Source organism: Acomys minous (genome assembly GCF_964271855.1).
Source record: "Acomys minous genome assembly, chromosome: 11".
Lineage (NCBI taxonomy): Eukaryota > Metazoa > Chordata > Mammalia > Rodentia > Muridae > Acomys > Acomys minous.
The window spans coordinates 92,008,302-92,152,480 of NC_140492.1; the positions used below are offsets into that span (position 1 = coordinate 92,008,302).

The 144,179-nt window shown below is 42.9% G+C and overlaps 1 protein-coding gene and 1 pseudogene across 3 annotated transcripts; both read left to right on the top strand.

The window, feature by feature from the left end:
* Positions 1-9,272: 9,272 nt before the first annotated feature.
* On the top strand, positions 9,273-110,706 carry RGS7BP (regulator of G protein signaling 7 binding protein; the record flags this gene model as incomplete). Of its 2 annotated transcripts, XM_084802029.1 has the most annotated exons (6): positions 9,297-10,135; positions 10,973-11,139; positions 69,741-69,871; positions 86,876-87,023; positions 90,933-91,003; positions 105,276-110,706. In XM_084802029.1, the coding sequence occupies exons 1-6, from the start codon at positions 9,971-9,973 to the stop codon at positions 105,365-105,367; spliced, it is 774 nt and encodes a 257-aa protein (XP_084658155.1). In that variant the 5' UTR covers positions 9,297-9,970. The 2 variants fall into 2 exon arrangements, with proteins under 2 accessions (XP_084658156.1, XP_084658155.1); XM_084802030.1 differs by lacking the exon at positions 105,276-110,706 and having other exon boundaries at positions 9,273-10,135; positions 90,935-91,007.
* Positions 110,707-126,233: 15,527 nt separating this feature from the next.
* Positions 126,234-127,685, top strand: LOC311608078 (eukaryotic initiation factor 4A-I-like; annotated as a pseudogene). Its single transcript has 2 exons — positions 126,234-126,554; positions 126,944-127,685. The product of its transcript is annotated as a eukaryotic initiation factor 4A-I-like (transcript).
* The last annotated feature ends 16,494 nt before the right edge of the window (positions 127,686-144,179 follow it).

Below are 144,179 nucleotides of genomic sequence, written 5' to 3' on the forward strand. Positions count from 1 at the left end.
AAGAGAAACTGGAAGACTGAGAGGGAAGAATACAGAAGTGAAATGGGAACATCATGTCAAAACACATCTGCTGAAGGACGGTCTTCGGCACTGTGTTTTCAGATTTTAGTGCCCTGAGATCTGGTGACCATCCTGCCACAGGCATTTTATGTATGTTGAACCATCTCCTGTATCCATGTGTTGTACGGAATGCTCCCTGATTATGCCATATTGGTTAATAAAGTTGCTGACAGCCTGGGCTGAGCAGAAGGAAGGTAGGCAGAGCTAAGGTTCCCTGGTTTGGGGTCTCAGGAGGACCATGAAGAGAGGAAAAGGGGAGGATGGAGATAGAGAGGAGACAAGAAGTCACCATTGGGTAACCAGGAGCACATGGCCAAAATCAGCTTGCTCTGAGGACTGGCCTGATGGAGCAGAAGCAGCCCAAATGGAACATATGCAAATATTCAGGATTTTGGATGGGAAGCAGACAAGATAGCTTAGAAGGTTGATATCTGCCCAGCTTTAGTGCTTTGAAGCTTATTATAAGTCTAATAAGGTTTACTGTCTTTTATTTGGAAAATAGCTGGTTTATGAATAACTGCTGCTGTAATCATTTCCTGTATTAATTAACATATACAGAATAATTAATTCATTTTACACACATCTAAAAGCATAACAGTGTCAAACTGACCAGGATATGGGCAAAAACAGCACTTTTATAAATAGTCAGCTTACATGTAATTTGATACAGCCACCCTGGAAAGAAATTCTGAAGCATCTTCAACATGTAAATCCAGGCTGGGAGTGAAGCTCTGTGATGAGGAGCAGTGTTTGTATCGGTAAGACCCTAGGTTCTATCTTCAGCATTTCAAAAAATAAAAATAAATAGTGTAAATCCACCTACGTTATGACTCAGCAACTTCATTTCTTCCTATATACTTCTGAAGTATTATATAGCTTCTCAGATGAAGAAGATCACCATAAAAATTTCATTGGAGTAGTATTAATATAGTAAAAATAATCTAAATATCCCCACTGGGGGAATGGTTTGGGTAATTGTATCTATTATTCTAGAGTAATATGCATAATTACAATATGGAGAAAGACGGACACTAATGCTAATGCCTCTTTGAACTCAGGGTTGAAAAAGCAAAAAGACAATTTGCAGAATGATGGGCACCAATCATTTCCATAAAACCTTACATACACATAAACACCAAAGCACTGTATGGTTTTTTGGGAAGGCCCATATATACAGTTGCCTACTAGAAGATGTACAACATACAAGACTTAGTAGTAAACTTATAAGAAGAGAAGATTGAGGGTAGGATGGAAAGAGAGAGAGAGAGAAAAAGAGAGAGATGGAGAGAGAGAGAGAGAGAGAGAGAGAGAGAGAGAGAGAGAGAGAGAGAGTGCATAGGCATTGGTCAAAAGACAACTCAGGCTCTGTAGCCAGCCCATCCCCTACAGGATTGCTCCATTATACTTCCATAGTTGGCAGGCCCAGAGGTGTCCTTAAAGGAACCCAGCTTTGCTGGAGAAGTGGCTGTTCCAGACAAGGTTAGTGAGGCCAAGAGAAGAAAAGAGGCTCAGCAAAGTCGTGGCTGGCAAGTAAGTGGCTAGCATGGTGTGATAGCCACAAGGTTTAAAGCAGAGCTGCACTTGGCTAGAAAATGTCCGGTCGGAGGGACTGGAGCTTTCAGTAGAACCCACAGACAAGTATCCCTACAAAGCTGACTAGTGGGATCATGGTCAGGGTACACATCAAACTGCAAAGATGCTATAGATTTAGAGACAGACGCAAATCTCAGGGAGAGTTGGCAGTGGCCTTGGTTTCCATGAGAGAAATTCCTCTTACTTTATGTAGTTCAGATTTTTTTTCTAGTCAGTCCTGCTTGCAAAATAATTCTCTGACCTTAAAACTCTAAAATTTCTTAGTAGTTCTTATCAACGCAGCTTGGTACTACCTCCCCCTTGGGTTCTGTATAGTTTAGTAACTGGCTTCACTATTGCTGGGTTTGGGGAGGGGGATTGTTTGGTTGGGGTTTTTTTTGTTGTTGTTGTTTCTGTTTTTTGCTTTTTTCTGATGTATGGTGTCCCTCACTGCCAAATTAATTTTCCTTAATAACACTGGCCTCTTATTAATTCACTTAGCTGAAAATGGCAATGGTCCTCGTTTGCCCACGGACACTCCCAACCCAGTGTCAGGATCAAACTGTTCTGATCTGAAAGTTCCTAGAGGCTGTCAACTCCCACCCTACCATCTGTGGATAAGCCCTGGCACTGATTGCTCGGCGCTCTAAAGCTCAGCCTTCAAGTTCCCTTCTGCAGACTCACACAAGGTCAATGGTGGAAGAAAGACTGGTCCTTCGGGTACATCAGTTTCCCAAGGGTGGCCTCAAATCACGTGCATTCTTGTCATCCAAGGTAGATCATGAAAGTTTTTAGGTTGCTCAAGTCCAAGGTGCCAGACCATCCATCCTGCTCAGGGGACCTCACTCACAATACTTTCACATGAGTCCCTTTTTTTTATCTTTCTTCAGACTGCTCCTCTTATTCTAAGCCACTCTCTGCTAGTAGATGCCTCTCCCCAAGAGCTCTCCTACTCTCCCCATCTGCCCGGATTCTGCCATCCTTTGATAACTATCTTGGGTAGCCTTCTCAGTTGATGTCATCCAGGGATATATCCCATCTCCAAATGTCTGCCATATATATATATATATATATATATATATATATATATATGTGTGTGTGTGTGTGTGTGTGTGTGTGTGTGTGTGTGTGTGTGTGTGTGTGTGTGTGTATAACAGAAAGCAATGTCGTTATACATTTTCTTGTCCTTGATAGCTTTATATATTTGTGTCTGTTTCATAGAGGGAAGACTCTTATCTTGTTCTTGTTTGACCTCCTTTTCTATGTCTACCATCCCTTGATCATAACAAATATTCAGTAAGTATTACATGGTAAATTAATTACAGGCACCCTATTCCTGTAATGGCTCTTTAAGTATTTTATAAACCCAGACTCTTGACTGTCCGTGATAGTATCTCCAATCCAACTGGCATTGTTTAAAATGTCTTTTGGCGCCATTGTTGCTGTTGTTTAGCTAGCTGAAGCTGTAAGTAGTGCTGTATCTACACACTTAGATCATATTTTAGCAATGCATCTTTGTCCATCTCTCCCTCGGTTACATATGAGGCAGTATGGTACCATGAGTGACAAAGGCGGCACCAGCAGCTCTGGGTTTTCATCTCAGCAGTCTACCAACCCAATGAGAAATTAAAACATAAAACTGTCATATATGTGTAGCTGTTAGTTTAATGGCATGGCCTAATAAATCTTTATTAGGCAATCAATCAATAAAGGACACAGACACTTGATTACTTTAGAAAGCCTTGCTTTACCTGGGGCAGGGAAGATAATAATCCCCTAAACTACCTCCCATATCTAGAAGCCCCCATCCCATGCCATTCGCTTCTAATAATTTCTATTCGGGCTACCTCCCCTCCATACTCCATAAATACCTGCCAATGTCTTCCATCTCCTCCATCCATGGTGATCCAGCCATGTGCTCTCTCACCTAATCCATCGCAGCAGACCCATTTCCTCCTCCCGTGCCTGGCCTTCCTTCCTCCCCAAATCCTCTCAAACAGAGAGGCAAGGTTAAATGGCAACACTTGTGTGTGAGCGTCCGCAGAAAGCAGTTAATAAATACAAAGCATCCGAGCATACTCCCACATGCATGTGAGGCAAATAAGGGAGTCTCAGTTTTTTTATTCTTAATTATGCAGGCATGTATGTGTCTGTGTGTGAATGTGTGCACATGAGCACAGATATCCACAGAGTCTAGAAGAAGGTTTCAGATCCCTTGGGGCCAGGTATACATATAGACAACTATGAGCCTCCCAGTGTGCGTGCTGGGAACCAGACTTGGGTCCTCTGCTAAAGTAATGCTTTCTCTTAAACATGGGACCATCCTCCAACCCCTGAAATGGTTTTAAAATAGCACCTTTATATATATCAACTAAAATTTACAGAATAGTCCTCAAGGCCCAAGTTTATTGGCTCGACTGAAATCTTACTCCTGTTGCCAAACCAATCACTGTGGCCACTAGGTATAACACTCTCCTTTGGTCGAGCCAAAAATGTGGGTCCCCGTACAAAGCCATGTGGGAAAGCTATCAGAAGACAGATTTCAAGATGGTAATTTAAGGAGCTACCATAAGAAAATGGAAAGCAACCGCAGCACCAGTGACCCCTGTGGGCCAAATACTAGATGCACCTAGATACACCAAACCCTTTATGCACATGAGATTCATCAAAGATGGGCATCCGAAAACAACTTCAGAGAACCTCATTTGCAAAGCTCCTTGTAGGATCAGGTATGTGATTTTGTATTTAAATTTGAGGTTTTTTCCCTTTTAAACATTTTTTAAAGAAATGGGGGGTGTAGGAGGCACCCAAATTCGGTAATCTTCAAGACAAAGAAAATCTATATTTACCCTATCAAAAACAAACTTTTTTGAAACCAGCAGATACATTTCCAACTATTTTGTATTTGTTCTAGTTTTAGTAGAACTAAACCACTTATTATGTAACTTTTTCATTATAGTATTCATAATGACAAGATCAATGGATGAGCACTACCAAAAACAAAAACAAACAAAAAACAAAACAAAACAAAAAACACCAAAAATGGGTTCTTACACATCTCCCCAGCTTCTAGAACCCGACACCTCAGTGCTTACCTCTGTCACAGACCCTCTCAGATGAAGAACCTTCTCATTTCATGTCACTGACTTGTACATCTTTTGAAAAGCCCTGGCCAGTTCACAGTTACCTCCTCCCATGGTTCCCTAACGCACCAATCGGAAGAACTGTACCAGTTGTCCACAGTCACTCTACGCTGATGCTATCTGATATTGCTTTACTCTGGATTCCAAATCGAAAGGAACCATCTTGAGCTGTGATAGAGAGGATGTGAAATGTAAAGTGTGTCTTGTGTTGAGGTGAGTGTATGATGTGACCTCTGTCAAAGCCCTTATAACCTGTAGGGGACTCATCACCAGAGAGAATGTCCAGCCTGGCTTTAGGTATATTGAAAATACGTCCTTCTTACTGAGAGTTTTCAACTGCACTTTACCCTTCTTCTTGGAAGTCAGGCAGCCCCAGGAATATAAATTCATGCTGGTTTGAGCGTGGGGGAAGGTGAGGGAACTAAGCCTGCCTGCTGCTATTCTGATTACAGCATTCGTAGCTGAGAGAGACAGCCTTGGAATTCATGCTACTTTTCCCCCTTTCAGGAAAATGGCTTGTATCAGGGAAAGGCAAAGGGCACAGACAAGTGACAATTTCTGCTTAATCCCCAGCAGGTGTGCAGGTCTGTAGTCCTTAAGATATGGCCTTGCATTTGACTCCTTTAGGCCTCATTTCCCCCACCCCCACCCCTGCTCCCACCCTCTTTCCCACCTCTTGCATGGAAATTGGGTAATGCAATTATGTTGCTTTTTTTTTTCTTTCAATTTGCTGAATTTGTCTCTCTCCACAGAATAGGGAGGGTAGGAACCAGACTACTGTAGCTGGGGTAGAAAGACACTACTGAGGACCTGTAAGTACTCAGCCCTGGTGAAGGCCAAGAAAGGGGGTGACATTCCAGAAGAGTACCAAAGATCCCCAGCATACCCATGCTATGCCAGGACCCTGTTCTCTATCCTCCCTCTCTGTATACTGGAAAAGGCCGTTCCTGTTCCCTTTGCTCTCCTGGATCCTATCAACCACAGGCTACAGCAGAGCATCTTCGGTGTGGGAGGGGGAGGGATTGGTATGGCGAGAATCTAATGACAGCAAGTGGGGGTTTACTTAAGGAATTTACCCAAGTCTTTTTACCATCCCTTGCTTGCTCCGTTGCCCTATTCCTCACCATCTACAACTCCATCAGCCCCCTAAGTCCCAACTATGTGATGTATCGATTCTTCGGCCCTCCCTCCCTCCCTCCACATGGGAAGCAGAGAGCACACTGGGACTTCAAATAGAGGCAAAGTCCTGGGGCCAGCTGAAGGTTAACCTCTTCTCTTCTTGAGTTTGGTGAGAGATGGGCAGCAAATGAGCCCCGTTAAATTGGTCTGCCTATAGACCTCGGTGCCCGAGAAAGGGAAGAGGCATTGGGACCTCCTTTCTCAAGTATCTCTGGCAAAGCCTGGTTGTCTTCTGTGGACCGCCAGGAAAATGAACCTGGATATTCATGCAGACAGGCAACTGTTAGGTATCGGTTTTACTCCACAGGCAAATAAACAACGTCTTTTCCAATACCGCTCTGCCTCACTTGAAGCCTACAATTCAAATCATTTGACATCAAGCACTTGGAGAGAAGAACTGACACCTGCAAGTGTTGTCCTCTGACCTCTGACCTCTGACCTCTGTATGTACCTGCACCTTAACGCCCCTCATAATTAAATTTTAAAAAAATATAAAATTTAAACTTTCAACAATCTTTAGTGTTATTCTAGATAACTTGAGACCTCTGAAAACTCCGTATGGAAACCTGTTGATGTGTAAAATTTCCGAAAACATACACATAAACAAAAGTCAGAAGAGTTTAAGTGAAGTTAGCCAACCATGGAGGGACGTGCCTCTCTTAGACAGCACAGCTTATGAAAGAACGTGCCCATTGTCCAGAACAGGTTACCTCTTTTGGAGTTGCTAGTCAGTGGGATCCCATAGAACCCCAAACATGGCAGGCTTTTATCACTGACTTTGGTTACCTTCCAGACCTTGATGCTAAGAGGCAACTGCAGATGATGCCGTGTACTTGCTTGAGTCATAAGACATGTTGAAATCAAACTGGTACCCCACCTGGAAGCTTTATCCCTACTGGCTAGCTTCATAAAGCTGGAAGACGCTATCCAAAATACCAAACGAGAAAGACATTAATTATTCTTACACATCTGTGAACACTGCGGGCTACAATAAAGACTTTCCCAGTAATATGTGCAACACTGGCACATATGTAATGGGAATAATCAACCATTTTCTCATTGGATTTAAGATCCGCTTCATGAGATGGAACTCATGTCTGATACTAAAAAGGTCAAGATGTCGTGGCTAATTAGTTCATAGACTCTAGGAAAGAGATTACTACAGTTATTTTTGCTTATATCCATAGATTTTTTATTATATCCATAGATAAGTGAATCTTTCAATCCCCATTTGAGAAGCCTCTGTTAGTCCCACAGATTCTATGGGAAAGACCACCAACCAAATCATGGCCAAATTAATTGAAGCAAGCAGTTAGATAAAGCCAGCTTTAAAAAAAAATTCATGTACAATGTACAAAGCCTGTCTTTCCCTAAAGAGGGGTTCAAGAGATCAGCATTGGGCATGGGTAAGATAAGGGCTTTCATAGTCCAGGAGCAGGCATCTTCCAAATGAGGGATTTGGCAGGCAAATAGGTGAGGCACAGAAGCATAACAGGTTGGTGATAAAAACCTCCTGAGACAAAGGCATGGTTGCAAGGTGGTCAAAACAGGGTGGTCATAACAAGGTGGTCGTAATAACCTTTTGAATCAAAGGCATGGTTGCTGTTTCCTGGAACAGCAGTACAGAACCTTTAGTAGTTAAGGTTATCGGTGGAGCACAGCCCAACCCTTAATAAACAGATCTAATCATAAACAGAAAGGAAACTAGTTTATCTTTACTCTAAGATGGGCTTTCAAGACTAAGATGGAGGCAGGCTGGGTCATCATTTCTTTTTGCAGTACCTATCAATTAACACAGAGGATCTACCACTGGTCACTAAGCAAAGACTACAAGAGACTACAGAGTGTTTAGTCCTAAGTGGGACATCTGCATCATATCCCCCGCGTCTCCAAGGCTAAAGGATCATCATGGAAGGCAGGATAGAAATATTGTAAGAGCCAGAGGCAGCGGATGACTTCAGAAAAACAGCGTTTCCCAGAAACAACAGGACAGTTCTGCATATGATCGTACAGCAGTTATAATAGCATGAATAAGGCCTTAGCAAGATCAACCCAGAGGACAGCTCTCTGTGGCCGGGAGGGAAGGGAGTCATGACGCCTTATCTCTAGATAAAGAGCTATTGACCCTTGACGGCTTCTGGGAAAGGGGATGCTAGTTCAAGGATGCAGCCCCCAGGAAGATACCCATGATCCAGAAGATGGTCCTATACCCATACACATCCTGACAGCACTAAATGGGCTTAGTGGGTTTAGAAAGAAGAGAGAGAGAGAGAGAGAGAGAGAGAGAGAGAGAGAAAGAAAGAAAGAAAGAAAGAAAGAAAGAAAGAAACAACATCTAGGTGGAAGTTGGAGATGACATATGGGTGAGGGGTTTATCACAGGTTTCTTTACATGACTAATTAAAGAAATGATCTTTGATAGTGAACTCTTTTACTCTTTGGAGAGAGTAAAGGAAAGGGCGAAAATGATGTAGGTCTATTTTATTTTATTTTATTTTATTTTATTTTATTAATCTAGAGGTACTTCTAAGATCCAATTTACGTGTTGGCTCCCTGGCTATTGCTGGCTACCCTTTCGGTGTACTCTCCACAGTCACTTGAGACAGATGTTGACCAGGATTTGTTCTTCAGGTTACGCTCAGCATATTAACTACTTCCCCAGGGGAACTAGTTTACTTAGCCCTCCACTCCCAGAATAAGTGTTCAGGGCCTCAGAGTTGAATGGCCTTACCACTCTCTTCTTCCTTCCTGGAGGATTTTACAATCTCTGTCATACCTTCTCCTTTTTCTATTAGCTCTTGTCTCTGATCTCTCAGAGGGAGAAAGGGTCCTTTTGTGCACTGGGGAGAGCTGTTGGCTCTTACTTACTTCCTCTAGTGTGGGCTGCCGAACTCTTGCAGGGTTGTGCGGCTGGCTCTGCAATGCAACCTCTTGAAGTGGGATGACTAAGTACCAACCTGAGGACTGTCACTGTCCCTTCACCTCATTGCCCCTCCCAGGGACAAAGACCAAACAAAAGCAACTCGGGGGGAAACAGAGCTGTCCTTGGAACCTATCTAGACCACTTCCTTTAGAAAGAAAATACCTCACTCCCTTCTATCCCCCAAAGTCTCCTCTCAAATGACAAGGACGGCCTTAAGCCCCAATCGGTTTATTTGAAATCCATGTTTAGGTCCCAGCGTGTGGCGATGTGCTTCACTCTGATGACACTTTTCATTGCTAATAATAGAGCAGATGAAGTAATATTGCAATTGATGTTCCCGGGAATTTGATTGGATAAGTGCATAAACTATGGAGGGGAAGGAGACTGTATGGACGGATCACATTAGTATTCCTGTCCTATCAATGTGCGGGGCCACGACCAACGTCAGCGGGACCGACTCCGTGCGTCTGCCAGTCCCGCCACGGATTCATCTAGTATCCTTACACAGACCAGCCCGCAGAGACGACGCGTCAAGGCGGCCGCTCAGCGCCAATTGCCTGCTGCGGTACAGCTCGCCCCTTCCAAGGCCTGGCGACCGTGGAGGGAGGGGAGAGGCGAAGCGCGCGCCGCTGCGGGAAGACACCGAAGCTAGAGCGACACCCCCTCCCGCCCCCCCACCTTGCAGCGCAGGCTTTGAACGCAGCTTCCCCCATCTGAATGGAAACTCGGAACCGCCCGGCGGCGCGTTCCTCCTCGCTCAGCCTGTCAATCCACGCCGAGGGGAAGGCGGTGCAAGCCCGCACCAGAAGCGTCCAGCTCCCGGGACAGGGCCCGCGATGCTGCTGAGCAGAACTTGATCGCGCCTCTTCGTCGCTGCTAGTGGAAGCGATGCTGCACCGCACAGGCAGCGCTTCCCCGGCTCTCCTTCAAGCTGAAGGTTACCCACCCGCGCAGCCAGCCGCAACCTTGTGAGCCGCGCGCGCCTCAGGTCCGGGCTCCGGCTGCTCCGCGGCGGCGTGCAGGGGCAACCACCGGCGGGCCGCCCGCGCCGGGGCGCACTGCACCAGCGGCTTCGGCTTAGTGGATGTGTATGCATGAGTTCTGCACCGAATGGGCGCAAAAAGCGCCCCAGCCGGTCCACCCGCTCTTCGATCTTCCAGATCAGCAAGCCTCCGCTGCAGAGCGGTGATTGGGAGCGCAGGGGCAGCGGCTCCGAAAGCGCCCACAAAACCCAACGAGCCCTGGACGACTGCAAGATGGTGGGTGAAAACTGCGCTTTTTTTTTTTTTTGGAGGGGGTGGTGGGGGAGTCTTGTATCTTAATTGTTTGCTTGAGTGCCAGCCACTCCCCACCCTCAGCCTCTCCATGCCGATCACGTGCACGATGTACTATTTTTAAATCCGCACTCTCCCAGATGTGGGGTGACACCCAGGTCGAAATGGCCCTGCCGAGACAAGAGTCATGGTCTGGATCATGGGAGTCAGAGGCTATTAGGTGATGTCTCTACCCTTTGGAAGAATGGTAGACAGACGCGAGAGCGTGAACTGACTGGCTCACCAGGGAAAGAGGGTGGGGGTGAGGCTTTGTGGGGGACACAGTAACAAACAAACCCAAACAGAGCGCAGGAGCGCTGCAGAGGCGATGAAAGGTCCCAGAGCAGAGGACATGGCCGGTCTTTCTGTCAGGGTCCAAGCCAGAAGCGTTCAGTGGCCGGCCAAGAGGTTTGCCTGTTGTGTCCCACTTGTGATATTAGCAGGAGAAGAGAGATCAGCCATCTCGAGCCCCCGGGGCCTCATTCTCTAGTGGCCTGGGAGTGGCTTGGTAGCCCTCCGAAGATGTTCTTGGTTTTCAGAAACCGAGTCTAAACGTAGGAGCTATTGGGACAGCAAATGGCGCTTCCATGGCTAGCTTGGCCATAAGGGGGGGGGGGGGGGAACAAAACAAAACAAAACAAAAAACCATTTGCTTTGGGTAAAGACACTTTGGAAATCTGGGGTGCCAAACTACGGGTCAGTGAAGTCTCTGTGTATGTACACCAAAATAGTTAAGTTTCTTATCGTAAGTGTTTGGTGAAAGAAAACTGGCTTGTTTTCCAGCTTGTCCAAGAGTTCAACACGCAAGTGGCCCTGTACCGAGAGTTGGTCATTTCTATTGGGGACGTCTCAGTCAGCTGCCCCTCTCTGCGGGCAGAAATGCACAAGACAAGAACCAAAGGCTGTGAAATGGCTCGTCAGGCACACCAAAAGCTGGCTGCCATCTCAGGGTAGGAGACTCTTGACTTTCTGGGTAATTCGTGTACATGGTGCATGGCTGCTGACAGAATTCTGTGATGACCGAGGCCTCAGACCGATCTATACAAATCTGAGAATTTAAGCGATTATTCTGAGATGAATGAGGAGGCTATATACGCTGTGTTACGTGAGCCGTCTTATTGGGATGATGGATAGAAAGACAGAGGAGACGAACAGACAGAAGCAAATACACGCACATGTGTAATTTTGGTCATTAACTGACTTTTTAAAAGTTAACTTTCAGTTAATTAGCTGGGAACTTAAAATTTTGGTGAGGGGAGTGCCTGTGCATTCAAGTTACGTTGGCCTGTCTGAAGATGATTTTGTAATCGACTGCTGGACAAAAGGCCAGAGAAAGAAAAATCTTTACTGAATCTCAGTTTTAGTAAACTCTTTGTGCCCTCTGATACATTCCTATGGTGCTGCTTAGAGTTGGTAACATAAAACCTTGGGTTAAAAATTACATTCTTACTAGATGTGAAAACGAAGTTTTGATGCAAATACTGGTGTTTTTGTTGTTGTTGTTGTTTACACCCATTGGGGATATGGACACATTTTAGTTAAATCAGCTACATTTATCCCCCACCCCTCATTTTTATTTATTTATTTATTTTATCACATTTACGGCTTCTCAAACCCTCGGAAGGTGCTAACAGAGTAAATGAAAACTACTTTCCTGGGATGCTATCTACTTCACCTGGCCCTCGGTACTGAGAAAGCCAGCGACCTGCCAACCGTCGCTGTTGTTGCACAGCATCCTTGCAGGGACACTGTCAATGCTCGCTTCAGTCCTGATCTACCCTCTATCCACTGTCTCTCTGTGAGTGTGGCTTTAGCATAACGCAAGTGCAGATGACTCTACTCACCTCATGATGTTGCTGATAGATCACTTAGAAGATAGAACTAATTTCCCTCTTTCCTATCATCAATGGCAACAGCACACAAGATAATATACAATGGCATCACTGGGACGTAACATTGAGCAAATCATGTTACTTCTTTTAATAATTCATTTATGTTTGACGGTAGAAATTTTATTTCATGAAAAAGGTTTCCCTTATTTACTTGACGTGTGGGAAACACAAAATACCGTGTAAGCCTGTTTTCCTTAGGAGTAAAATTGAGAAGCTTTATCATTTTCTGTTATGTTGTATTTCACAGAAAGTAAACTGGGAAGTGACAGGAGGAAGGTGGTTCAGGATATAGCAAGAACGAGCAGTGTGGGGCACGAAGCAGAGTCGTGATGAATTGGAAAGTGGAGACATACTGACTGGGAAGGAGACTCAGAGCCGAAAGTGAACATCTCCATCATTTCAAGATGCCATCACATCCAGACCCCCTTTTAGCCAAAACTCTAGATGGGAACACTGTATGCAGAGAAAGGGGCTGGAGCGATGAGCAGGAGCTCAAGTCAGCTGACTTTGCTGCCCTCACGAGCTGATTTCTCCGGGGTCCCTTATAAGTGTAGTTGGATTTCCTCTGACCCTGGCAACCCTTTGCCGCCTGCTTACTTATCTGTTCATCTGGGTTTGATGCCAACGGAGGCAGTTTTATAAGAACTGGTAGGGAATGAGAGTGCTCTTTGATCTCCGTAAACAGAAAATTCCACAATAGTCTAGCATAGAACTTGAAACATTCCCACCCCCCCCCCACCACCACCCCTTAAATAAATAATTAAATGCAGTTTGATGTTCTTTATAAGAAGTGACAGTGATGTAATTGAAGGAAATCCCTTTAGTGCCTTACCATCTGGGCTCCACTAATGAAGGACGTGATTCCCTTTCGGCGGAATTCTGTTTCTGACATTGCTTTATTATGTGGCTCTCATTTCAAGCATGGAGCGCAGGCTGGTAGGGAGGCTGTAAGATCACTGTGTGGTTTGGAGCGGGGGGGGGGGGGGGGTGAGAAATACACAGGTTGCTGGGCAAAGTAGAAAGGCTGGGTGTGTTGAGTGTCTAGCATCCACTGCCTAACTGGCTTCATTCACTGGATGGCTGTCTGAGAGGGTTGTTGTCGCGGGTCTGCAGCTATATCTCGGTGACTTGGGGGAGTTCTGCAAAGACTCAGCTAAAAAAGTGCCACAGACTTGATTGAACCCCCTATCTCCTTTCCTCTGAAATCCATACTCTTTTCTCTATGTGATGCCATGCAAAGGGGGTTGTTATATAAGAATATTTTTATTATTGCTAAAATGTGGATGAACTTCCAAAAATAAGCTAACTAAAAGAAGTCATAAAATATCACACATCATATGATCTTACTTATATTAAATTCACTTTCTTCAGAAAAGGAAAATTTCTTTCTGGCTCTATGGAAAGTGTAGATCTTACATACTTAAAAAATTAAATTAGAAAGTAAGCTAATGACCATTAGGAATAGATAGTACCTCTTTTCAGTACAATAGAAATGTTCCAGAATTGAACAATGGTGAGACTTCTAGAGCTTTGTGTATTTACTAACGCTCATTGAACTTCTCACTAAAAATAAGTTAACTTGAGGTACATAAAAGACACTGTAAGTTTTCTTTCAAGGTGTTGCCACCATCAGTATGATTAACACTTGATTATTTTTTAACCCCATTATTTCTTTACCCATGTAGCTTATGATGAAGCAGTATACGTTGTAGGAAACAAAGAAAACTTGCTTTTTGCACTTGTCAATATGTCTGTCCAATGACTATCATCCCAAGGCTAACGCTTTGCTATTTGTAGGGATACAAAGACAGTTAAGGCAGGACTTCTTTTATTTCTTACGGCACAGACCATCTCTTCCTAGTTCAGCGGAATTTGGGGCTAGAGGAAAGGGGCATGACTAAAAGCATAGAGGGAAATGCAAAATGAAGCAAGATTGGAAGGCAAGAAGACAAAAGTAATTTAGAATGATGCCACAAATCCTTTAGGACACTCATCTCTGACTAATTGAAGCCATCTGGGAATGGCAGTGTTCTCGCTGACTAGCTCTGGAGAGGAACGTCATCTTTACCAACATGATCACACGTTGTCTCGTGTTGCATTTGGGTCAGCAGTTGGCTCAGCAGTTGGCTCAGCATGCCTTTTGCTTTCAAAGTCTAAGGTTCTTCAGAACTGACCTATATAGGGGACTGCAAAGCCTCCTCTGACAGGTGTGTCAAGCTATTATGTCTTTACAACCCAGATCCTTTCCGAGATGGTGTGCCTGGGGCCGGGGTGCTTAAAGATCAGTTGTGAAAGAGGCCCACAAACTTATTTAAATACAAAATATGGAAAACTGACTTATTAGGCATGTCAGAACAGGATTGCTATGCACTGTTTGTGGTGCGTGCGTGTGTGTGCGTGCGTGCGTGCGTGCGTGCATGCATGCATGCATGCATGCATGCGTGCGCGCGCGCATGCGCACATACACATATCAGAGGAAGACAATGATCTAGACCCTCTCTCATTGAAATTCCTTTCTAGAATGACTTCTGAGCCATCTCCAAAGAATTCTTGGGGCCCTTTGGCACTTTATATTTGAGGATTCTGATATTTGATAGATGAATGGGACTTTGGATGCAATTTAAATGTAAATGGAGATTTGGGAGTCAGACAGACATCGGCTCTTTACTATCTTTTAAGACTCCGTGGAATGTGTGCCCTGAACCTCACGCAATTCCTATCTTTTAAGTTGCTGTCATCCTTGGTCCTGGGCAGTTGAGAGAACTGTGTGGGCTCAGGATAGAGAGCAGGAACCATGTGTCCAGCCTGTCTGGCGGCATGTTCCCATCAGAGGCCCCTCTGAGACTTATATCTCAGCCTATTTCAGCCTATTTCTCCCGTTCTTGTCCTGATGCCATCAACCACACTCCCTGTCTCTATGGAATCTGTGGGTACTGAGTCTCCCTCACACCTATACCTTATTGGAATGGCTCCTGGAGAGTTAAAGTGACAGAGTAGGACAGATCTTATAAACAGCTGTTGGGATAATATAAGAATAAGGCGGGAAAGAGCATGGACTTTAAAGCAGATTCAGTCTGGATAAACTCCTGCCTTCCCTTCGCTGCTTACTAAGGACACACACGTGTAAGTCAATAAGCAAATTGCTTCGCTGTGTGGCAAGTGGCCATCTGGTTCAGTGCCTAAGAACACCGACACTGGGGGCCAGCCAGGCTGTTAGCACTGCTGTCTGCAAACGGCTTGACATTGGGTAGAAGGATTGTCCATCTCTGCCTCAGTTTCTTAAGACAAATAAAGTCAATAAGTAATAAACAGGGTCAAATCTCACGGCATGGTGAAGAGGTGGGCTAGCATATAGGAAGCGCTGTTATTAAGGGCAGGTCAATGTTTTCATAGCTACCGAAGCACTGAAAACTCAGATTGTCAAAAAAACACTTATTTAAATTCTTATATTAATCCATCAAATGCTTTTCAAATAGACGCTTTAGCTGGGATAAATGTTGTTTGCTTTTCGTTCTCACACTATCTTCTGAGGTCTTTTCTATACTGAGAAAGGCCCCCAGAGAGCCGTCTAATGGCCTGTGCTTGAATAGTCTACAAATGATATAGAGATAGGAAGGCTTGGAAGTCAGTTCAGGACCCTTTTCCTTCTGTAAGTCAGCCCAGATCATTCATGAGCCACAGACTACTCACACCGTCCTTAGCCTGTTTTTTACACACTGTATGACATCAGACGGTTCTGCTAAAGTCGCTGTACGCTTAAATGAGAGTGTTGAGTTGAATGGCTTCTCCACCTCCTGGCCTTCATCAATGCCAGCATGTTTGTATGTTTATTGAGTTGAGCTATAAAAATTGTGACCAAACACAGAGCATGAAACCTGCAGTGCTGAAAACCTACAGGGTAATTGTGAACATATACTCCAGTCACAAAAAGCACCTTAATTTCCTCATGACCTTCTGCTGCATCAGGCTGAATATCAGAGAGAGAGAGAGAAAGAGAGAGAGAGAGAGAGAGAGAGAGAGAGAGAGAGAGAGAGAGAACTGCAAGTGCTGGGAGTTTTCCAGGCTAGCCAAGCCAGTGCTTTTCTTTCTCTTCCCGCCTCAGTGTGTTTCACTTTTGTTGTCTATTTAGTTGTTGTTGTTGTTGTTGTTGTTATTATTATTATTATTATTATTATTATTATTATTATATTTTCCAGTCCTGTTTCTAGCTGATTCTGTTCTATTCCTTTGCTCTGTGTGTTCAGGAGTAGTTGGGATGTGTGAGGGACGGGAGTGTGAGTGATGAAAACAGCAATTCATTCAACAGTGTGCCTTTTGACACCCTGGCTTAAGTGCAGCAGTTTTACCAGGCAGAAGACTAAGGAAGAGCTGGTGACCATGCATGTATTCACTATCCCACAGCTTTCTTTGGGTCTCACGACGGAGGACATAACTAAATGGGCAGTGGCAACCCCAGCTGTCAGCAAAAGACACCTGTTGTGGGCAGGTATGCCAAGACATCACACACCCTAACCTTTATTTTCCCTCCCTTTATATGTGTTTCCCTTGAAGAGAGTTGAACTCTCATCGACTCAACGGTGAAACGTGAGACCTTAATATAGTGTTCACCATGATAACACTGAAATCACAGTTCTGAATTGGATGGCTAGAGCTGTCATTTAAAAGTATCATAGACTCGGGCCGGTAGTGACTCACACCTTTAATCCCAGCACTCGGGAGGCAGAGGCAGGCAGATTGCTGTTGAGTTTGAGACCAGTCTGGTCTACAAAGCGAGTCCAGGACAGCCAAGGCTGAATCAGAGAACCTCTGTCTCGAAAAACCAACAAATAAATAAATAAATAAATAAATAAATAGATGTGTCATAGATTAGGTAACTCTAACAGCAGAAATGTTGTGTCAGAGCTATGGAGGCAGGAAGGCTGAGCAAAGTTAGCCATGAGGGAGGCTCTACCCTACGCCTCCCTCCAGTTCTGGTGGTTTGCTGGCCACCCCCAGTGTTCTCCAATTTGTGGAAGCAGCTCAGCCTTTGCCTTCACCTGGTGCTTCCCTGTAAATATGTCTGTATCTAAATTTCCCCTCTTTGCAAGGACACCCATGCCATATCGGTTAAGAGTCCAGTGGGATCTTACTCTGACCTAACTCCCTGTGGCTGCAGGACACCGTTTCCTCAAACAGGTCACATTCTGAAGGATTCGGAGGTACGGCTTCACTTTATAAATTGTGGGTGGGGGTGGGGTGGGTGAGCACACTTCAGCAAGCACCCTTGAGCAATTGCTTTGCCTAAGCAGGAGGTGAGCAGTGGAGGTAGAGTTTTGTCCAGAACTTTCTACACAGCCTTCACTTTCACAAAAGGACAACCCAAGACCAAATGTTTGATATTTGTGAAAGATGGCGAGCATTTTGTTTTATATGATTTTAACTGCTGGTCTATGAAGGTAAGCCAAAACGCAACCACAAGTTCTGGAGAGTGAACTTGGATCCTCCTTTTTACTGGCTGGCCCATCTCCTCAGCCTCCAGAAAGTGGTGTGTGTGTGTGTGTGTGTGTGTGTGTGTGTGTGTCTGTGTGTCTGTGTGTCTGTGTGTCTGTGTGTCTGTGTGTGTGTATTAAAAAAACCAAAACACTAGAAACCTCTTGAAAAATTCAGTTGTTTATACACAGTTATATACAGATGCAAACACACACACACACACACACACACACACACACACACACACACACACACACACATCCACATCGCAGACTTACTTATGAGATCAGATCTTGCTGGGTGAATTATCTAAGCCTTTAAATTGAATTGTTTTTCAAACAAACATTTCTGATGGGTGGGAGACCCTAGACATACCCAGGTCAACAAAAGGCCAACATCTGTAGTCACAGCCACATACTAAGCTGCGAGTGATCACTAAAGTCCCAGGTTAGAAGGAACCACAATCCAGTGTATTCTTCTGCCACAGGGCTGTCTAGAAGTCACCTTCCCAGCAGCCTCCTGTACTGCTCTATCATGTTCAGTGTGTAATGAGGCTCCTCTTGTCAACACATCTATAACCATTGTCTGCTGAGCTCAGAAACAAATTCACCCAGGACATCCCCTGCTCTCTGCCTCCTGGCTGGGCTCCCTGTCCCTCACCTGTTACCTTCCATTGAACCACCAGCTCCAGACCGATCCCCCAGTAAATGCTCTCATGATCTTTGTCACTTCCTTGCTGTTAAGACTTGCAAAAGATTCCCCCGCTGCCTACAGCAGTGTTTTTTTCAGATGTTATCCTCACACCATCCATATGGAAATCACCTGCCTTCGGATCTAAAAAAAAAAAATCTAAAATTTCCGGGCACGAAGCCTGAAAGTCCAGACGGTTAGCAAGCATCGCCACATTGCCCTGGAGACTCTGGAACACACTACATAGAGACCTGCTGGCCTAACACGGTGATTCTCAGCCTGGGCTACCCTGGGGATTCACAGATGCAGCTTCAGACATTTGTAGCTCCTGGTTTTCCTGCCTAGAGTGTCTGATTGAGTAGGTGTGGCATGAAGCCTAGGCATTGGATTTGTTTCTTTCTTTATTGTTGTTGTTGTTATTTTGCTATTAGATCTTCTACAAGAGCATCAGAAGGGATTTTGTTTGCCTGTGCAAACAGAAAAAAAAAATCAAAACAAAGCAAAAAAAAAAAAAAGCCTTCAAAGATTCAAAGAGGCATTTACTTAAAGACACCTGAAAAGCCTTAAAATATGCAATTCAGAATCAGATGCAGGGGCGCCTGAAACCACAACTCCATCCTTGATCCTAGTTCACGATGTTCATCCTCAACTTTGTCTTATGGCTCAAGACTGTGACAGGAGTCCCTGCCCTGGACCCCAGGGAAAAAGGAAGAAGGTCCAGGTCTTGTTAAAAAAAAAAAGAGAGAGAGAGAGAGAGAGAGAGAGAAAAGGCTATATTGCTCAGCCAAAACAAACAAACAAACAAAAAGCAGTCCCCTTTTCCAAGTATCAAAATTGTAATTCTAGCCTCATTTGGCCTGCCAAACCCCTCATATTGAAAAAAAAAAACAGACCAGAGGAATAAGCTCACCCTCTATGGCCCCACCTTAAAATAAGATTTTAATGCCATTTAACACCATAAGAGACACAAAATTCAGAAACCACTTAGGATGGCAGGAAAGCAGGCAAGGTGCCTTTGAGATGATCTGAGGATATTTTGCACCAGACAGGATGTGAAATAAGACCAGGAAGGAATATTGACGGTGGCACTCGGGAAATTAGTTCTTTAAAACTTTACCTGACCCTGAGTGGGACTCAGAAGCAAAAACAAACAAATCGTTCAAATCCTTTAGTAAATGGAAGGGCCAGGTTCATTAAACAGTTCAACTGTGATGAACCGGACGGGATGAGAAGTCCCAGGAGCCACACCACACAGGAAGCAGAAGAGCGAAGGCCAAGATTATAATGAGGTCATTAAAGGACGCTGAACTTAAAGTGCAATGTTTTCTGTGTACAACACTGTAAAGCTAAGTCATAACCACCTTTACCCGAAAATCCCCGAAATTATAATCCAACATGTATGATAACATCCTCTGTGGCAAATCATTCCTGCCCAACCCAGAAGGCAGTACCCCCGAGGACCACATATGGAAAACAGATGAGACCCTCCCATTCACACCGTGTGACAAGGGCGACCAAGAACTGCAAAGTAGAAACAGCATTTCACATAGTGATAAGTGCAGTGACAAGATCAAATTGAGATCCTAACCTTAAAGGACTGTAGATGAAGGGCACAGACAGTCTGGTCAGAGAGGCACTTCCGAGGTCAGGTCCTGCTGTGATATCTGACCTTCAGAAGGAAACAGTCTGGTAGTATTCTGAGCAAAAGGATTTCAAGGCGGAAGGAACAGCAAACACAGTTGTATTAAAAATGAGCTAGCTTTCGCATGAGAGAGAGAGAGAGAGAGAGAGAGAGAGAGAGAGAGAATATTTTAAATTCAGAATTATCTTCAGCTGTTAAGTAATATATGTTATAAATATTAGCAACTTAGTCCTTCAGGCCTTTTCCTCCCAATGTTGTTGTAGCTCCAAAAATCGTATCTGCATACGGGAAAGTTAGGCAGGAAATGAAAATGTTAGTGCATTACATGTGTCCCTGTGTAAAAAAAACTTTCATAGAAGACTCATACAGCAACATACATGAATACCTCATTGACCAGAATTATGACATGGGGCTCCCCCAAGTTTCATGCATGCATCTCTCTTTATGGCAGCCAAAGGGATTCTCCCCTGAAGTCATGGACAGGGTCGTTTTGTTTTGGTTTTGGGTTTTTTTTTATTATTTATTTCTCTGTGTGTATAAATGTGTACATATGTATGAATGTCTGTGATACATGTGTGTTCATGTGTGTGTGCACATGTTCACATGCCTTGCTGCATGCATGAAGGTGAAAGAATAACCTCAGTTATGGTCCTCCGCCTTCCATGTTGTGTGGTCCATGAGTTTCTGGGCATCCTCCTGCCTCTGCTTCCCACCTTCCCATCGCAGCATTGGGGTTACAGTCGTGAACTATCACGACTGACTTCACACACGATCTGGAACCCTATTCCGGGTCTTCACGCTTGTGTGAAAAGCGCTGTATGCACTGAGTCACTGAGCCATCCCCCCTAGCCCTAAGCGAGGAAATTTTGCAAAACTGGTAGAGAGGAAAAGGGAGGGGCTTATTCGTGAAATGTGAACAAAAGAAAGTCCTTGGCATTCCTGCCTTCCTCCTGCACATTTCTTCCATGATGGGCTGGATGGTGTAACCAGGCTCCAGGAGTAGAAAGATGAATGAAACATCGGCTGGTCTCTGAGGGTGAATGCCTCGCATTTTACAGAAATTGACTTACGGGCAAGTCATCACAGAACAATGGGATTGGTGCTGCAGTAGGAATGTCCAGAGGTCACTGTCAAGTCTTAAGGGAAGGCAGGGGCTTGGATCAGTGAGGATTAGCCAAGGAAAGAAAAGGATGCTCTGAAAGGCAAATAGAAATGTCCTTTCTCTTTCCTTTTGTGGCCTTGGGAATTATGCTGTAGAGAACTTTGGATGGTACTTGCTATCCAGTCTGGAACTTAAAGGAAACAGAATAAGGGTTTATTTTTATTTTATTTTATTTTATTTGGTTTTTTTGAGACAGGGTCTCTCTGTGTAGCTTTGGCTGTCCTGGACTCTCTTTGTGGACCAGGCTGGCCTTGAACTCACAAAGATCCACCTGCCTCTGCCTCCCGAGTGCTAGGATTAAAGGCATGTGCCACCACACCTGGACTGGAGTTAATTTTTTATTTACTTAATTGTTTGAAATGGGATCTCAGTATCTTGCCTACTGAGCCTAGTACTGGGCTCAAATGATTCCTCAGCCTACCAAAGTAGCAGAGGGCATGTGCATAAACCATCACGCCTGGTCAGTAACGGGAATTTAAATGTGCTAAAAGATGTAAAGCTGTTGCTTCTCTCTCAGATAGTCTACTACAGGCCCTATACCCTTTGCACATATTGTTTTCTGATTTAATGGGCTCAGATGAAATAATGCTTTCTTGCAATCCAACAGATGAATATTTTTCAAGCCTGGCATGCTGAGTGGGAAAGTGGTTTTCCCTATATATATATAGCAGACCAGCCAACCTCTTCCCAGTGGCCGACTCAAGAGAAGCAGTTTAGGAATGTGTGGGCATTAACTGCCCCCAGTTTGAGAATGCCAAGGCTGAGATCCTTCAGGGTTAATGCAGAACTTGCCCTGTTGTTCTGAGATGGCAACCGTGTCCAGTGCAAGCAAGATTTTTGAGCTATCTCTAATTCTAGGTGAGGCACACAGACAAGCTCTTCTGAGCACCCCAAGCTGTTAGAGGCCTTTAAATCTCCCTTTTGTAGCAAGCTGGAATGTTGAGAAGGGTGGCCTGTTGGGATTTAAATGCTGGTCTCTCTGCTGCCAGCTTCTCTACTTTTGTGCCCATAAAGGCTTTCTCTCCTGTTCCAGGGTTGCATTCCTTCCCTTCTTCTGCCACAATTATTTTAGACCCTCTCTCTCCTTCCCTGGACACACTTCCGATTGAGAATCCTCTCCGTCAGGCACATTGCTGATGTCGGCTTTTTAAAGTTTCCTCAGAAGAGGAAAAACAGGAGGAAAGAAAACTAACAAAAACGATGGCCTGATTGAAGCCGTCAGGAACATGAAAATGGATCTTGGCTCTGCATTCCCAAAGCCTCAGCACTTTTCCCTGGACCCCAAATTTTCCAGAATTTTCCCCCCTCATAATCATGTTTATTCAAATTGTTCCATCTGGCATATTCTTTTTTGGCTGATCAACTATGCAAGTCCTAAAAATGACCCTGTAGGATGAGACTTTGATCCAACTCTGAATTCTAGGGCATTTGAGAAAAAAGCCTTCTTCACTCCAGTGCAAAGCATTTTAGCTGAAGCTAGACACCCCATCGCTGGGACAACGGTGTCATCCCAGCTCCCTTCTGGGACATCAGTGGCCACATGAATAAAAAGGAAATGGTGCCAAGGGTGGAAGGGGCTAAAAACACACACACAGAAAAACAAACAAGCGAACAAAAATGCCAGCTTCCTTCAGGTGACAGGAATGCTCCCAAGAGAGAGACTTTCCATTCCTGCCATCCAGTCACTAGGGAAGTGTGTGACCGAACCCTCAATCTTTTCAGTCATATAGTCTCCATTAATAAACACATGATTTCTCACTTGCATCTTGAATACCAACTCCTAATTTTTTTGCTGCCACAAACATTCACATTGGTCATACAGGGAGCAAATTACCCCTCTTGTCCTTACCAAAAAGATTCCTTATTTAGGAAGAATTCAAGAAGAGATGCAGATCCAATCCTAAAATTGTCCCTAATGCACATCTCAAAGATCTGGGGAGCGGGGGCTGTGTCATTATTTTAGTTTACTAAAATGCCTTCTACTCTAGTTCATCTTTTCTCACCATAACAAGAAGCACTTAGGACGTGTGCAGATTAAGAGGCCAATCAATGGAAAGTGAGGCAAGGACCCTTCCGCCATCTTAATCTCAACCTCCCGTCTTACTGGTCCCTTGTTAGCTTTTGCAGAACTCCACTCCTTTTGCTGGTATGACCCTCACCTGATCTTGCTCATAAATAGCAGACAGTGTCGGCAGACATCCCTCTGAGAATGAACGCCAAGTTGTCCCCCTGTAGATGAGCTAGATGCGGAAGCAAGTGGCCAGAATCCCTCTGGGGCTGTGATTTGGGACTAGGTGTTCGGGTGAGTACAGCTGTTGCCTCTGCAAAAGAGCAGAGTGCCCGTGGTACCAGAGGGTGAGTGGAAAAGACTGCTTCAATTGTGTGAGTTCTTCTCATCAGGACCACTGACCCAGAGAACAACACTGGGCAGCTCGCCTGGAGGGTTTGAAAAGCCCCCACTGTGTTCATAGCCAGGTGGGGGCGTGACTGAGGTCTCTGTCGGTTGACACTGTGTAGGATTTGACAGGCGTCTCTCTCTCTCTTCTAAATTGGGTGACTCCTATAATTCCTACCTTAGGCTTGAGCTCCGGTGGCAGCATCCGTTGGAGTCTTGTACCATCACTGAATAATGAAGGAATTGCTTAAATTATTACAGGCCACCGCACCCACCACGGTGCAGCGACGCTCTACAAATGTTCCTTCCATAAAATAAGCAGTATCAACTGTTTTCACATTCATAGATTCAATCTTTTCGTTTCTGCGGCCGAAGTACGTCTTAAGCTATCGAATCTGCTCAGACTCCGAGTGGCTTTAAAATGATTCCCTGTTTTCCTGGCAGCCATCGTGTGGGCACCACTGCGCCTCACACGTGAGAGTGTGAGGCGAGTTCGAGCATCTATTTAGTGCCAGCTCGGTTCATTCCGGGAGACTGGCTCATCGCTTCAGCTTTGTAGAGGCATGCTCCTGCTTCTGAGGAGGAAACCCTGTGGGATGTGAGGGGGAACAAGGCAAAGAAGGAGAATGATTCAGATGAAAAGAAGAAAGAAACAGGAAGGCAGGCCAGATTTGCTCTCTGGGAATTGTGCTGACTAAAAAGGCTGCATTGCCAAGAGAGGGAGGATGGGCTTGAAGGAGAATAAAAGGAACTGAATATCCGGGTACAGGAAAAGGAGAGGCAAGCAGGGTCTCCAAGTCGGGTCTGATAGGAATCTACAGAGATGTGAGGTAGAGGTGAGACGTCATCACACGCCATTGTAGCTAAAGTGGGTGGCAGCCACCAGACCTCATCGATTGCTGGTTCCTATTTGAAATAAGAACCAAATGTGACATTTTTGTGCTCTCTCCTCTCTCTTCTTTTTGTATCATGGTGTATTAACCCTTGGGCCTCACATGTGCTAAGCAAAGGCCCTACCACTAATCTTTATCCTCAACACTCAGAATGTATTGTAAGACGGAATCTCTGTCTCAGCCTGTGTTTTCCTGAACTTGCTTAGTGGTCCAGGAAGACCTGGAATTTTTATCTTTGTGCCTCAGTTTCCCAAGTATCAGGGATTAACAAGACTATATTGCCGAGGCTGGATAGTTAGTTTTTCCTAAGAGACGCAAGGCTAGAGGTGTTTCTCGGTGGTTAAGAGCACTTCTGAATTTAGTTCCCAGCACCCAGGTTGGGTGGCTGGCAAACACCTGTGACTGCAGCTTCACAGGATCCAGCACCCTCTTCTAGCCTTCATGGATACTTGCGCACACGTGCACACTAACATAGACAGACAAAGACACGTGTACCTATTTAAAAAATAAAGCAACTGCTTTTAAAAAGACTCCAAACTTCAGATCTCTGTGAAAGATATCATGATTTTCATGTGTTGGCTAACAAACATGTCCCCGGACCAGAAGGCCCTCATACACCTGTTAGTTGTCACCTGTTTGTTTGCTTGGGACATGTGCAGGGTTGTTGGGTATGAACAACTGAGAGATGCCTGTTTCATATGTGCACTCATCACTGTGACCTTTATCACGTCAAGTGCTTTATTTGCCTCCACAGTGTCACATCACGAGAGACAAAACTTGAAAATATCTGTCACTTCATCAAAAGCCCCTGCCAAATACATCTTAAAAGGGGGTGGGGAGGGGTGTGTTTTTGGCTTTGAGTAGCTAGCTAAGGAAGGTCAATTTAATTAGCTTTGGAAATTTGTTAAACACTCCTGGAATGCACCCTAAGAGAATAAATGGGACATATTTATATATCTGTCTTAAAGTCAAAAGAAAAAATTATTTATCATAGAATTTAGACAGTCTCTTGCATTAAACAAAAGCCCAAAAAAATCACATTATGATCAAGATCAAGACAAATAAAATAACCTGTCAAATGTAAGAGCCTGAGATCTGTATGCAGGCCAAAGGTTAGACATATATATTTCACTTCATCTAAATGAGGACCTAAGGGGAAATTTCTTTCAACATGATTTCTTGGTATTTATAGGATTTAACTGAAAGAGAAAACTGTGAGTGAAATAGTGACACATTTCGGTCTATATAAAAGAGGCATGGCTATTTCCCCAGTGCAGTTTCAGCAGTGTTCAATTCACTCCGTGAAGAGTTTCTTCTGATACTAGGTGTGAGTTCTGTGTCATACGTTGCCTTCCCAATATTTAATTTGCCCTGAATTCTATGACTCAACATTGAATGTAGCTTAGGGGCTCATCTATTCTTCTCTTGCCCTTCCCTCAGCTTTCTCTCTCCCTCTTCCAACACAAGGTGTGCAGCTGCACTAAGGCTATAGAGCAGGGGCGCTCAGCCTTCATAATGCTGCAACCAACCCTTTAATACAGTTCCTCAGGCTGCGGTGACCCCCGACCATTAAATTATATTGTTCCTACATCGTAACTGCCATTTTGCTACTGTTACGAATCATAATGTAAATTATCTGTTTGCCGATTATCTTAGGCGACCCCTGTGAAAGAGTTACTTGACCCACAGGTTGAGAACCCACTGTGAGACCACAGGTAGAGAACAGAACTGGGGCTAGAGGGGCACGTGGGGCTTGCAGAAGAGGAAGTGATTAAAGAAGAAGTTCATGCAGGTAGAGGAAATCTGAGTCAAATGAACAACCTGCAAGTTCATGAAACTAATAGTAAATTACATAACAGTTTACTTGGTCTTGGTAGTTCCTTTTAGTTACAGACACGGAGTCTGTGTCTGTAGTCAGCATAAGTATTTCAAGTGTCAATATTCTATTGTTAACGTAATTATAGTGACCATTTTAATGTCAGTGAGGTCCCCAACTCCTAAGATTTCAAGGTTCTGCAACTGTTCTTATTAATGCTTGCTGTTATATCAGACGCCAAGGAAACAGTGCACATGAGGGCGCTTATCAGTCTGCAGCCACAGGCACCAGGCAGCATCTTCAAGCCATTCTCTCATGGTCCTGCTTCAGCTTGGCTTTCCTGTGTTAACTTCCCACAAGGCCTCTCGGCTCAGCTTCCATAGTCTATTTCCCAGACAAAACTTCCTCCTCTGGAGATAAATGGGATGTTCTCAAGCCTATCCATAGATGCATAGTGTTGACGGAGGTGGAGACAGGGATAAGAAAAAAAGCTGCATATAAAGAAGTGTGTCCTTGGCTGGGACCATGTCCACCTCACGGCAGGCAGCTAAGTGGATAAGAAATAGCTATTGGCCTCCCCGTCTCTTCCTAGGCATCTCATGAATTCCTTTCACCCACTCTATCATTATGTGGGCTGTTTGAACTTACAAATATAGAGACAGGGTACTGGGTGGTATCCTTGGTTTCTTGGAGACCTACTGGCCCCTGAGAGGTGACTTATCCTTTATTGAGTAAATAGACACCATGATAGTTATAGCTAGCCTCCTGCTTTCCCGGAACAAAGTGCTTTCATAAAAATACTGTCTGATTCCTCTCTGCACCTCTATGGGCTGGAAACCATCTTCATTTTACTTATGAGGAAACCAAAGCTCAGAGAGGCGAGCAAAGACACTTAGCTTCAGCTTAGGCATTTGGAATGGGGAAGTTGGCTCTTAATGTCCTGCTCATGGCTTTACCCACCACGTCACAGGGACCCTTTATGACTTTGTCTTCAAGGAACTTATGAGGTGAGATTAAGCAGATCCTCTTTTCACGTGGAATAGATATCCGGGCTGTTTTTTCACCTTTCTTTGGAAAGGGCCTTGAGTGGTTCCCAGAAGCAAATCCACAAAGGAGAAAGAATCTAGCCTTCACTGAGATTTCTAAAGAGGAAGTTCTGAGCATAACACGGTACCTGGACTCCCCCCATCTGGAGCCCTGGAAGGGAACATGTCAATATGAATTGAGCACTGCATCATCAGTAAACCCAGAATTTTATAGTCCAGGGTACTTTGCTCTTCTACAGATAAGTGAAAGTCAAGTCATCCTGTTCCAGCTGGCAATATCTAGCTTAGGAAAATGGTGGGCAATGCTTCCTTTCCGATGGCCTCAGTGCACGGTGCGTTTTCCATCCCACTGCAACCAGGAAGGGGTGATAGTCTCAATGGATAAGTTCTATTTCTATTGACAGTTCTATGGACAGTTAGAATTTTAAGGGATAAATGTTCCAGCCAGTTGAGTGAGCGTCTAATAGGGTCAAGTTAAACCCTAGCAGTGTTGAAAAGAAACACAAATGTGGGTTTCTGGAAATGTCTTAAGGGGCCACTCGAGGCCAAACATGAAGGAGGGGCTGGGACTCGTGAGATCTGAGAGCTAACGCTGAGGGTTTGTACCTTTGTGTGTAATCGGAAAACCTGAGACATCCCAGTTTCCCATGAATTGCAGCTGCTTATTTCATCTCCAATCTTACCTCTGTTCTAGCTCTAAAGCAAGCCTTCAAAGCTCTCTAAAAGCTGAGCAGTTACAGAAATACACACTTCGCATCCAGCTTTCAAGACCAAATACACCATAAAAAAATTGACTAAGAAGTTACCTGAGCAATGTGCTCGGGTGCCGTTAGCTTAAGACAGAGGAACTGCAAGATATTTGAGAGCATCTGTTATCTGGTTCCCTATTTAGTGTGCAGAAGCTAATGTTGAGAGGGCCCTGGCATGTTTGTCTGAGATGCCTTGATTCCAACAGCAGCTTGGGATAGAGGACCAGCTCCTAACCTTGCTGTGCACTGCGGCCCCTGGGGGAGCTTTTAAAAATAATGATTCCTGCGCTCCACCCAGGTCGATCAAAGCAGAGCATCTTGGGGTGAGGTGAGGACGCAGCACGGAGTGGAAAAAAAGGTCTCTGCGGGTGAGTTGGGAACCTCAGGAGGAATTAAGAACCTCTGGTGGAGAGCAAACACCTCATTTATAGTCTCTGCAAAATGTTTTAGTCAGCATACTGCTCTTGCTAAGCGGTGGACTTTACATCGCCTCTAAGTTTGCTGGGGGCTGCAGAGATTTGCATGGATGCCACAGTGTTGCTTATAAAGTGAAGTTAGCAAATGGTCTGAATATGTAATAGGGAATTCATTCCAGGTTCTATCACTAAGTAAGAAAACAAATGTCATTAAATAAATCAGAATATAAAGCAGCTTTGCTCTCTGGTTCCAATTTTGAAACAAAATATGAGTGTCTGTAGCTACATAGAAAGGAAGAAAGAAAGAAAGAAAGAAAGAAAGAAAGAAAGAAAGAAAGAAAGAAAGACAAATAGATAGATAGATAGATAGATAGATTGATAGAAAGATAGATAAAGTGTGTGTGTGTGTGTGTGTGTGTGTGCGTGTGCGTGTGCGTGTGCGTGTGCGCGCACACGCGCGCACAAGGATATTCACAAAAATCTTTACAGGTTTTCTTTCCTGGAACCTGACTTCATTCTCTTCAGTTTGAGTGTCCATGTTTCTAGTTCTGAATAAATATTAAGGGGGAAACTCTACTCAGAGATGACAAGGTGCGAACATTCATGTTGACCCAAGTTGCAGACATTTTCAAAACTAACTAAGCTTGTACATGCAGAGCTTTATCCGTGGGTTCGTATTGTGTTCTTTCCAGGGCTGGGGATCAAGGCCAGTCTCTCTTGTGCTCCACAAACACTCCATGGCTCAGCTACACCCCCAGACTCCAAATGTTAGCTCTCATGTGTGTGATGCACTAGCTACAAAACAAAACAAAAACAAAAACAAAAAAAAACATGCCTCTCTGCTTGTCCTCTGCATTCTCGTAGAGATGCGCTAGCCTTAGATAACTTCCTCCTTCTGGAGACTGGAGATCAAGGGAGACATGGGAGCATGAAGGCCTTTATCCTGCACTGGGGGTCCTGGCAGAGGGGTCCTCATTTCACTGGGGACCAAGGGTGAGAAAGTCGCAAGGCCGGAGAGCTACGAGAAAAGGCACTCGACCCATTTTTCTTCCCAAGAGCATTGTGTGTCATACTTCTGCCTGGTGTATCAGTGGCTGTGGAGATACAACAAATGCATCAATGAAAAAGGTTAGAATACAGTTTGACACACAATTGCTAGATGAATTTCCATTCGTCCTTGCTGCATGCCCAGCCCAGGAAATAAATGAACATGCCAGTCACATAACAAACACATGACCTCAGAGAACTGTCTCCTACAAGGCTCAGTTTCCTCTGAACAAATAAGGATAGCAGCAGCAACAGTTGCCGTGAGAACTGAGCAGTGTGGTGTAGTTGTGGCACTAAACAAGACCTCAAGCATATAATGCATGCTCGGTAGGTGCCATGTACCATTACTATTCCAGTGTTCTGTAGCTAAGACACCCAGGGGGCTGAGAACACTTTCGTTGTACGCCAGAAAAAGAGACACGGACACAAGTGATAGAAGATGGTGTGGGAAATAACATTTTAACTAGAAGAGTCTAACTTTTTTTAAAATTAGTTTATTCTTATTTTACAAATGTTTTTGTCTTGCCTGCATGTGTATTTGTATGAGCATGTCACATGCTCTGGAGCTGGAGTTACAGACAGTTGTGAGCTGCCATAAGGGACTGAACCTACGTCCTCTGGAAAAGCAGCCAGTGCTTTTAACCACTGAACCATCTCCCTAGCCCCAAGAATCTAATTTTCTTGTCATTTCAGTACTGTAAAGAAGAAAAAAGAAAGGATTGTCTTAAGTGTTTTTTTTTTAAATACTATCCCTTTGAGATCTGGCAGCAAGAATAGAATATTTCATTTTAGAAAGAATGCCTTAGAGAAATGATGAACTACTGACAATGGCTTCAGCCCTGGAAAATGACTTCAGGTTAAAGGCAAGTTTTTCTCTGTCATAAAAGTGACTGGCGTGATTGGGCAAGGCTGGAGATATAACTGTCAGTAATATACTCACTATGCAGGCATAGGGACCTGAGTTCCACACTCAAAATCCACATAAAAATCCAGACATGATCACACACACACACACACACATACACAGGTGTGTACACATATGTGCACACATACACACACATGCATGCATGCACACACGTGTAGCTTTAAAGCAATTGGGAGAGGAAACAGGAGGATTGCCAGGCCTTATTGGTCATAAGCTTGGCTCCAGGTCTAATGAGAGACCTGTCTCAAGGGATTAAGGTGGAAATAAGAGAGAGCACTCAAAGTTCTCCTCTGGCCTTTACATACAAACAGGAGCTTGTAACTGCATATGCAGTGGGCATGTTCTACACACATACTCTTATACACACCGAAAAAAGAAACAGTTTTAATTTTTGTTAAGTTATTAGGTGTCTAGAAATCCTGTCGCAGTAACAAAGGAGATGCACATATTATAATGTCTCTATCTTGATTTTAACTTTACTATTGTACAAGAGGGTTCAAAAGCACCAGGACTCAGTGAAGAAGGAAAAAAAAAGCTATTGATGGTTCCGTTGCACTGACTTCGCTACAATAAATGAGCTATGAGAGCAAGCGTAGACCAAGCATAGTTCCAAACGTGGTGATGCCCATTAGACCAGACTCACCTTGTCAGTGAGTGAGGTCCAGCTTCAGAGACTAGATCTTATAACTATCCCTCAGGTGTATCCAGTGTGTGGACAAGTTTGAGCACGAGTGGCAGAGACAGGATCCATGTGAACAAGCATAGCCCATTAGTGAGAGACTCGCCCTCTTTCCTCGAGAGGTTCCCAGAGAGGAACAGCGGGAAGAATCCCTTTTCTCTCTCCCTCTGCTCCCCTAATCTCTGTAGGAAAAGTACCCCAACCTCCAGGAAACACTTAGCCGACACCATCCAAAACAATGGCTGTGAGCCTTGCTTTGCCCTCCTCATGCCACTTCCTGTTTTCCACATCCCTATCTCAGTATTCCCAACCTCCCTTTAACACTCAGCATGTGACACCAGGAAAAGACTAAAGAGCCACTTTAAACCCTCTACGAGCAAGTTTTTAATTTTTTCACAAGACATCACCAGACCAAGACATCTTTAGATGACGGAAATTGTAGAGAGAAGCCAACGTGTTTGGAAGGCAATGTGGATCACCAAACAAATGAGTTGGGATTTCTTTTTATTGTTGTTCTGTTTGCTGCTGAGGCTCAGGCCCAGTGCTCTACCACAGAGCTGCATGCCCGGCCCCAGAGGATAAGCTTTAAGTGCAGCTCCCTTTGCCTGTATGTCCATGTCTGCCAGTAGGTGAGTAAACCAAGTCGGGTCAAATACGAATTTAGTTTTTTGAACTGAGAAATGGGAAAGTCATCTGCTTCCATCTTTCCAACATAGACGCAGTTCTATTGCTTACAGTGGAAGCAATGCTCTAAGGTTCGGTTTGAAGCTAGTTTGAAGCCAAAGGCATTTTACCTCCTAGGTTCTATCTGAAAAGGGAGGCAAGAATGTATAATGGATGTGGATGATGTACGAAGGGAGATGATTTAGAGGAAGATTTGCTGACCTGAAATGATAAAAAAAAATGTAGCTTCAAGGCTTAAAAACACTTTTATGATAAAAATAATCTTACATTGCCCTTCGGACATACCTGCGTGATATTTTTATTCCTGTCTATAAGTGAGGAAGGGAATCCAACAGAGATGAAGTGTCTTGCCCAAGGTCACATAGTCTATAAATGGTAGGGTCAGCACTTAGACGCGTATCCTTCTGATTCAAAGACCACCAGACTCCCAATTGTGCCACCGCTGGGGGAATAGAAATAGTATCTGAATGCGGTTCTAATTTATTAGACAATGTGTAGATTTTTTTTTCTTTTAATTTTAGATACAACTGCCAGGTACAGGTCTAATTCCCTTTAGTGCTCAATAAATGAAGAGATGTGACAGGTTTGGTTTGGGTTTTTTTCAAGCAAAAGTAGCTGACTGTATTATCTTAAGCAAATGAGAGAACTGATTGGAAGGTAATAGAAGGATCATAGGATTAAATGGAAAGACAGGTGGTGGGGGGGCAAGCTTTGGGAAAAAAAAGCATGAGCCAAGAAACTGCACAGGCTACAAAGCAGAAGTGAGACCGCTGGGGTATGCTCCACCCAGTGTGACTAGTCAGCACCTTCTGCTTCTTTTGGGCCGCTCATCTCATCCTCAAAAGCTCAGTCAACTGAGTGCAGTGTCCTAGCTTCTGGAAGAGGAGAAAGGAGAGAGAGAGAGAGAGAGAGAGAGAGAGAGAGAGAGAGAGAGAGAGAGAGAGAGAGAGAGACAGAGAGAATATGAATAAATATTAATCTTACCCAGTTTCTATAGTGACATCATGAGCCCTCAAAGTTGGTAGCAGTAAGAAGAGGAATCAGAGTGCTCAATGTTGAGCAGTCAACAGAACATCTCTTGAGGAACAGCACTGCTTTAAGAAGATGTATACTCTTCATAGTCTTTCTGTAGCATTACATTTTCTTACCAGAAAGGAGTCCAAGAAAATCTATAAGGTGTTTTAGGAAGAATATTTTATTTGTTTTTTTTTTTATTAAAAAATCAGTGGCTAATAACTAAGTCATTGGAGACATCAGTCAATGCGCCTTTGGAGCAGAGCACAAAGTTCGGCCCCTGGAAACTCCATGTGTCATCTTCCGCTTGGGGAGGCCACTGGGGTTGTGGTGCCATTAGTTTTCTCATCCAGATCAATGACATAAGTCCCCACCCCCAATAGAGTCATAGCTGCTCCGAGATAGAGCCTGGAAACACACATTTATTCAGTCAGTCTGTGTTTACACACATCTGTTACACACACTTTTCTCTGGGCTAGCCAGGGTGTTTTCAGCACCTGTTTCTTGAACTATGAAGGCAGCCCCGTGTAGACCCAGAACCCCTCAAAAAGAAGTCTTCATCAAGTGTCTGGGGCGGGCTCATCCACATATGTATGAAAATTTGTATGTTGCTTTGCAAGAATTATAATCAAGTTTTCAAAGCACATGGAAAATTGAGGTAATTTAGAAAACGCCTTTGTTGGAGTGTCAGATACATACTACTATGTGGCAACAGTGTTCAGTATGTCATTGATATGGAAAGTCACTTCCTCTACTCTGTCATCATTACCCCTTTCCTCTCTGCTGTACACACGACACACACACACACACAGAGAGAGAGAGAGAGAGAGAGAGAGAGAGAGAGAGAGAGAGAGAGAGAGAGAGAGACAGAGACAGAGACAGAGACAGAGACAGAGACAGAGACAGACAGAAAGAGAGACAGAGACAGAGAGACAGAGACAGAGACAAGAAGTGTTTTCTGCACAGCAATAAATGCCCTCTTTAAAGAAAACTTTAAGTCTCAAGAGAGATTTTGTTTCATAGAACTTTTTCCCTATGCTTACTGTCTTTCAAAAAAGTAAGAAGAAACTCACCAAGGTCAGAGGTAGACTCAGGGTTGGGCTAATTTAGGTGGTAAAGGCCAAACAGGAAGAGTTGAACTGGCTTTAAATCTTATCCTGAACAATGCCAGCACAGCTCCGGTTTGTCGGTTTGTCGCAATATCCATTGCCCCTGCAGCCAGAGCAGGGCCTGGGCTGTATCAACTCAGTGTCTGTTTTCATAAAAACCAAACAGAGCTGGCTCCTGGAGTGACGAGGCTTGATTGCAAAACACGGAGAGGCAAAATTCACTTCGTGGAAGCATTCATTCTTGGGAGAAGCCCAGTGTAACTCCCTTCTCAAGTGTCAAAACAACTTTTTGCTCCTGGAAGTGGGATGTCTGGGTGTCGACACTTGCCTTTTGAGATATCTGGAAGGCCGTTCCCCATTGACAAATAAGCAAAAGCATAGTATAAGCGCCTCCTTCACAGAGAAAGAACAGATACAGGATGCTCAAACACCCCTGTACGTAAGGAACAGTTTCTCGAAATTCTTCAGTTACCGAGTGCTATTCTCTCTTTTCTTTCTTTGAGACAAAATCTTATTCTATAGGCTAGGCTGGTCTTGAACTCATTAATCCTCTGGCCTCAGCCTCATAATTGCTGAAGTTATTGGTGTGAGCTACTATACTTCACTGGGGATCATCATCATCATCATCTACTGTTATATATACGTGTGTGTGTGTGTGTGCGCGTGCGTGCGTGTGTGTGTGTGTGTGTGTGTGTGTACTGTATTTACATTTTGTCCTTTTCTTCTAACCTGTCCTGTGCTACCCTCCACTTGTTCCCTCTGAAATTCATGACCTCCTTTTCTGTAAATACTATTGTCACTGTCACACACACACACACACACCCAGATGAGTGTTGTATGCTTGTATGTATACACCTTTAAGACTGATCATTTAATACTGGCCAACCAATTAAGGGGTTCATCCCCAGGACAGAGTGATTCTCCCTCTCTCAGCATTCACTAGTCACCTCCGGCTCTTCATCTGGGAGTGCGTGTACACACATGTGGGGACGATTCTCATGAGCTTTCTCCATCCATGTTGACAGGTCAGCTACCATGGTCAGGTGTTTGCGTCCTGCTTAGTAAAGCACAGTATGGAAAGTTCCCGGTACAGTTTCCCTGTCATATCCAAAAGACATTGTCTCTCAGCAGACAGTCCGGCTCGCGGTCTCTTACGATCTTTCCCTTTCCCAAAATGTTCCTTGAGCCATAGTTGTAGGAGCTATCTTATAGATGTATCTATCAGGACAGGGGTGCTCTTATTTGAGGAAGGAGTGGGTACACATGCTCACCCCAGAGGATACTGTAGTATTAGATACCCAAGAAAAATAGCACAAGCCAATATTCTTCCTTTTGGGGGGATGCCTAGTGTCCCACATATTCTCACAAAATTATATTAGGCTCTCAGGGGCCTTTGCATCACGCTCCCTATTGAATCCGCTGACACTTCAACCTGGAGCGCTGCTGGGATGACTCCCGTCCCCTCCACTGTTGCTTTGCTCTGTGCCTCAGGCTCCCTCTCTCCTCACAGCTTCATCCGCTGATGTCAGTATGGATCCCAAGAGTTTGCCTCTGTTTTCTGGAGCCCTGTCCACAGGAGAGGACTACAACCACTCTTGTCTACCCAGAATCTTCTAAGCCAGTGGTCCTCAGCCTGTGGGGTACAATCCCTTGGACGAACCTTTAAATCCAAAAATATTTACATCAGGATTCATATCAGAAGAAAAAAAATCAATTATGAACTACCAAAGGAAATCATTTTTATGGTCGGAAGTTACCACAACATGAGGAACTGTATTAAAGCCTTAGGAAGGTGGTATCTCTGAGAACTCTGCCGTCTACTCATATGGCCCGTGTGATCACTAGATCCATTCCTTGACTGAACTTCATAGATGCTCCTTTCACTTCTTTCTGTCTCCAGCCTGTCCTCGGCTTCTTGTTGCTTCTGAAACATCACCAGTCTCTTTTCTTGGCCATCTCTAGGGAGCCTTCTCAGCTCTGAGGAGATGGATACACATGGTGCTGCTGCAATCCAGCCATTTGGTTATTAGGCCTTATCTTACCCTCTGTACTGACTTTAAAAACCAATGGTACGTAGTCCTTGGAAGGAATGGGATAATAATTAAGATGTAATCTGAAAAAAAATAATTAAATAAAAAAAAGAAAGGTGACTCTTTTTCCCAGATCCCAGGGCATTTGGAAAGTATATTCCCTGAGGTCCAAAAATATCCCCTACAATAGACACCAGGGTTTACAGGTTTGAGGGTTAGTCTGATCTCTACTTCTATGCCATATCTATTTATGAATCATAATTATCCACTAAACGAAGACTTCTTGAGCATCTGCTATTCACCGGTCTCCGGAGAAGTGCCGCAGGAAATGTACAAAGCTGGAAGGATGTGCTGGGATACAGTTCAGATCTCCCACTTCAGACATGATAAGAAAACAAACAAGCGAGGTAATGCAGAGACATTGTGCGCACAAAGACAATGCCATACAAAGGCTGATATCTGGGGACAAGGAAGAGTAGCTGATTTAGCCATGCAGGAAAGTCCTCTCAGAAGGGTTAACATTGTAGTGTGAGCTCAATTTAAAAAAAAAGGAGCTAGGCTTGATCTTGAGCAGACCATGGCAGCAGAAGGAGCAGATGCAAAGGCCCCAAGGCAGGGGTAAACTTGGCAGCTTCCGGAGCCTGACAGACTGGACTGTGGTGAGTGATGAGAGCGCAGGACAAGACAAGGGCGGAGGGTGATAGAAGCCAACCTAGTGGGTCCACGTTGGGCTGCGAAGAAGACTGAGTCTGATCTAAAAGGCAGTGGCGAGCCATGGGAGGGTGGGAGCTGTGGTTTTGAAGCATACAGAGCCACTAGATGGTTTAGGAGACGCGTCAGGTGCTCAGGTGAGAGGAACTTATTTTAAAGGTGCTACTTCAGAGGTAAGGCGAGCAGGACTTTGAGATGAGTTGAGGGTCAGAGGGGAGATGGAGGCAGTTATGAGAGAATGAAAGAAAAAAAATGAGTCACTTGAAGTGGCCTGGGCACCTGACTCCATGGAGATACCATGCCATTAAGTGGAATGAGTTAAGTGAAAGACACTTGGGAGAATGAGGAAGCAACACTCAAAAACTGTGCCCGTGCAATAACGTAGAGATCCTTTCAGCCATCCATCAATATCTATTAGAAGTTAACGCCTACTAGACAGCTCTTAAGCTCAGGTGAAAGGCCAGAACTATATAGATTCGAATTTGGAAAATGTTGGCCTGGAGGTGGTATTTACAACGTCAGGGTCAAATGGCTTCATCCGAGAAGATAATATAGACAGGAAATAGAAGAACCCTGGGGACTGAGTACAACAGCACTCCCAAAGCTTAAGGAGAGAACAGTCTAGTAAGGGAGACTGGGGAGGAGCCAGGGATCTGGGACTACAAGACTCTGGGAGTCAAAGTGTTTTAAAGTGGAGGGCGTGGCCTGGGATGAAGCTCAGCTAATGCGGTACTAGCCCAGGATGCACTAAGCTCTGTCCTTGATCCCCAGGACCACATCAAAATGGGGCCATGATAGCGTACATCTGAGCATTAGAAGCACATAGTCAGTTCAAGGCTAGCTTGGAATACATGATACTCAGTCTCAGAAAAAAAAAATGGAGACTGAAAGTGATGGCAAATGCAGCTGAAATGTCCAACGAGATGAGGCCAATAGGAAACAGTGGGCTTTGCAAAAGGCATTCTTGGTGAGCATGGCATAAGCAGTCATTGGAGACTTAAAGCCGGATTTGAGAAACTGAGCAAGTAGAGACGGGTCTGTTGGTGTGCCTGCAAAGATGTGCTAGTGCTGATAGCCTGGGCTTATTCCTTACCCTGATTTTAAGCTTTGAACTAACAGATCTGCTCCAACACGCACATTCTTTGTCCTTGGATACCTGCTGTCGACTTAAACGTCATTTCCTGGCGCACTCAGTGCATCCTTTGCTTTTCCGGCCACCGGAACGGTAAATGGATGCTGGAGATAGGCGTGGCTCTGTGCTCACCCCGGGTATAAGTAACTCCCAGCAGAACGCTTCTCCCCCAAAGCTCCATCTTTCTAGATCACCTTAAGAGTCAAGGAGAAAACTATACAGTCGCTTTAAAAGAGCAATAACTGCCAGGAAAGCCTTTCCACACAGAGAGTGCAGTCGTAAGTAGTGCAAAGTCCGGCACTCTCACACACTATTCATGTACTCATAAAGCCTGGATAAATTCATCTGGCTCTTAGCTGAGCAAGATCTTTCCTCTCCTCCACAGCATAGAGAAAGATGCACATCCTCCTTCATGGGCAGTAACTGTTTCTATCAGTGCCTCTAAGATGACAGCTTCAAGGGCCAGATGCATGTTTGGCCAGATGCTGTTAGAAGAAAGGGTTTTTGAAACTTAAAAATATGAGTTTAAAAGGACAGAACTCTCCTCTTTTGGAAGGGAGTTTGCACAACACAAACAGATAACACAAGTCTTAGGAACAGTTAGCCCGTTGGAATACAGAAGCTAAATAAATAACTGTAAAAAAAATAGCTAGTTAAGTCTGTTTTCTGCAGTGAACTATCATTTAAAACCTCAGACACAAACATGTCTTGTTCTGCATAGCCAGGCTTTTAAAACTGGAGTCTTGAAGTCTTTTTTTTTTGGAAGGAACAGCCTCTGGCCACAGGAAAAGGAGGAAAGTTCTGGGTTGTGTCCGTAAAACCTCTGCAGAAAGCAAGAAGAGATGGCCATAGTGAGAAAGTGGGAGATCATAGTCCTCTGTGAGGGACGGTGTGAGAAATCCAGTAGGCACCAAACATCCTGGATGGGAGGGCGGGACTTGGAGAAAGAGCAATTGTGTTACCAATGTAGCTGTATTCCTTCCGGTTTACTGCCACCTGCATACATGCACTGCCCATGACAAATCCCCTAGTTGGTTTAAAGATCTGCATTCATCTTAAGCATGGGATTGCACACCACTTTATTCCCTCTGTGAATCCTACGGAATCATGACCAGGTTAGCAAGCTACTTCTAAACCAGACCTGAGCTCCTGCCTCACCCACACTGGTCTATCAAGAATCAATTATGCCTGTTTATTCTGTGAGATTTTTCCTTAATGATATGATCAGATAGAGGACCATGGGAACTGATAGTGTAACAGCTAAGGAGGAGGATAGTAAAAAAAAAAAATCGCCATCAAATTTGGTGTGAATAATAGAACTACAAAAAGCTATAAAAAAAAATCAATGTAAAAGCAAAGAGGTGTTGCAACCCACATGTTGTGTGCCCCACAATAACTTTAAATTTTTGCCGTACTCAGGGAAAGCGAAAGTGGAAATTGGAGCTGATGTGTTATTCTGGGCATCAGATGCAGAACTCCAATAGATGGGTCTTCACTCACAAAAGACCTCAGGCTGTTTCCACAGAGTGACTATGCATCTATCTACTGGCTCAGGATATAGTTACCGCTAGCTTAGTGAGCATCCAGGTACCAGTCTCTAAGGCAAGGGGAAGAAGGCTTTTGCTGATCCTCCTGGGGATGCTCATGTTGGATGCTTCGCGTTTTAGCTCTTTACAGAAGCCCATGTAAAATCATTTCTACTCAGGAAAGATGGCCTAGGAACCTAATGAGTTCCTGTAAGTTCTAGCACTAGAACTTGAGACGAAGGTCCAGGCAACTGTCCCCACTTATCAGCTTGCTGCAGGTGACCTACAAAACTCCATCAGAGAAATGTGATGTTACTGTTAGTCTTCATTTTTACTGAGGATCTGTAGAAGAGCCCTCCGTGTGAACAATATTTGTGCCTAATCTATTAAGCTGCTATCTAAGCCTTCCATGGTGTTATCTGAAACCCAGTATATGAAGAACTTATGACAATTGTTCTCAATCTTAAATGCCACCTCAGGCAGTTACAGAGGAACATTGGAGGGGTTGGAAGTGACCTCAGAAAGAAAGAGAAGAGAGGAGTCATAATCTTAGAGATAACTGATTTATCAACCGACTAAATATAAAACTCCACACACATTGCTGTGTGGTTTTTTTTTCTTATGGGTTTACGGGGTTTTAAAAGCTGGTGGACACAGTAAATATCCAATTTTTATCTAATTCACCTAGAACAATATGGACAATTAAACTAGCATTATTGCAATACTTGAGCACTTTATAAACCTTAATTTTTTCAGATTCATAAATCATCAAATCTTTGATCTCTCTTATAATTTTAATTCTTTAAACTTTAACTTAAAATCTACTTTTATGGATTTCTGATCATTTAGAAGGATATTCAATCTTTCCACATAGCTCTAAGTCTCCTAGAACTCACTGCATAGACTGAGCTGGCCTGGAACTCACAGTGATCTGTGATCTGCCTGCCTCTGCCTCTCAAGTGCTGGGATGAAAGGTGTGCTCCACCACGCCTGGCATAAGAGTTTTCTATGCATTCTTACTATGAATCCTTGTCAGATATGTAATGCACATGTGTTTTTCCTATCCAAGGTTTTTAATCTTAGCTTTCTTAATAGCATTTCTTTTTACAGATTTATTCTTTTGAGTTCAATGAATGCCAATTTGTCGATCCCTGTCTATTATGGTCTCCTGTGTTTTCTTTTGCAATTTTTATCATTTCCTTGAATATTCTAGTGCACAGTTATTGTCCCATCTATTCTAAAGAATGAGATTAAAGGCTAGTTTGAGCCTTATTCTGGGCTGTCTAGGGACAAGTGGGCCGACTGAGGTTAGAAATGGGTAAGGTCAAATCTCTCATGTTACCCAATGGTGTGCCCCTCCCTGGGACTAGCCACTGCACTGCGGCCTGAACAGCAGAGCAAAACTGGACAAGGTAAGACTATTTAAAAAGACACAAGAGCCAGGTAGTGGTGGTCTTTAATTGCAGCACTTGGGAGGCAGAGGGAGGCAGATTTTGGAGTTCAAGGCCAGCCTGGTCTACAGACTGAGTTCTAGGATGGTCAGGAACTACACAGAGAAATCTTGTCTCAAAAAAACAAAACAAAAAAAGACACAAGCAAGAAAGGGTGAAATTCTGCTGACTTGTAGACACTGTGACTCTATATGTTAAATATCCAGTGGAAGGCTGGGTGTGGTAGCCTATTCTGTTAATCCCAGTCTTTGAAAAGCAGAAACTGGTGCCTCCATTTGAGTCTGAGGCCAGCCCGGTCTACACAGAGAGTTCTAGAAAACCCAGGCCTGGCTAATGAGACCCAATGTGGGTCAATACAAACAAACAAGCATATATACTCCACCAGAAAACTATAACATCTGATAAATATTTTCTAGTATAGTTGCAAAATAAAATTTCAAAAATCAGTAGACTTTATATATATATATGACAACTACTAACTTTCTGAGAATGAAATTAGGAAAATATCTCAGTCTCAGTAGCTTAAAAAATAATGTGCCTACAAATTAACTTAATATAAATAAAGTAAAAGATCTTTACAAAGAACAATTGAAAGTACTGAACAAAAGCAAGTGGGGCTGGAGAGATGCTTTAGTGGTTAAGAGCAGTAGCTGCTCTTCCAGAGGTCCTGGATTTGATTCCCAGAACCACATGGTGGCTCCCAATCATCTTTATCTACAGACCTAGGGAATCTGACTCCCTCTTCTTGAGTCTCAAGCACTGTGTGTATGTGTGTGTGTGTGTGTGTGTGTGTGTGTGTGTGTGTGTGTGTGTTGCACAGTCGTGCATACAGGCAAAACAATCCCACAAGTCATATGCAAACACAAAATACCACAGATAATCAAAGCTATCAAAAAAATTTTAAAAACTCACCACCAGTAATATCAGAATACCTGACTTCAAACTAAACTACAGAAGCATATTGCAAGAAACCATAGCACAAAATCAGCCACTTAGACCAGTGGAAAAGAGGACCCAGAAATAAACCCTGTGGTTAGTTATTATCTGACAGAAGTGCCAAAGCACACTCACAGAGGGAGAGGTGAGTCCTTGACAAATGCTTTCTGCACATCTGGATACCAACATGTAGAGGAATGACATCATCTCACTCATCACAAAAGTCAATTCAAAATTGATCGAAGACATGAAATTAAAACCTGAAGAAAATGAAACTGCTGGCAGAGAACACTTTGAAATACAGTCATAGGCAACAACTCTCTGAATAGACTCCCAAAAGCACAGACAATAGCCTCCAAGATGAATAAACAGGAAAACATGCAATTATAAGACTTCTGCACCACTGACTGAACACACAGCCAGCAAAATGGAAGAACTCCATGCCTGGCTTATACTTCAGTCAAGGGGGGAATGTGTAGAATATACACAGAATTACAAAATTTAAATAAAAAAAACTGCCCATCAATAAGTAGACTAAGAATGGAACAGAAGGTTCTCAAAGGGCAAAGCACAAATGATGAATAAACATGGTGGCTCACGCCTTTAATCCCAGCACTTGGGAGGCAAAGGCAAGAGGATCTCTGTGAGTTCGAGGCCAGCCTCATCTACAAAGTGAGTCCAGGACAGCCAGGGCTACATGGAGAAACCCTGTCTCAAAAAAAAAATTTTTAAGTATTTTTTTAGACCTGACATGTCAATTAAAATCACTTTGAGATTCTCACCAGTCAGATGGTCATTAAAACTTATCACACCAAATGCTGGTGAGGATGTGGGGAGAGAGGGACCCTGATTTGCTCACTGGTGGGGGTGTAAACACCTATACCACCCCTGGGCATACGTCAAAAGGACTTTGAATCCTACCACGGAGATCCTCGTACATCCATGGTAACGGCTGTTCTATTCTCAATAGCCAGGAAATCGAAGCAGCCTAGATGTTCACCAGCAGATGAATGCATAATAAAAATGTTATACATATACACAGTGGAATGTTATCCAACCATGAAGAAAAGGAAATTATGAGCTTTGCAAGAATGGAAAGGTTTTGAAATTATTATATTAACTGACGTAACCCAGGTTCATAAAGACAAAATGACATGTTCTTTTTTATGTGCTCATCGCATAATTACATATATATTTATGAGCAAACACCTACATATATATAGGATGCAGTTATGTATATGCGCACACACACACACACACACACACACACACACATATATATATATATATATATATATATATATATATATATATATATTCTACGCGTGACAGGAAGTAGGGTGTGTAATAGTGGAGTGAGATGTATATGGAAGGAGGATCAAGAACAATAAATGATGCATGAAAAATCTGTAATGAAACCAATTATTTTGTATGCTAATTTAAAAGAAAAAAGCATACAAATTAAACGCAGGCCATGTTGGCTTGTGTTTATAACCCCAGTGCTAAGGAGGATGCTGAGAAGCAGAAGACTGGCAAGCTAAATCAGTGTGAGTTACGTAGCCAGGCCAGGCTACTTAGGGAGCTCCCGTCTCAGAAAACAAAATTAATATCATGCTGGAATCTAGTTGTAAATTGGGTGTAATTTGACACATTTAGAGCTAATTGATTTTGTACAGAGCATAATGTTTTTTTTTTTTTGTTTTACAAAATGTTCTTTAATATTTTTAAATTTTTAGTTTATTATACCTTATTCGGATGACACCCTGATTGTTACCCACTCGCTTGTGTCTCCCACCTCCCTCCCACCCTCCGCTCTCTTTCACCCTATTCCTCTTCCCTAGACATCAACAGAAGGAGACCTCATCCCTAATTATATGACTACATCATATCAGGTCTCCTCCAGACAGCCTGTTTCCCCTTGCTCTGTGTGACGCCTGTCCTCCCCACCACGAGGAAGTGATGAAATCTGGTCCACAGAAGTTCACATCAGAGGATCTTCACACACACACACACACAAATGTTTGAATTATACATGTAAGTCACGTATATTTGGATAGAGTTTAAGTTTTAAGTTTAAATAAAATAAATCAAAACATAATTCATTTCAGCCGTGGTATTCATACTTTTAAGAACTCAGTCACTGCATAGATCTAGTACAGAGCATAATGTATAGATAGGTGTATTTTAAACATGGGCGCCTGGGGTTTGTTTTTCATAAGATTGGTTCATAACACCAATACAAAAAGATTAATAGTTGATTATAGATGATAGTTTCTTACCTTTAATAAGGTTCTTATAAATTAGTGTTTTGACTGTAAAATATTCATTGCAGACAGTTTAGAAGTTACAGGGAAAAGCCTTAAAAGAAAAATTATTTGTATTTGTAAATATATATATTCTTTGTTTCTCCTTATATTTGAGCTAGATTGGACTCTGCGCACATGCCACTTTTAATCCTTGCTCCTTAATAGTATAATATATAACTTCCCACATCCTTAAACTTGAACCACTTAAGTGCTTTTGAGAATACTTCATCCATCCTTTATCGATAACTTTAATTTCATTTTTTTCAAGTCTAAATACTGCTTTCAAATGTTCTATGTAAAACTGGTATGACTATTGCTGCTAACGTCCCTAACATCAATTCTAATGAGATACAAGTCAAATGTCACTTCAGTATTGACTTCCAAAATGTATACCACGCGTTGTGGTTTAAGCACGTTGGGAGGCAGACACTGCAGTGGAACTGGAGATGCAAGCCACTTATTGGGGGCAACACTCATGAAGGAACAGGACGGGGAGCTTCCAGCATTACTAGAATTGGCCAAAGTGTGTTTGTTGGGAGGGCGGGTGTAGGTGGGTAAGAGGAGCATACAGAGAGGTTTAGAGGGCCCTGAAAACAGCACCTCCACCAGGGCCCCTGGAGCCCTGAGCAAAGGCCTGAAGGATGCTGAAGGAAGGGGCGGGGCCAGGCGCTGGGTCAAGCTCTAGAGAGCATGTCCCCTTCTGTGTGACTGCCACATTCTCTTCTTACTTAAAGTGGGCTTTAGGGTGCCTGGCACCCAGCACCCTGTTCATGGTGGTGGGAATTCTCGCCATCTCTAACCGCAGACAATGTAACACACAGAAAATCCGATTTCCTTTTTTGAAACATTTATTTTGGGTTTCCTTGTAGCATAGTTAACGGGTGTGTTCATTCGCTCCTTTTTTTTTTTCAACACTTGGCATTTACTTTTGTCTTTTTCTCATAACACCATTCCCCCACCCCACCCCCGGAAAATTTTAACCCTTGCCATGTTACTAAACACATCTCCCTCAAATGTGTCCTAAATATTTCCGTGTGTGTATTACATATTTTATATAGCTTAAATATTTATATAAATATATTTATAAAGATATATCTTAGCTTTTCTGACTAAAAGTCAAATATTGTTCCAGACTTTTTCGAATATAAACTTTAAACATTTTTCTCTTATTCTCTCTTGATTTTTTTTTAATATATAATCTTAGGTAGGAACCCATTTATTTCTAAATACTAGTTCTAAATAGTAGTTTTACAACACTGCCTTAAAAAACTATTCTCCCTGTGTGTAACCTGCTTCTATTTTCTGTGTATGTGTAGCCACACTGATTGAAGGCTTGAAATCTCAAAGTACACAAATAAGTGTCAACCATGTTGCCCAACCCCAAACTCTACTGATGACACAAGTATCAAATACAGAAGGTGCATTCTTCTGAGAGGCACCAGACTCTGTCAATTAAAACTGGCCTTTCCTTTTATATTAAGATGTGTTTGGGTCTCATAGCTAACAGCTGAGTTCTGAACAGTTCATGCAAACACTATGTTCTTTTTTAAAAAAAAGCCCACTCTGGTTTTGAGGTTCTCAGTTTTATAGTTTTTCTAGTTAGATGGAAAATGCTTACAGGAGTACCTCACAACCTCCAGCCAGCCGTGCTCCATAAACTCATACACTGCAGGTTTATTTACAACACACAGTCTAGATAGAACACACCAGTTCTGCCAAAACCCATCATTTTTTAAAATGGGGACTCTGGTATCTTTCCACTAGTAAATACTGTTAGCATGTGCACAGGGAGCCTGTTCAGGTCAGCCATCTCTAGCTACAGAGAAGAAGGCTGGGGTTGCCGTTAACTCTTTCCTTCCCATGTGGACACGACCGGATCCACCAATAAATGGAGACATCCATGATTTTGCTTGGTGTCTCTGTTATGTCTCTCTCAGCATCATAAACTGAATGAGTTATACACATCTAATATTCACCACTGCTCTACACCTACATTTTCATAATAAGAATGAATAAAATAAATAAATAAATGTAGGAGTTGAGGGATACAGGTCAGTGGTAGTGTTCGCCTCACATACATGGTACCTTAGGTTCAATGCTCAGCACCAAGTAAACAAACAAATAAATAGATAGATAAGTACATAAGAAAGCTAACTATAAAGTTGTCGAACACATGGTGCATGTTTCTTCTACATACATTTCCTGAGTTCCCACACAACTTGATCAATAGTTAATGTAACGAGAAAACTCACTCCCTCACACTAACTACTCCAGATCTTCCGTGTGTAGTCTCCTTGCTAACCTATTCACAGTCTACTGAACCGGAACAGGAGGCGCTTTTATATTTTGTAAGTGGTACAGTACTGAAAGTTCATACCTAAATGCAATGCTCAAAGTACATATGCCATATGCAGGACCGCACACACAGAAAGTACATCTAGGAAAGAAGATAAACAGCATAAGCAAATTTTGTTCTGAAAAATGACAGTGATAATCTTTGTAGGTTAGTGAAAATTTTTTTTTAAAAAAGTACACTTACTAGTGAAAAATATGCTCTAGAAATGTAAGTATAATCCATTCCCATTGCATAAGAAACATTCATATAAAAAAAACCCAATGATATGATTGAATTTGCAAAGGAATAATTTAATTAAAATAGAGAGTTTGCTCTAGCAATACAGGGCTGTGGGGGATGAGTGGGAAGTGGGGGAAAGCTGAGAGGGTGTGAGTGTAATTTCTGTGGGCAGCAATGTTAACCTGAACTCCATAGTGCAGAGAGAATAGAGAAGCAGAAAGAACAGAAAACCGACTCTAACTCTAAAGTCAGAATCGAGCAATGATGCTCTTGAGTAAGGAAACGGGAGAGCCAGTGAAGGATAACTAACACAGCTGTGGCTTGTTGAGCTCAGTGAACGGTGATACCGTTCATCGAGGTAGGACATTACCGAGAAGATGTGCGGTGGAACAATAATATATAGTTTGGATGCGTGTGGGAAATCAAAGTACAGAAGCTAGATAGGCTGCTGGATAGACGGATCTGGGCTTCAACAATATCATCTAAGCTGGAAATAAATCTTCCAAGAATTAATGGAAGGATAGGGAGTCGATGGCGTTGGTGAGGAGAGTGTGTGCGTGTGTGGTAGCAAGCCCTTGAGCAGAGACCAGAGGCATACCAAGAGATAAAGGAAGCTGCAGGGAGGGGGGAGGGGGAGGGAGAAGGGGAGGGGGAGGGGGAGAGAGGGAGAGGGAGGGAGGGAGAGAGGGAGAGGGAGGGAGGGAAGGGGAGTGGGAGAGAGGGAGAGAGGAAGAGGGAGAGAGGGAGAGAGGGAGGGGGAAGGGAGAGACAGAGGGAGTGGTGGGCAGGGGGTTTGGGGGGGGATGTGGGGGAGGGGGGAGTTGGAAGGCAATTTCCTGAGAGGCAGAAGGAAAAACAAGAAAGCAGCCTCAGGGAAACAATGAAGGGGAAGATTTTCAAGGAGGAAGACGAGGTCAAAAGTATGAAATGCTCCAGACGGGTCATAAAAAAAAAAAAAAAAAAAAACAACAGTGAAGATTGTTCATGAAATTTAATAGCAATGATATTAGGGATCTGGGAACAGCTTGTTTCAGGAGAAGACTCAGGGCGAAGCTTGAAGTAAGACAAGGTGAGAGAGCGACCGCAGCCATCTTTGAAAGAACTCCGTAGAGGGAAGGACAGAAAGATACCATCAAGTCACTAAACACAGAGGCAGCAGGTGCTTTGAAGTAGCCAAGGGCTAATGTTTCATTTTAATATAGAGAAGCTTGGATGTACGTCGTCCAACTTCTGCCACACTAAAACCGTCAGTAGATTTTTTTTCTCTCTCTCTCTTGAAAAATAGGTTACGCCAACAGCAAGGTGGGCTTGTGTAGTAATTTATGTGTATGGTCACTTAATTGTTATATACAGCTGCATAATCACCACTCACTCTCCTGTGGGTTGACACTTAGCAGGTTTGTTCATGACATTTCTGAATGAACCTCAATCCATAAGATAAATAACTCTGGTCTCCCTCCTTGAAAATCAGCTTGCCAAACTATAAACTTCATGTCAATTAAGTCACTTGGGATTTTTGTAAGATTTGTTCGTGTGTTGCAAATAGGAGCTTTTTCTTTACTATTGTATAATATTTCTTTGTGTGGCTATACAACTCATCCATGCTCTCATGGGAAGACGTTAAAGTTGCTTCCAGCTTGGCACTGTTATGATTTAGGCCGCTAACGGCATTCTTGTTTCTGTCTCTTGCTGGACATACTTTCTCAATGTCTTGGGTTTAAAAACGTCTAAGAGCAAAACACCGGGTCATTGGCTAGGTACATTATCTTGAATAAATGCAACTGATTTGAAAAGGAGAAGTAGCGTTAGCTGCACTCCCAGACCAACTCATGCAAAGCCATCTCACAGAGGCTTCGTATCGCTGTTTTATAACTGTGGCTTTCGGGTGAGCAGACATTTGTAAGCCAGAACGACTGAAAATATAAACCACAGCTTCTCAGTTGTTACGTAAAAGCATTTCAAAAGCTTTCTCCCTTAAGCACTTCCCATCACTGGCTACCAAATCTGTTGTTAAAAACACATAAACAAGTTCAGTCTTATGAGAAAGGATAATTATATTCTCCTTTATAGTTAGCTGAGTTGAGACACGCTCATCGGGACAGTCCTGACAGCAGGGGCTGTGCCCTGATTGTGACAGTGTGGGGAATACTGAAATATAGTCGGAGTAAGGGGGAAAGCGGGTGGGAGGGAGGAATGGGAGGATACAAGGGATGGGATAACAATTGATATGTAATATGAATAAATTAATAATATATATATATATAAAGAAAAAAGAAATCATTTTAGACATATCTGTGTTGTAGAAGCCTAGTGCAAAGTTACCGGATACCTACAGTACACATCTCATCCTGTTTACTTATGTGGCTAACAATATGTCCGTGGCCATTTTCTGAGTCACTGAAGATAATTTGCATGCATCAAATGCCTTCACTCTATACTCTTTATAGTTCAATATACACTGCCTTACAGTCATAGAAGCTTCATAAATATACTTTGACACCATCATTACACAGTCTACCTACCGTCCACCTTCCACTCTATCAGCTGCCTAACAGTGTTCTCTACAGCATCCCCTCCAGCCTGGTCCTTATAGCCTCTGTCTAGGACCAGTGCTGTATTTAATTAGAATAGTCTCTTAAGTTTCCACTGAACTGTGATGTTTGTGTAGATTATATTCCCTTGTATGACAGACATTTTTTAGCATCATACCCTTCCCTTTTCTATAGGATGGCTTTGGCTGCCATAATGAAGTATTATGGTCCCAAGTTTATTCTCTCACCACTCTGAGACCCGGACGTGCAAGTGATACTCAATGCTAGCATCACTTAGTGAGAGGCTGGGAGGGTTCCTTTCCCAGAGGGAAGGTGGCCAGCTTCTTACCATCTTCAAAACCCTCTGTTGTTCTTACCTTAAAGGGATGCTGATCTCACTGGACCAGAGGCACCATCCCTTGCCCTAACGGAGGGTTTTAATTGGGTGCTACAAAGGCTCGGCACAGGATGTTCCATACTCTGTAAAACAAATGCATTTTGAATATGTGAGTAACAAAGTGGCCTGTGCTATTAAAAAAAAAAAGTATTTTCTAAAGCCTTGAAACCAAAATAAAACCGTACATAGCATTGATTTCCCAAATTAAATGCTGTCTGAACTGATTAAAATGTATTGAAACTCAAGCCACTAAAACTTAGTCTCTGAAGGTAGGCTTCTGCTTCTCATCCCTGTTCACGAATGTAGCCTTTTCTAGGGGTCGGAGAGAATGTTAGAGCTGGGAGGCAGGGAGAAGGGCTGTGAAACGCTGTCTCCTGGGCCAAGCCAAGCTAATGTGTGACCCCACAGAGGCTGTGGCTTCCTGGCAGTGGCTCAGAGAGCCTTACAGCTATCTTTTTAAAAGGCTTAAGACGGGTTCTGGTGAAGGGAAGGTCATTTTCAGATGTGTATCTACTAAGGAGCCCATCAGGTACCACTGAACAACTCCAAAGCCTAGTCACACCGACAATCCTGGAAAATCTCAGTGGGTTAAAAAAAAATATGGATTAGAAAAGAGACTTGTCAGGTCAAGGGTAGGAACGCAATGAGAGGCCGGGTGGGGAGCGAGAGTTATAGTGATCAGAATGCACTCTGTACGTGCATGAAATGGTCAAAAAGAAAATTCAATTAAAAGGTTATTTTTTAAAAAAAGAAGTTACCCCTTTCCGCCAACAAAATATTACAATGGATGTATTTACTATCTATAAAAGCATTGTCTTAGACACTTTTTACAGGGTCCAACCTATCCAAGCAATCAGGCCCAGAGACTAAGCTGCACTTCATTTTTAGACATCAAATATTCAGAAAAAAAAAAAAGATTTCAGATCAGCTCTTGACTAATGATACTAGAGAGATTTTTTTCTGTGCATCCTCTGATCCCTTAGGACAGTAAAATACTATTCCCTTTTCTAAATTTATTTTTAAGTACTGTATCTTTATTTTTTTAATCTTTGTTTTAAGTTATATAGTCTCATTATATGTTAAACATATATTTAGTCCACTGAGTAACTATATATGTCTTACATATTGTGTATTAAAATTTAATCTTCTGTAAATTAGTTTATGTATTCTTGATAGTTAATCTAAAATTTGTTGCTTCCTAAATTTCCAGACAAATTTTTAGTTGTTTCAATTAGGCATCATCTGGTTTATATAGTTTCTCTTGTGTTTGTTGGTTGGGTATAGAGGCAAATGTCTGTATTCTTAGCATTTAGGAAACAGCGGCTGGATGCCTACAGCAATTTCAAGTTCAGCCTGGTACTTAGGATGAGGTCTAGACCACCCAAAACAACATAGCAGGATTTGTCTGTTTTTACAAGTATTTGGAACCCCAAACCGGCCAGGTTAGTTTATTAACTTCGTGCTTTGTACCTTACAAGCTTGACTAAACTAACATTTAGATTCACTGTGGATCTGTGACTTTACCAGATCCTTGAGCAAAAAAAAAAAAAAAGAAGCATCTGTTTGTTGTATAGTCTGAAATGAATTCCCTCCAACATTTAGTTAAGCATGACTTTCAAGAGTCACCAATGTTGATTATGTATTCAACTACAAACAACCTAGAAAGCTTATGCCTTAAATCTTTTTTCAAAATGATATTTTAACATGAATAAGAGAAAAATTCCTTTTTTTATTATTTTAAGAAATGTTTGCTCCTTTTCTTCTATGACTTCTGACTATTTCTACCAAAGTCAATGATATTTTCTGCTTAGGTTTCCAATATTTAATCAGTTTTTAGAGGGCGTTAGCTACTTTTGACAGTGTCTTCTAAGTAGCTAATTTTTTTTTTCCCTCAGGAAATTTTTTTTGTCTCTCAACTAATTTATCAATAAAGCATTTTTTTTGCTTTTACAGAACCTAAGGTTTAGAATATAGCCTATGACCATATAGTGGGGGAGCAGGTCCCCCTCGGTTTTAGACCTAGGGGAGGGGAATAGGGTGAAAGGGGGAGGGAGGGAAGAACGAGAGGATACAAGTGATGGGATAACAATTTAGACGTAATCTGAATAAATTAATAAAAAAATAAATAATAAAAAGCCATTTTTAAAAAAGAAAAATAAGAGTAATCCTCAAATCCAAATATAAAAGAGAATCGTGTGGAGGCACAAGATCGTGACCCTAGCACTCTGGAAGTAGAGGCAGGACGGTTGTGAATTCAAGGGCTGCCTAAGCTACATGTTGACGCCCTTTCTGAGAGAAAAGAAGAAGGGACAGAAGGAAATGGGGGTCAGAGGAGGAAAGGAAGGGTGATGGAAGAATATATAACTTCCCGGAAGGAGTATGCTAGCTTCAGTAATAAGGGCAGTGTGGTTGGAACAGGGAAACTGATGTAATCATAATTAATTTTTTAAAATCATTTTTGAAAGATTCTGACTCAAATCAGGACTTTTAAAGTGCTACATACTTAGTGGAAAGAAACCCCAGGGTGGGGGAAGAAGAAAGCAATAACTAGGATGTGTGTCTGATTCGGCCTCCTCAGAAACTATAACTAAAGCTAGATACAGTGGCACACACCTCTCATCCCGTCAGAGGCAGAGGTGAGAAAGGCCTGCCTGGGCTGTGCAGTAGGATTCAGATGCAAGTAAAAGACAGGCAGGCATGCAGACAGGCCAACAGACAGACAGACAGATGACAGGCAGGCAGGCAGGCAGACAGACAGACAGACAGACAGGCAAGCAGGCAGACAGACAGACGAGGGAGGGAGGCAACATAATTGTACTCATTGTAGTCTGAAAGCCGCACACCTCAGGAATCTGCAAATAAAGTCCTGATGCATGTGAGATGATGGTACACGACAGAAACTTGAAACAGGGAAAGAATCTAGCAAAGGCAAGAAAAAAAAAACAAACTAATAAACAAAAATAAGCAGGAGGATTTAACCCCCTGAGAGTTTCTGTTGATACCATCAGCTGATAACAACCTAAAGGAAACATGTCTTAAATTATTAAAGACACAGGAGATGTGTTGAAAATGAGACCAAATGGAGTATGCAAAAATAGCAAAGCATACTTGAAAAAGAACTCAAATAAGTTTCAAAAGTGGCAAATTTCAAAGCCTTTAGCAAAATAAATAAATCCATAAAGTCTAATGATGTTTCCACACAGCTAAATGGAGTAAACTAGAAGATGCATCTAAGGAAAATTCTCACAATAGGATATAACAAAGATATATATATATATATGGAAAAGAAAACATTAAAATTAATATGAGAAGATGCAACATATTCCTAAGACGTTTACAAAAACTGAAATAGGGAATGGGGTACCACAGAGTCCCCAAAACAAAGAGAGATAGTTAAAGCAAGAAGAGAGAAAATATCTTACCTGAAAAGCAACTACCGTGAAGCTGAAAGCAAGTTCTTCTATGACAAAACAGAAGCCAGATGACAACGACATATTTATTAGGCACCAGGCACCAGGGAATGCTCAATAAACCTCACAGTATCTCTCAGCTGGGCATCCCTTGTGAACTAAGCACGCTGCCTTTCCCCCCATGCAGTCCAGTGTATGCCTTGCACTTTAAGTAGTTTGGCTTTTATGTTGTTGAACACATTGAGCTTAACTAAAGCTGCTCTCTACCTTCAAGCAGAAAACTGTGAGACAGAAGGTTTGAAATAAAAGGAAAAATATAATGAGGGAAACATAAGACAGATGCATATGGCGTAGGACAATGGGGATTTACATGTATTTGCACACATGCGCTGGTAAAGACGTTGAGATCTGAATTTACATAATTGAAACAGGAAACCCAGTTCCTGTCTCACACTAGCCATTTTGAGCATTCAAAAGCATCACAGTGCCTACCAAGCTGCTCAACACAGGAGAACTTCGCCCTTGGTAGACACAGTGCTGAGCTGTGCTGTCCTGTGCATGGACAGAGGAGCAAAGCTGAAGTGTTCTGAGCACACACAACTCTCCTTCTGCTTGAGACCACAAAATGGCTTCCAATCCTTGGGTAGATTTAGCTTCCCAATGGTCAGTAGACTGCTTTATTTTCTCTTACAGATTCATTACTTAATCTTCTTCTAATCCAGTGTATGTGAAATCTCACATCTCAATTAAATTTGCATTTTCCTGACAACTAGAGGTTGAGAATTTTTAATGTATTAGTATTTAACAATTCATACCCTGTGGCTTCCCTGATTGTATCCTTTTTTTTTCTACATCATCACGCTGAAATAATTTAAAATGGGAGATGATTGTGAAGTTCTGAGAAGTAAGATTAAAAACAATTTCTGTCTCACCCCGCCCCCCCAAAAATTGGCCTACAATGACTTAATTAAGTAAAAGGAAATATCTATACGCTTAAATTCTGAGTTGTTACCAGAGTTAAGCACTGAGATTTTAACTACTTTATTTTTCTTTTAAAAATGATTTTAATGTTGCCATAAGACCATCTTCAAAGGTCAAAATAAATACAATTATACTTGAGCATTGGGAAACTGTCCTACAACTCCTTACTCTTCGTTTTCTACTTGTTCCCCTTGGCTCCATGTAGACTGAGTGCTTATTTTTCTTTATTCCTGCTATTATTTTTATTTGACGTTATTCCCTTCTGGTAGAACACTATGTACTTGACCTTAAAAAAAAAATCATGGTATGTCTCTGGGTTTGAAAAGCAAGGAAAGTAAAAACACTTCAAGATTTGTATGTTTAATTGGGCAGTGTTCGAATTGCAGAGAAGACTGTGTTTCATAATTCTTAACAGGAAGAAAGGAATTTGTGAACTGCAGGGTATTTTGCTTACTTGTGTTCTAGAAATGGAGCTTGAGTTTACACTGGTGCTTGGACTTAAATAATCAGCCCAGAAAAGAAATGGCAGTCTTTAAAAGTATAACTCTACTAGTTAAAAAAAAAAAAACAGAAAAAAATCATAGTGTTGAAATTAAATAGAAATCTGAGGCGGTGTGACTGATTAGCAGGTAAAAGCACATGTCACCTGGCCTGATGACCTGATTTCAATCCCTGGGTCCCATAGAGTGGAAGAAGAGAACTGATTCCCCAAACACGTGTTTTCACTTTCCTCCACGTCATCACACGCGTGTGTGCACATGCGCGCGCGCACACAGGCACACAAACACACACCATAAAGTGTATATAATTTAAAAATTAAATAGAAACTCTAAGTTCTTGGAAAATAATGGACAGCATTTTGCAAGATGTTCCAGGGTAGCGCCAGCAGCCGGCACACAGAAATCTCCACTGGTAAAACGTAGGTAAGTTTCCTACTCCATGTTCTGTGTATTATCTGCGAGGCTTCTTGCTATTGTCTCTTTCACTTCCTTCACGGGTCATCTTTTTCAAATTCCTTGCCACTCTCTGCTGAGTGGTGTTTCTCAAGCCTGATACAAGTCTTCTTACCAGTGGGTGCAGAAAATGCAGCCAGGGCGTTTTACCTTGAATAAAACAGACAGCTGCTATCTTTACACCTTTTCAAGGCGACTGTAAGCCCCAGCTGATGCTGCGGTCTCACATCCTCAGAATTTCCATCCGCTGTGGGCACAGAGGCCTTGTGTATCTCTGCAATTCCTGTAGTACGACCCAGAATATGCTTTTGTGTGCTCTCTGCCTTTCTTTCCCAGTTGCTTCCAAATGAACGCCCCTGTGAAGGATTTGCTTAGAGCAGGAGGCAGATAACAGCTCTGTTCTCCTGGCTCTGGCCCTTGCCAAGGATGCTGACAATTTGCAGTTTGCAGCAAATCAGGGCTCTTTGCTTTACCTATACTCATTTGTCAAGTGGAGACTGCTGTGTTTTTTCTTTGATTGACAGCATGATGTCAGTTCCTATTAAGATGATTTTGGCATGTGTTCAAAGACAAGAAGTGAAAGCAAAACTTTTAAAAACGAGGCTTTTTATTTTTTTATTTTTAATTAGTACAAGAGTTTGCCCAGTAAAATCTGGAGTAGAAACCACACAGAATTTTTTATCTGTGTGCACAGTCTCCAGGGGGCCTGCGATAACCTGCCAAGAAACTCTTGGCTTCTCAGGAGTGCTTGTCATGCGGGATGTCATATCACAGCACTCGGTGGAGTCTCCTATGGTCTTCCATCTGCTTAAGTTTGAGCTGAGGTGTGGGTATGGTTCTACTTCTAAGAGTTCTGTAGTGTGTGTCCTGAATGGTGCCAGAAAGCACTGCCCCGCCCCCGCTCCCACCCCGCCGTGCTCACTTGGCATGCTCTTGCATGTTCACAGGGTCCTCTGCTGACTGGGACAGGATTGGGGATTTTGTGTTATCCACTGGGTCTATAAAGTCATCAGCTTTAAATACCAACTTTATCACTGCATGCCAATAGCACTGCTCCTTTCTTTCCCTTGGATGCTGGGTACCTTTTGACCCGCCGTAGTTCCTTTTTAACCATAAATAACTCTGCTGCCAAATTGTATTTGAGACTGATATCCTAATGTTAATGGGTAGGAAATAAAAGAATGAGACAGAATCCTGGAGGCAGCAGGAGGCAAGAGGAGTAATGGAAGAAAACCAGGAGGAAGAGGGAGAGAAGTTCTCATGGAAGAGGGGAAAACAGGCACAACAAACTCTACCCGAATAATTACGTAAAGCATTCAGTCTCCCTCTAGATTTAAAAAATTTTTGACTGCTTACTTACGCAAATCAAGCATGTACTTTGGATTTTTCTAGAATAAATAGTTCAATTAAAAATAATGGAAGCCACTCCTAACCCCCACTCCCCATCCCCAGAATGAAACTATGGCCTTTTAGAGAACTGGATAGGCAGGAATATATTGTAAACAACTTGTTTACTTCAGGCATCATTATCTGATACATATATATATGACCCATACTTGGAGAAGCTTTGGGATATATATATATATATATATATATATATATATATATATATATATATATATATATGCACTTATGTAAGAATATTAGTCTCATACTAATGGTCTACCAGAAAATCACACAGGCTATTACACACACACACACACACACACACACACACACACACACACACCCCAAAACTAAAACAAAACCCTGCTAGCTGGGGAAATAACTCACCAGTAGTAAAATGCTTGCATGCAAACCTGAGGGCCTGAGTCTGCATCCCCAACACCCACAAAAGAAACCAAACCAAACAAACAAAATAACCAAGGCTCGAGGGTGCATGTCTGTGACTCCTGCACAGAGAAGAGTGAGGTAGGTGGGTTCCTGGAACTCACTGGCCAGCTAGCTTAGCACAATCACTGGGATTCAACTTCTGTGAGAAACCTTGTCTCAGAAAGGTAAGGCACAGAGCAGTAGAGAAAGACACCCAGTGTTGCCTCTAGCTTTTACCTGAATGTACACTTGCATGAACATGTGTGTGTGCGCGCGCACATATACCATGAAATTTGTACTTGTAACATCAGATTTTAATCCTGTCTAGCTAGCCATGAAGGGTGTGGCTATAATAAGTTAACCCAAAGCTTCTCCAAGTATGGGTCCTGAATAAGGGGGGAATTTAATAGAGATTGGATGATCAGTCTGCACCCCCAAACTCACCATAGCCCAGGCAGAGGTCCCAGCACTCTACGATGGCTTGACAAGGCCTTTTGATGATTAGATGTACACTAAAGTTTGAGAACCTCAGCCAAAGCCTTTGGACTTTAAAGGGACATAGGCAAGATTATCTGATCTGGTAGAAAAATAATATAACTTTATGTTTTATATTAATTTCTAAATTTTAATTTGTATGTGTTTAAAATATATCCCAATTAACAAATCTACTATGTATGTTAGAAGTGCACTTTATATTTCTTTGGTAGAACCACGTGGAATATAAAGGTTGGAGTTGCTTCTCTAACATTTTAAAACTCTTATTCTACAAATCCAACTGGTCCATTAGCCTCCAACATTGTCTATGTTTTCATCAATGTATTTATCTCACTTGTTGCTTCAATGATGTTTTACAAATCCTTTTCAGCCCGCCTTTCTCTTCATGTACAGAGAATTCCCACATTCCTAGCAAAACGATTAGAAAGGGGCCTTACCCTGCATCCTGTCAGTGAGGAGGAGAGAGTGCTGGCTGCAGTAACACCGCCTCTCTTCTCTTTCTCAGTGAGTTTATGGTCTAGTGTGCAGAAAAGGACTCAGACCACGGAATGGAGCCTTCTCTCCCCCAATCTCACCATGTGCTTTTCCCTTTCTCATGACTCTGCTTAGATAGGAAGATCCTTGCAGGGTGGCACAGCCTGCTGTCCTTGGTAGCTTCTCCCAGTTTCTAACATACTCCGGCTTGCATTAGTCTTATGTCAGACGTGTGGACAGAACATATTATTTTACAGTTACTCTAAGTGGAAAAGTAGAGGAACTTGGGGTACAGTTTTTGAGCCAAACTGGCTAGGAACTTAATAAGAAAAATGTAGGAAGAATTAATTATTTTCTTCCTAGTTCAATATGTTGCCTAAAGCATGCTGTCAGTAATTCTGGGTAAGAAAAAAAAAAGCATATAAGGAGAGTCCTGTCCTATGTACCTGTCCTGGTAATATCATATAGGGGCTAAGAGCACACACATGGGCTTCAATATTGTTTCTGTGCTTGTTTCTGGCGTGACCCTCCTCAAGTGCCCTCGTCTCTCTCAGGTCTCACTTGTACATAGAGACTAAGGATTAGCTACACTTGGTAGACTCACCAGGGGAGCCAAAGGGGTATAGGAGTTTAGGACAATGTCTGCATTGTTGTAAATCCTCTCGATAAACATTACACTGTGTGGTGTTAATGCTGAAGAGATTGACGAAAAGTAATAAAGCAGGATTCTGTCCCAAGTCCTTCACCAAGGGAAACTCACCAACTTCTTGATTGTGTTTTGCTTTGCAGGCTGAGCACTAATGAGCTTGCATAATGTATACCGCGTTGAAAATCAAAAGCAATGTCCCCACCCCCGCACTGGAGACACTGACCTTTGCTACTAGCTCCCTCCTCATGTCCCTGTGTCTGTCTGTGTGAAGAGCTACTTCTGTTCTTGAGCTGGCTGTCGGCAGAGGTGCCCATGGAGTATTGGGTTTCCTCCTTAGGAAAAGTATATGTCATACTCCGCGGTGGAGCTAGTTCATTGAAAATTTGCTGTCAGTAAAATTTTATCACATCAAGGAAGGAAGAAAGGACTTCAAGCTTTCTGTAAGTGCTCAAAAAAATCAATTTGTCTTAAAGGAGAGTCTACAACATCCTGTCATCAAATCAAAAGGCCTCAGGGTAATAATAATTTTCATGAACTCTTAAGAGTGCTTCAGAAGAAGTCATGGATGTCTTTTCCATTTTTTTTCTCAAATTTACTTTTTTTTGTTTTAGTAAAAGAAACCCACCAAGTGTTATTTGTATCCATGATTAAGTAAGAAAAAGCCTGTAACCCAAGTGTAAGGATGGCTAGGCTAACGGGCAGAATCGCCTGCTGGGAATTTTCCCTTCGTTCATTTGGACTAGCTATGATCGCATAGGTCCCATGCAGCGTTCTGCCTGAGTCTTTCCAGTGATCTTATAAAATAGGTAGGACGTGCCGCTGAGGTATCTGAACTACTCCAGACCCCTTGGGTCTCATGTACAGGCTGGAAGGGAGCCTTTCTCTTGTCACCGCCACCCCAAGAGCCAAGATTGACTACAGTGGACCAGAACTCCTCTCCCTGCTTTCAGGTTACTATTCCTCTTTTTCACCAACTACACCTTGGGGCTTCTTTGAGGACACTATGTGGATCCCACGGACTCAAGTTCAAGGACCAGCCAGCTCAGATGCTGCCATCCCCTGTTGAAGAGTTTCTCTTTGAGATAAACAATTTTCAAGTTTGAAATTTGGCCTTTTTTTTTTTTAATTCTTCCTGGGTTTTTCAGGCCATTATTTCGTGTGAATGTTGCCCACTCCTCACTGCACATACAGGCTTGCTCACTAACCCAGCACTGTCTTTTTCTTCTCCCCTGTCTCTTTCCTGTGGCCCTCTCCCTAGAAACTAACTAGAATTTTTGAAATTGTGAAGACAAGTCTGAAGTTCTTCTTTGGTACCTCTCATGGAAATATTTACTCTGATACAGACAGAGCCTCAAGCTCCATGTCTGTGGTCCAAACATGACTGCCTGCTTCTTACTTGACTGTGTGTCTGATCTCCACTTTTACCTCAAAGCACAGTCTACCCTGGACTTCACCCAAAGGCCGTCAGAACGCCCACAACTGGTGTCTTGGTGCCAAACCCATCACTGTTTAAGTGAGTCCATTTCCTCATCTCTCAAATTCAAAGTAGGGAGTTGGGACAGCAGAAGTTGAAAAGACTATCTAGGTAGGCTTGTTTAATAAGTTCATAATAAAATACAATTGTTAAGGAAAAAGAAGACAAGAAAAGATTATCTTATAGGGAAAGGCTCAGTAATAGCATCGTGCTATCATGGAGAGCCTGACCCTACAGCACTCTGAGCACAGTCCACATGCCATTCCATACCTGCCATATTCATCCTCAGTAAATCCAAGATGGCAGTCAGTTCAGTAACCATAGCGATGTCTCTCCGACTACAGAGCTACTTACGATGGGCGTTCGGCTTCAAAGATCTTTGCTTTCTTTAACATATGTACTTCTTCATTGAGTAATAAACATTGTTTTTTTTTTCCCTTCTTTGATTAAGATCGGGTTTTGCTTTATTTCTCAATCATATGGCTTATTTCGTGATTCAGATTCATGATTTCGCTCAAGAGCCTTTGAAGCTTTTAAATAATTTCTTCGGCATGATTCATAATTTACTGGGAAAGCACAGGTTGTTGTGAAATTTTTATAAATCCTTAAATAATTACCATTTGTGGGTCGCCAATTTTATTTCATATCAAGAAAAGCAGTTTTATCTAGGAAATCTGACTCCGCCATTTATTGAGCTTTTCTGGAAGCGTGTTTCTCACTGATAGCTGTCAACTTGCGATGGGATACATTTTAATAAACCCATCACAAACTGGAAAAGTTCTGAAGAGCAAATGCCCTTGGCACACCTCCTCTGAACACGCTGCCTCAGCATCACAGTGCACTGTAAAGTATTTATTTATCTATCTATTTATTTATTTTTCCTGTTAATTGTATTTCTCACCTCTCCTCCAAATCTTACAGCTGATGGTGGTTGCAGCTCTCTGCTGCCACCTAACATTGTTAACCTTGAAAAAGACCTAATGGTTGTCTACACCAGCCTAGTATCTAATGTGGATTCAGTAATAGATGGTTGAGCAGGCCAGTACAAGTTCCTAGGCAGCCTGAGACATGACAGCGTGCATGGTCTCTGAAACAAATACTTAGGAGAGTTTTGGGCAAGCACCTAGATCCATTGGTCATTGAAATTTTGAGGAGTGGATGTACTGGGAGTTGACTGTGTGCTGAGCCTCCCAAGAATAATCTCATTGGTCGCACTACCCTGTAAGCATCGTTATCTCAGCATGAAAGATAAGGAAAAAAACGAAACCTCAGAAACCTCTGGAAATAAGTCATCTTTTTTTTTTTTTACTCTTATGAAAATGGTATATGCTTGTGGGTATATGGGGCAACAAATTTAACCCAGAGCCTTTCGAATGCTAGCTGGTTTTGGGGAGGTGTTGTTGTTGTTGCTGTTGTTGTTGTTGTTGTTGTTGTTGTTGTTTAGGACAATGTGGGTCCACAATAAGAAATAAATCTGTAATGGTAAAATTGAGCTGGCGATGGCCTCACCATGGCATGAGCCTGCCATGTGCCTCTTGATTGCACCTAGCCTTTGTAAGCTGCCTGAGAAATGTCTCTTTGAGATCTGTGCTGTAGCCGATAATCTAGTAAATGCTCTGGATTATAGACCCTTGAGGTATACTTACTGACCTTTATAATCCAACGATGAAGCTCAGGGTAGAACATACTTTCATGTGTACAGATACTAGCCTCTTGTATTTGCATAAGGAATTTACATTGTTATACAAAATAGCTCCTACTTCTACCCAGAAATTCACATTTCCATTTTGGGCATAAAATGTCATCTTTTGACAATTATGAAAACGAAAATGTAAGTTACCATTGCATGCCAAATCAAAGACACAATATGGTATTGCATTTATCTATTGTGTACATGTGTGATGTTGGGTGAGGGGAAGATGTGCAGAGGTCAGGGGACCCATCATGTAGGTCCCAGGATGGAGCTCAGGCCATCAGGTTTGGCATCAAGTGCATTTACCTACTGAGTCATTTCACTGACTCGCCACCGCAAAATCCCACCGAGTTTGATACTTACAAACACCTTAGTGCTAGATAGAATCTAAAGCTGGAGAAGAAGGCTGTAAAAAAAATGTTTTTAAAGCCACACTGATTCCTCTCTGCATTCTTTATAGACATTAAAGTGAGAACTCAGGCCCAGGGTTGAAGCCTTCAGTACCTGCTGCCGTCATTAACTGTGAGAAGCAGATCCCTCTCTTTTTTGCCATCATCTTAAGCACTTAGGATGAGCTTTTCTGGTTTAACCCTTTAGTGAGTCTAAAAAAATGATATTTCAATCCGTTTGTGATACACATCTGAGACCCTGAATGCTCTGCGCACTTTTAGACCAGCACTCCAGGTAAAAATCTGCCACGTGTAGCAAAGCCATGAGAACAGACAACCAAGAAGACTTGATTATAGCTGTTCTATGACTATACAGCCTACAGGTCACAATTACTTACGAAAGTATTGATTTCCCTTTGGTGATGCTGAGTTGAATGAGATAGAAAATAACCCTCTTTGTTTTATCTAGAGCTCTTTTTCGCATTAACAGACTAGGTTAAGGTTGTTCAGCTCTGTTATCAGAGTTTCTATGAGAACTGTTCACTGTTTTGGATCATACTGACAAAAGCCATAGCTTTACTAAGCACCGGCTAAGAATAGAGGCCTACACACTGTTTACACAAACCTCACCAGCTTAATATACTGAGCCCTAAAAGCCTGGTGGATTAAGGTAGGAATTAACTGGATGCTGCAAAGACTGGCCCAGACTTTGGATACAACGCCATTTTATAAATGTGATTTTTCCCCCCCAGAACAATATGTAGAATGACGGGCACTCTTTAAAGACTGTTAGTATCAGCTTGAATTAATATCAGGAAGATATTGATATCATATAAGTGTAGAGGGAACAGCCTCAAAGTTGGAAGATCTTGATTTTTTTAGATCCAAAAATATTTTTGTAGATTATAATGTAGAACCATATAATGCTTCTTTAACTTAAATGTTTTTTTATAGCAACATATAAATTCATAAGTACATATATATGTGTGTGTATTTAAAAATAAAACTACTCTAACTATAGGAAATCATACTTAAATATAAAATATGTACATCTATGTAAATATGTATCTATAAATTAAAATATATACACATAGACACCTATCTATACATGTGTATATGCATATACTTAGGGGCATCTATAAATGTACGTTTTATTGTTAGTATCAGTACATATGTACACACATTTATATACATATCTTTATATATACATATCTTTGTATATACATTTATATGCATATGTGTATTTTTAAAAAAATAAGTCAATTCTGGCTATATTCAGTGAGAAAGGGCTGTGTTCTTCTAATGGACTCCATGGTGCTATGTTCATCTCAACAAAGCCTTAAGAACACAATGTCAGACTCCTCAGCCACAGGCATCTGCTGGCAACACTAGGATCTACAGAGCTATTTTGAGACTCCATATACTTCCTAGCCAGAGACCATAAAGGGGAAAATGCTAAGGAAAACAGAGGGGGAACTGGAGAGGCTGAGAAACTCCCAAGCCAAAAAGGGTGTTGGGTAGGGAAGCCAGCCAACACAGAATAAGAAGCACATTTTATTTTGAGGGCTGAAGGATGTTGCCTTGTGAGTGTCAGTGTCCAGGCCCATAAGCCCAAGCTGCAGAAGAGCAAGAACCAGAGGCTAAGGTATGCAGCCCATGAACTCCTCCTACTCCTCAGGCCCTGAGAAGATCCCATGAGGCCCGCCTGAGACATTATAGCTGTGGTCAACCTGTTGGGTCTCAAACCCATTGGAGGGCAAATATCAGAAAGCCTGCTTATCAGTTCCTCACATTACTATTCCTAACAGTAGCAAAATTATAGTTATTAAATATCAACAAGATAAATATTGATTGGGGGGGTCACCACAACATACGGAACTATATTAGAAGGACACAGCATTAGGAAGGTTGAGAACCACTGCTTCACAGAGTTCCGGCCCATCTCCAACTCTCCCGTTCTTTCTGTGATAGTCACATTTATGCTAAGTAAAAGATACAGTACAATTCAACAGTAATACCTTAATTTTATTTCTACGTAAAAATGATAATGTCAGGAAAGGGATGGCTATTTGTTTTAAATACAGTTTTCGCCTTTAATTGGAAAAAAGAAATGAACAATGCACTTGGTGATGCCACTCACCGTTTACTTGGGAGTTCTCCAAAGTATCATGGGGAAGTGGCTAAGATTGGAGCGGGGGGGGGGGGGGGGGGGGGAGCAAACAGCGACAGGAAGGTGGAGTCTGAGCTGTGGCTGCACAAGGTGCTGCCCCTCAGAGCCCCGGTGTTCCACACAAAGGAATCCAAGCTGCTTCCAAAAGATGGCTCAGTTGCACAGCAGGGTCTCTTCTGCCTTTAAAAGTCAAGTCTCATTTATGACTGGTTTTAATTGCTCTAGGGCAGTGCTCCATCCAGCCTAGGTTCACTGTGCAGGAAGTCACAGAGCCGGCCATATGTTCCCACGTAGTAGCGTGCTGTGAAGTGAGAGGAGATGCTGCCATTGCTTTTGCAAAGGCTCCTGGTTGAGGTGGGGGTGGGGGAGGGCGGGAGGATGGGGCGGGGGTGGGGGGGGCGTGGGGGGTACCAAACTTGCAAAGACCCTATGAGGATCTTTTGGTTTTGTTTTGTTTTGTTTTGTTTTTGAGACAGGGTTTCTCTGTCCTGGACTCACTTTGTAGACCAAGCTGGCCTCAAACTCACAGAGATCCACCTGCTGCTGCCTCCCAAGTGCTGGGAATTAAAGGCGTGCGCCACCACGCCCGGCCTCTGAGTTTCTTTTATAGGTTTCTTTTATGGCCTGGCCTCTTTTATGGAGCCCTCTACTATGTATGAAGTGATACAGTCATTGGACAGGCCTCTGACATCTATTCTGTGCTTCTGAACTGGGTAGACTCTAGACTTACCTTCAAGAGTTTGAAACCTAAAATAATTACTGGATCATCCACGTCTGTTCTCTCCTTATGATTTGATTAGCTTTTGATGATGTAGCCTGGTGGGGCTCATCTTGGGAAACCGCCCGCATTGAGCGATGCGGAGGTTAGGTTAGAGTTGGTATAAAAGAGAAATCCATCTGTGAGGAACCAGTGGGGATATTTGGAGAGACATCCTGAAGAGCATCCTCCTTAGTTATTTATTCCATCTTCTCACCATTTAGAAAACAAAAACAAAAACAAACAAACAAAGAACCCTGTCCCCTTCTCTTGCCCCACTCAGTTTCCTATTTGGATGCTATTTGGATGAATAATCTAAACCCGAATTGATTTCAGAAAGGTAAGCGGATGTATTTGCTATGGTGGAAGTTTGGCTTTCCCTGTGCCAGGGGATCCCCAAGTGTTTCTCTGTCCCTGCAACAATCTGTGCCATGTGGAGTGGTTGCCAGTGGGTCACCTTCCCGCCTCACCGTCTCTCCTCAGTCTACCAGCACACTTACTTAACCCAATCCTATTAAAGTGGGAACCGCGTGTACATAAAGACTATTATGTAACAGACTGAGGAATACAGTTAAGTACGAAGTGGACTGCAGCCAGCCTCTGACAACCAACCTCATAGTTTACTTGTTTTCCCACCCATAGTCCCGTTAGATCCTCGGCATGACCTTGAGTTGCTTCCTATAGTTGTCCCTTCATTTCACAATGGAGGGGTCCGTCTCAGAGAAATTAAAGTGGCTCTCCTAAGATCGAGATCCTTCTACAGGACGTAGGCGGGCGTCAATCTGTTGTTGACGTCAGCTCTTTTTTTTTTTTTTTTCCTGTGTTTGTCTTTGTGCCTTCAATTCCATGTACAAATCATTACATTCGGGACACACCACCAAAGTAACAAACGTTTTTGCTCATTTTTCATAAGTTATTACAGAGACCACCAAAGTCTGGTAATTTCAGCAAAAAAGAGCATATTAACTCAGATCCAAGACATAGCCTCACCCCAATACCCCGCATAAATCCTGAACTTGACCTTGACATCTATAAAGCTTCCTAGTTGTTTGGTGACTCTTTGGAAACAGGTAAATCCTCAGCAGAATAAGTGCCCACTGACTGAAGTCCACAACTAACATTTTACTCTGAATATATTGACTTTATTGCACACCTACCTGCCTGGTCATCCTTCTGCCCAGCCAACAATTCCTACAGCTTTTCTGAAATTGCAGACATCGGTCAACTTTACTCCTAAATAAGCCAACACAAACTTCAGGAGCTGCCCAGCTTGGTGTGAAAGCAAAAAGCGCATATGCTAAATATGTGCTGTGAATGTGGACATCATCTCTCTCCAACTGTAGCTGTGGAGTCTCACCTCTGGTATGCTTCCTTGCATTTCACCCTCCATCCATCATTTTAAAATATTTTTCCATCTCTTATTTTCTTCTTTTCTGAATCTTCAGGTGAATGGAGATGTATATTGCTTTTCCTTGCCAGGGTTTCCCATTAAGATAATATTTCTAAGTTATATTCATGTTGTTCTGAGCACAAGGAGTTAGCTCTTTTAATTGTCCAGTATAATGCTATCTTTTAGGAATATACTAATTTCTTTAACTCTTTTCCTCTTATAGAAAATTAGGCTATTTCTGGTTTGGGGTTCTTCCAAATAAATCCTGCAAACACTCTTGTATGGATCTATCTGTGAATGTTTTCATTGGTCTTGGGCAAATACTTGGGAATGGAACTGCCAGGTCACAGGATAAATGCATATTTAGTTTTATAAGAAATTGCCAGAGTTTTCTCCAAAGGACTTGGACCTTTTTCACTCCTACTAACAATATGCCAGAGTTTCTGTTGCCTTGCTGCTGCTTGCCAGCTTCAGGGTTATCAGAATGTTTTCCATTTTAGTCATGCCAGCAGGTCTCTGTCATATTATTTTATTTATAAGGCAAGATCTTCACAGTTGAGAGTTTCCATTTCCAAAAGATGCCTTGAGTGCTTTCTGCTCTCAAGTGCCCCCTGTGACTGGAACACTCAAGTTTTCTTCAGTAAACTTAAGAGTTGACTGAGAACAGGTTTTAATTTGGTGTTTATTTTAAATGGTTCTGGGCTTAACTTGAACTCCAAATTTTGAGTTCTTGATTATTTTGTTGGAACTAACTCTTAGGGTTTTATGTATATAAATCACCAAAGGGGTGACTCTCCTTACTGGAACTGTGATAGGAAGCAAGTTTGTTGGAGGAAACACAAGTAACTTTGGGGAAGGCACCACCAAAGTAACTCATGGAGAGTCCACAGGTCTCATTTGATTTTACTGTCAGTGTTTCCTTAGGTCTTGTCATTTATCCTTAAGGATTTTTTCAAGTGTAGAACTTGTTTTTTTGTTTGGACTTTTCTTTGTTTTGTTAGCTTACATTTACTTTTATGTATTTATCTTTGATTTCCCACCATTCTCCATAATTCAATTTTTGTCTGTTATAAAAATAGCTGAAGTGCATTTGTGCTTCTTATGAAATTAGATGCTCTGGTGCTTGCCTGTCATCCCTGCACCAGAGAGGCAGGAGCAGAAGAGTAAGCAGTTCCAGGCCAGCTTCAGTTACAGAGAGTCTGAGGCTAGCCTGGGCTATGTGAGACCCTATTTAGCTGTTGATACCATATTTAATTGAGTACTTGTAATAGTGGCCACTTCTAACCACTAGACAATGTGTCTTTTTGTGTACTTTCAAAAGGGGTAATGCACTCTGCTCTAGGCACTGCAAAACACAAACACAAATGATGCCTGAGCTTTTCTGCTGCTTTTTTTTTTCAGGATCTTCTTTTCTCTATATATACTTCAATTTGGTGAGATATGAAGGGATAATATGTGGGACGTTATATACATTTTAGCCAGGAAATTCATAGTGCAGCTAATGTAAGTTAATTTTATCAGACAGATTGGTTTTCTGCCACATTTGTTCAACTCCTCCCTACAGTATTTGTGAGGGCCACGGTGATCCCAGTCTCTAGGACGCCTTCATGAACTTGAGACATTGTCATGTGACCCACTTGGAAACAATTTGATGTAAACATCCCAGTCTCTGTTCTGACTTGGCTTTCCTCGCAACATAATGCATTGCAAAATAATAAAATATGCTGTTTCAAAGGATATATAATATAGTAGTGTTTGGGGAAATAAACCCCCAGGACACATATTTTGCTCCTTTAAATATAAGAATATCCTGTGGCTTGGAGTGACGCTATGTTGGCCAGTTGTCTCTCTCATAAGTGTACAGAACATATGGCAGAGGTTCCATAAAGTTTGTTTCTTTTCCTGTTTTTCTTTAATCTGCATATGATCCACCAGAACCGGTGTCATAAACAGATAAAAAAAAATCGGCAGCTGTGATCGAGACGGTTAAACAGCATAATAAAGATCTGTTTGCCTTTGAATATTTCCGCCTGCTGCCTTTGGAATAAGACGTTGTCTTCAGATTTTTCTAAGCAAAGCAATGTATTATGGATAATATACCAGGATCACGGTTTTTTTTCTTTTATTTTGGGGAACTATTAATTGGAATATTCCCTCTGAATCTAGCAGCACCATTAAGAAATGGGACACAGTCAGAGAAATTTCTAAAGACTAAAGGTGAAATAAAGGGTGTGTGTGTGTGTGTGTGTGTGTGTGTGTGTGTGTGTGTGTAGATGTAGTGGGGGTGGGGTGGGGGAAACTTCTGGAAACTTGAGGCTGGAAGATGCCTAAAGCTTTCATGGGAGATTCTTTTGCTCCAGACACTGGTCTAAGGCTGGCTCCATGTGAGACAAAATAAACAGAGGCAAGATGGTGATTGTAACCTCCAGATAAAGTCAGATTTTGCACAGCAGTTCTGGGATACAGTTTGTTCTATTTGACCCTGAAAGACCCAGGATAACTGTGCAGGCGTCGTGATATGGAGGCTGAGAATTTTACATTTTTCTGAGTTATATAAGCCATATGGTTAGATAAACTCATCTTCACCGATGAAATAGTATTGAAAATGAAAACTAATTTTCACTGTTAAGTTTCTGCTACATAAGATTTTTTTAACTTAAAAACAAAGAAACAAAGTAACACACACACACACACACACACACACACACACACACACACACACACGATAATTATCCTTAAAATTTGCCACTGGCCCACTTTACAAAGAAATCGAGTCTAAATGCTACAGTAGTTATTCAGATTTTATTTCATTTTAAATAAAGATAACTCATTAGGATATCTAACACAATTCACCTTTAGGCTTTCTTTAACCTCAAATTGATCTGTAAACTTATCCTTATACTTGATATCATTCAACACATGCTAATCTGTCTGGTTACATATGCAATACTTTTATTTTATTGACATATGAATTCTCTCCTTCAAAAACTAAAAGTCATCACTCCATGTTTTATTGTATTTATATGTGAAATCAAACATAAATTCAGAATTCCTGTAGATTTAGATTGCCCAGCATAACTATCCTAACTTTATTACTTTCCTCTTTTATCATAAAATATTTATTTTTATCATTAAAAACAATTGGGTTTTTTCAGAAATTAGGCATAGCAAACAATAAAAGAATGTATCTTAGATTAAAATAAGAACCTTGATTAAAAAAATAATTTGGAAATGGGTTCTCTAACCGTGTTAGACTGGCGCCCTGATATTAGAGGCGTCTTCTAAATGCTAATTGAATAGACCATGTTAGTCTGTCTAGAAACAGAGGTTTTCGATCTCTCTTTGAAGCTAGGAGATTAGTATGCTTTAAGAGTATTTTGGAAATTTCTTCCTACGGCTAAATTGAAAATGTCTGATATTCTCAATTACTTCAAGCGTTTATGATTCTAAGCTCCCAGCAGAAGCCGCTGCCAAGGCGGGGAGGGCAAGAGCCGTTACTCAGAAGAACACTTATGTAAGAACCATCCGGGTGGTTACTGGCTTGAAAGCAGGAAACCCTGTTTCAGACTCCAGGCTTTAAGGAATCTTTTATTGAGCATGTTCTCCTCTCGGAATGGAAACAAAAGGCTGATGCCTGAGTCCTGAGACTGTCCTCAGCTTTGCTCTTTCCTTCTGCTGCAGCCCGGAAGACGGTGAGATCCATCCCGAAATCTGCCGGCTTTACATCCAGCTGCAGTGTTGCCTAGAGATGTACACCACGGAGATGCTGAAGTCCATTTGTCTGCTGGGGTCTCTTCAGTTTCATCGAAAAGGTACACGCACGCAGTAGGATGCCAGACACACAGAGAAATGGCAAGCAAAGCCGACCTTTTGCCAAGTGTCCATGGACAGGCTCAGGCACACAAGCAGAAGGAGTTTAAATCTTCAGAAGAAAAGCAGGCGATGTGAATTAATAAAAAGCCCACGTCACTGCTGTCTAAACCCGTAAGGATTGAAACCGTGGTAGAAACTGTCCTTAAATGTATCCTTTCACACACACCCCTTTATGAATGTGACTTTGATTAGAAGCTACAAAGGCTGCAAAGACATGCAAAGCTCTCAGCAGAGTAGTAAACGCTCTGAGAGCTCAGTTTCTCTAAATGAAACGCTCTAAGAAGGTAAACTGCGTACTATGTCCCAGTGACTTCAAAACAGGGGGGAACTCAACAAATTATTGGGAGGGTATGAGCAAACAGCGAATCTCACTCCCCGGCCTTAAACTATCACTGGAATATCGGGACTTCAACAATGGAAATTTCTGGTAGCTACAACTTCAGCATGTACTTACGGCTCCCAATCTAAGTGAGGCGGTCTTTGAAGTATTGACTTTTTTTTTTTTTCAAGCTTCCTTCCCTCACATTAGCAAACTGACGACCGCAGCTCTGGTCATCATGTGTATACACCATTTGACTCACACAGAAATTGATTCGAATTATAATGCCAATATCTGGTCTCCGTTCTAACTGACACCCGTCTTTCTTGAGTTGCGAAGGGCTGCAGTGTCTCCGATTGGCTTAAGCAGCAAAGGCCTGTCAATGAAGGCCAGGACAGTCTATACGGAACATAGTAGGGGCGGAGGGTAGAAAGGAAGGCGGCTACCTGGCTTCCATTGCCAAAGTATTTGATTCATATTTTCTTTTTAACTTACCAAAGAATTCCTTGGAAACCTCCTGAGTGTGACCTTTTCAGAGTCAGGGAAAAGGGAGCTGAGAATACAGAAGAAGTAATTCGTGTCTGTGACTTAAACTTGAAGATAAGAAAGTTCAGTAAGCTGGGTAGGGGAAACTTGGGACAATGAAGCAGGGAAAGATTTGGAATCAAATGAGTATTGCAATTTGGTGACAACAAAGTAATGTGATAATTTCACAGTGAAAATCAAATTTTGCATACACATAAATGTGTGCGTATGCATACAACAAAACCAGAAACACAAGTTTTGCTGCACTTTTCCCAATACAGGATATTTTCTCAACGCATAAATATTACTTATTTTTCCTTCACCTTTCTAAAGGCCCATCTTTCAAGGATTACCATCTTCATTTCTATGGTTAATAAGAGAGAGTAGATTTGGACAGATGAGCCTCATCACACTCTTGATGCCTTGTCTAAAAATTAAGTGCTCAGACATGTAGCAACAGCACAGGTTTTACGTTCACACATACATACACAGTACAATGTATTCATCCTTTGCGTTGTTGGGGGTAGGTTGGTGTCTTAGTCACTGTTCTATTGCCGTGAAAAGACACCATGGCCAAGGCCACTCTTATACAGAAAGCATATAATTGGGGGGGGGCTGGCTTACAGTTTTAGAGGTCCATTATCATCATGGCGGACAATATGGCAGCAAGGCAGGGCAAGTAAGGTGATGGAGAAGTAATTGAGATTTACATCCTGATCTGTAGCCAGAGAGGGGGGGGGGGGGCGGGAGATCGGGTCTAGTGTGAGTTTTTGAAACCTCCAAGCCCAAGCCCACACCCAAGTGACACACTTCCTCCAGCAAGGCCACACCTCCTAATTCTTTTCTAATAGTAGCCTATTGTGCCTATTGGGGCCGCTCTTACCCAAACCACCAAAGTCGGGTAGGGATGGTCTTGTCTTCCCGGTCTGCACTGGTTACACTTGTGTGGGCCCCCACTCCTGTTTGCCGTCCCTGCCTTTCGTCTTTGCATAATTGGCTTTTTCTTTTTAAAAGTAAGATATCATGTGGGCCGGTCTGGCCTCCAGCTCCTATGCAGCTGAGAAGGACCTTGAACATCTGGTTCTCCTGCCTCTACTCCCACAAGCACTAGGATTTCAGGGGCACACCTCCACCTCTATTTTATGTGTTGCTGGGGCTCCAATTCAGGGCTTTGTGTATGCTAGGTGAGTATTCTAGCAACTGAGCCTGACAGTTAACTTGTGAAGGGAAACTCTTTCTGGGTGCTTCCTTTCTCTATGCTAAAAGGGATCCCTTACTCACATTGTTCCCTGGCGTGTGTTCTACAGACCAAATAAAAAACATGCCATCTCCTACTTGAGCAGTCCTTGGCGCCTCACTGGTGCCTGTCTTCACTGCCAGTCTGTTTAGCCTCCCTTTCTGACTTCCTTTCAAAAAAATTTAAATAAGGCTGGGGATGTAGCTTGGTGGTAGAGCTTTCCCATAGGCCTTAGGTTCTATTCAGAAAACTACGAATGAATGAATGAATGAATGAATGGATGGATGAATGAATGAATAGTAACTTGCGTTGGCTTTGCATTTATAACAATCTTCTTGCCTTGGTCTCTATAGTACTGAGATTAGAAGAAGCAGCCACTCACCATTCTTATCAAGACAACACTGATACTTCTACCACCTGCAGTCAGCATGCTATTAAGAGACAGACAGACAGAGAGAGATTGATTGATTTCCTAAAGGTTTATACATAGTATGGTGGTCTATGTAGACAGTCCCAAGAAGTTTATAAAAAACACTCTTAGAAATAATGACTGTGTTCAGCAGGGTCAAAGAATCCAAAGTCAACCTCCAAAAGCAATAACAATTCTATATAGCAGCAATGAACACATAGACACCAAAATTTAAAATGTGACACCATGAGTTGTCATTAAATGAATTTATTTGTCCATTTCTTTCCGTCTAAAATCTTAGCAGGATCTGTGGCTGAAATTATAAAATGGAAGAAATCAAAGGACACCTAAATTGATCAAACTCTCAGCAAGGTTATCTCTGGATATAAATAACTTATTTCAAAATTTACAGGTAAGGGGTTGACAGCACAGTTGCTCAGATGGTAGAGGTATTTGCTGCCAAGCCTCTTTACCTGAATTAGGTTTCCAGAGCCCATAGATTGGAAGCAGTGAATGGACTCACAATGTCTGTGACTGTCTGCACAAGACCTGCATAGTATCAAGCCAACCCACGTCCCTGCATGAATGGAGGATGAGTTCATGAATTTCTTCCCTAACTACAGAGTTAGGAGAGAAGGTCAGTTATATCCAGGGCTGTGGCCTTTGAGAGGCTACCATGCTTTATCAGGTGGTACTACATCCACACGTGCTAGCAGCATGAGGTGGATTTCATGGGCTTTAACAGAAGACCACACAAGGGGTGGGGTAGGAAGAGGAAGTGGTAGGAAGGGAACACATATAATTCATATGATAAATCCGAAACAATAAAGCAACAAAATAAATAGTGACATAAATGTTTAGGAGGCAAAAGCAGTAGGGTTACAGCAAGTTCAAGGCCATCCTAGTCGATATAGAAAGGGCAGAGAGAGAGAAACAAAAAAGAGAGACAGACAGGGAGGGGGGACGGCTAATAAATATTTGCTCAATATCACTGGCCATCAAGAAAATGCAAGCAAAAACTGCAATGAAAGTCCATCATGCTGATCAGAATAACCAGGACACAGAATCCGCTTAGGTGCCCATCACTAGATGATTGGATACTGAAAATGTGGTATACATAAATTGCATTGATCAGCCATAAAGAATGAAATCATGTTGTTGGAAAAAAAAATGATTGACCTAGAAATCATCACTTTACTTAAAATAAAGTAGACCCAGAAAGAAAATAATAAATAAACCCATATCTTCTTCTCTAATGCCTTTTATGTGTAACTCTTAAAAAGAGAACACCTGAAAGTGTCTTTGATTTTTCTTTTCCTTTGTAAGATGAAATCCCCTCTTGGATTTCTGATTGCTCTAAAGTCATTACTATTTAGAGTTGAATCCTTTTAAAATACAGAATAGCCCAGGTGATGGTGGCCTACTCCTTTAATCCCAGAGGCAAGTTGTTCTCTGTGAGTTCAAGGACAGCTAAGGCTATGCAGAAAAACCCTGTCACGAAAAACAAAAATAGAATACAGAGAAGTAGGTGCCGTTGGTTCAACTGAGTGTATTTGAAGACCATGTATAATCTGCAGCCCTTGTGTGTTTCCTCTTTTTGGAAGGATGTACATACTTTCCCACATTCCACACACACAGTGTCTCACTCTTTTCAAAAGTTTCTTGAATTCATGCATGCAAAAGCTAGCATTGTCTTGGTACCAGTATAGTTAAGACAATCATAGGAGATGATCTCTCTCTCTCTCTCTCTCTCTCTCTCTCTCTCTCTCTCTCTCTCTCATGAGAAATTCCTAGTTACTCTAAAAGAAAATAAAAGTATACGTGGTTAAATCCTATGTTGAAGATAAGTCACTAGTGGTAGGTAGCAAGGAGGAAAATGTCATTAAACCAGCGAGATTACAGCACTGGAAACATATGCAGGCAAGAGTGTATTTGAAATGGTTCCTGGAAACTTTTCGAGTGCAAAATAAAACACTACCAGCATTTAGATAAGGATGGAGTAGTCTATTAAAGAAGGCATTTTGAATTTTCCCTTCCTACATTTGTGTACTAAATCCTTTCTATTTCTTTATTCCTTCTATTAATTCCTGCGTTGAACCTCAGGAGTTAATCCTACATTGCTCTTCTGGATTCCTGTCTTGTTTATATTGTGTGTGAAGTCACATTCCCACTCCTAGAATAGCACAGAAAATGTCAACTGGTGTCACTAGGTTTTGTTCTTTTTTTGCGTATTATTGGTAGCTGTGGGTTAGCTTGTTTCTACCCAGAAAACCTCAGGCCATTACACGATTTGCATAGAGAGTTGGCTGTGGGTTCCCTTGCTAGCATGCATTGAGAAGAAAGGGAATATTTGACTCCAGTGACCATAGATGCCAGAAATGAGTTGAAGAAAACGTTGGTCCACAGACTACAGCGCATGAGTGTTAGAAGAACTGGGAAGACTAAGACATATGCCATAATATTGAAACTTGGGATCAATTGTTATAAAAGTAGAGTGAAAAAGGTCAGCCATCTTAGAAAACTTACTGCAGAATGGGGAAATGAGATAAGAAATGTGAGAGACATATTTGACAACTTCCCCTTGGTGGGGAGGCCTGGTAGCACTCAGAGAAAGAATGGGAAGGCTACCAAAATGACATTTAATAGCCTATGACCATATGGAGGTCCCCTTCTGTCACAGACCTAGGGGATTGGAGTAGAGTGAGAGAGGGAGAGAGGGAGGAATGGGAGGAGACAAGCAAGGGGATAAAAAAAATTAGATATAAGCTGAATAAATTAATAAAAAATAAAGTAAAATCAATTAAAAAAAATAAAAGAAATGTGGAAGAGTTGTGAGACTGGTTTTGTCCTACCCAGGCTTCGAACTGAGGTATGTAAGGAGACGTGTGGGTAGGTCTGAAGGAGCCATGCAGTAGAAAGTGCAATGTAGATGCTTGCAAATCCTGGGTGGGGTGGGAGAAGTCACAGGAAAGGGGTCAAGAGGCCGTTCTTCCTTCCCAGGACTGATACGTATGTATTACATTCTACATATAGTTTTTAATGTATGTGTCACAGATCAGCAAGGAAGAAACATTTATTCATCTAATTCTGAGAGTTAAGATGGCAGATGACTTTTCCAAGACCTGCTGTTTATCCGAACAATGGTAGCTCCATTGTAGCTTCGGTATGGGGAATGTTCTAGACAGAGAACCCCCACTGAGCTTCTTAATGCACCCCATTTCCCTTCTCCTTCTTTCCAGTGCTGGGTATTGAACCCGGGGCCTTTGTATGCTTTGCAAACACTCTACCACTGAGTCACATACCCCGGTCCTACTAATACCTTACTTGAACTTAGCTCCCTTCCATTCCACCCCCCGCCCCGCCCCCTCTGTCTCCTAGAAACCAGATAGTCCCCAGGGTCTCCGGGTTACTCTTTATACTGCCGATATGATCTCTCTACTCAGAAGCTCTACTCGACTTGCTTCTCTTAATGTTACAAAGAAGTTGTAGGGATCTTTAGGTGAGCGCCTTCCCTTCCGTTTGCCCTCTGCAGATGCTGAAGGTCAACTCTTCTTCTTCCTCTCTGCTGAGGAAAGGAAACATTACTGCAATGGAGTTTCCAAGTGGCTTTATGTAAGAGCCTCCTGTCGGTGTTGGGCTGCGATTGAATACTGAAACCAAAATTTCCATAGCAATATACATGCGCAGTTTATTGTTATGTCAGAGCACCTCCCTAGCCCTACTGTGGTGTATCTCACTTAGTCTTTCTACTGCATGATGTCATCAGAATATACATTTACTCTTTAGAGGAAAAGGAGATACAAGGTCATTCAAGAGTAAAGAATATGGCTCTGCTTTTTTTTTTTTTTCTGGGAAAGTATACCTCAAGTCATTTTAGAGCTCCCACAGGGAGCTTGCATTTAATAATGAAGACCGTCCTTCTCCAATTAAGCAAATTCTGTGTCCTTCATCCCAAAAGCATTTCAGTAGATCTTCTTCTGTATCCCGTGCTCTGTGTATATAAATTTTGCTATCTCACATGTCTGACTGGCACAAGACATTTGAAAAGATTGTATGCTTGGCAAGATCGTGTTTTTGCCAAAGAAATGAAGGAAAATATTCCTAAGATGATTTTTTTCCTTTTTCATAGCCAACAAAATTAAAGTAAATTACAGCTATGTGAGGCAAAACCTACATCTAATAAAGATTATTGGGTTATAGCAGGTAGAGAGAGGCTCTGAAAGCTGCATTTCTATAGGAAGATGACAGATGGGAATAATTTTAGTCATGTCGTAGCTTGATAGTCTAACACTTTTAAGTTGTAAATTGAAGCACTGTTTCATATAATCCCATCACTACGCCGATAGTGAAAAAATATTTGTTCTCACTTCCTTGTGCCTACTTAGGTAAGAAATCTGCTCTTATTACCAATTACATGCATCATGCTGACCACTATTGCCTGTCTCCTGCCATTGGAGGGAATGAGCTCATTGGTTTCATTAGTTCTGATGGCAGAAAGTCGGGGCGGCTGCTAAGGGAGCTGGAGAATCCTGTTTTCTTTGACCACTGTTTTTCTCTCGCTTTCTTTTCCTCATTCAATAAGTTATGAGAACTTGTTCGTTCTAAAAGGGGCTCCTTTTTTGTGAACTTGCTTTTTTCTACCCTTTTCCTCATCTCACATTGCTCTGTCATTAGCCCTCATTGACTCTGCATGCCTCTCAGCCACAGCTTACAGCAAACAGTGTCCCCAGGTCATCTGAAGGCCACTTCCCCCACCACCAGCACCCCCCATCCCGCACACCCCCTACCTCTTTAGGGTAAGATAGATTTTTCCTCTGAAATGGACTGCCATGGTAAAATTCAGATTTTAAAATATGTAGAGATGTCGTCACAAAAAAAGGAAAAGAGGAAGATGTTAAAATTTGAAATATCTTTTCTACAAAGCAGGACTGAGAACTGGGAACTGACAACTCAAGGGGTACTAACAGAAATTAACGGCCCAGATACAGGTGAAACACAGGATGAAGTCAAGACCGGAATGTGTAATAGGCGCCCAGTGTATTCAGAAGTGTGCTAAGAAAGGCAAAGGGAATGGTCCACACAAAGGAAAGAAGCAAGCAACAAAAAGATAAAAATAGAATTTAGCCACAAGTAAACATTTTACTTTCTAGTGTACGAAGGAGCAATTGGTACCAAAATAGAACAGTGAGCTAGAAGAAATGAACCAAAATAAACCCTAAAATAGAAACCGTGGTTGAAATCCTAAAAGAAAACACGAATTCATTCTTTGAGCAAATATTCGTTGTTCATCTATCACATATGAGGTGCTGCCCTGGGTGCTAAAAGCCTGCAGTGGCAGGGGTTGCAAAGGCCCTGTCCTCAAGCAGTATGCATTCTAGAGGGAGGGGGGATGAGGAAGAAGGGATGGAGGGAGAGAGGGGGAAAGAAAGGAGGAAGGGAGAGATAGAGGGAGAGGGAGAAAGATAGATAATCAAATGTTCTAAAACCCCCAAATATGCAGGTAAGTGAAATTGAATGAATACACAATGTAATAACTTTCCGGGAGGGAGTTGGCTACTCTAGATGGCGTAACCAAAGTCCTCTGACGACGTCACCTTGAATCTGACCTGGATGGCAAAGAAGGGAACAACTTCACCAGGAACACAAAAGACCTTCAGCCAAGAAAGTTGCCCTGTTTAAAGAATATACATGTAGCCAGATTCTATAACCCCAAGGGTTGCCTAAAACCACCCACTACTCCGGTTCCCTATGATGGAACTTCTGGCGGTGAGACATTGTATAATAGCGTAGCCCTGACATACATTATGAGACAGTCGCAGTTAGCTAGTTACGTTGGCAATGCATCTTGCACACTGCTCGACCCTGATTTACAGGCTGGAGATAGAGGAATGGAGACGCGTGCATCTTCCATCATTTCCCCCCTTGTGTTTGGAGGGAACCTGGTCCTCCTGCTTTCTCACAGGGCTACATGGAGCCAGCAAGAGAGCTGTTACTGGCACTATAGTGACACAAGGAGGACAGAAAAGGACAGTGAGTGTTGAAGGGGGTTTTGCCCCATCACTTCCAGATTCTAGGGCGATGGAGGATCCCTGTGTTTAGTACAATCATTATTCCCAGTCACGTGTTTTGTGTTACTTACTATCATGTAGAAAATTCTTGAGAGTGTCTTATTTTTTAAGATTTACTTATTTATGTATATGAGCACACTATTTGCATGGATGCTTGCATGACAGAAGCGAATGCCATACAGAAGAGGGCATCAGATCCCGTCTCAGATGGTTGTGAGCCACCACGTGGTTGCTGCGAATTGAACTCAGGACCCCTGGAAAAGCAGACAGTGCTTCTTAAGCACTGAGCCATCTTTCCAGCCCTTGAGACCGTTTTTTAGCGTAGATAAACAACTTAGAGAATTACTATAACCAACTTCCGCTCCACAGAGCATAGTTTCCAAATCAAGAGATGGTGAGGCAGGTTACTTGGCTTACGCCTTGTGTTTCTTTAGTTCTTTGCACAGTGCAGAGTCAGAAAAGCTAAGAGCCACTCCGAAGGGGCAGCTATGCATCTGAAGTAAGTCACGTTCATTGTCTTCTTTCCACTCAGTCAAGACAAAGTTTGTCGCAAAAACCCCTTCTGTGAAGACTGTGCCAACAGATGTGTCAGAGCGCACAGGGCATAGGAAACTTGCCCCTGCCATCAAGGAAATGAAAGACAGAGCAGCAATACAGGATGAGCTCAGGGAAGAGTGATTTAATACCTGCACAGAGGCACCAAGTCAATACAGTAATAATGACTTGCTGGACCCAGGAAGCCAAACTAAGGACCTTTAAGGAAGCCCTGTCAGTGGCAGTGTCACCCGGTGTTACTGGGTGGCTAGAGAAAAGAGAAATGCAAATATGGGCAGCGAAGGAGAGGGAAATGGAGGGTATGTGAAAATACAAGTAGGGCACCAGAGTTCGTGTGAAAGTCAGACCCCACTCTCCACTCAACTGTGAAGGATGTCCTGTCCATTGGCTCGATCTGGGTAGGGGTTCGAAGTTTACTGCGCGTGTTGTCCTTGGCTGGCGCCATAGTTTGCGCTGGACACCTGGGCCCAGATCTGCCCATCATAATGTTCTTCTTATAGGTTTCTAGGACCCTCTGGATCCTTCTATCTCCCCATTCTCCCATGCTTCTCCCACGTAGAGTCCCAATAGGATATCTTCCCCTCTGACCCACTTTCCTGGTGAGTGAAGACTTTCATGGGACAGTGGCCCTCAGAGGAAGGATAGCAGGCTACCAAGAAGAGACTTGATACCCTATGAGCATATACAGAGGGAGGAGGTCTCTCTCCCTCACGGTCATAGGGGAAGGGAGTAAGGGGAAAATGGAAGGGAGGGAAGAATGGAAGGATACAAGGGATGGGATAACAATTGAGATGTAATATGAATAAATTAATAAAAAATAGTAAAAGGGGGGAAAAAGAAAATACAAGTAGGGAAAGAGAGCTGTAGTGCTAAGAGAAGAGAAGAGACCTGTACCCGGTCTTCTGGCCAGTGCTGGGACCTCAGAGGCTGGAGGCCTCTGTGGCTCCCCTGAGATGCCTCATTCCCGATGAGAGACTGACCATCTCTAATGAACGTGAGAACATCCAGCCTTCCTCTCCACGGTTGGTTTCTCTTCATTTTTCCTCCAACCTCCCTCTTAAGTTATCTGTAAACAGGCTAAAAATAAATGCGAACTCCCAAGGAGCTGAAAGCAAAAATCTTTGCAAGACCCTTAAGGAAAGTGGCCGAAACTTCAGTGAGCGAGCTCTGAACAGCGAGTGACGCAGCTATCTTAGCATGATTTCAAGGTACTCTGCAGGCTCTCGGTCTCCTGTCCGTCCCCTCCCACCCCCCGAAGCAAATATTTGTTCACTGAGGCCTGAAATTGATTTTCAGGGGACAGAACTTTTCATTTCATAATAGGAAATTATTTGGGATGCACAGTCACTCTCTTAGGCAAAGCAAAATACGGTGCTGAAGTCACCATTTGGAAACATGCTGATCCCTTTGCTAAGACCAGCACCGAGAGCCCAAGCTGGCATTAAACAAGGGTCCCATTTCAAGGTCAGGCAGGCAAAGGCAGGAAGCTAGGGATGAAGACCTCAACTGGTTGCTGACCAAGTGCATTGGGCACCATCTTTTCTGCTAAGCCCTTCATGGAGATCAAAAGGACATCTACAAACTGCCCCTGATCGCTTCTCTACCTCACAGACCACCAGCAATACCCCATATTCCCCCCCCCCCCGTACTCAACTCAGGCACACACAAAATATCTTGAGCTACTTTGGGGAACCTCAACAGACATGTCCTTTTATGTGCTTGCTTCTGCCTGGGATGTTATGGTCCATTTTATCCAGCCCCACACTCATCTTTTCTCCTTGCCCCATCCCTGAACTTTACTGGGGGACATAATTTAGATATGCCTTCCTGCAGAAAGCTACTCCTGGCACCTCAAGCTGTCCCTCAAGCATTCCCAAGGAGCTAAAGTTGGCACATGTTACATAAAGGTTGTCATTTGTTACCTGTTTTCTTGCCTGTGGTTCTCTGATCTTGGGTAGTCTTGAGTACATCTCCAGCATCTAACACAATACTCCAAGAGTCAAGCAATGCTTATTAAATAAGTAGATATATTGCTTGCATTCTCCATCTTATACCAACAAAAAGGAAACACAGTTAGAGAGGAAAATGTGACAGAAATATTGACATAAACCTATGAACATTTTCCCTTCCCAGTTAAAGAATTTTTTTCAGCAAAATAACAGAAAAATATATTAGGAAAAGAATAAATCCATATTAGCTTGTCAGGGTGGGGTAATTGCTTTATGAAATAATGCCATATCTCAATAGATGGGAAGAGTACGTTTATTCATCTATGGCATAGTCCAGTGATGTCAGAGGTAGAGTGGAACATTCATTCAGCTTTTGGAAAGGATGGGCATTCTCTAGGAGGATGTGTAGGAAGGGGTTCTGAAGAGTCCATTGTCCACAGCTGTCACATGGGCCCTTTCCAACTGCAGGGGGAAAGTAGAGGCTGGCAAATATCTCCCAAAGCTCTGAAAAACAAACAAGGAGTACCTAAGCAAACCAGAAAGGTTAAATAATTTTTCCAAACTGACAAGCAATTGAGATTGAATTTAGTAAGAATAAAAGAGCCGAGGAAACAAGGTAGATAAAAATACCAGGAAGAAACAAACATTGTAACTTTAAAAAAGAAAGAAAGAGAAGAAACAAAGAAGAAGAGGAAGAGGAAGAATGAGGAAGAGGAGAAAAAGAAGAGGAGGAGGAGGAGGAGGAAGAAATCAAATCCAGAAACACTTCAAACCCACTTAACAAATACAAAGCACAGGAAAGGTCTCTAGAACTGTCAGAGTTAGTATCTGAAACCGCACTTAGAAAGAGCTGGGCTACGCCAACTTTCAGCTGAAGCCCCCAGTGTCCATCTAGGGAAGCAAAGCAGAATAGAGTGTGAAAGAATGCTAGGCCTGCACATGAACAGCAAGGAGGAGTCTGCATGGCCCCAGGACCGGCATCACAGTCACACCACACTCGCCTAGCTCTACATGGGTTCTGGAACAATCCGAACTCCAGTCATCAGACTTGAACGACAAGTACTTTTCCCACTGAATAAAGTACTACCGCCAGAAATACTTGGATCAAAACTGTCACACTGTCTCAGTGAATCCCATGAGAGGTTACAGTAACAAAGAGAAAGGGGTGACTGCAACACCTAAAGGTTGCCTCTCGCCATTTCAGCCACATTCACATCATGAACAGTGGATCGAATGGCTTATGCGTTTTCCTGTGTGACGAACCAGAAACCTGGTGTCACTTCTGCCATGGTCTTGTTGAAAATGTTTACTAGACACCTAGGCATAGAGGATCGTCAGACAGATACAGGTGAAAAGAAAGGCATTCTAAAGGACAACTCCTCTGGACTCTTGATTCAAAAACATTCCTGAGATGAAAAAAAAAAAAACAGAACAGTACTACATTAAATAAAAAAGAATGTGAGGAAATGTGAAAAGTAACTGCTGTGTGTAGCCTTTAAATTGGGTCCCTCAACTTAAAAATAAAGCTAAGGAGGACATTGTTGGGACAATTGGACAGGTTTGAATATAGACTAGATATTAAATAATAATATTATATGTATCAGGTTTTGTTGAACTATAAAACCAAAGTTTTAGAATTATTTGGTATGATCATTGTTTGAGGGGCAATATAATAAAATATCCTTATTCTTTCTTTCTCTGTTTTTTTTTTTTTTTGTATGTTTGGTGTGTGTCTCTTACATGCATGTGTGTATACACGGGTGCATATGCCTGTATGTTCAGAGGCCAGAGTGCCTTCCTAGATCACTGTCTGCTTTATCCTCTTGACATAGAATCCCTCACTAAAGCCAAACTCACTGTTTAGGCTCAGCTGGCTAGCCAGGGAGCTCCCTGAGCATTCCTCACCATGCTGGAGCTATAGGCATGTGCAGCCATGCCTGGCTACTGCTCAGGTCTGCCTGCTACTGTTACCCACTGATCCATCTTCCATCCATAACACCTTATGCATTAGGGAATATATGCTAAAGTATTTGGAGCATCTGCCACTTATATTTAAATGGTACATCACAAATATATGTAAAATTAATATATAAATTTTAGATGCCCTCTTATAGGTAAATTTTTCAGAATAAAGGGTAAATCCTAATCAAGTGTCAAGAAAAGTTAACATTAAAAAAAAGCATTTACACAGAGACATATTTAGAAGCCACTTTAGGACTCAAAAAGTTTAAAGATTATACCCTACAACTTCTCCGAGAGCCATAAATAGACCACATACAAAAACTCCACTAGCTATAAATGGCAGATGACAGAATAATGCCACCAAGTTCTCAGAGAACCTCGGTTTGAACATAGGTCTCTGTGCGCAGCCAACAGAGCTTAAGTGCCAGCGCAGTGGAAGAGAGAAAGGGTAGAGACGCATATTTAGAGGCACATGAAGGCTAAGGATCTTTGTTCCACAGACGATCTCTGAAATGATCAGTCAAAGGTACATTCCACACACGCCTTTGGGTTACCTAGCCTTCAACGTTTAAAAAGCAGAGGGTTTTCCCAAGGAGCCCCCTTGGTCCTCTCCCAAATCACCCAGCTCAGTTCAAGCCCATGGATGAATTCGGTCCAGAGGTGGGTGTGTCAAATGGACAACCGCACTGGGACCAGGATGCAGATGCAAATGGCTTTAAGAGGTCATTGCCCCCAAACTGTAAAAAGATAACCTACTAAATTGTGTGCTTGATTAATTTCCACCCAATAGCACACCATAAAACTGGAAAAACCGATTCCTCGGGGAAGCCACCTTCCCCAAGTTCAATGTGCACAAGGCACAGGGCCGCAGAGCACAACTTCCTCAGGCAACTCATGCTGTGCTCTGGCTGAGTTCTCTGAGGTCTGTTTCTACTGTGGTTTGAGGAAGTTCCAATACTTCACAGTCTGTCCCTTTCTCCTTGTGTTGCTAGGTTGGAGGACAGAAGACGAAGAGTTGTTACTCGTTGCTATAGCGAGCTTAGATTTTTCCTATGAGTAGCTGATCTTTTCACAAGCTTGAGGGTTTTTTGTTTGTTTGTTTGTTTGTTTTGTTTGGTCTTTTTTTGTTTTGTTTTTTAAGAAAAAAAGAAAAAGAAAAGGCCAGTAGGATTGGTAAGACTGAGCTAAGAAGCTGCTATTTCATAAGTGCTCTATGATAGAAAACACTTTCAATTTCTCTAGAAGTATGTCTACACAATAAAATAAAGTGGAGTCAGAGTATAAAACACAGGAGATACCTTTTCTCCAAACTGCATAATGTTGGACAACAGCTTTGCTGTTATATGTAGAGGTTTTTTTGCTATTGTTGTTGTTGTTTTTTGGTTTATTGTTGGTTTTTTGTTTTATTTTGTTTTATTTTATTTTATTTTATTTTATTTTATTTTGTGCTATTATCTACTGGTAGCTTGTGCCTGTGACCTCAACAGTCATCAAACTGAGGTAGGAGGAGTGCCGTGAGTTTGAGGCAATGCACTGGCATTGTACTGGCACTACTGGCTATTTTTGCCAGAATATCCAGAGCTATATAAAAAGATCTGGTCTATAGGAGAAGAGAGCAAGGAGGAGTAAAAGGGAGAGGAGACCAGAAGGACTGTGAGAAGGAGGAAATAAAGGAGGAGGAGGAGGGAGGAGGAGAGGGAGGAGGAGAGGGAGGAGGAGAGGGAGGAGGAGGAGGAGGGAGGAGGAGAGGGAGGAGGAGAGGGAAGAAATGGAAAAGGAGAAGAAGGAGGAGAAAGAGTAGGAAAGGGAAGAGGAAGATGGAGGAGGAGATGGAGGAGGAGATGGGGGAGGAAGAGGGAGGAGGAGATGGAGGAGGAGATGGAAGAGGAGAGGGAGGAGGAGGGAGGAGGAGATGGAGGAGGAGAGGGAGGAGGAGATGGAGGAGGAGATGGGGGAGGAAGAGGGAGGAGGAGATGGAGGAGGAGATGGAAGAGGAGAGGGAGGAGGAGGGAGGAGGAGATGGAGGAGGAGATGGAGGAGGAGAGGGAGGGGGAGAGGGAGGAGGAGAGGGAGGAGGAGAGGGGGGAGGAGAGGGAGGAGGAGAGGGAAGAGGAGATGGAGGAGGAGATGGAGGAGGAGAGGGAGGAGGAGAGGGAGGAGGAGAGGGAGGAGGAGAGGGAAGAGGAGATGGAGGAGGAGAGGGAGGAGGAGAGGGAGGAGGAGAGGGAGGAGGAGGGAGGAGGAGAAGGAGGAGGAGAGGGAAGAGGAGATGGAGGAGGAGATGGAGGAGGAGAGGGAGGAGGAGAGGGAGGAGGAGGGAGGAGGAGAAGGAGGAGGAGAGGGAAGAGGAGATGGAGGAGGAGAGGGAGGAGGAGAGGGAGGAGGAGGGAGGAGGAGAAGGAGGAGGAGAGGGAAGAGGAGATGGAGGAGGAGATGGAGGAGGAGAGGGAGGAGGAGAGGGAGGAGGAGGGAGGAGGAGAAGGAGGAGGAGAGGGAGGAGGAGAAGGAGGAGGAGAGGGAGGAGGAGAGGGAGGAGGAGATGGGGGAGGAAGAGGGAGGAGGAGGGAGGAGGAGAGGGAGGAGGAGAGGGAGGAGGAGATGGAGGAGGAGAGGGAGGAGGAGAGGGAGGAGGAGAGGGAGGAGGAGGGAGGAGGAGAAGGAGGAGGAGAGGGAAGAGGAGATGGAGGAGGAGAGGGAGGAGGAGAGGGAGGAGGAGGGAGGAGGAGAAGGAGGAGGAGAGGGAAGAGGAGAAGGAGGAGGAGAGGGAGGAGGAGAGGGAGGAGGAGATGGGGGAGGAAGAGGGAGGAGGAGGGAGGAGGAGAGGGAGGAGGAGAGGAAGGAGGAGATGGAAGAGGAGAAGAAGGAGGAGAAAGAGGAGGAGAGAACCAGTGTTTCTTCTATGTCTCTTATTTTTCACATCAAGCCTAGTGTTTGGTATTTAGCTGATACTCAAGAAATATTTTTATGGGAATATGAATGAAGGAGCAAGTAAACAATTACCAAAGCCAGAGAAGGTTAAAGCCTAGTTCTTTGACCTTGTGGGTCATTTCCACAGTACCAAGATACTCCCTGTGGATATAAATATTTTCAAGGTAAAATAGGAGATTGTGATAAAGTGCGTACCTAGACCGAAGACTGTCATCCTCCATCTAACTTCATGTCACCTTATGGCTGAAGCAATGTCTGTGCTTTGTGGGGATTTATTTATTTATCTGAGGCCAGTCCCAGGAAACACAAGTCTTAGTTCAGGCTAAGCATCACTTTGCTGAGGACGGTCACTCAGCATGAGCGTCTTTCACAAGGCCCTTCAGCTGTTAGGCCTTTACTGTGTCAACACAGCACTAGGGCATCACAGGGCCAAGTTTTCTTCACACGGATTGCTGTGCTAAAGGAGACTGGAGAGCCACGGAACTGAGAGGCAGGTCCATGCTCTGTGGTAGCCTGAGGAAGCTAGTGTCCGACATCAGAGAGAACAGCGGGGCACCCCATTCTCCCTGCTGAGTGTCACCTGCTTCTGACCCTGACACTCACTCCTGACTCTGAGAACAAAACCCAGCTTATGTTCACAGGCTACATCCTTGCTCCCAAGAGAGGGATCTAAGACACTCATACCAGGTTACAAAGCAAATCTTTATCAAAGGTAAGGCCCTTCATTTTGTTTTGACCTTTACGTGGTGTTGACTTCAACTATCATTCCAGAATGTTATAGGAGGGTAACACACACACACACACACACACACACACACACACACACACACACACACACACACACACACTTGCCTTTTACCTCAGAGAGACATCATGTTTAATGAGGCATTTGACTCAAAACGTAAGCCAGTCTTTATAATGACATCCTGAGTAGAGAAATTGCATTGCTGATTTCTTACCCCCTTCTCCTTATCAAATACCTTTTCTTTAGGAAAAGAAGCTAGTGGGGGAGTGAAGAGTTTAGACAGCAAAACTGAGGAGAATGCTGAAACACCTGCCCTGGAGGACCCCTCGTCATCCCCTCTAGATAATCAACAGCAGTCCTGGCAGGTTGCCACAGACATCGAAAACACTGAAAGGTAAGTGGGATGGTCTCCTGAAAGGATGCTGACCTTCCTCCAGTCAGTGTTCTTGGGGCCACTGAGAAAGAAAGGTCTTAGGTTCGGGAGAAAGAGGGCTCTCTGTGGTCCGACAGAGCATCTAGGCCGGCAGGAACTTGGAGTCAGCCCCCTCTGTAGAGGGACAGCTGGGGAGAGCATGGGGTGTTAGTGGGGTTTCTATCACTGACAAACCACTGAGAGAAGCACTCAAAGATGAAAGATTTGTTTCAGTTCATGACTTCAGAGGATGTGGTCTACATGGGTTAGCTGGCTCCATTGCCTTTAAGCCTGAGGCAAGACACGGAGGCCTATAGCAGAAGACACTATTCACTTCATGACAACCAGGAAGCAGAACGAAAGCAGAAGGGGGCTGGAAGCAAGCTGTGTCTTTCAAAGGCATACCCCTGGTGACAAATGGCCTACTTCTTCCAACTCTGTGCCCCCTCCCTAGTTTTCCTTATCTCCCAATAATGCTGCCAAATCATTGATCCATCAATGCACTGACCTGCCAATTAGGTCAGAGCCTTCATGGTCCAACTTCCTCTTAACAGTGCCTCCAGCTAGGGGCCAAGCCTACAACACAGGGACTTTTGGGACCATTTTATCCTCAGACTACAGCTAAGCATTGCACACCTCATGGGGGGCAGGGCACAGTAATAGGGTCAACAGCCTGCACACCCCATAGGGGGCACAGCACAGCAACAGAATCTACAGCAGTTTCCGGCTCCTAGACCTCTGCCTACCTCCTCCGTCCAGCATATCACATCTCCATGGAAAGTGAAAACAAGCCAGGAATGGTACTGCACAGCTGTAATCCAGTACTTGAGAAGCCCTGTCTCAAAAAGAGAAGAGAAGAGAAAACACTGTGCTTTCTTAGAAGAGAAAACGGCAGATCTGTCACCATCACAGTTCACCCATTGGCTCGTTCCTAAATCGCCCTTATAAGGGGGAAAGAATCTAGATTATCCAAAGATACTTCCAGTATTTGGAATGCCCTGCTTAGCATTTTGACCAATTCGCGGGTTATCCCAGAGCCTCTTCGGTTTCCTCTCCCGGAAGAGAGCTGATGGCATTCTTAGTAGTCACAATGACTTAATGGCTTGACCTCAGCAGCTTCCTGCTAGAGAGGGATTTCTCCAGGAAGGAAAAATTCTACAGTGATTCTATTTCTTTGGGGGGGGGGGGGAGAACACAAATAAAACAAGTACAAGGACCCATCCCATTAGCATATTGAGAATACCACTCTGTGAGGCAAACAGACGCGGCCCATGTGTAGCCTTTGCACTAGTACCTGTGCCTTTTGCTTTGGGTGTCCCTAGAGCTGCCACAGAGCATCTGAAAGAACTTGAGGGTAATTCTGCTCTCTGTGTTCTCTCTGTGTGTATGGGGTTGAGTCACTGACAAGATAATGAACATTTTATTTTATTAATTTTTTTTTATTTTTAGAAACGGAAAACACATGGCATTTATAGCCATTGTGGTTTTACTTTCAGGTTGTAATATAATTCTAAAGCTAATTACCAAATTTCTGTGTTTAGGGGAAATTGGAGCATGTGGTAATTGTGTGCTATTAATATAACTTGCTTGAGATAGCCAATAATTCAAACCAAAAAAAAAAAAAAGCTTGTTTGTTTTATAGAAGTATGAACAAATGATGAAAGAGTTGTGTATCTTTATTTATAAAATAAAAGATTCTTTGTTCTGTTCTCAAAAAAGGGGAGGGGATGGGGGGGGGACTACATCTGTCAGAATGTCACAGTCAGGACAAAAACTACTGTTTCCATACATGTCGGACACACCTCAGGCTTTACCAAAGAGCCAATAGCGTTGGCAATGTAGCTAGTCAGAGCCTAAGTCCAGACTTTGGGGAAAGGAGAGAGGCAAGCCTGAGAAGAGGCAGGCAGCAAGAAACCCGGGAACGCATGAGCTTCCTAAGTGCGCCCTTTCTCTCTCTACTTGGTGTATCTCAAGCTGGGCTGCCATTTAACTCACCAGGGGAACTTTTGCACAGTCACTGCTGGCTGCCATTTCCAGAAGCCAACCCAACCAGGTTCTCTTCCGGGGCACAGGAGAGCGAGGTGCGGCTGGAGCGTCACCCCAGCGGTGCGTGCTTAGTCCTTCCCCTTCCGGTCCACCTTGGCTGGAGCACAACCTAGGGTGGCCCCGCCTCCCTGTGCCACCTCTTCCTTCTGCTTCATCCATGTGCCATGCCTGTGACACTCCATCAGCCTCACACCTTTGGGCGCCATTCTGAATGTCCCAAGGGTCCTTCTACCCAAGTGCTACGCTGTTCTCCTTTCCTTTTCGAGGCAGGAGTGCCGAAGTTTTTGTTTGTTTGTTTGTTTGCTTGCTTTTCATTTTTTATTATTTAATTAATTTATTCAGATTACATCTCAATTGTTATCCCTTCACTTGTATCCTCCCGTTCCTCCCTCCCTCCCGCTTTCACACTATTCCCCTCCCCTAGGTCTACGACTGAGGGGGACCTCCTCTGAAGTTTTAAGCTTCCTTTTATATCATACCCTTGAGCTAGCGAGAATGGGCTGGGATCTGTGGCCTCTCCCAACAGTACTCTCTAACGCTATTCAGCAGGATAACAGTGCTTTGTGAGACGAACTCAAAGTTTCAAACCTGAAATTTCGTGGTGCTTCTTTCCACAACTTAAAACAAAAGCAGTAGATATAAGAATCTTTAGTTTGGGGGTTCTCTTTCTTCCTCCTCTTTTTTAATACTAGATATTAAACTTATAGCCCATACATACTAACTGAATCCTCCAACAGTGAGTCATGTATTCAGTACCCCACTCCCTTCCTTTTTTTTTAATTTAATTTTTTGTTTTGAGACAGGGTCTTGCTAAGTTGCTCAGGCTGGTCTTGAACCCCTGTAGCCGTGAGCTTTTGATCCTCCTGCCTCTGCCTCATGAATACCTATAAATCCACGCTTCTGCATCCAGCTTTAGTTCAATGTTAGAATTTTCTCCCCTCCCCCAACATTTTTTAAAGAAAATTATTTATCTACCTATTTACTTACTTATGTGCACTTAGGTGTAGGGAGGTGTGTCGCGGGGGGCGGGGTGTACAAGTGCACATAGGCAGGCCAGAAGACAAGTTTCAGGAGTTAATTTTCTTTCTCTAGCATGTGGGTCCCGGGAATTGACTTGAGGTATTCAGTGGTCCCCGATGGCTTCTCTTTGAGTGTCTCTATTATGAAGAGCTCTTTTCTGGAGGCCTCGGAGAATGTAACCCTTGTCAAGCCTGATGGGACAAGCCCATCCCAGAACTCAGGAGGCAGAAGCAGGAGAGCCAGAAATTTGAGGCCATCCTCTGAGACTTTCTCTGAAAGAAACAAGAGCTATGAATGCAGTTTACTGATGGAGCGCCTCCCTGGCATTCGCGTTTGATGCCTAGTACCAAACAACAACAACAACAACAAGATATCAATAATAATTTTTTGCTCTGCTTTCGTTCATTGCTCATGGCAAGAGGAGACTTAAAACAGCAAGGAATCTGCAAAGAAACACAGCCGTCTGAGCGTAACCTCCATGATACATCCCAAGCCGGGCTTTCCCCAGGAGCTCACTGTTCCAGTTGTGTGCCCTTGGCCTCTCCCTGTACCTCCACAGTACCGTCCTCATTACAAAGGCTCTCCAATGAATTCATCCAGGTCGAACTAACGGCAGGGATGCCGAGGGCTGGGGCTGAGTCCCTGTCTCAGATATCCTTTCTTGTAAAAGCAAAGTAAATTCAGTACGTGTCTGTTAGAAACTATAACTGGTACAGTTGGATGTGCAGCCCCGCCCTTCACCCATCCATCCCATACAACGCACCGTTTGACGCTTCCCTTGGAAAGCGTACAGCTAAGTTTTCTCTCTTTTTGTCGACTTTACAGAGACATGCGAGAAATGAAAAACCTTCTAAGCAAACTCAGGGAAACGATGCCTTTACCACTGAAAAACCAAGGTGAGTCCTGCAATTTCTTTTTGAGGCAAAAGGTTGTTTTTTTAACACGATGAACTTAGAGGTTGCCTCATGGCAAGGTAGCGCAAGGGTTTCCCACAAAGAGAGGGAAGCGTTGAGCGTTTCTCTTTCTTAGAACGGAAGGAGGCTGTTGTCTCAGTGAGTGAGTCCCCCATGATGGAGGCAGAAATCCATTGACCTGACAAGGATGCGCACAGCCCTGCCAGACATGTCACGTGTCGCAGAAAGCACCACACCAGACGTGTCTCCACGGGAGGACCAAGAGTGTGGGCTCTTGTCTGCACAAGGTTTATGGACTAGGAGAGAAAGTTCGGTGGTTGAGATGGGTTCACTTAAAGTACCGACGTCATGCCATTCACAGAATTCAGACAGGGCCTCCCGGGAAACTGAACATATGATTCAGTGTCTGTAGGAGACTGCCAAACCTACTGATCCTAACATGATCCTTTACATGTTTAATTTCCCTCCGTTTATATGTTTAATTATATAAAAACAATAATAGGAAGAATAAAAAAACAAAAAAAATAGGAAGAATTAGCATATATTAAGAACATACAGTGTGTCACTATCCTAAGTATTACATATATATTAGCTATGTTTGCTTATACAATTATTTTCTTTATTTCTTTCTTTCTTCCTTTCTTCTTTCTTTCTTTCTTTCTTTTCTTTCTTCCTTTTCTCACATATTAGGGGTCAAAGCCAAGGCCTTACATGTTATGCAAGCAGTCTAGCACTGAGCTAAATCCCCAGTCCCCTATTAAAAACCTAACAGTTATTTAGGAAGATTCTATTATAGTTTTCCTAATTTACGGGGAACTGAGACATGAGGTTTAGTTCATTTTTTCCAAAGTCATTTCAGACTGTATTAGAATGACTGGGCTGTGTGTGGATTTGGACTCAGGAAGCCAGTCTCCAGAGGATGCAGGCCACACACATGCAAAGGGATATTCCCAGAATGAGGGGCTGGTCCTGAGTTATACGAACCATTAGATCCCCCTGTATCCGGAGCCTAGAGCACAGGGTTTTCAGGACTGTGGGACTGAAGATGTGCACAAAAGTAAATATTAAACGCTTTACATGAAGCAGACTTAACTAGATCAGCCATGAGTGAAACATTAGCTTCAGAAAGTGGCACCAAGAGGGTAGAAAAGACCCTTTAGAGGCAAGAAAAAAAAACTCTCCTGTTTCCACTGAACAGAGCCTGTGCGGGAGGGAGGACAGTACACTGTTTGCCTGGGAGCAAGTAAAGCCGTGGGAAGAGGAGGAGGAGGAGGAGGAGGAGGAGGACTTGGCAGCGGAGCTGAAGTGCCTCTTGGCTCAGAGAGCATTATCAGCAGAAGGTGGAGAGGTGGAAACAGGCAAGAACACCAGACAAAGGCTGGGAGGGCACAGAGGCTGCACTGTGCAGGAGGCCAGGGTCTGAACGGGAGGAAGAGGGGAGCACAGTCCGTGTGCTGCAGAGTCCTGGAAGAAAGTCGGTGTGTAACCATAGGAAATCTTTCTGAGCGCACACATACCGGCGGCTGCTGGGAGTTAAGTATGGGTTTAGGGTGGGGTACCTCAATTATAGCCAGCCAAGGGCTCCGATTCTGCCTCTGCCATTGTCTAACCATGTGACCTGGAGCCAGATGTTTGATTTCTGGAAATGTCAGATGCCTTGTCCCTGAGAGAGGGGAGACCATTTCCCTTACTGCAGATGGTGGCTTAAGGATTAAGGACAGAGTACACAGTATGCCTAGCATCAACCTTACAAACAGCATATCAGCTGAAAATCCACTTCACCTGAACGTTTGTTGCGTAGGAAGTGGGAGAGATTATAATAAAGTCCTGAAACGAACCCAGGGCCGCTTCGCTGTTGTGTTTGCGGACACTGTTGTTAATCATGCAGCAGCTAGTCCACGTGGCCTCGCTCAGAACTCCAAGCCAGCCACAAGAAGAAGTCAGCCTGCAAAGACCATGCGCCATGTTCATGTCGAAGCAGGTCCTGCATGCTAGAACAGAGACCAGGCCTCTGGGATTTGAAATTCGGAGCACATGTTAGGACCAATAGGTTTGGCGATCTCTCCTCCGGACACTACCCTGCCATCTTACTGAGACAGGGATCCAGCTTCCCAGGGTGCCATGTCAGAATTTTGTGAACGCCGTGAAATTCACATTTTAAGTGAACCCATCTTAAAACTTCCTTCTCCGTCTAGTACTAGTCCATGCGGCCACTTTGGAACTGTGTTGCCAGAAAAACAGAAATTTCACTTTAATTAGGTAATTTTCAAAATCATAGAAGGTATAATAGAAATAAATATTTTTCTATTTTGTTAACAGAAAAATTACTGGACATTAAAATGTAGTTGTAAAATTAAAAAAAAAACATCAACAGTAAGTGTTGGTACTATTAGTGAAAACATAAAAGGGACTAAATTAACCCAAGTAAATAATCCCAGGTTTTAAATTACGACCCCATCTGGAAAATAAAAGTGCAAAGATTTTTTCGGGAGGTGATTCAGACATATTCTAACAATAAAAAGAAAAGTAGAGGCAGAGGGTTTTTGAAAATCCAGCCGTCTCATTTTGTGGAGAAGTGCAAACACTTAGCAGCTTGGCCTCCACTCACAGCTTGCTGTCACTGCGCTGTCAAGTGGGTAGAGGGGAGCGAGGAGAGAGGAAGGGAGGGTGGCAGGCCCCGAGGGAAGGAAAACCAGTCAGCTGGGACACTCTTTGATTGACACAGATGGCAGTGCCATTCAGTTCACTTCAGAGATCATTCAGATTCTTCCCTGACTGCGTAGACTGAGATGACCTGCAGGACTCCCCATGCTGGCAATCCGTGTGTTGCGCGGGTCCTGAGGTAAGGTGTGCAGGAAACAGAGCGAAGCGTAGGGAAATGCTTCTGTTCTTCCTCGTGTAGAACCTTGCTCTCAAACCCTGATTCTTCGAGCCGCTTGGAAACCGTTATAGAAAGCCATCTGCTTCTCTTCTGCCTTATTTCCTTTCTGTTTTTCTTCCGTTTGCATGTGTGTTGGAAACAGAAAAAGGCGGGACATGTCACTCACTCACGGGCCTGGCTTCTTGTGTTTGGCCTGTTGACCACGGGAACCCCTGCCAGCTCAGACTCTCTTCTTCTCCAGGCTCTACTTTAGTTCTCCACTTGGAAGTGGGTCCTGGGTTCATTTCAAGGCTTGAATCTCTCCCACTCCCTACGCAAAAAAAAAAAAAAAAAAATATATATATATATATATATATATATATATATATATATATATATATATATATATATATATATATACTTGACGTTGATTTTCAGTGGGAAGGAAAGCAGAGCGGCCAAGGGCAGGGATTTAAATAGTCCCCAAGAGGCCTACGTTTTAGACATTGCCGTCTCTGTCGGTATCCAACATGGAGACGCAGGTACACAGAGGACAGTGCTTGTTAAGTTGTTCCTCCATAGTGGGCCGCAGGCAATATCCAGGTCTCCTGGCTCTCGGCCTGCTGTTCCTTCCCCCTGCTTCAGCGGCCCTCCTGTCCTCCATTCTGGGTCATTGGTGGTGCAGCGGGGAGCTTCATTAATTACGATCAGCTTGCTGTGTCAAATGGATTACAAATGGAACTACCTGTGGAGAGCCCCGCAAGGTTACCGACAAAGGCCCCGAGGAGATTGGAAAGTGAAGCGCAGCATCTTCTAACCGTGTGTGCCGTTATGAAACAGAACAAAGCAGCAGAAACAGACTGAGCCTGAAAGACAGTTTCACCTTTGCTGCAATTCCGACTTACTGAGGTCTGTGAGATGTCGGTATCTTTGCTCATGCGTGGAATCCAGTTGTCGAGGGCCTGCATTAGAATCCATAGGAACCGAATCTGCTCTAAAATGGGATTCCGTTACAAGGCCGAGAGGTGTATTCCAGATGAGATGCGCTTCGGGTATTCCGTAAGGCCAGGCCACTAGGGAGGGAGATATGGCAGGTCAGATATGATTCATGAGGGAAAGAGCAGAATCTGGGAAAGAGTGAATCTGGGCTCAGTGTTGGCTAGCAGAGTGAATAATTGTATCTGTCATTGAAATTAAGAGAAAAAAAGCAAGAGGCCTCAAGGTAGAGCATGCCTACGGTGTTAGACTTTCATGCCAAGATTACCCAGATCATGAGACCCCCCCCCCCGAAAAAAAAAGACCACCAGGACTCGATACCAATGCAATATACCCAGGGTCCTGTATTACAGGCTCAGAGCTTCTGAGCACAATCCTTCTTGAAGCAGCAGGATAGGAGAGTGATTCTGGAGCTCAAGGGTAATGGGTTTATAAGAAAAAAAAAATGTAATTAAGGGTTGGCGTCACAGGGAAGTTGACCTTCAGGCAGGTTGGGTGGAGGCTGGATCTCAAGGGAAAGTTGTGAGTCTCAGGATTGTCAACCTTCAGGCAGGTTGGATCCAGGAGACTGAATCTCCAGAGAAGTTGTTTTATCTCAGAGGATCATTGGGCATTAATTGTATCTAATTGTTCCAATGGAGTTTCTGGAGAGTGCTGGCAGGTTTAGTTTATGGCAGTGGGTGGTCTTTCCCCGAACGAACACAGGAAGTAGAGAAGTCACCTGAAGGACAACTTCTCATGGACCATGGCATTAATTGTAGAATATACATTACATGTAAAATATGGCATTAATTTTGCCTTTACATTACACGGAGGAACCCTGAGGGTAATAGTCAAGGGCTAGTAGCATTGAGGGAAGACCTGATCCAAGGAGACTGGAAGCAGATCTGAGTGTCTTCAGAATGGTGGTCATCAGAGCCCGGCACAGAGCGGAGATTGCCCATGGGAAATGTGCCAAGAGGATGCTTGAAAGGAAAGAACAGTTCATAGAGGAATCCGAAGAAGAAAAGCCAAAGAGCATCGCAAAGTGAATCAAAAACGTTTTGGCAAGGAAGGAATGGTTGATCGCGTGTGGGGTGACTACTCGGAATAAAACCGCAGGAGCCAGAGGATTTTGGTGGGTGGGAAGGTAGGCACTGGTGCCGATGGCAAAAGCAGCTGGCCTGGAATTTGGGACAGGAAAGCCTGGCTGAGGAGGGCTGAGTGAGTGGGAGATAGAGAGAGCTGGGGCAGCAAGGATAAATACATGAAGATTTTCCTTTTTTTTTTTTTCATTTCTCTTTTTTAATTTACATTTTTATTAATTTATTCATATTACATCTCAATGGTTGTTCCATCCCTTGTATCCTCCCATTCCTCCCTCCCTCCCATTTTCCCCTTACTCCCCTCCCCTATGACTGTGACTGAGGGGGGCCTCCTCCCCATGTATATGCTCATAGGGTATCAGGTCTCTTCTTGGTAGCCTGCTCTCCTTCCTCTGAGTGCCACTAGGTCTCCCCATCCAGGGGACATGGTCAAATATGAGGCACCAGAGGTCGTGTGAAAGTCAGACCCCACTCTCCACTCAATGGTGGAGATTTTCATAAACAGTTATTTTCAGCAGTGGTGAGAAGATGGGATTAGAGGCAATTAATCTACCCAGGCTGTTGTTTATAGGAGGGAAGGCCAGGAAGGAAGGCAAGAGCATGGAGCAATCCGAAAGTGCCCGTAAATAAGTAGTTGAAGCTAATCTCAAAGAGGGAGATTACCAACCAAGCAAGGAGGGAAGGCTGGGGGGGGAAGGGAAGCCTATGTAAAAGGCAAAGAGAAGCAAGAGGCTGTGTGGGCCTACATAGGTAATTTTAAGTCGTTTCTGCTTGTACTGTCACCCTCTTCAGAAATGTTTCAGTCCACCCTGACTAGACTTGTGCCTTTATGTCTGTGTTCACACTGTCCCCTTCATTCAGGGTGCCTCCTCCTTCCACAAACATTAAATTCTTCTCATCATCCCTTGTGGCAAAGAATGGTCGCCGGGGCCTATATGAGTCTTCCAAGGATGGTGTTCTTCTTTAAGTGGGAGTGACATCTTTGGCCCTCTTCTCAGGAACTCTCAAGGCGCTATATTTGGATCTTTCTCATGCTTTTGTAAATGTGGTCTCACACTTAGAAAAGAAAAGTCTCTTGAGGTCAGGGTCCATGTTTCTTTTAAAACCCACCTTGGTATCACCCTCACTACCCAACACAGAGTGAATTAGTTAGCACTAAATTAGTCAGGCACTAAAAGCACCTGACAAGGATAGCTAAGACAATCCTATTTTTAAAAAAAGAAAAGAAAGAAAGAAAGAAAGAAAGAAAGAAAGAAAACTTCAGGAGGCATCACCATGCCTGGTTTCAAGCTATACTACAGAACTATAGTAATAAAAACCACATAGAGTCAGTTAGGCATAAAAACAGACAGGTTGGTCAATGGAATTGAATTGTAGATGCAGAAATAAGCTCACACACCCATGGACACTTGATTTTTGACAAGAAGCCAAAACCATACAATGGAAAAAAGAGATAGCGTCTTCAAAAAATGGTGCTGGTCTAACTGGATTATACATGTAAAAAAATGCAAATAGATCCATATGCATCACCCTGCACAAAATTTTAGTCCTAGTGGATCAAAGACTTCAACGTAAAACTGAACACACTAAATTTAATAGAAAAGAAAGTGGACATCAGCCTTGAACACATTGGTACAGGAGACAACTTCCTGCACAGAACACCAGTGGGCACTAAGAGCAACAATTAATAAACGAGGCCTCATGAAACTGAAAAGCTTCTGTAAGGCAGATGATACTGTCAACAGAACAAAATGACAGCCTTCAGACTAGGAAAAAATCTTCACCAAGTACATGCGATAAAGGACTAATATCCAAAATATAAAAAACTCAAAAAGTAAACACCAACAAACCAAATAGCCCAATTAAAAAATAAGATACTAAACAAAGAGTTCCTGTCAGGGTCTGAAACTCACAGAAGGAAACACCCTAGACTCTGATAGTATGCACCAGCAAAGAGCAATTATTTCTGCAGAAGTCTAGCATGCAAGGATTACCGCTCAGGCAGAATGGTAACAATGAGGTGAGCTCGCAAGCTCTTTTAAAGCCAGTTAGGGGAATTCCAGATATAGTTAGGTCATCTTTATTTCCATTGATGTAAACTCAAAGCAAAAGTATGGGTGCATTGGGGATTGTCTGGTACCAAGTCAGGAGTTAGTCATGAGTTAGGGGCCGCTTAAACCAGCAGTTGAACAACCACCTTATCTCCTCTGGCCAGATGTCTTGGCCACTTCTGATTGGTTGCCCTTTTTCTGTGGGTTGGTTTTGTTTTGTTTTGTTTTGTTTTCCTGTAACTGAAGTCTCTATTTCTGAGAAACAGAAACATGGGCCTAGGCTGGCTCAGTAAGAAAATGAAGGCTGTCATGAAGTCAGTTAGACTTATTTAACCAGGCTCCTCATTCTTTTTTTTTAAGTATTTTTTTTAATATTTATTTATTTATTATGTATACAGTATTGTGCCTGCATGTACTGCAGGCACCAGATCTCATTGTGGATGGTTGTGAGCCACCATGCGGTTGCTGGGAATTGAACTCATGACCTCTGGAAGAGCAGTCAGTACTCTTAACCGCTGAGCCATCTCTCCAGCCCCAAGGCCCCTCATTCTTAACAGAGGAAATCTCTAAGGGCTGAGAGGCACTTAAGGAAATGCTCAAGGGACCTTAGTCATCAGAAAAACGCAAATCAAAATGACTCAGATACTCCATCTTACACCTGTCAGAATGGCTAAGGTCAAAAACTCAAGTGACAGCACATGCTGGCGAGGATGTGGAGCAAGCAGAATATTCCTCCATAGCTGGTGGGAGTGCAAATTTGTGCAATCACACTGGAAATCAATTTGGCATTTCTCAGAAAATTGGAAGTAGTTCTACCTCAAGACCCAGCTATACCACTCCTGGGTATATACCTGAAAGATGCTCCACCATACAACAAGGACACTTGCTCAAGTATGTTAATAGCAGCCTTATTGATAATAGTCAGAAATTGGAAACAACCTAGATGTCCCTCAACTGAAGAATGGGTAAAGAAAATGTGGCACATATACACAATGGATACTATTCAGCTATTAAAAACAAAGACATCATAAAATTTGCAGGCACATGGATGGACCTTAAAAAGACCATCCTGAATGAAGTAACCCAGACCCAGAAAGACATACATGATATGTACTCACTTATAAATGGGTATTAGCCATAAAGTACAGGATAACCATGCTACAATCCACAGACCCAAAGAAGCTAAGTAGCAAGGAAGGCCCAAAGGAGAATGCTTGTATTCCACTAAGAAGGGGAAATAAAATAGACTTCAGTTGCGTATAGAGGGAGGGAGCTGCTGGGAGAAGAGTTGGGGAGGAGAACAGGAGGGATCAAGTACAGGGAAAAAGGTGGGAAAGAGAACTGGGAGAAATAATCAAAATTGGTTTAGAAGAGGGGACATCTCTGGGATGAGCCAGAAACCTAGGACAAGGGAAATTCTGAGGAATCTATGAGGGTGACCCTAGATAAGACTCCTAGAGACAGGGAATATAGAACCTGTAACAGCCACCTCCTGTAATTAGGCAAGACTTCCAATGGAGGGATGCAAACACCAACCCCCCACCCCCCCACCCCACCCCACCCCACCCCACCCCAAAAAACACCAAACAAACAAACAAACACCTTCAACACAAAATTTGTCCTGCCTACAAGAGGTGCAGGGATAAAGATGGAACAGAAATTGAGGGAATGGCCAACCTATGACTGGCCCAACTTGAGACCCATGCCATGAGAGAAAGCCAACCCTTGACACTATTAATGATATTCTGCTATACTTGCAGACAGGAGCCTAGCATAACTGTCATCAGAGAGGCTTCACCCAGGAGCTGTCAGAAACAGAGACTCACAGCCAAACTTTAAGTGGAGCTCAGGGAAACTAGTAGAGGAGGGGGAAGAAGGATTGAAAGAGCCAGAGAGGTCAAGGACACCACAAGAAAACCTACAGAGGCAACTAACCTGGGCCCATGGGAGCTCACAGAGACTGAACCACCAACCAAAGAACACGCATGGGACAACCCTAGGCTCCCTACACATATGTAGTAGGTGTGCAGCTTGGTCTTCATGTGGGTCCCCCAAACAATTGGAGTACGGTCTACCTCTGATTTATTGCCTACCTTTGGATCCCTTTCTCCTAGCTGGGCTACTGCGTCTAGGGCCAATAAAAGAAGATGTCCTATTCCTACTGTAACGATATGCCAAAAAGGGTTGGTATCTGTGAGAGGCCTCCCAGTCTCTGAGGAGAAAAGGGTAGAAGTTGAGGAGGTGGGGGAAGGGAGATGTGAAGGAGGGAGTGGGAAGAGAGAAAGAAGAAAAAGCTATAAAGTCAATACATTAATTAATTAATGGCAGAAAAATGCCTGGCAAAAGCAACTTAAAGAAGGAGGGGTTTGCCGGGCATGGTGGCACACACGCCTTTTAAAATAAAATTAATTTATTATAATTTATTCAGATTGGATCCCCATTGTTATCCCTTCAATTGTATCTTCTCATTCCCACTCTCCATCCCTCTTCTGCCCTATTCCCCTCCAGTAGACCTATGACAGAAGGGGACCTCCTCCCCCACCATATGACCACAGCCTATCAGGTGGCTCATGCCTTTAATCCCAGCAATCGGGGAGGCAGAGACAGGCAGATCCCTATGAGTTCGAGGCCAGCCTGGTCTACAAAAGTGAATCCAGGACAGCCAAGGCTACAGAGAGAAACCCTGTCTCAAAAAAAAAAATGAGTTTTAAAAAGGGGGGAAGGGTTTATTTCGGCTTACAGTTCCAAGAGATACAGTCCTACAGTCCCTCATGGCAAAGAGCTTTGGGGGAGGAAAGCACATGTAAAGGCAGGAGAGTGAGAGAGTTGGGCCCATTTAGGTGCCTTTTAAGCATCAGAGGCTGCTGTAGCCCAGCTAGGAGAAAGGGATCCAAAGGTAGGCAATAAATCAGAGGTAGACCATACTCCAATTGTTTGGGGGACCCACATGAAGACCAAGCTGCGCACCTACTACATATGTGTAGCCATGTGTAGGGTTGTCCCATGCATGTTCTTTGGTTGGTGGTTCAGTCTCTGCGAGCTCATTCAGTCCAGGACCGCATGGAGGACCACTGTCCACCTTTAGTGTAGCTCTTCCCACCGAACTAATCACATCTACATAATCCCTCACTGATGTATCTGGAGATCTGTTGTCTTGATGATTCTACATCCCATCAAGTTGGTAACCGAATTAAGTATCGCTTAAACTTAGTTAATTTAGTGGTTCTCAAGATCTGCTCTTACAGCTTGCAACATCAGGACCTTTAGGAACTTTAAAGAAATGCTGCTCTCCTGACTCCACATCACATCTACTGATCAAGAAACTGTGTGTGTGTGTGTGTGTGTGTGTGTGTGTGTGTGTGTGTGTGCACGTGTGTGTGTGTGTGTATGTGTGTGTGTGTGCACGTGTGTGTGTGTGTGTGTGAAGTCAATAGTTTCTACAATCAAAGCATTCAAATAATGTTAATACAGCTAGTGTTTGAGACCCAGTGGGTCCTCTAAAGATGTGTTCTCTCTCACTCTCTCTATCTTGTTATATGTGATATATATTATTATATATTAAATTTTATATTATAAAATTGTTATATAATTATTATATATTTGAATAGAAGAGTTTCTACAAAGACAACTACGGTTCCTCTCTGGCCATTTCTCTTGGTTATGTATCAGAATACAGCTCTAAACTCAGATTATTGTGCGAAAACGTCTCAGTTTTATGTCCCTGTTTTCTTATCAAAATATCATCTACATAATGAATATTAGCAAAAGGAAGTCAAGTAATGGAGAAACAGCGTCGCTGTTTCTTAAGAGATCCCAGGGCCCTTGACTTACTGATAGTTAAAGTTCCTTCACTTTGTCCTCTCCTCTTCTTTCTCCATTTCTTTTCCCCCTTTTCATTTTTCAAGCTGTCTTTAGTTATGGTTTTGTGTAATTGTCCACTTTGGAGAAAAAAAATATTTATAGAAGTCTTAGTAAGCCACATTCAAGCATGCATTTACAGTAGAACCCAACAACTTCCTAAGCAGCTCAACTGGATTTGTGCAAAGGATTTAAAATGAGTCGGGCAATGTTCCATTCTGTTCACATTCTTTCAGTGGCCCTTCAAACCTCAGAGGCAGGATTTCAGTCCATGGTGTACGGCATCTTTACCTGGATTTGAGTCAGCCTCAAACCATTCTGGACGTCTTTGCTGCGTGATGAAGTTGAGAACTTACTACAGGTGTAGTCTTCCTAAGCTGTAGAAAGCTATTCCGGATTTGTGCCAAGGATTTTCAAGCTCTTGTTTCACCTCAGCCTAAGGTGATGATCAGAAAAGCTCTGGTCTACACAAAGGTGTGACAAATGCACATCAAAGATGCCCCAAGCCAGTAGCCATCCTTAGTAGGTAACATGACCTTTGCTCAAAGTCAGCATTTTCCCCATCTATCTCAAGTGAAACATGCTTCTGCACACACATCTATGTAGCATAGATACCCTGCATATATGTAAGATATATATGTATACCCTATATGAAACACACATACACACACAAATACACACACACACACACACACACACACACACACACACACACACACACACACACACACATACCTATAAAGAGAGTGAATGGGAAGAATTTCAATATGATAAAAGGCCCTTCTACAGGAAAAACATTTTATTTACTGTCATGATTTAACAAGAGTCTTGGCAAAAACTTATCTCTGTATGTGACACCTGTGTGCTTTTAACATAAAAAAAATGATAGCAGCCAGTGATAACAGTTTGTGCATCCTTACTTTCCTTTACAGATGTACAGTAGACATTTCCGTGTGTGATGGGAACATGTATGATAAAGAAAAGGAGATGTAAGAATTGAAATGATGGATCTTACAAGTCTTAGAAAGCGAGAGAGGGATCTTTCTTATCTATAAATATCTTCCTAGTTTTGATGACACTGCTCCCAAAAGGCACTGAATTGCCAGAGAGCTTGAATTTCAAGAAGTGCAGTCATTATCCAAAGAGATCGTGAGCTGCTTTTCACAGCCTCATCCAGTTAGGTTAAGTTCAATGACCATTTAGTAGGTTTAAAATAAGGGTCCCAGAAAGGATGCGAAAGTGAGTTATGTACAATTCTTTCCTGTTCTAAAAATATGATTCACCTCTGAGCACGCCCCTGCACAGAGGCGCCAGTGCTCATGTGCAGGGCCTGGCATTTCCTCCAGTGTCTTAACTCTTTTGAAACAAGTTAAATATAGAAGAAAGATGTTGTAGTCTTAGCTTTCAAAATACAGTTGCCCAGATCATTAAAAATTATTTTTTTTCACAATTAAAAGGATATAAATGGACCTGTTTTTCTCCACGGTTGAAGAATCTGAGTTTTAGGGGAGTGCTTCCTTCACAGGAAAGGGGACCATGATGGAGTCAGTCACTGTGCCAGACTGGGTGTCTGTTTGCTCCTTTGGCTTAAACATGCTTCTCAGTGTTCATTAAATTCATCACAAGTGGAACCAGTGCCACAACCCCTGTCAGTTCAGTTGGACAGCACTCATTTGCTAATAAGTATGATGAATTCATGCATAGGAGATTTTATGGAAGATGAAGGGATTCTGCTCCCTGGATGAACCAGTTTTAAAAGAGGAACAGGGAAGCCTGGGTTTATTTTGTCCTGAATGTCTAGGCTCCGTAACGGACAAAAACAAGCCTCAACTACGAACCACTTCTGCTAATATGTGGTACCTCCCTCCCGGCATCATGCCTTCACCTAACTTCTCATAATGCCCTGCCAAGGCTCTCTCTCTCTCTCCTTTAAGGCTAGAAGTGGGAAAGGGGAACCCATTCTGAAAAGCCACCTGACTGTCCCTCAGTCATCAATGGTAACCATCCATTTGTCACATCAAGACTGTGCACTAGCTCTGCCGCTGCTGGCGGCTTCCAGTTTAGACTCTGCAGCCCCTCTGGCCTCTGAGATTGTGCTGGCCAATTCTGTGCTCCCAGGACCTCCTTATACACTTCCCTTTTAAACTGCGATGGGTGTTAAGAACCCGACTCAAGAAAGCAAGTTAGTGCACTGGCTTCTTCTGCTTGTTCTCGTGCTAAAGTTTTGGCCCCAAAGGTGTTGATTCAATAGTTATCAATCTAACCTGAATACACACACACACACACACACACACACACACACACACACACACACACACACACATATATATGTTATATGAAGGTGTGGCCTTGTTGGAGGAAGTTTGTCAATGGGGTAGGCTTTGAGGTTTCAGAAGCCCAAATCAGGCCCGGTGTCTCGCTCTGTTTCTGCTGACTGCCAATCCAGATGTAAAACTCTTAAGTACCTCTCCAGCACCATGTCTGCCTGCCTGCACTCCGCCATGCTTCCTACCATGATAAGAATGGACTAAATCTCTAAACTGTAAGCCAGACCCAATTAAATGCTTTCCTTTATAAGAGTTGACATGGTCATGGTGTCTCTTCACAGCAACAAAACTGTAAATAAGACAATACGTGATTATATATGTAATACATAATATAAATATATATTATTTATATATATGGAAAGACACAAACAGAAAACAGCTGAAACTTCTTCCTAAGACACAAAGGAAGTAGAATACAAGCAAAAAAAAAAATGATCGTATATAAAGGAAAATTATTACTAATTATCTATTTAAATGAGTAGCACTGCTATGTGAGGCACCCAGCTGCCACTAGAGCAAACGGCTTTTCATAAGTTGTTGTTGTTTTTTTTTTTTTTTTTCATTTAATCTTCACTTCAGGTAAGTATCATTTGCTAGTAAACCTGAATTGCACATAGGGATGGGGAAGTTCAGTGAGGTCAGATGAAGGTCACGGAAGGCAAGCTTAGAAAACAAGCCATGCTTACGCAAACAGGGATTATTTCTATTAAAGTGTGTGCGACTTCTCCTAACAGAAAGGCTGCCTCTAGCAGCTTCAACTTAATTGTAACCAGTGATTGTCAGCCTTGAGCATATTGTCCTAGGCAACATGTGGAAAAATCCGGGAGTTTTTTGGGGGTTGTACCGGGTGAAGGCCAAGGACACTGCTGAAGTCTTTCAGTGCTGAGTGAGGATAGCCCTCCAAAGTCCTCCAATGCTTGAGATAGCCTCCAACAACAAGGTATTATCTGGTCCAAGATGTTAACATCGCTGAGGTTTAAGATGTGATAGGCAAGGTGATGGACTTTTAAAGCCACTTCATAAAGAGCAGGTTGTTTTATCTGCGCCTCATGCCTTGCTCATTCTGTCCCATCACAGATGACAGCAGCCTTCTGAATCTAACTCCCTACCCCATGGTCAGAAGACGGAAGAGAAGGTTCTTCGGGTTGTGTTGTCTTGTCTCAAGCTAGGTGGTTCCCTCTCAGAAACTCACCACCAAGATCACCTGAAAAACACCACAGAACCGAAGACCTCCACACAGCAGAACACCGAGAACGGTTTTGACCATGTTTTCTATGCTTCCTTTATTACTTTAATCCGCCTCTCCCTGCCCTTTTAAATGATTTTACACTCGAAAGCAGCTGCCATCAAGGGAGAAAAAAAAAAAAAAAAGGAACAGATTCAAAATGGCACAGCCTGTTTTTAAAAGGGATTTTTAAAAAGTTGACATTGTGCATGTCTGCTCCGAACCATGCCATGACAGATGCAAGAATTATGATTTTTAAATTATTTAAAGGTTTTTTTAAAAAATGTATTATACAGAAAAAAATATTTCGCATATAGTAGTATATCCATAGCTCTTGCTGACGCCATGTTAGCCATTTATCAGATATGAAAGACGTCTCTAAACATAGAAATCTATTTAAAACTCTAAACTGTTGAAGAATCCAGTCTATGAGTATCATTAGAAATAATTATGTAACCAAACACACACCACCTCATGTGTTGCCTTCTCTGCACTCATTTGCATTTAGTCTTCCATTCTGTCAGAATCTAAGTGTCAACATAAGAAAATCTTAATTTATAATGCAACAGAACCATATATGAAAAACACATTTTGTAAATACAGAGTAATCCTACTATCTTCGAACAATGCATACGGGCAACTGACTTTCTTTTAATCCAATGGTGTCTTTTTGAGCTTCTTGGAAAATGAAGTTATTCGGTTAAGAACTGGTGTAGTAACATATTACAATTACCCTCAGATGTAAAACTGAATATAATCACATTTTGTTTGAATTGAAATCTGAAGCATGGAGTCCGCACACGAGCATAGTGTTAAATCTTATAGGGCATGCTGGAATTAGCTCAGATCATAAAACTATTTAACATTTTACATTATTACTGAAAAAAAAAACTGTTTTAGTTAAGCTTAGCTTGTCTCATTTTAGATGACTATGCAGACATGACTTTTCCAATGCGTACTCTGTGTCTTGTCCCATACTTAGAATCTCAAGAGCAAGGCACACTAAGCAATACTACTGTATTTTAGAAGAGAGAAAGCCACATGCTGTGTTTTCTGCTCATGGCCCTGTTGCACTCTTCTTCCACAAACTTGTAATATGCTATAAATCCTTCTTCATTTTCTCCTGTCCTTCCTCTGACCCTTTTCCCAGACGGAATCCCCCATGAGTTGGAAGACGCGCCTTTGCACTTCTCACCTTGTTTTCCATGCTCTGAAAGATCTCCAAGTCAGACAAGAGGCAACAGTCTTCAACCTTAAGAGGGACAGACTAGTTGCCTGCAAGTGGCTTCAATCCCAGCCCTGAGTGGGCACTTATTTGTACAGTAATATTGCTGGCCTAAAAACTAAATATTTTAAAGCCTTTCACTTTACAGAAGATGGAGAGAGCATGGAAAACTATTGTATTGGTTGAATTCTATGAAATGGCTGATATTTGACTGTTTTGACTTATTTTTTTAAAAACACACACACACACAGCAATTTCACATGGTTCAACCTAATATCTACAAAGGAAATTGCACACTACTCAGACTTTTCTCCTATCTTTAAGTATCAAAGATGAAAGAATTCAGGGATGGAAAAGGTCTCCAAAGCCTATCACTGGCCTGAAGTTCAATTCTACTAGTTTCTGTCGGCCATATTCTTGGCACCCTACAACTATGTTCCACCAAGCTAGTAGCTAATGCACTGTTACTGATATGACTGGATTTGGTAAAAAGAAATTCCTTTTGACAAATTATGTGAGAAAGCTCTAATTTCCTGAATCCAATGTTCACGAAACAATGGAAGAGATGTGTTATTTAAAGACTCAAGGGTGATTGATTACTCCTTACAAAGCAAGGAATCACTCCCAATTCACCCCGCCTGCCATCTTGAATAAAGTTTACTATTCCCTCCTGAAAGCAGGCCATTCGAAAGAGATAAGCTCCGAGCTTATCTCATGTATTATCTACAAGTATTGTTTCTAAATTGCCATGTTCTCAGCTCCCATCTCTGTTCTCTCCCACACTTGAACCGGACTGAACCCTAAATGTCAGCCCCGTTCCTAGCAATCCATGCCACCGTGCTAGCCGAAAAGCCCGCGGTGTGTGCAGCGCACGCTCTTGTTGATGGCTGACCTAAATCACTCCAGCTTTGTTCATTTGTGCTAGCTCTCTCCTTAGGCTCAGTGTGATAATAACACCTTCTGTGCAATTGTCCTTTGTACAACTGAAGACTGTTAAAAAAAAAAAAAATTCAGGTCTCACCTCCGTGTCTGAGAAGGCCATGGTAGCTATTCATAGAAACGGGAACTTGTCTAAATACCTAGCCAGACTTTCCATATCTAAGGAAATAGATTCAGCCACCTTATCTTTTATTCAGTGCCTGGTTTCCAGCCTTTGCTCGGTTTTATGGTTCCCATAGACACACTCCAAGATTTACAGATGTTCCTTCAGTAGCAGGTCCTAGAGCAACGCTAAAAATCAGAGTTCTGATAACTATGTTGGCTCCTGGTTGCCATGCGTGATGCATCCAGTAGGAGCCTGCCCCTCTCTCCTGAGAAAGGACTTTCTCGGCTGTGGTTCCATGAGAGGAAGATCTGTTGCCTCCACTCCCTGCGGGAAATTGTCTTTGCACTCAACAGAAGAATGCCAGCCGATCTACAGGCGTAGGAAAAAACACAAACCCCTTGTGCTAAAAACAGAAAAGGATGACACTTTTTTGTGTGGCACACACTCATTTTATCACCATACTTTCTATATTCTATTTTAGTTTTTCCTGCAAATTATAATTTTTTTTTTTACGGGAAACCTGAAAAACATCACCGTGTATAAAGAAGGTAAATACCATCTGAACTAACTCCAACTCAGCTGTATTGTTTAAAACCACATTTCTGGCCTCTAAATCAGTTCGGGTTGGGCCCAAAGACCCTTTTGGAGGTAACCTTCAGGACAAAGTGTCACTTTAAAGTCTGACCTCTAGACGTAGACCCACGGCAAACTGCCCTTTTGTGCCATTCATTGGATACAAAGCAAGCTGTAGAAGCAGTGGGACCCTAATGAGGGTTTCCGGTATTCTCAAGCCCCGCCCTGCCATTGTGCTCTTCCCTACTCTTGTGAAAAGTTAGGATGCTCAGATTTAGGCAATACCGCCACCTAGTGGAAGCTGAGCTTCAGACAGACCAAAGGAAGTACTTATTTCAGAAAACCTGCCAAAGGGGCCGGATTAACAGTGAGCCCATTAAGACTTCCAGACTGAGAAAGTCTCAGGATTGAAAAAAAAAATTAAGAATTACCCCGTATCTTAAATCCCTTCTCCACACATCCGTGCCTAAACAATCTCTGTGTTTTCCTTCTGTTCTAGAATATCACCGCAGAAAATGCTTACGTTTCCAGTAACTGTAGGTAGAATCAGGAAACGCGGTGACACTACATCAGCCCCACAGTAAATCGCTACAATTAGCTACCAGATGCACAGTAGCCGAGTACACTACACTATACAACATTTCAAATCTGAGAAATGTTTGGATAATTAAGTAAGTTATGTAGGAATAACCAGTTAACCTCTCCTGGGGCTATAGTTTAATCCATTCTACAGGAAATAAGTATTTAAACTTTAAAACACGAGAATTAAAAAAATTAAAAAGACATGTCATCAGTATTGGTGGAGATGTCATTTTAGTGTGGAGGATAAAGGCTTTCTTAGCATAATACCAAAGGAAGGAGTAATAAAGAAAATAGTTGGACTGATATCCTTTTTTAAAAAGAATGTACAGTTTAAAGAATGTACTCCCGTACAGTAAACAAGAAACCAAATTAAAAGAAAATAATATCTGCAATGCGTGCAAAAAAGAGATTAGGCCTCCACTGCGTGAAGAACCACAGCACTTGGGGAAGGTCTGCCTCATGCTTTACAAGACGTGCACTTTTCCCATTACTGCTTGTATGATTGCCTGTTTGCCCCACTAGGTTGAACCGTATAGAAGGCTACTGTCAAACACATTTTACTTAACACCGATCTCTCAACTCCTAACATAGCGCCGTGCCAAATACTGAAAATGTATCTGTTGGATCGATTGGATGGCATAACTAGTATTTTGTGATTTAGAGAAAGAATCAAACTCTCTGGTAGAAAAGTGTGGTAAGGATTCGAGGTAGTAATGCCCCATAAACTACCATAATCCGCTGACAGCGCTGAACACATTTGAATAAGCTATCGACGAAAAGTACAGACACAAACCACTCAGAAAAACGTGTGAATGAATAAGTTCTGGGGAGATACAAACATTCTCTCACAGTCCACGGGAGTATAAATTGACCCAACCGCTCTGGAAAATAATTTGGCACTATGTACTTTTCATGCCTAGTATTTTCACAATGGGCCAGTGAGATGGCTCGGCAGGAAAAGGCTCTTAACTGCCAACCAAGCTAGGTCCCTTGGGTTCACATGCTAGGAGAACTGGCTCCGCCTGCAGGATGGCCTCTAATCTCCACACGTGTGCGCTGTGACATCTCTCTCTCTCTCTCTCTCTCTCTCTCTCTCTCTCTCTCTCTCTCTCTCTCCATGTAATCATATTATTAAATGTTAAGCAAAAAAAAAGTGAGCTAAGATGCATTTATTCATTATTTTAAAAGTCATACAAGAAAGGACGTTTTTGTAAGTATGCCTGCATTACATGGTTAACTATGGTAGGTATAGCCTTTCAATGGCTACTGTGCGCCAGCTAAGAATGCACACCGTATGTATTTATTGCCATGTGCAATCTATGCCGGTAAACAGAGAAAAGGAGGTTGTGGGAGACTTTCCAGAGGATCACCTTCTTGCAAACATACCTACACGTGTGTGCATTAAAGAGTCTGAAGGGATGTTTGTCTACAGGATGACAGCATTTCTCTCTGGGAGGTGAGATTTGGAGCAATTGTATTTTCTTTCTGCATATCTGTGATTTCTGACTTTTTCACAATGAGCATGTAGTATCTGTATAATTTTTTCAGGGAATAAACAATGACGTTGACAATATATATTGAATAAAAGATGTTATAAAACAGTATGTATAGTATGATACAATATTTGTAAAAAAGAAAAACCACATATAAATATATCTATGTATGTACATATATATGCATAAGAAAGCTAGAAGGCCATACACTACGATGTTAATAGCAGTTATCCATGGATAGTGGGATTATGGGTGATTATTTTTCTTTTTGCTTTTCTGTGTTTTCTAATTTTTCTACAATGAACATGTATTACTTGTGTAATAAAAACTAATAATAAAAGTTTAAAAAATACATAAAGGAGACATTACTGAGTCATCGCTTGTCCTCCCCTTCTTTTTCACCCTTGTTTGGCTTGTTCCTTGTGAAATTGGAAGCAGTGGGCAACGGAGAGGGCATTCCAGGACAACACAGGAAGCGAAGAGGCAGGTAGGAGGGGAAAGAGCAGAGGGCAAGGGGAGGGAAGCAGGAAAAGGCGAGCGAAAGAAATCGACAGGGGGAAGATTATAGGTGCCTCAGAAACTGTTTCTCTAGCCTCTAAACCCAGCTCATGTGACACCGGAAAGAAGACAAAAGAACACAGGACTAAATCGTTTTGTTTTCTAATTAAAAGGATACAAGTATGTGCTTGAATCCACACACATACTCTGCAAGTGCCCACACACCAAATAAATAAATAAATAAATTTTATATATATATATATATATATATATATATATATATATATATATATATATATATATGAGATTAAATTCCATCAGGAATGAAACCCAAGAAGCTTTCCAAAAGGCAGCATTGGGCTCAACAGCAGGCTGTGCACCCCTGTCTAAATCTCAATATATTGCCACCAATGACAGTATTTTGGCCAATGTCCCAATAGCATTCTCTCTTTCTATTAGTAACGGAACCCTAAGTTTTTTGAGAGTTACTGGCCACCTCATGTAGGGGCTGCCTTTCCCAGGCATTCACGGGTATGAGACCAGCTCCAAAGCTGACTGTCAATCAATATAATGCAGCAACAGCATGTCATTTTTCTACAGAAGTAGGAGCATGCAACTCCCTTCACATCGTTGGCAGCTCCACACCTTATGACAAGCAGCCACTTGGATCCAGAAACTCAATCATATCAGGGATCGCAGAAGTTTGTTTGTTTGTTCCTTCTTTTCTTTACTTATTTTATTATTTTTTTTCCGATATGAGGCTTCACCTGACAAGTGCTCTACCATTGAGAGAATCCTCCAACACCTCCCCCCCCCCATACCATAGGGGCAGAACCTCTCTCTCCTCAGTTCTCTCTTCTCATCGATGTTTGGGGTTTTTTGTTGTTGTTGTTGTTGTTTGTTTGTTTGTTTTTGTTTGTTTGTTTGTTTGTTTCAATACAAAAGCCCAGCCAGGAGTCCTTGGCCAATGTCTTCAATCCTGGTTCCATATGGTTCCTCTCAGTTGTCTACCACAGATGTTTATCTCAGTGGGGTTATCAGTGGGGTCTCAATGGGGTCAAGCCACCCAAGACTGTTTTCACCTTGGGCCCAGTGTAAGGTAAGGTCACCTTCTGTTCACAGTTGTGCCACGTAACGATCTAATTACCTGCTTGGGACTGAAGTTCTACCATTAGAAAATAAATAAATAAATAAATAAATAAATAAATAAATAAATATTTGAATAATTGAACTTTGAATAATGCTCTTGGAGGCCAAAGTTCTATCATTAGAAAATAAATAAATAAATAAATAAATAAATAAATAAATATTTGAATAATTGAACTTTGAATAATGCTCTTGGAGGCCAGAGCGGGCAGGGGAGTACTTCTATCTACCACTTTTAAAACAAAGGATCAGAGAAAGGATTCAGCTTAGTAGGGTATAAACCTTGTTTAGTGTCATTGTCAGCCTCAGCTGTCAACTTGGAATGACTCAGAATCACCTGAAAAGAAAGAACCTCAACTGGGGAACTGTCTACATCAGATTGGCCCATGAGCATGTCTGGAAGGCAGTTGATTAACTGCTCGTTGATATTGGAGGACCCAGCCTACTGTGGCAGGCAGGCCTGACTTATATAAAGAATAGTAGCTAAGCATGCTGGAGGGAGAAAGCCAGCAGGTGGCATTCTTCTCTGCGTCCGCTTCAGGCTTCTGCCTTGCCTTCCTGGTGGCTCCTCCTAGAGATGGTCTATTATGACCTGTCAGCTAAGATAACCCTTGTGCCCCACCCCCACCCCCCAGCATGTGTTTTGGTCAGTGTTTTATCACATCAACAGAAAGGAAACATTTGGTATGGAGGAGGCCCTGAGCTTGAGCCTGGCATTAAAGAGGAGGGTTGGGAGGGGTTGGGGGAGGGTGGGCAGAGAAAGAGGAGGGCATGTGGGCATGTGAAGATGTGAGAGAGTAAATCAAGAAGTCTAAACATGACCCCCCGCTGCCTCTTACGATATGCCAGAGTCAATCCCAAGTCAGTTCCTCACAGAAAGTTGAAGAAGAAATCAGTGATGCTCCCAACAGATGACAGGAGACTTAGATCTTCACATCTAAGGAGCTGTGGCTCCAACGCCCTGGATGTTAGAGTGGAGAAAATGCGAGTGTTGTTGTATTTTTACCACAGCTGAGCACTTCAGGGTCTCATGCCAATAAATGAGTGAACAAAGAAAAGTGACCCCCCCCCCCCGCCGTCCTCATGGTGGGCGTGGGGCTGGCTACAGAATTACAGTGAACACAGAGATGTGCTTGAGGCATGTAGGAGGCTCTGTAGAAAACTGAACATCTGCTGTCCTAGAACATCCATGTATAATATGACACGGTAATTTCATGCCGGTGTCTAAGTCCATCAGAAGTAAAGTTGTTAATGTTGTCAGAGACGGAGAGAGAAGTGCTACACCGCCATTGTTTCTAAAAGCCAAAACTTGTATGTAGGCTTCGGCCTTTTCCAAACCTAGTTTATTTGAGGTGCTTTAATGCTTATACCTCCCTTCCAACCCACCTACCCTAGATAGGAGAGAAAAGAGGTTAACGGGAACAGGAGAAGTAGACCTTTTTGGACTCAGTTCCTGGGAGCCATTCCCCCGGCATAGGAGGCAGGATTTCAGCAGAGCAGCAATTCCAACCAAGTTGCTCCTGGAACCTGGAACAGCAGCCACATCCTGGAGCCCCAAAGCAACTGGGGCTCTGGAGCAACTGGAAGTGGAGAGACGAGCAGTCAAACAATACCAAGACCCAACACACACACACACACACACACACACACACACACACACACACACACACACCACACCACCTCCTGTTTTGAACTTATACATATAACTCCTCTCAGAGTCTGTACTAAGATGTGTTTCAGCTGGCAAAAACCAAGCCCCTGCACAAGATAGTTCGTCTGCTAGTGGATAAACATCACCTGTTCTCTCACAAGTCTGCTCGCCATCCCACACTGGGGATCAAAACAAAAACATGTTTACATCCACTGCACTTGTAAATAATTCCAAGACTCACTAACAGAAGAGCCCATAAGTAAGCCGTGATGCCCTCATACAACTGCATGCTGTGAGGCTATAAAAGAAACGAACTCACTACAGTTACGTACAGACTTACGAACGAACGTAACCACTGGGGCTGGAGAGATGGCTCAGCTGTCAAAAAGCACTGATTGCTTCTTCTAGAGGCCCCAGCTTCATAGTTACCTGTAACTCCAGTCCCAGCAGATCCAATGCTCACTTGGGCCTCTGCGGACACTGCATGCACATGGTGCACATACATCCATGCAGTCAAAACAGCCTTATGTATACAATAAAACGAAAGTCTTTAAATGATAAGGAATGCTTGCTGTGACCAGCAACTGCCGGCACTCAGCTGCTGAGAGGCGCCTGCCAAGATCTCAGGAAACACTGGCCGGCCTCGCCAAATCTCTATGGTTCATCCTTGTACTGATTAACTGGACTCACTCTTCAAGGTGTTTTGTACCCCATCTAGGGACTGCTGCTTCTGGATTGTTGTCACTGTTCATGGAAAAATATATAAAAGAGAACAATCCTCAGCCCGATACACATAAGTGGTCCCAAGATCATAGAGTTAATATTTATGCTGTCTTCTTTTTCTGCCACGCAGTCTAGATTCACTTCATCCTGTCGCATCTAGGTTCTGGGACCTGAGTCACAACACCATGTATGTGAACTTTACTACTTTCCATTAAACCTGAGTGTGGCCATGCCAGAAAATGACTCCATGGTCCTCCTATGTGTCAAACACACTTCTCTGTGTTCTCATTATAGCTCGGTAGCCACCCCTACTCCCCCCCCCCACCGTGAGGACTGGGGTCAATGGCCAGTTTATTGGCATGAGGCATCTAAAGCGATTAGCCATGGCTCAGAGGACATGGAGACTCTCATTTTCTCCTCTCTAATACCCAGGACATTAGACAAAACAGATTCTAAAGACATGGGAAAAAGCATGGGTTTCTCAGAGAGTCAATGGCTTCTTCTACTTCCGGTGTTTGTCTTTCACATTCATATATTCCCAACTAGAGCCACAGGCTGTAGAGTCGGCTTTGACATAGGGAGTGCAAAGTCTCGTGAAGGGCACCAATGGTGCAGGGATCTCCTTCAAGAGTCATGTCATTCCAGACAGGGGAGAGGGGGAGGGCTCATGGCTGAAGGTTGACATTCAAGCTAAGGGTTTATTAGAGAGGAGCAGAGTGAGGGAAAGGCTTCAACTTGCGTAGAGCGAGTGGACTTAGTTCTTAAAGACCCTTGGGAGAAAGAAGGAAGGAGGAAGTCTGAGTTCACCCAGTTAGACTTAGAGACATTATGTCTGGAGAAGTGGTATGTTTGGCTCGGGCTTTCTGATTGGCTGCTTCTTTCCTTATATTTCTGGATGAAGTGGATGGTTAGCAGATCGTAAGGAAGGGTGTTCCTAGAAAGGAGCTCATCTAGAAGAGCAAGGACCTAGCCACTTAGGGATCCTTATTTGGGATTGCCTTGTCTTGGAAGGGAGAGAGAAAGCAGTGACAACAGAAAGACCACAAGATGGAGCTTCTGCAGATGCACCCAGCATCAGGATACAGGAGCTCCAGCATCTTTCACCAGTACACATCCAGCACTTAGGGGAGGGAGGAACTCAACAGACCTGTGCAGGATCACGTGCCACTGCATCCACGGAGAGTGAAGTTCGCTGACGTTTTGCAGATAGTTAAAACCATGCTCTTCAGAGCACAGGTTAACTCCAGTCAGGGCCAGCGTCCTTGTTCCCAAGTAGTTTCTTGGTGTTAAAGGCACAACAGTTGATGTCTGTTTGACAACAGGGTAGACACTCCGCAGCCTGGTAGCATTAACAAATTGCCACATACTTAGTGGCTCAAAGTGAGGCATGGCATTAACCTTTCTAGATCATAAATCTAGTTCAATGTTCTTGTCAAGGGATCCAGAGGCCCAAAGCCTCTAGAACTCAATCTACTCCCTTTACAGGTTCTAAAAGCCTCCTCCATGCCTTGGCTCACGGAGCCTTCTGGTTCAGAGGAATGTGCTGCCTCTGTAAATCGAAGAGGCTCCCCAGGCTTTGTATTTGCTTCTTACTCTCAGGAGGACCAAGGGACATTAGCTTACTTTTACTTCTGAGAGAGTATCTCAGCATTCCACAGATTCCACCTGATGCCTAACAGCATGGCCAGCATGGCAGATGCTTGCAGTGGTCACTTCTTCAACTACCTTACTTAGAGTCTATTCCTAAAGACACTTTCCCGGTCTCTAGTGGATTCGTGTAAGTCATCTCTTTGGGGAACAGTTCAGCACTTCTCTTTAGAAACATTACAGGTGTTCATTGCTGGTGTGGCCCCAGTTATTGCTGTGGGAGTGGGAACAAGGAAGTACAGAAATACCTTGAGAAAAAAATGACCTCAGTCTCATTAGACAAAGGGGTGAATGTGTGAGTGTGTAGCCTCCCACAAGGTGAGGAGGCATGTCTTCAGGCTCCAAGGGTTTAGGAAAATCTGGATGTTTAAACTACTCACCTGAAAGACCAGTAGTTCTTTTTTTCAGATTTCTGTCTTTATTTTGGCCCCAACTCTGCTATCAGGAGGTCAGCTGCTTCTGAATTCTGCCACTGTCACAGTTAAGTATAGAGCCTTGTCTTCAGGTGTGTGTGCCTTCCAGCTACAGAAAGAGGGGCTCTCTATCCTGGTCCCAATAACTCCACTGACTCCCACATTTCACTGGATGGATGAGTGGATGAGTGGATGGATGGATGGATGGATGGATGGATGGATGGATAGATGGATGAGTAGATGGATGAGTGGATAGATTTATGAGTGGATGGATGGATGGATAAATGGGTGGATGGATGGATGGATGAGTGGATGGATGGATGGATGGATGGATGGATGGATGGATGGAAGGATGGGTAGTTGGATGGGTAGACGGATGGGTAGATGGATGGGTGGATAGATTTATGAGTGGATAGATGGATGAATGGATGGATAGATGGATGATGAATTGGTGGATGGATCAATTGCCCCTAGCCTGTCATCTTCCCTCATCAGTACCCATTTCCACAGTCCTCCTAATTGCTAGTTCTCTCATGCTAAAGCCAATCACTTTCTTTTTTAGTAAGCGACAGGATCCTGGCGAGCACTCATAATCCCAAGAGAACGTGAAGGGAGCAACTTGATAGAGTCTCTAATTTCTACTTACTGCACAAACAGAACTGAGGATGAGAAAGGGACCAGTTATGACGTGTTTCCTGTGTCCGTCCACGTGTCCACTCTCTCTCATAAAGACGCACGGAGGTCTCTGGTCTCTCCTTTGTGCCAGGGACTGGCTAAGTCCCTTCTCTGCGCAGCTTCTGTTATTCCTCTCATCACTAAATCCCGGGGCTGAATTCCCTCTGGGGAAGCAGACAGGAAACCACCCACAAGGGCTGACTTCTAATGTCCCTTCCAGGGTTAACAGAAAGCATTCCAGCAGCCAGTCCTTCTGTAAGCACAGTTCTTTGACACTTTAGATTCGATTCCTTCCATTTGGGCAGTCTCGTAGGTTTGTAGCGAGGCCTCCAGACTCCATGGAGCAGGAGCCATAGATAGTCACCATTACTCCACCATTTAATAGATAACCAACCGACCACTCTGAGACTCGAAAATCTACTTACTGGCACACATGTGTAGTTCACAGGTTTTCCAAAAGATGGCAGTACAGCACTTTGTGCTCCATCATAGTGCACCTCTTTTGTAATTCTGCTAAATTATAAAACATACTGAAGAGAAACTTTATCATGAGAGAATGGAAAATATTATTTTTCTTTTCTGTTATTCTGCTGTTGATACAGGAGTTTTTGTAAGTAAATATCTCACATATTTGAGATATTTCAAAGCATACAAAGTATTCTAATTTATATAATTTAATCCTGACACAATCCTATGTGATAGTAGTTATTTTCATTTTGTATAACAATAAGTTCAGAAATTAATTATACACTAATTCAAGGCTATTCATCTGGCAAATATGCAGAGACAGTTTCCAAAAGCATAAAATTATTTCCAACACACATCAGTTTAGTGAAAAGCAATTATCTACGTGTCCAATTTTTAAGTTTCACAGAGCAGTATGAGGCAGAAGATATTTGGGGTTAAAAATCACAGAATTTGGAACTAAAGTTGTCTTATAAGAATGATGACCTGCCAATCCTGCTTGGCTAGCAACTTTGCCAGTCTTAATTTTGAACCTTAGAGGAATCTAATTTTTTCAGTTCCTGGATATCTCCTTAAGTCCCAAGTACACGTGCATCTGGTCACAGGGTGGCGCCCAGTGTGTCTACGAAAGTTCTGCCAAGTGGTGCCTTTTGTGTAACCCTGTTGAGTATGCCTGAAAAAGTAGCTCAGCTTAGTGTTGTGTTTAAGGGGTAGAAGCAAGTCTCTCTTGCTGTCTTCTAGATTAGACACGAGGCATAACAGTGAGATTCCCTCTTGATTCCAGGCTCCACAACTCAGCCCATTTGAACATTTCCCAGCGGAGCCTCAGTTTGGTTCAAGCTCATTGGTTTTACAATTCTTTTCGGAGACAGCAAAGCGCAGAAGTGAGATACCATGTGCTTGGAAGAGGCCTTTTTTGCCTCACATCTAACGCAAAATAAAACAAAGCAAGCCTCTCCAAATCTCAGAGACTTTAGTGCTTCCTGGGTGTTGCAAGTACGACAGACAAATGGGCTGCCATTCCTTTCATCAGGAAAGCATCCTGATGGTTGAAGAGTAAAACGCCCCTGGGCTTAGAGAAGCAGAGTGGGGCCTCTGAAAGTTTGAAGTAAAAAGATCCATTTGCTTGCTCGGATGACATGGATACAGATGTGGGGAAACAAAAGGCGCTGGACACAATGGCCCATGTGCCTCTGTAATTCTACCTCACTCTGTCACACTCCGGGAACAAAGGAACTAATTAAATGTGCTTGCAACCCTGATAAAACTCATTACGTCATCAAAAACAAGAGAGGCAAAGAGACAGAGATGGGGTTTGGGGGGTGACACACACAACAAGACATGAAGTAGAAGATTAATTGGGAAGAAGCAGAACAGAGGATGGGGAAACAAGGAAAGAAAGCAGGAAGGAAATTTGCTCACATAGTTATTTAATGTATACGAAAATCTCATAATGAGATCTATTGCGCACAATTAATATCGACTGACAAAAATGATAAAAAGAAAGAAAGGAGACTAATGGAAAATAGATTGAAATAAAATACCCAACACCCTCATTTAAAAAAACAAAAACAAAAACTGATATTGGTGACCTATACAACACCTAGAATTAGAAACGTCTGAGGATGGCAATCGGCAAAGGAGCAGCAATTGCTGAGTAGCATCTGTGGGAAGCCCATTGCTGTCAACTGTTAAAGCAGATGGTGATTCTCTAATCCCCATTGGATGTATCTTATGTTCTTCTGTTTCTTTTCAGTGTCCCCTTCCGGAAATGGTGTCTCTCACAGACTTCCCCTCAATCTCGTCCCCAAAGTGACATTAGCTCACAACCCTCACAGGGAGTTGGTTATACCAGTTCTGAGGCAAACTGTGACTCTCCCACGAGTTCCTTCCCTTATGTTGTACTGCTGCCTCAGCTGAGGTAGGCTGTGGCTAATGAGCTTGTGTGAGGTTCTCTACAGCTTGCCTGGGGCCTCTTGCCCCTTGCTGTTGATTTGGTCCATGGTGGCTTTCCCACACCAGTGTAACTGCCTAAAACCGTGGCTCTCAACCTATGCATCTGGACCCTTCTGGGAAGTCAAGTGAGCTTTTCACAGGGGTTATCTAAAATCATTGGATATGTACATTACAGTTCATAACAGTACCAAAATTACCGGTAGAGTGTAGTAACAAAATATGGATGGATGGGGGTTCATCACAACATGAGGAACTGTATCAAAAGGGCATGCAGTTAGGAAGGCTGAGAACAACTGTTCTAAAAATCTAGCTGTAATTCTTGCTTGCTGCCTTGTAACAAGGTGGTACAGCAAGTCGCAGGTCCAACTTACGTGAGGACAGAAGAAATCAGAAAGAAAACAACCCAAGTGAAACTCTGATTACTTTTTCTTTCTTCTCCCCAATCAATTAAGTCCTCAGGCAGGGAGCCAGTCTGTCATTACAGCCCAACTGAAGGGTGGAAGGAAGTAAGAAAGTCCCCTCCAGATGGAGGACCAGAGAAGAGGCAAGTTCTAACAAGCCTGGGGGAAGTGGCAATTTGGTACCCTTTCAGCCCCCAGGAGATTTTTGAAGAGGGGGAAAATAAAACTCAGGAAGGGGAGACTTGTGTCTACTACCTCCTGCCTTTTTGGACAAAAAACGTCACTGGAGAGAAAGACAAGCTGGGTAGAGTGGAGGGACAGCTCCAGCCTCGAGAGGCAACCACTGAGCCTTGCATTATGTAGTTCCCAGGGCAACCTGTCTCTAAACAATTCCAAGCACCTACTTCCGAATTAAAAATCATCACAGAGAGAAAGCCTTGCCTGGAGTTCCCTGGCCCATGACGCTCAGAAGGACTGGATGGGGAAGAAAGGTACTTATGAGATTACATTAGTTGCTTTAAAAAAAAAAAATCAACTAGCTGCTGATGGGATGAATAAATGGCTCCTTGTGCTATAGTAGTTGATAGAAAGATGGTTTGTGTGTTGGTAATTCCGCAAATAGATCTTTTGATAAATTACCTAATCAGCTAATTGCTCATCCATAAATCACTTTTTTTGGGTAAACTGGTGCTCAGCAAATTGGCTTTTCAGCAAACTAGTCTTATGACAAATTGCTTTCGCGTGAATTGATCTGTCTCAGCCTAAAGGTAGGAGAGTGCAGAACCGCTGCTTCCGTGGTGTTTATTTGGACTCTGGGTGGTCTTCGCAGCTCAAATTTTGCACTAGCTGGGAACACTTCAAAAAACACATCTATATTGCTTTTAGACCGGCACCTGCAGCTTCCGTTCTGGCAAAAGCATGAAATCTAATGAGCTACGCATGATGAAGCACAAATCTGAAATGAGTGTCTCTTGGCATACAGCTCCAGTCTTTCCAGAATGCGTCTAGGCCTGGCCAGAATGGAAAGGGGAAGAGAAATAAGTGGGATAGAGTTATAGGGAGCAACAGGGGAAATGGGAAAATGCAAACAGGCCCAAAGGCAACTCGAGCTGATGGCATAGAGAATTTGCTGGAAGAGGGCAAGTCTCGTTCACTTAAAGCTTGCCTGCCTTGAGCTCACTTTGCCATAAAGGTCTCTACTTTAAATCATTCTGTATTTTTCCACAGTGAGGAAGGTGTTTCTCGTGGCTAAACTTTATTGGCCTATGGCTCACTGTTGAAGCATGTTAGTGTAAGTTCAAGCTAATGTGTCCTCAGAAACAATGGTCACAGGATGACCTTGTAACCCAAACAACCCTGATGTCAAACTCCACAATGTCTCTACTTGGTTCATTCGGTTTTATCTTTTGGATCCTGCCCTCCTAAACCTGTGTTCAACTTACTGTTTCACAATCACATGGAACCAGGTATCAACTTCTTTAGCCCACACTGATGTCTCCATATTCTGGAAACTACCAACACTAATGGCCTGTGTCCTTCATTTGCCTTTCAATTCCATATACCTCAGATTTCACTTATTTCATCTGTGTGTCTCACCAAAGACCGTGAGCTTCTAATTTTGAGGTGTCCCCTTAGATGTTCTTATATTCCAGCATCTTGTCTGTGATGAAGACACACCCATGTCCACTCTGACAAAGGTTTATGGAACTGGATGGAATTTTCATCTGTAATTTAAACTCTTTGCTCTCATGTAAGGAAATAATTGGCTTGTTCATACGCTTAAAATAGACCCCACACCAAACCATTTAGCAGAAAGAATGCTTTCAAAAGGGTTTTTTGTAATGATGGGAAAATATGGTATTCAGAAATGGAACTAAATTGGTTTTATTGAAAAACAACTTTGGAACATAATATTCCTACCAATTTGTTGGACATACCACACAGACCCAGAGTGGTAGGTGTTGGTAAAAAAAATAAATAATTTATTATTACATTACAAAATAAATTTTGGGTCCAAATGAAATATTAAATACAAGTACGTTATCCAATCTTAGGGAGAAACTTGACAGAATTCAAGGCAAGATATCAGGAGTCTGTCTTTGTGGCATGGGAGGTTGGATATGGTTTAGATTTTGTTTTATTTTGTGGAAAAACTGAATGTGATATTGGGGTGAATGAAAATGAATAAATATATAGTAGTAAATAAAGATCAGAAAATAAAACCACATTTATGAAATGCACTTGTATATATTTGTCTGTTTTGATCCTTTTACTTTCTCTGTCAAGAGATTAGCTCACTGTGTACCGCAAGTTGCTCTTGAACCTAGGATCTGGCTCAGTCTCAACAGTACTGAGACTGCAGGCACCTGTCACCACACCCAGTGAGAACCATCTTTAAGTAGTAAGTATCCATATTTCCTTAATTACACTTGAGGCATTGGCTGGCACTTAAGCTGCTGTATACCCCAAGGATATAGTTATTACAGTAAGAAGCTTCCTTTTGCTTTATTGAGATTACTTAACCCTTAAGTTATAGAATTTTTTTTGGAAACCTCAAGCAAAGGTATGGATAAATAAATTTCACCGTAAAAGAAACATAGCCAACAAAAGACACAAACTTTTTTGTAAACATTGTCTTATCTGTATGACTGTTATGAATGCTTGGATGCATATATGTCAAAATGTTTCAGTATGCATTTAGAGACCTGGCTAGAAACAGAAGAAAGAGATGACAAGCTGAAAACGGAAACTTTGGATCACAGACTATTTCCCCAGCCCCCATGAGTATTGTAATATTACTTGACTTTTTAAGTATCCATTTACTGATACAAACCAATAAAGTGTTTACAAAATTGTGAGACATTTACACTGCCTGCAGTCTCTTGGGTGGTGGGTGATCTTAGATGTAGGCTGGAGGTGGTTTGAAACTCTTGTTGAATACACATCTTTTCTCTGGGGCTATTTTCCACAGACAACTGGTCTGATTGAAGTTAACAAAGTCCATGGTTGTTCAACCAACATGCTTGTGTAAGCGTATTTTTGGGAGGTATGAGGATTATCTGTAGAATTAAACAGACTTAGCCACTAAAAAAAAAAAAAGGCTGTTGAGATGCAGAAGAGCACAATTTCACTTCCCCTTGCAAACCCATTTTAACCATGTGCACATGCTATAGGAATACTTGAAAAAGTAAAGCCCGTTTCTCCACTGTAACCAACTAAAAATCCCTTCTGAGATGTAACTAGGCACTTCCCACAGGACCAGGACCATCTTCATCTTTATTTCTCCCACATTAACAGCACGGGGTCCTTTAGACATATGGGGTCTTCAGTAGTCACTGAACAGATATGGATCTGTGTCATAGTCTCTACACATCCATCACATTACCCTCCAACCAGAACTGCTCTGACTTTTGATCTCACCTTGGTCCAATCAATGAGTGAGGTGCCTTTCCAGGAGCTAAAAATCACAAGAGACAAAAAGGTCATCAAGGCACCTGCTCTTCCTTCTCTCTCTAAGTCACACCTCACTCCCAGGGCTTCTTGACAGATTAAAATAGTAACTCCTTCTCCTTGTGTCTTCAGAAGTAGGGGAGCTAACAGTTTCTGTCTATAGCACATTCAGGCTGCTAAAAACAAAGCACCATCAATGCTTAGAGGAGGCTTAGGTATAACAGAATCCGCTCCCCTCCCCCCTCAGAGTTCCAGAGGCTGAAAGCTCAAGGTCAGAGTACAACATGGTCCGGTCCAGACGAAGGACCTGGGTTGCAGACCACAGGGTTGTAGGAACGTGGTGGGAGAAGAAAGCACATCCTCTTCTCTTCCCCTTCTCTTCCATTCTCTGCCCCACCCACCCCCACCCCTTCATCTCACTATGTAGACTGCTAAGCTGGCATCAAACTCACAAAGATTGCTGCCTCTGCCTCTCAAATGCTGGCATTAAAGGCATGTAGCACCCGGCCCAACCCAAGAGGCCTCTTCTTGTGAGAACGCTGATCTTTTTCACTCTTTTCACTACCCAAGTGCCTTCCAAAGGCCTGGCCTCCTATGTGTGACACTGGAGTCAGGATTTCAGTATGAATGCCAAGGGAAGAACATGTGCCTTCCCATAACTTCTACCTGTGCTTCTCTGCTTTTTCTGAACCCCCCACATCAGGAAGTGGTCCTGTCTTTACGTTGCTTCCAGTTACTTTTTGGTTCTTCTTACTTCCTGTTCTACTCCCTGCTCATACGGTAACAGATATAATGTGTGCCTAATGTTCTTAGTCATCTTAATTCAATAAATCCTTATAGTACAGGACACTATGGCTATTAAAGTCTTACCTTTAATAGCCAAGTCCAGGAAGAACACTGGGAAGAAACACAAAGGATTATATATTCAATATACAGAGGAATTTTAGTCATCATGGAAAATGTAAACTACTAAAATAAAACGACAGATTCAGAGGGAGCAGACAACTTTCAAATTTACCCGTTTCCCACTTTTTCACTGAAGTAGCTCTTCCCTGGAGTGAGTGACTGGGTTTAGGGTTGCTTTGCCCTGTGGCAAAGCTGAGCTATTAACACTTACCTTCATAAACGTATTTTTGGATCCGAGACTCATCCCAACACCCATGTGAAACATATTTAAAGCATTGGAAGCCTGATTTAGAGTGATAAAATATATGTGAAAGGCCTGGATCTGTACTCATGGTTTCCTAAGCCTCCCATTCAAAAGAGAAGGCAACAGGAAGAAATTGAGAGTATATAGAAGTTGAGGCATCCAGGACAAAAGGAAAGAAAACAATGATTTTGTACCCTTTACTTTAAGCTCCTCCACTCTGTATTGAGTGCTCATGGCATGCTGTTGAGAGAGGAATGAAATCTGTAGGCCAGAAGTGTTGTTTTTTTTTTTAAGTTCCACGCCAGGCCTGTATGAGTCACCAAGTTAAGAGCCTGAATTCCTCCCCTGGCTTTCATTTTTTTTTTTTTTTTATATTTCATTATTTTTTAGCACTCAGAATAATAGAGTTTCACTGTGATGCTTCCATGTATGTACATCATCCTGTTTCGATTATGTTCAACCTCCCATTCCCATCTGTTGTCCCCCTTCCTCCCTCCCACTGGTCCTCTTCTTCTCTTCCGGGGTAATTGCTTGGATTCACATCTGGCCCTTGCACTTCCTGAGACGAGATCTCCTTAGCATCTTCTTGCTTCGGTTGTTTTGTCAATAAATGGAGATAGCAGGACCATAGTGAATATTAGATGAGTCAATAGAGTGAAGAATTCATGTTAATACATGCTGTGCTGTTGTTTTATTTGGAAAACATAAAGCTATTATGAAACGCTTCCGCTGAATCAGGCTTGCTCTGGTCCAATGACTGACTTCCTTTGATGTAGTCAGGGAAACTTTTTTCAACTCTTCCAGTCAATTGTCTCTGTCCTCATTTATTTTCTGAGATGGTTCATAATCAGATAGAACAACAGGAGGCATAGCACAGCTTAATGCTAAGAATCCTTCAAACAGTAAGCTACAGATGGCTCAAAGAGCGAAGAGCTCATGTTGACTGCGAGGAGGCTGGTAGAATCCTTGTGAAGCAAGCATTTGATATGGGACATGAGAAAGTCAGGGGGCCTTAAAGGACTGGGGAGACAGAAGATGTCTGTCCTCCTAGGAAACCGGTTTTAGTTACCAGGATATGCTTGTTCTTTGTTTGTGCCAGGGTACTCTTTCTAAAAGCACTTAATCTTCCCAAGGCCAGCGCTAATAGGCACTGATGTTGTCTTTTATGGGAGGAAACAAAAAAAAAAAAAAAAAAAAAAAGACAGAAAACCAAATAAAGGTTATATAACCATGTTGCAAACTGTAAGTGCTTTACGTTCCACTTTACCAGAATCTCATCAAAGACTGTGAGGTCACGAATGTACAAGTGTGTATGTGTGTATGAGGGGATGTGTACTTGTGCATGTGTGTGTGTGTGTGTGTGTGTGTGTGTGTGTGTGTGTGTGCGCACGTGCCTGTGCATGTGCACAAACATGTGTTGTGCATGTCTGTGTGTGTGTTTGTGTGTGCATGTATGTGAGGGTGACAGGGTGTGGTGTGTTTCAGTGTCTGTGTGCCTGTCTGTGTTCACAGGCCAGCCTTTTTCTTCTTGCTTCTGAGGCATCTTAAACGGGAAGAGCACTTGTCACAAATATTCTTTGAATCCATTTTGTATCAGGGCTGCTTCTCTCTGTCTCTATGAGTTTCTCCATGGAAAGTCATTTAATTTTCTATGGGTTGATGCCAAGACCCGTGGCCTATCGCTCCCTTGAAAAGATATTGTGGCTATATTCTAAGGATCGTGTCTGCGAGTCAGGATTCTCGATCCAGAGACAATGGCCCCCCGATGGGATGGAGCCTGAAGACGTCATCGAGAGTGACTGGAGTGAGATTGTGGATAGCTTCAATGACATGAATCTCTCAGAATCCCTCCTTCATGGTGTTTATGTCTATGGTTATGAGACCTCTGCCATTCAGCAGCGAGCTGCTCTTCCTTGTATCAAGGGTTATGATGTGATTGCTCATAGGCCCGTCTGGGACTGGGAAGACAGCTGCATTTGCCACATCAATTCTGCAGAGGATCGAGTTAGATCTGAAGGCTACTCAGGCTCTGTTTCTGCCACCTGTGGAGAGCCACAGATAGCAGCGCCCCCTGCTGCTTCACCGGCGCAATGCGCCCCCCCTTTTGGGCATGCGCAGTGAGTAAACCTCGTGCATGCTCAGTGAGCAAGCCCCTTATGCGCATGCCTGAAGGCATGGCGTGAGGTGGCATGATTCAAACAAGTCATAGCGTCAGGTGGTGTGATCTGACAAGGCATGGCGTGAGGTGGTGTGATCCGAATGCACCAACCAGGAGTGACGACGTGGCAGTTTCTGATAGGACAGGCACACTATAAAGGTTCTGTGGGAGCTTTTCCCGGGGTCACTCCGGTAGTCAAGGATCCTGAATAAAAACTGCTGCATCCCGGTGTTGGTGTCTTTCCTGCTGGATGGGAGCAGCATCGACAGCCACCCACTCATGAATTGGCTCAGCAGACACAGAAGGCCGTTATGGCATTAGGAGACTACATGGGTGCCTCTTGTCATGCCTGTGTTGGGGGAACCAACGTAGGTGCTGAGGTGCAGAAGCTGCAAATGGAAGCTTCCCCATATCATTGTGGGCACCCCTGGCCGCATGCTTGATATGCTTAACCAGAGATGCCTGTCCCCTAAATATATCAAGATGTTTGTGCTGGATGAAGCAGATGATGAAATGTTAAGCTCTGGGTTCAAGGACCAGATCTATGACATATTCCCAAAAGATTATCAGTAACACACGGGTAGTTTTGTTGTCTGCTACAGTGCTTTCTGGCATCCTTGAGGTGACCAAGAAGTTCAGGAGACACCTCATTCGGATTCTTGTCAAGAAGGAAGAGCTAACCCTGGAGGGTATGTGCCAATTCCACATCAATGTGGAACAAGGGGAGTGGAAGCCTGATACATTGTGTGACTCTTATGAAACACTGTCACCCAGGCAGTCATCTTTATTAATAGCAGAAGGAAGATGGACTGGCTGATAGCCATCAGTTATGACCTTCCCACCAACAGGGAAAACTATATCCACAGAATTGGTCCAGGTGGTAGGTTTAGCCATAAGGGTGTGGCTGTTAACATGGTAACAGAAGAAGATAAGAGGACTCTTCGAGACACTGAGACTTTCTACAACACCTCCATCGAAGAGATGCTCCTCAGTGTTGCTGACCTCACTTGAGAGGCTCTTCTGCTACCTGGCCCTAGCCAGAGTTCAGTCCTGGAGGGCTGAGGAACAGCTTGAGCAGAGAGAGATGGGAGCCAAGGGGTGGGCATCTTGTTTTGTTCTGTTTTGTTTTTGTTTTTATTTTTGTTTTCTTCTCTCTTTGAATAAATGTCACTTTTTGAGGCAAATAATAATAATAATAAAAATAGAAAAGATATTGTGGGGTCAGCAAAATGGTGAGTGTGAGATGGGAGTTCCCATAGCCCTGACTGTTTTTACCTCTCCCATAATCACGCCCTCAAGTTTGTTCTGGCCAATTAAATCTACACAACAGAACAGCACAATTTATGGTTATTAGGCACTCTTGGTTTTACATGTCATTGGACAACTTCTCCACTGGTAATTTTCTCACATCTTCATGTCAGACTTTTCACTTCTGCCCAATCCCTGACCCCTTTCTGGGTCAGCATAAAGAGTGTTCCCATCCTGAATGCAGGGCAGCTTCACACGTCACCCCCCTCTTTAATGTGAACCCTGCCGTGACGATTGCTCTTCCAGCCCTCGATCAGCTCGTTATGGCATTTTCCTAAGCAAAGACCTTTTTCCTTTCCTTAAAAAAAAAAACTATTCTAGTGCCAGGTGCAAAATGGGCCACACATGTTTGAAATGGAGAGGAATCCTCAGAAGGAAACTGTAATTGAACGGGAATGCCTCAGCCGGGTAGCTGTGTGCCACTGGGGACAGAAACAAGTAGAAGAGTGGATTTGTTTACTCACTGAGAGGATGGCCTCAGGCAAAACCAGCAGAGAGGCAGAGAAAACAAGATACAAGTCATGGAAGCCAGCTGTGGATGTGGAAATTGGAACCCTAGCCCTCGCTTGAGCCAACACGGAACTCTAGGGCAAGAATGGGAGGATACAAGGGATAGGATAACCATTGAGATGTAACAAGAATAAATTAATAAAAAAAATTTTAAAAAAGAAAAAAATAAAACCATAAATTAAAAAAGAAAAAGAAAAAGAAAAAAAGAATAACATCACAGAGCTGACTGGAAACAAGAAGCCCGACCATTGTTCTCCTATGTGAAACATCATGGGCCCGGCAGCTCCTGATGGCCCAGGATAGTTTGTGAGAGTGTGCCCTGCTGTGAGTGGTTGCCAACTAACAAACAGAGGCTCCAGATGAGGTGTGCACCAGCCAGGTGACAGGGAGTGGAAACAGAATCACAGTGTCCAACACTCGTGTGAATATAGGGTTTCTAAGTCGAAGTCTAGAGCTGGTCATACTCAAAAAAAGTCAGGTACACACCACACTGCATCCCTCCAAAGTTGCTTTCTTCTTATCCTTTTCCTCTGTAATTCAGTTCAAAATTGTTAGCCCTTCACGTTTGTGGCATTTTGTGTTCTAACTTTATCTCACTATGTACATTTGCTGTTCTCAAATGGCAATGCTGAGTGCTTCTTGGTTGCACAGTAGGAAAGATGAGGGTCTCACTATGAGTTTCTGTCAGATAACATAAGTCCACGTCAGGGGGCTGACATACATGGTCTAGGCATGGCTGAGTTCTGATTGTCTGAATGGCTTGTAGTCGGATTGATCCAAACTCTGGCGGCAAGGCAGGGGCCACATATTTGCAAACATTTTCTTACGCTGGCCAAAGAAATGAGTGTTCTGTCCATTTAGAAGCAGCTTGTCTTCTAAATGAATGTTTGACAGTGCCCTATTCATCCGGTAATTGCAGATAAAACAATCCCAATACTCAATAGTTTTGTATAACAACAACAACAAAGAGGATGAAAAAGATGTGTGTGGTTGTGCTGCAGAGAATTAGAGCCAAGATCTGTCAGTTGTGAAACAACAATTAAACTAATTCCGAGGAAAAGTCAAGGTGATTTCAAGGACGTGAAAACCCCACAGACGCCCATGACTAGAAATGATAGCAGGCTAGAACGTCGTGTCTCCATTTTTCAGCCATGGGTTGGGTCCATCATCCTGGATTCTACTCCAGTTACCATGGTTTCCAGGGCGTCCTTATAGTCTCACCTCACACACAGCTGTGAGACGCTACTCCATGTTAGGCTACTAAAGCCTGAAATGACCTCCTGGGATTCTCAGTTCAAATGCTTGAGAAAGGGAATCTGATTGAGTAAGATGACTCCTTCCAGGTCACTGAATGCTGGACAGAGTGAGGAGAGTTCTGCTGTCTCAGTCAGTAAGTCAAATTGGATAGCAGGGCTACAATGCATTGGCATTTATGGTACATAGCACGTGCTAATCTCCAGCATTAGATGCCTGTGCTGGGTGCAAAGGAGTTTGTTCCTCTATATCCTGAGGTCAAGATGATAAAAGTACGTGAACAAATGAATCAGTTATTTAATTCACATGAGATCTATTTTCAGATTACTATATACAAATTATATGGGTGGGGTCAACAGGCCACTGTGAGAACAGCTGGAAAAAAAAAAGAAATTTTGGTCTCTGTTTCTTCAGTGATACAGGGTGACATCTAAAATATTAAGGAAAAAATTTCACAGTTTTCTCCAGATGTCACTGTTTTGTTTTGTTTTTTCAGGACTGCTGATGTTGAAACTAAGATGTTGGATTCTAATCAACTAAGTCTTTGTGGTCTCAGCCAGCTTTCTGGAGCCCCAAGATGGCATCTGCATTACAGTCTACCATATGACTTAGAGGAACAATGTTGCAGTCTGTGTTACATATAGTATATCTGGAAAATGTTTAGGAGGGCCAAAGCTAATAGCAATACTTGAAATTTCGTCATCATAAAAAAAAAACCACTCACACCTTCATGGATTCCTAAATTGTATTCCCCATTGAAAGCAGTAGCACATCTTGGGAATGGTTTGTTCCAGGAAGGCTCAAGTTGATACTAGGCATCTTATCTGAAAAAGTAATAGCGTTGGGGGATGGTCTGATGTATTTTGATGCTAATTAGCGCTTACTGTCTCTGTGAACAACCTTTTGCTTAATAAAAAGCCCATCCCACCTGGCCAAGGCAAAGGAGATAGATGGAGCTATGAGAGAGAAGAATTCTGGGAAGAAGAAAAAACCGCCACCAGGAGAAAGGAGGCCTGAAGGGAAGAGAGGAAGGCCATCATTGGTTAGCTGGAGGAGAAGCATATGGCCGGCTTGGATGGAGAATCTGGCCCAGACGAAGAACATGAGAAAGTATTCGGGATTATAGATGGGAGGTAGCTTGATAGAAGTTATTAGAAGCAGATGGCGTGAGATTGAGACAGGTATCCTATGCCCGAGGCCCCACTATGGAAAGTAGTTTAGAGGATTGATATCTGCCCTGCCCCAGGTTAACTAAGGCTATTTTAAAATATAACAAGTGTCTGTGTCTTATTTGATTGCTACCTGGGCCTACAGACAATACAGGTAATACAGATAAAATTTAAAAACAATATAATACAGTGCAAAACAAAACAAAAACAAACCGAAGACCTGATGATGTCATGCCAATGGAACACAGGAAGTAACTTAAGAGTAGATTTCACTGGCTAGATTTGGAATAAGTTGAACATTATAAAGGAATGACAACTGTTGGTTATAACATTCTCCAGTCAACTGCTATCCCTCAGAGAGAAGAAATGATTTGTTTAAAGAATACAGTTAATAAATGTAAGTTAAATGATAGAAATCACCATTTGGTAACTCAATTCCCAATATAATAGTTGTTGAGACAAAGACCCTCAGTGGATTCCAAAGCTGCTGAGTGAAAACACATTGATTACAAAATCTCAAGTTATTTACTGTGTTGGTTAAGCTCAATTGTCAATTTGATGACATGTAAAGTCACCCAGAGGACTGGCCTCTCAGTGTGTCAGTGTGACATTGACTTGATTAGGCTTGCTAAGGTAGGAAGGCCTGCCCATTTCCTGAATGGGGATCCTGGTCTTCGTAAGAACAGAGGAAGCAGTTATTCCATGCTCTCTGCTTCTTGACCACAGAAGCAATGTGACCATCTGCTCCACTTCCTACCTCAATGACTCCTCTGCTGCAATGGACTCTATCCTGGAGCTGTGAGTGAAAATAAGCCTTTTCTCTCTGAAGTCGCTTTTGTCAGAGAATCCTATTACAGCAAGAGGAAAAGTAATTAAAACACTTAACTAAACAAAAGTAGAAGCAACCAGTCTTCAGCACCATGAATGGTCGAATTATTGTTATCAATAGTAAGACAAGCTTGTTTTGTGTCGTGATGGCTAATTTTGCCACCTTGCTTGGATTTAGCATCACCATAGCAACATACCTCTGAATGCATCCAGGAGAATGTTTCCTGAACATTTCAGATGAGGAGGGAGAACCCACCCTAAGTGTAGACAGAGCCATCCCATGAGCTCCAGGCCCAGACTGAGAAAAGCATTCTGATCACTGGGATTCATCTCTTTTTGTTTGCTGACTAGGGACACTGGGAGGTCAGTGCCTCACACTTCTGCCACCAAGCCCTCCTCACCTTCATGAATTGTATACTCAAATCATGAGCCAGTCCATCCTCCCCCCCAACACCTTTTTTTGAGACAGGGTTTCCCTGTGTAGCCCTGGCTGACCTGGAACTTACTCTGTAAACCAAGCTGGCTTCAAACTCAGAGATCCACCTGCTTTTGCCTCCCGAGTGGAGTGCCTGGGATTAAAGGTGTGCGCCACCACCACCACCACCACTGCACCCAGCAACCCTTGGTTTTTTAAGTTGCTCTTTTCAGAAAATGATATCACAATGAGAGAAATAATGAACACATGTATATCTTGTAATAATGCATAATGATATATGAAATGTCATGTTTAATATTTCTCTGAAGTTGACCAGGCCTACAGATTTGGCTTACAGTATCCATTAAGGAGCAAATTAAATTATACCTTGAAAAAAGTTATCCCACAGTTCAACTTGCTTTATTTAGTCACTGGGCCACGGAGAGAAAAATATTCTAGAAGTTTAAAAAACAAACCGGAAATAAACAAGATGATTGTTGTGAGTTTAAAACTAGAGATAGAACAGAAAGATGAAATGTGAGGCCCTTGCCTAAGTCCTGAAAAAAAATTTTTGAGACATGGTTTCCCTGTTTATATGCCTGGCTGTCCTGGAACTTGCTCTGTAGACCAGGCTAGCCTCTGCCTCCTGAGTACTGGGACTGAAGGCATGAGCCAGCACTGATTGGAGAAGTATTTGGTTGTTAAAGGTATGAAGGGTGTTTAGAAAACATTGGGTATATTTAAATACAGACTAGAGAGGAGATAGCATAGTGGAGTTGTTGTCTACTTTCGGAGGACTGTGGTCATGGGAGCTAACGCCTATTACATTTCTTCTACTGAAGAATTCAGATGGGTGTACATGTTTGGACTGTAGTTCAGGGGGAAAAAACCACTACAGTGTGATGTGGGGAAAATGGAGGGAGGGATGGACATAAAATGAGACAGACAGACAGACAGACAAACAGACAGACCAACAGACAGACAGGCAGACAGACAGAGACAGAGAGAGCACAGCAAAATGTTGACAGTTGCTGACCATCTACAGTACGCACAGCACCCTCATTTACTATCCTTTTCACTTTTATGCACTTTGAAGTGTTAAAACAATTTATTAAAATAAGAGAAAGAAACATTCTAAGTATAGCTTAGAATGAAAAAAAAATCTCATAATATAATCTTAAACGTAGAATTATAAGCTGTAAAAGGAAAATATAATCATATGTGAACTAAGATGCTTCAGAACTTTAAAAAAATATTTTTTTTTCTGCCTTAAAATATATCCATAGACTGTTTGACATTTTCTCCCTTGGCTGAGGGCCAGTTTTAGGATTTGATTAAAAAAAAAAAAGAAGAAAAAAGAAAACTCTAGGGGGCCGTAGTGATAAGCTAGCCCTTCAGAGCAATCCTGCTCTTGGAGAGGGCCTGAGTTTGGTTCCTAGCACCTACAAACAGAGTCACAGCCTCCTGTAACCCCAGTTCCAGGGGATTAGACATCTTCTGGCCTCTACTGGTACCAAGGACACACAGGGTACTCTGCTGGTCTGATGTATTTTGATGCTAAGTACTGCTTGCTGTCTCTGTGGCCCACCTTTTGACCAATAAAAGTCCATCACCTAGGCAGGGCAAATGAGATAGGTGTGACTAAGGTTCCCTGGCATGGGGAGACAGAGAGAATCTTGGGAGAAGGGGGAGAGCTGAGGAGAGGAGAGGCGAAAAAAGACTGCGCCATCATGGGTTAGATGGAAGAGAAGCTCGTGGCCAGCGTGGATGGAGATTTGGCCCAGATAAAGAACATTAGCAAGTATATGGGATTATGGATGGGAGGTAGCTTGATAGAAATTATTAGAAACGGTGGTCATAGGATAGGGGCAGGTATGGGACACCTGGTATGTGATACCTGCCCCACTATGGAAATTAGCTTAGAGGATTGATATCTGCCCTGCCCCAGGTTAGCTAAGTTTGAAATACAACAAGTGTCTGTGTTTTGATTGATAGCTAGAGAGTTAAAATATACTGCAATAATAATAATTGTAGGCCTGCTAATAAACAATTATTAGGCAATACTGGTAAATTTAACCATAATAAGTGGCGCTCGATGTGGGGCAATTATTATGCCATACTGGTAATATAACAACAATAGTGCTCATATATACACTCAGGGACAAAGAAGAAAAGAAAGAAAGAAAGAAAGAAAGAAAGAAAGAAAGAAAGAAAGAAAGAAAAAAATGTTTTTAAAAGAAACTCTCAGCTACAACTCCCCAAACCCTAAGCTGAGCTTTTATGAAGTTTTCCTGCATAGAAAATGTTGATTTATTTAAGATGCTATAGTTTGCAATAATTTGCCACACAAAAATAGATAAATAATACAGCAGGTTAAGATGTTATAGCTGTTTGGTGGTCTGTCTCAAACCTATAAAAAATTGTCTGTCATTGAACACACACACACACACACACACACACACACACACACACACACACACACACACAAATACCTTTTTAAAATAATTTGTCCTAAGGAAATATTAGACAGGGAGACAAGAACACACATGAGATGGGAGGAAATCTAAAGTCCCAACAATACAGGATCAGAGGTGTAAACTATGGCGTGTGTAAGCAATGAAATGGCATCTGGCCACTGGAGAAAATACCTAAGTGTCCTGGGCCATCTCTTTATATTTAGAAGTGAGGTGCTAAAAAACCATACAAACAGTGCCTGCCTCGTTGGCAGATTTTACTAATTGGCTTGACTCTCCTTGTGGAGTTCAAGCCCAGTGGTCTACCACAGTTTCATTGGCCCACTCCCACCTTTCACAGTGCTGGACTTTTCCCCAGAGCTGATTCGTTTTCCCAGAGAAGAATGCTTCAAGCCCCCATCATGTAGGAGTGAGTCTGGTTACACAAAGAATTGGGAGGTAAGGCAGCTGGAATCTGAGCCGTCTAGTTTAGGTTGGGAGTATAAGCTCTTGCCCTCATCTGTCCTTATTAACCACAAGCATGGAACCCCAGTCAACACCTCAGCGAAAATCATCCTCCAATCTTTTATCAGGGTGAGCATAGGTGACCGTCCCACGATAGCCTCCACTTCCAGAGGAATCAGCTTACACGCTTGGATCCCAGCAACCACATGAGTGGACCAAGCTGGTGACTAAGTGATGGATGCAAACAAGGAGAAAGAGTCCTGAGATGACAGGAAGAGGCCCAGGCATCCCTTGCCATCCCTAATTGAGTACAGCAGCAAGAACAGCCTCAGGAGCAACAGCAGGACCACTTGGAACTCCCGTTGCTCTAACAGTGAAGCGTTGTGACATTTTTTGTTTCACAGAACTGGGTAACCAATGTGGCTGCAAACAGGCAGCTGACTGTGGAGTGCTGGGAAGGTGAAGCAGAGACGTGCTGGCTTGTGGCTTGTGGCTCTTCAGGAAAAAAAAGAAAAATTATTTATTTATTTATTTTTACTGCTCACCAAGGTGTTTTACATTCCAAATTTCTAAGCATTTCCTATAATCTTGGAATTGGATTATAAAACATAAGTTTAGTCAAATCTTACAGAACCTGTTTTACCACGCAAGGTAATACAACTTTAGGTTGCAATGATTAGCACAGAGACAACTTTGGTGACATTGTCACAGGACATTATGCTGCCTGTCTCACATCCCAAATTATATCTCTATTCATTCAAACCACCACCTACAGCCTCATTGGAGACTTCGAGTCTTCGCCCAACAGAGTAAATTTGAACTTGTGTCTGGTGAATTTCTTTGTAAGAGTCAGTTCTCACTGTGTTACTGAACTTAGCCCTGAACTTATGTGCTTTAGAGGTTATTCTGGCTTGATCTCCCAACTAACTGGCACTACAGGCATGAACTGCTACGTCCAATCGTCAATTAAGTCTTTGCTGTTGTGAATGGTATCTTTTTCTTTCTTTCTTTCTTTCTTTCTTTTTTTTTTTTTTTTCTCTCTTTTGAGACAGGGTTTCTATGTGTAGCCTTGACTGTCCTGGACTCGCTTTGTAGACCAAGCTGGCCTCGAACTCACAGCTATTGGCCTGCCTCTGCCTCCCGAGTGCTGGGATTAAAGGCGTGTGCCACCATGCCTGCCTTGAGCTATGATTCTTTAAAATCAGAAAATTTGGACTTTCCACATCATTCACATGGTTCTGGTACCAATTCTATAGCATTCTAAGGTGAAGGCTCACCCCCTGTGGAACAGCGGCGGGTCCATCTTTTCCTTTCTGTGACAGTCGTTAGTGGTATCCATCAACTTCCCACTTTGCTCCATCTGGGCTCACAGGAGAATGGTCCTTCCCACCACAACAGTTTCTGATCAATGCTGTAACAAATAACAGCTTTAAGGCATCCACATTTGTTATTTTCAGTTCTGTAGGTCAGAAGTCTGACACCAGTATCTTTGAGATAAAATCACCGTTTAAGATATATTTACGATAACTATATAAATAAAAGCAAAAGAAGCTACCCTTTTGGTTTAATACAGTCTGTATAACAATTATTTGGAATGTACTGGGTTTTCTATGGTGCCCAATGTTGTAAGAAAACAGTAGTGGGAAATTTTGAGATGTTGCTCTTTTCTGTATGAGGATCAAAAGTTTAGAAAAGTGACCAACAGTCATGGAGACACCATTTGCAGTGTTTAACTACCCACCACACCTTATTTTGTCCCTTCTGTTAACAAAAAGTGGTGAAAGTAACGCAAGAAATAAGTAAAAAGTCTCTCATGCCAAGACGTCATCTAACCAAACCAAAAGTTTAGGAAGCAGATAGACCCCCAAATCGATGGTTGCCTTGATTCTGTCCTTAGGGTACCAAGCTAGGGATGAAAGGCAAATGATCATTTTCAAAAAGCAACCAATAAGAGAGGCGAGAGTAATGGAGCTTTTCTCAGCCTTTCCTCCCACAGCCACAGTGGTAGCCTAAACCACTAAACTTTATTTGTTGGGATGGGCTGCAGGCATCCCAGAGATTCTCGGCCCCCCCCCACCCCCCCACCCCACCCCCACCCCACCCCCACCCCCCGCTCTGGGGATGGTTGGAATGGCAAAGGGCATCTTTTCTCACAGTTGCTCCACATTCACCTTTGAGGATAGTACTCTGCTTACAGGCTAGTCTGTCATCTTGACCCAAAGCAGCAGATATCTTTGTTTTCCTGCATCTATGCTGTGATTCCAGGCTCAGTGCAGAGCAGCAGTTTCTACGGTCATCGGCATGTACAATTGTGTCCATTACTTATCCATAAGGTGTGCAATTATTAAATACATTTCCAGTTTAATAGAAAGAATTGCACCTCACTGGATGATTTGCGTGCATCTGTTCACTAACCAAGACTGAAGTGTTTTCTCAAGCTTATTGAGCGAATTGCCTCCCCTCTCATGAGAATTGCCTATCTGTGGCATTTGCTCATTAGCTATTTTAGGATTAGTTTTGTTCCCTTCATTTATCCAGTCTTGCATAATTTATTTTTATTTACAGTTTGTTCATTTATTTTGATTGGCACTGAGGACTGTTCATACAGAATGCTGTAAAGGGTCTTTACTAAAAGATGAACAGCTACCATAAAGACACGATGAAGTCCATCGAAAGGTCTCCTCCAAGATCTCTGTAAGAAAAAAAAAAGTCAAAGTCTTTGTTACCACTTATGTACATCCAAATCTGTCAATACGCTATTATTTTGCCTATTGTTTCTAAGCTTATTATTTTTAAAAGTATCTTTTAGCTGGCTTTGAGCTCTTAAATTATGTCTTATTCTGATTTTTAAGCTTTGGTATTGTGTTAGTCAATCTTTTAATCCATCTGAGATGGATTTTAGGGGGAATGAGGGAAAAAGTTGAAGACGCAAAAAATTACAAATTGACTTTCAAAATAGACCCGCTTTATACCTTTTATGCAACAAAATTATTACAAGAGTAGATGGCGGAGGACCATGAGTCCAGGCATTGCAAGGAGGATAAATACTCCGTTGTGAAAAACAGATTGCTCAGCCAAAAGAGAATAATGACAGAAAGGAAGCTCGTAAAATGTCGCTGTCTTGAAGCTGTTTGGGTTTTATTTTGCTTGTCTGAAAGCTTGATTGTTGCGGGGAGGAGAAGCAAACGGAACTGGGAAAGAGCGGTCCACCCTTTAACTCCATCTCTTACTGCAAAATTGCCTCTGAATGCAAGAGCTGCCTTGAATTGCCACAGCTGAGGCAGCCTAGAACGGACCGCAAAGAGTTCTGGGGCGGACTGGTCCACGATTGTGAGACTTTGCTGAACTGATTGTCCTTTTTATTTCCGCGAATTAAGCCAGTACCCATGAGTCACTTCAGCCTTTCTGCAGTTTCCCTTTGAGTCAAATATGAATGGGTATTGCCTATTGTTTACAGATCACATTTATCGCCGTTCAGCCCCCAGGGTGACCTGCCAGGCATCCCAGCTACTTATCTGTGGCTTCTCCGCAGTCTGTGTAAAACAGAAGGGGGAGAGGAGGAGATCACGTGGATCTCTTTCTGCTAATTGTCTGGAAAACTAAGGTGCTCAAAGGACCAAAATGTCCTCGGCACCCCTGCTGGGTGCTTTCTCCCTGTGGAAATCGTTTGTTTTGTTGAGTGATGCAGCGCTTGCCTTCGCCCTGTGGAAGGTATTTATCAAAATGCTTTCCAGCTTCACACCTGGATGACTCTCGTCTGAGCCTTTTGCACACTAATTGTCAAATAACCTGAACTGGGACCGTTTCCTTCCTTGTGCCTTAATACTTCATTTGCAGTGGTGTGCTGCTCCCAAGCTATTTAAGGATTAGCCTACTGACAACCTATTAGGATAAATATTTGAGGATCATAGTTACGTTAACTAGTTGCAAAGGAGATTAGAGAAGAAACAAAAATTGGAATATGATTCTGTGAACAGAAAAAAAGCAAGAGAATTTGCTGCTGTTTGAAATGTTATTGTCTGGTCTGCATTCTACATGTCCCTTTGTTGTCATTTTCTTCTTATTCTTCTTCCTCCTCCTCCTCTCCGTCCTCCCTCTCCCCTCCTCCTCTCCCCTTTCTCTCTTCTTCTTATTTCCTCAGCACTATCTAACCTATGCAGGAATCTTTAAACAAACGACTGAATAAAATGGAGCATTTCAAATTATATATGTACTCCAAATTTAGCTAAGACTATATGGCCATGTAGAGTCAGCACATGATTGCAGCTAATTGGAGGAAGGCACATTAAATCATTAAACAGGCCCATGCCTCATTTGAAAAGGAAATGTAATTCTATTTTACAACTTTAAAATCTCCTACCATGAGAAAGCAATTAAGAGCAGCTCAGGGGTGCTTTGATTTATTTTGGCCTGTTTTCTTACCTTATTAGAAGCAGTTGATTAATATTCATGTTAGACATTTACAATTCAGATTAAATGAAGAAAACAACATATTTTCCTATTTCTAGTCTTTTCTGCTCTAGCAGGAAACCAGGTTCCTACTATCCTTCATACTCAGTAATAGAATGCTTTTCTCCAGTAGGTTTTACCCAGGCAGATTGCAAGCCAACGGTAGGCTCCCAGTATGGAGTTTGCTAATAATGTTAGTTCTTCTGTACTTAACTCCTGCACCTTCCTGTGGGGCAGACTTAATGTTAGCACACTGTCTAGGGGTGAGATCGGAAGGGAATAAGGGAAGAACTGGGGCAATTAGAAAATAGAAGAGGTGGGGGTGTGGTGGGTGGAATATCATCCTACTGAAAAAATGAGAGAACATCACAAAGATAGGTAAGAATAGAGCTTCACCCCAAACCACCTTCATTTAATTTTTGTTGTCAGTCAACCAACATTTATTCAGTATACTCTATGTACCTGTGCCAGATTCCATAGCAGCTGTGCAGTTTATTCCATAGCAGCTGCACAGTTTTTTTTTAATGATTTCTTTATTTTTATTTCAAGTGCATTGAAGTTTTACCTCTGTGAGTGTAAAAATAATTTTATTCTCCTGGCTCAGTTCTTATCTGGGAGGCTTACTGCCTCTGTCTGCTAACCTAGGCCTAGTCCTGGAAGCTTCGAGCCTCTGTACAATCTAATCTAGGCCTAGAATGTTTTCAGCCTCTGAGACTTACTGCTTAATGAGCTCACCCTTACTTGTTCTTTCTGAGCTCCGGGCTGGCTGGGTCAACTCGGCTGTTCTGGCTCAAACTGAATCTTAAGTAGCTTCCCTTTCCTCTCTTTCCTCCTGAGAGTTCAGCATATCCTATTCCGTCAAATCTTCTCTGATTCGTCACCTTTTCTGTCATTCAATTAGACACCACTTCTAACGTAGACAGTGCTTCCTTCTCCAAGCTAACTTTACCTCTGTTAGGGATTAAAGGCATGTACTACCATGCCTGGACCTAAGCTTTTCTTTACCTGATGCTTGCTCTATACCAGGCTGGCCTTGAACTCAGATCTGTTTGCTTCTGTCTCCTGGATTAAAGGCGTGTTTGTATTCCAGCTGGATTACACAGATCTAGAAGATCTTCAGACGTGATCTCTTGCTTTCCAAATCATATAGATCTAAACTGTCTTTTTTGGATGTGATCTTTTGCCAGAATAGCCATTATCTGAATTAACATTTCTCTACAGATGAGGATGTAGGACCCCCTGGAACTGGAGTTACCAACAGTTGCGAGCTGCCATGTGGGTGCAGGGAATGGAACCTGTACTTCTTCCTGTTTCTTTTAAACACTCAGCACAGGGTCTTACTTCCGGCTCTTCTACAAAACCCATTTCAGGACTGTCTGACACTCAGCTTGTAAAGGCGCTTGCTGCCATGCCTGACATCCTGAGTCAGATCCCTGTGAGTCACATGACGAGGAGAGAGAACTGACTCCTACAGTCTGTCCCCTGATCTCCACCTGCATACCAGGATGGCTCTCTCTCTCTCTCTCTCTCTCTCTCTCTCTCTCTCTCTCTCTCTCTCTCTCACACACACACACACACACAGATGTAATTGAAATTGGATTCCTAACAGCTCCTCCTGAACGTCTGTCTAATCAACATCTTAGAGGCGAAGGGTTCAAAACTTTAAAAACCTGCTCAATGTGTGATTTTTTTCCCCCTCTCGGCTTTTAGAAACTCTATCCTCCCACCTACTTCGGTCTTAAGGTTCTGAGTTTGTGTTTAGGACTTTTCTCTTACATCGTTGAACCTATTGTGCAGCTGAGCTCCTCTTGTCTTCACCTCGTAAGCACTGGGACCTCACTGTACACCACCACACCTAGTTCTATGTAATGCTGAGAACTGAACCCAGTGCTTCCTGCATGCCAGAGAAGTACTCTACCAACTGAGCTACCCTGCCAGCCCTGGGATCTCCATCTTCTTTATGCACTGATATATCCTGCTTGGCACACAGCAGGAACAAAGCTGGATTCCTTCAATGCCACTTGAAAGAAAGATATTTTTGCATCTGCTTTGCACCAGGCTGGAATGCAGAGGCTAAATACTAAGAAGTAAATAAAGAGGCTGGGTGGTGGTGGTGCTGGTGGTGCACACCTTTAATCCCAGCACTCGGGAGGCAGAGGCAGGCAGATGTCTGTGAGTTCGAGGCCAGCCTGGTCTACAAAGTGAGTCCAGGACAGCCAGGGCTACACAGAGGAATCCTGTCTTCAAAAACCAAGTAAGTAAATGAATAAATAAGGCCCATCTTCACATCCATGGGGCGCAAACAGAAGGCCATGGAGAGCAGACTCTCCATGTGAGGAATTGTGATGACTTCTCTCACAGCAATAAGAGTGTTGCTGAAAAATTCATATTAGAGTCACACTGAGGCTTGGGACCTAGAAAAGACCTCCGTAACGATGCTTAATTCTCATTCAGAAGGGCAAATAGAATAGACACCAGAAGCAGTTGAAGAGAAGGAACAGGAAGGGAGCCTACCATAGAGGTCCTCTGAAAGACTCCACCCAGCAGGGGATCCTAGCAGATGCTGAGATACACAGCCAAATTTTGGGGTGGAGCACAGGGAGTCTTATGGAAGAGCTGGGGGATAGAAGGACCTGGAGGGGTCAGGAATTCCATAAGGACATCAATGGAGTCGACAAATCTGGGCCCAGGAGGGACCTACAGAGACTGATGCATGAGCCAAGGACCACACGTAGTGAGGACCTAGGCCCCTGCTCAGATGTAGTCCATAGGCAGCACAGTATCCTTGTGGGTCCCATAATATGGGGAGTAGAGGCTGCCTCTGACATGGACTCTGTTGCCCACTTATTGATCACTTCCCCCTGGCAGGGGGCCCTTGCCAGGCCACAGAGGAAGAGGATGCAGGCAGTCCAGATGAGACTTGATAGGCTGAGATCAAGGAGAAGAAGTCTCTGCCTTTCTGAGGACTAGGGGAGGCAGGGGGGGTATGAGAGAGGGAGGGCGGGACCGGGAGGAGATGAGGGAGGGGGATGCAATTGGGATGTAACGTGCATAAATTAAATTTTTTAAATTTAAATTTAAAAAAGAAAGAGAGCACCTCCCTAAGGAAACAGTTTAAGTTAAAAACCATAATAAAATATAAATGAAAGCGGGAAGAGGTTAAGACCAGAATAAAATATAAATGGAAGTGCAAAGGGGTTAAAACCAGAGTAAAATATAAACGGAAGTGAGAAAAAGTTAAAGCCATAATAAAATATAAATGGAAGCGGGAAGGACTGAGAAGAGCAGGCAGGGGCGGCATCACCCAAGCATGTACACTAGTGGCTGGGAAAGAGAAGAAGAAAACAGGGTGAGATGGCATTTAAAGCAAACCGAATTAAGCAGGTCAGGTGGTTGGGAGTGATAAGAGGGCAAGAGAGAGAGAGAGAGAGAGAGAGAGAGAGAGTGACTCAGGGAAAGAGGCCAATTTAAGCTGAAATCTAAGGGAAGGGAAATGGTAGCTTAGGTGACTCAGTTTGCCTGGAGCACATGGCTGAGCTCCTACCGGGACTGCTGAGAGAAGAGACCTAGTTGGAACCGACCTAATGAGGAAGTCCGGGAAGGTTTTCTGCAGAGTTGTACCGTCTTATTTAGCAGTGCCATGTGGACTCCAAGAGCAGCGGCACAGTAGCTAAGATTTCTGCTGAGGTCAATCCCCACCTTAGAAGGCCCCAGACCTTGTTTTTACAAAAGGATGAAAGACAAAATCTTGGTCATTAAAATTCACAGGAGTCGAATGAACCCAGGAAGTTCAACTCACTTATTTACGGGGAGAAATAGAGGCAGCACGCAGACTAGGAAGACTGGGGCCAATAAGCCACGCAGCAGCAGCACTCCCTGTTTGGATCTGGGACCGCACTAGAGGGAGAGTTCCTGTAACCCTGGCCGAGTGGTGCTTTTAAGCCGTGTTGCCTGAACGCTCTTTCTCATAAAGGTCGCCCATCTCTTTTCTCAGTGGATGAAGTAGCTCTCCTTTTCAAGTTCTCGGGACGAAGAAGCTGTCTCGCTGGGCAGCTGAGTGAACCCAAGAAACGGGGAAAGGCCAGCTGGAATCTATGTAACCAGCATGAGGACAGGGCGTCAGGATGTGACAGAGGAGAAGCCAGGCAACGGGAGGTTGAAACTATGGCATTCCTCTAAATTATTCTCTAAAAGGATTTTACAGAGAGGAAAAACATGAAACTGTTGGGGTAGGGGGCAGGAATTCATAAAGTATCACACCTTAGAAAAGTATACAGGAAATTATCTTTATTACGTTGATTCTCTGGCAGTTGAATCATGGCTTTTTCATTTATGACCTAATTGTGTGTGATTTTTTTTTCTACGTAACTTTGACTGTATCATCTTTTGGTATTACTGAAAAAAACGTGTGTATATGTGTGTGTTTGTGTGTGTGTGTGTGAGAGAGAGAGAGAGAGAGAGAGAGAGAGAGAGAGAGAGAGAGAGAGATCTCAATTAGAGCATTATGACATGAGACAGAACAGAAAACTCATCTGCCAATAAATGAATTTCGGAATCTCTATTAAGCCCTCGCATAATGCAGGTGTAGATTACAAGCAAGCAAGCAAGCAAGCAAGCAGACAACACGCATGTGTCACACACACGTGCACACACA